The sequence below is a fragment of the Phacochoerus africanus genome, chromosome 3 (genome assembly GCF_016906955.1).
Source record: "Phacochoerus africanus isolate WHEZ1 chromosome 3, ROS_Pafr_v1, whole genome shotgun sequence".
Taxonomy (NCBI): domain Eukaryota; kingdom Metazoa; phylum Chordata; class Mammalia; order Artiodactyla; family Suidae; genus Phacochoerus; species Phacochoerus africanus.
The window spans coordinates 111,115,928-111,243,587 of NC_062546.1; the positions used below are offsets into that span (position 1 = coordinate 111,115,928).

The following is a 127,660-nucleotide window of genomic DNA, read 5'->3' on the forward strand; positions in this document are numbered from 1 at the left end:
ACCCCCTCACTTTTCTTTTGTCTTTAGCTGAAAAGCTTATTTAAGCCAGTGGTTTAGGTCATGTTGAAGAGTTACTCAGTTTTCCTGGGTATCTCCCGTGTACACATGGGAGGTATACATGCGTCTGTCTTTTGAAAATCTGTCTTTTATTACAGGGGCCTCAGTCAAGAACTCAGAAGGGTAAAGGGAAAATTACTTTTCCTCCTCGGCATGGGGCCTCCTGACTGGGATGAGAGGATATAGAGTAAACCTAAGAGCAGAAACCCCGGGGGAACACAGATAACTTGATGGGGCCAGAGTGGGTAGGGGAGGAGGACAGCCCAACAGAATGACGTTCACCTCCACAGGACCCACAGGGCGCCTGTGACAATGGAAAACCAGACTCTTCCAGCCTCCTCCTCCCTCTGTGACATGGTGCTTCACAAACTCCCAGGCAGGGAGCGAGCCCAGATTGTCTGAGTTAACTCTGAATTAACTGGGTTTGCCCTAAACTGATGAGTTTTCCACTACCAAGCAGAATGGAGGAACTTGACTTATTAACAGAGTGATAGTTTATACATTAGAACCTCCTAAATGACTGAGATGATCATGTGGTTTTGTCTTTCCTTTTGTTAATGTGGTGTATTACACTGATTGATTTGCAAATATGGACCCATCCTTGTAACCTTGGAATAAATTCAACTTGATCATGAAGGAAAAAAAAAAAAAAAAAAGAACCCCCTAAACGGAGGTCATCCCAGTGGTGGCCCCACCCACATCACGAATCTAAACACAGAGCAGCCTGTGTTTACCAAAAACACCTGTCAGGGAAACCCAACATCTACCACTCACAATCCTCCAACTCAGCTTTGACTGGTTTACCTTACCCTAGACAATAGGACCTGCTAATTTTATCAGGAAATCCTTAACCTTCTACCCAAAATTCTCATGCCACTCCTACTGGAAGGGTGAAATTATTGCCCTATTTTAGAGAAAGAGAAACTGGAATTCAGACTGGGGAAGAGGCAGCTAGTTAGCAGATTCCAGAGCTGGTACTTCCCAAACTACAGGAAGCCCACAGAGGATGTGTACACGTGGGAGGTGAAGCGGGGAGGGGGAATTCTGAGTCGAAATGAAATATTGTCTTTAGTGAAAAACATTTCTTAGTCATAGTTTACCTGTTAGTTTCAACATGCTGAAAAATGGGTTGCCCAACAAACATCACATTTCAAAGATAGTCAGTTCAGAATTTCCCAGACTTAACTTGATGCAATTTGAATTTATGCTCCTCTCCAACCAAGCAAGTTGGTATCAATGCAGTGGTTTGAAAGGACTTTTACATCAAGGCTGGAGCACAGAGTAGATCCCTGAAGGCTCACAGATAAACTTTCACAATAAGCTTCTTCCATTGGTGACTTGATGACATTTGAGAAAAATTTGTAAAGAGAACCTGGAGCAAATTATTTAATATTTTTTAGTGGTTAACTTTAAAGATGTGATGTATTATAGTGGTTCTGAGTCTGGCCTTTCTTTTTCATGTTCTCATTGGATAAACAAAACCACTATTTTATTTTTTTTAATTTATTTTTTAATTTTTTGGGTCTTTTTGCCATTTCTTGGGTCGCTCCTGAGGCATATGGAGGTTCCCAGGCTAGGGGTTGAATCGGAACTGTAGCCACCAGCCTATGCCAGAGCCACAGCAACATGGAATCCAAGCCTCATCTGCAGCCTACACCACAGCTCATGGCAACGTCAGATCCTTAACCCACTGAGCAAGGCCAGGGATGGAACCCACAACCTCATGGTTCCTAGTTGGATTCATTAACCACTGCGCCACGATGGGAACTCCCAAACCACTATTTTAGTTCAACTATTTCAGCCTTTACATTTCACTCTATGCTTGAGGGCATAGGAGGGTATGGGGAGAGAAGAGGGAAAAAGCAGGTTCTAGGAGTTCCCTTGTGGCTCAGCGGGTTAAGGCTCCAGCATCGTCACTGCTGTGCCTTGGGTTGCTGCTGTGGTGCAGGTTCAATCTCTGGCCCAGGAACTTCTGCATTCCATGGATGTGGCCAAAAAGAAAATAAAAAAGTCAGGTTCTAATTTTGTACAATTTTGTACTTATATGAGAAATTCAAATGAAATATAAAGGATATTTGATTGCTTTGACCATCAGAAAGATATACTTAAAAAGTTCATATTAAATTTCTCACATTAAAGAAAAAGAATATGTATATATGTATATATAAATACTGGGTCACTTTGCTGTACAGCAGAAATTGGCTGAACATTGTAAATCAACTATAATAGAAAAAAATTATTATTATTATTTTTTTTTGTCGTTTTGCTATTTCTTGGGCTGCTCCCATGGCATATGGAGGTTCCCAGGCTAGGGGTCGAATCGGAGCTGTAGTCTCCGGCCTACGCCAGAACCACAGCAATGCGGGATCCGAGCCGGGTCTGCAACCTACACCACAGCTCACGGCAACGCCGGATCGTTAACCCACTGAGCAAGCGCAGGGACCGAACTCGCAACCTCATGGTTCTTAGTCGGATTCGTTAACCACTGCGCCACGACAGGAACTCCAAAAATAAAAATCTTAAAAAAATTTTTTCCACGTTGAAGATTTTTTGAAAAAATTTTAGAAGGTACCAAGTTGATCAATAGGGATAAAGTACCAAAGTAAAACGGAAAGATGGAATCGGTACTTAATGGACAGATTGGTAATATTTGAATCATTTAATTTTGTATCAGGGTGGGTGGGGTCAAGGGAATGAGGATAAATCAGATCAGAGATGATACACACAAGCCAGACAAATCTGCTTTGTCACTCCAGGGTCTCAAGCTCATCTCAGGGGAAAGAGAGCCATAAGGGCTGAGGGGGAGCAGAAGACAGGGAGGGCAGGGTGAGATTGTGTTGGTGCAGAATAAGATTTTGGTACACAGACTGCCTCCATCATTTACCCTAGCAGCAGTTCAACTCATTCTCACAGATTTACAAATAATTGAAACTCTCAACAGGCACCACTTGCAAATTTTATTTCTCAATATCTTCCTTCTGAATTTGCATCAACAGCAGTGGCTCTGGAGGCAGATGTTCAATAGAGACAGCAGCATTGGCTGGAAAGAGGCAAATACTCCTACCTGGTGCGTTTGACTACATTATGTTCCAGTTAAAAACTGGAAACCAAAAATAAATGTTTTAAGGTTCTGAGCAGAGTTGTCAGTTATTTGTCTAAGCTTTAAAAATGAGCATGGACCTTGGAAAACTTGAAGATCTAAAAATAAATATTATAACTTAACAGTAGGATCTGGAAGTATCATTTTGTCTTATTTTATTTAATTTAATTTTTGGCCATCGCCATGGCATGTGGAAGCTCCACTGGCCAGAGATTGAACTGGAGGCATCTATGCCATTTCCAGTCATTGCTGCTTCTCACTGTCCAAGAGTCATCAGGGAAGGAAATTTTTAAGAGTATAAATTTATTTCAAGGGGCAAGTGAAATTTTATTTTAATGGACTAGAGCAGTACTTCCCAAATGCTAGACTGAGGACTCAGATTCTGATACTGATTCTACGATCATTTTTCCCTATAGCAGCTGGGTGTCCTATATCCAAGTCAATCCTGACACATCTACTCAGCGATAGGGTCAGATTCCACAGGTTAAGGGCTCAGTCCCACAAGACTGCTGCCACCCCAGGTCAACTGGCATTCCAGATTGTCATCTGTGCTTCTGACCAACCGGCAATAAATCAGAGGTTCAAACAATCCCCTTCTTGGGTCCAATTAATTTGACAGAGATGCTCAGAGAACTTACAGAAGCATTTTACTTACTAGATTATTATAAAAGGTTTATTATAAAAGGATATGACTCAGCAACAGCCAGATGGAAGAGATGCACAGGGCAAGATACGGGGAGAGGGCAGGGAGCTTCCATGCTATCTGGCTACCAATCCCTCTACATCTCCACATGTTCACCAGTCTAGAAATTCTTCAAACCCAGGTTTTTGTTTGTTTGACAGGGATGATCAATTAAATCACTGGCCAGAGGTGACTGAACTCAATCTCCAACCTCTCGCCCCTCCCCTAGAGGCCAGAGATGGGGATGAAAATTTCAACCCTCAAATCCCCTGGTTGGTTCTCCAGGCAAACAGGTCTCATCCTTGTTACCTATGGGCTTTCCAAAAGTCACCTCCTTGACATACAAAAGGCATCTTTATCTCTTTCGTCATTTAGGAAATTTCGAGAGTTTTAGGAGGTCTGTGCCAGGATCAGGGAAGAAGACCTAATATGTATTTATTATAAATCACAATATCACAAAGGCCATTCCAACCTGCAGCAGGTTTGCTTTTGGCAAACTGAGAAAAGTAAAGATAATAGTGTGGGGGTATGTCTGTAATGAGCACATCACTTTCCCTTAAGAAGTATTATGCTTTAACTTGAGATTTATGTCCCTCCTTATTTGGCGGTTGAGGAGGAAAATAAAGAGGTGGGAATTAAATTATCCTTTCTTTTACGAATAGATGTGATCACAAGTGGTAGTTTTTTTTTTTTACAGTGTTCTTATTTGGCAAAAACAAAAGATGGATTTTTAAAAAAAATTTCCTAAAATCAAAGGGTTATAAACTTAACTAAAGTTTATCATTTTATTACTATACTTCCACATACGGGGTCTCATTTCAGTCAATCAATGACCACATGGAGGAGGACACAGCCAACATGCTCAACCTCAGTTCCAAGAACTAATTCTCAAAACAGTCTTTCATTCTGCTTCATTCTTCTATTGAGTCAATCACATCCTTTTCATGATCAAATTTGCCCCACCTCCGATCCAATCTCTGACTACAATCTGCCATCATTTTAGTCTTACTGTTTCACTACTTGCACAACAAAGGATCTTCAAATTCATCAGGACCATCAGGCTGGGAGGGACCATAAATCACTTTATTCCCTAAAGTTATCTCCCTTCTGTGTCCTTTCCCTCTCTATCCAGTTTAGCTTTTGTGGTTCATCAATTCAGTAACCCATTTTGCAGTCTCCTGAAATCCGTGGCTCCCCTTTTTTCAAATGTGGGCAAAAGCCCAAAGTTGAAGTCAACACATGTCAATACCCAAGCAGCCAAGTGTCCCTAGATAAAAATCACACAACAGGGCAGGCTGGTACCACCGTAATGCATAACCTCTAGCTTCAGCTGGATCTTAAACACTGCCCAGAGATCCACTCAACTTCTCTGGTCATCTTACTCCCCAACTTACAATTGTTGTTCAAATCTTCTTTACTCTTCTAACCCTTTGAGCAGTTAACTTTGAGCAGAGTCCTTGTCTTCTATTTCTTCAAAAAAAGAGGAGGTATCATATAAGAGAACTTCCTGCCACTAAAACTTACAAGCCTAGCTTTATTCACACCCAGCTTCTCATATTTCCTCCTATAAAATAGCTTTTTTTTTTTAATGCCTCTTTTCTCCCCATAATTATGCTCAGGTTTATCCCTCTCTCATTTCTTAGGAAGCCTAGATTGTCGGTTGACTTTTCTCTCAGTATTTTTAATCTTTCTCCTGACGGGACTCTTGCCATCAGCACTTAAACATGCTCATGTCTCTTGCGCACACATATCAGCTCACTTCCCCCTCTAGCTACTTCTTTCCCTCTCCCTTGTCCTTTGAAGCCAATTTCTCATTTTCTATACTTTATTTATTTTTAATTTTTTTTTTGTCTTTTTGTATTTTTCTAGGGCTGCACCCGTGGCATATGGAGGTTCCCAAGCTAGGGGTCTAATCAGAGCTGTAGCCGCCGGCCTATGCCGCAGCCACAGCAATTCGGGATCCGAGCCTCGTCTGTGACCTACACCATAGGTCACGGCAATGCCGGATCCTTAACCCTCTGAGCAAGGCCAGGGATCAATCCCGAAACCTCATGGTTCCTAGTCGGATTCGTTAACCACTGCGCCACGACGGGAACTCCTATACTTTATTTTTCATTAATTTTTAAATTATAATTGATTTACAATGTTCTGCCAATTTCTGCTGTACAGCAAAGTGACCCAGTCATACATATATGTGTACATATATATATATATACACCCACACGTACATATACATACTTCTCTTTCTCACATCATCCTCCATCAAGTTCCATCACAGGTGACTAGATATAGTTCCCTGTGCTATACAGCAGGATCCCATTGCTTCTCCACTCCAAAAGCGAGTTTCAAGTTTTCTATACTTTTAATTTCCATTTCCTCACTTGACACTCATATATCAGTCTTCTCTAAGCAGGCTTCTGCCTCAATATTTGCACAGAATCCCCTTTGTTACGATCACTTATAACCTTCTGTCATAAGCCCACTGCCTACCTCAAATTTTCTTTTTCTCTGAATTTTCAGTAGTTTGTCCTAGCTGGCCAATTCCTGGGGAGGCACTTTCTTCCCTTGGCTTTCTCACCCTACACTCCCCTGCCCTTTTGTCTCCTTTCCTAGGTCCCCAGATGTTAGAGCCTCTTCCCTTTGCACACATTCATCTCCCTGGGTGGGATTTCCAGCTGTAGCACCCTCAAGGCCCTGCACTGCTCCATCTCCCCTCTGCATCTCAACTGCTTTCCTTCTGCTGTCTTTCCTCCACAATGACCTCAATAGTCCTTAAACCTGATGGGCAGAAATGAGTCTTTGAAAATATTTCAGTAACACCAACAAAGTAGCTCTCAGCGCATTGGCCAAATATGCTTCCCTCTTGGGAAAGAGTATAGGAGGCTATTAGGTACCTGAGCTGACATTTAAGTCACCTAAAACCAAAGCATAAGGAGTAGGACAGTGGCCTCTTTTAGTTCAAACATGTTACTTAATAGCTTTTGCACCAACTTTAAATTTGGCAAAAACATTTTCTTGAAAGGGAGATGCTTGCTTTTTCTGAACATCCCTAAACATGTCAGTTCCTCAGTTCTTTTCATTATCACTGTAATAGACGGTAGAGATTCTGTGCACAGAAATCCTTTGGTGGATGTTTGTTAGTCTGCCTCATCAGGCAATAACTTATAATCATATTGCAAAGGATAAGGGTTCAATAATGAAAGAATGAATTAAGATACAAATGTGGATAGTCTAGTTTGTTCCTAGAGCTATAAAAAGCTGATGTTGAGCATTACTTTAGGCCCAAGTTCTAGTATTAAGAATGTTAGGGTTTCTCACCTAATAGCTACAGAGGTTGAGGAAAAGAAAATAAACAAGCTAAATATAATCCTGTAACATGGCTATTGGACAGTTATGGCACCCTCTCCACCCCATACTGATCCACATTCTCATTCCTAAGATAGTTTTGTGTCATCTCCACTCCCCTTGATTTAATTCCATTTTTGAAGCAGGGTAGTACATTGACATGGTTCAGAAAAGTCAAAATGATACACAAACGTAATCTTACTTCCATCCCTGACCCCATCCAACATTTACATTTGTAACATTTCCTTTTTTATCTTTCTGGTGTTACTTGACACATACTCTTTTTTTTTGTCTTGCTTTTTGCCTTTTCTAGGGCCGCTTCCTGCGGCATATGGAGGTTCCCAGGCTAGGGGTCTAATCGGAGCTGTAGCTGCCAGCCTACACCACAACTCGGGATCCGAGCCACGTCTGTGACCTACACCACAGCTCACGGCAATGCCAGATCCTTAACCCACTGAGCAAGGCCAGGGATCGAACCCGCAACCTCGTGGTTCCTAGTCGGATTCGTTAACCACTGAGCCACAATGGGAACTCCAACTTTACACATGTTCTTATCCCCACCCCACACACCCACTCTCTTTTTATGCAAAATACAGCATACTGTCTATAGTGTTCTGTTTCATCCTTTGCCACCTAATCACACATGCTAGAGATCTTTACCAATCAGTTGAAGAGGATCCTTATTATCTTTTACTGTAAGTTGTGTTCCATTTTGTGGATGTATCGTAGTGTATTTAACTTGTGTTCTTCACAGTCAGGTAGCTGCCACTTGATTATTTTTGCGCTTTAGGGCCGCACCTGCGGCATATGGAAGTTCCCAGGCTAGGGGTCGAATTGGAGCTACAGCTGCTGGCCTACACCACAGCCACAGCAACTCGGGATCCAAGCTGAGTCTGCGACCTACACCACAGCTCATGGCAACACTGGGTGAGGCCAGGGATCAAACCCGCATCCCCATGGATACTAGTTGGGCTTGTTACTGCTGAGCCACAATAGGAACTTCTACTGCCATTTTTATCATTAAAACGATGTTGTGATGAATAATCCTGGGTATACTTTTCTACATGTACAGGTATATGGGTAGTTTAGATTCCAAGATCAGAGACTGCTACCTCAGAGTAAATAATCTGATAGATGTTGCCAGATCCTCCTCCATAGGGAATTAGGCCATTTTGCCTTCCCTCCAATGAGAGAATATTATTTCCCCACACTTAGCTTTTTTGTCAATCTGATAGATGACAGGTGATACCTTAATTTAAGCTGCATTTCTCTTATGATATTGATTAAGCATTTTACCTGAGGTGTAAGGGACATTTGGTCTTTTTCTGTGAAATGTCTGTCCCTTGATCCATTTTTCTATTGAGTTCTTGGTCTTGGTCTTTTTCTTTTTAATATCTAAAATGCCTTTATTTAGTAGAGGTTTGAATGGGCTCAATTGTTAAGACATTAATAGTTGAGCCCATTGCTTTAAAAAAGTCTTAAAGTTGTTATTCATGCCACCTTCCACTTCTTGGAAACAGGAATTCCCTAATCCCAATCAGGAGTTTTATTTAGTTTTGTGACTTAAAAGTAACGGATGTTCTCTGTAGACGGACTGGGAGAAATGTAAAACCATTCATGTTTATACCTTCTCATATCTCTTTTCTAAGTACATTTAAAAAAAAAAAAAAAAGGAACATCTTCCCCTGTCACAACCCCACCTCCCAGAGGTGACCATCAGGGAACATCAATGGTTTATTCCACAGCCCCACAGTTCTCCCCCAACCCCCCCAACTCTATTAGCCCCATTAAAAACCTATGGGTGGGGAGTTCCCGTCGTGGCTCAGTGGTTAACGAATCCGACTAGGAACCATGAGGTTGCGGGTTCGGTCCCTGGCCTTGCTCAGTGGGTTAACGATCCGGCGTTGCCATGAGCTGTGGTGTAGGTTGCAGACGCGGCTCGGATCCCGCGTTGCTGTGGCTCTGGCGTAGGCCGGTGGCTACAGCTCCGATTCGACCCCTAGCCTGGGAATCTCCATATGCCGCCGGAGCGGCCCAAGAAATAGCAACAACAACAACAAAAAAAAAGACAAAAAAAACCCAAAAACCTACGGGTGGAAAATGTTTCGTTTTGGCAATATCCTTTACACTCTGCTACTCCCCATTTCTCAAAGCAAGGAAATAAAAATATGGTCATATTTAGGGGTTGTGATCTATGCAAACTTAGCATCCTTCCTGGCATCATGGTAATTTTAGAAACAGGCCCTTCTGGGAGGGCTGGGGAAGCATAGGAGGTCTGCTTATTCTATCCAGTGATTTCCACCATCTTAAAATATTTGATTAGAGGGTCCTGTTGCATCTTCTTTGACCCTTCTAAATCAACCACTTGGTTAAAAATATTTTAACTTCACTTAGTAGCACCTCAGAAACAATAAAAACTCAAACATGTTGGTGATTTTAAGTTAAAATTTATATTTAGAAATTAAAATTCATAGCAAAATTTTACAAAATTCTCACATAGGAACACACCTTAAGATACTATTGCATGCTTCATTTACTCAGAGTATACACACCATCAGAACAAATAGTTGTCATTTATAAATGTGAGTTCCTTTCCTCTAGCAAAAGAAAGCTCATAGGAAATGTCAGACCAAAAACCAGTGAGACACAGCAATACAGGGATGGCTCAACCTCTTGAGCAAGGAGCCTTGGAGCCTGGCCCCTCCAGCTGGGGGCTGGCTGTACCACTTCTCCTCTCTGGCTTTCTGTTTCCCTGGGCACAAAGGAGGGAAGACTGGATGATCTCTATAAAGTCCTGGTTGCCATGATCCTTTCATTTCAGGGAACGTGTATATAATCCTAACAGTATCATTCTCCTTTGATTGTACACAGCAACAGAATTTAACATGCTCAAAAATTTTACTACCAAAAAGAGTTATCATTTTTTATTATGACTCATTATCTTTGGAAAATTGCCATTTCAGAAGTTTGATTTGGTTTACTTTCTTGGAGCTTCCTGCCCTGGGGGCATCCATACTATATCTGTGAAGAAACTAACCAGCATGTAATCTGTGGATCAGCCATCATTACATAGGATGCACTGTGTTCCCATTCAGGCTCAAACAATCTTGTAATTATGGAAATTATCAGCCCTGCTGACTGATTTGCTGTTTCTTTCTTACACCTCATTGTATGTCCTTTAAGTTGTATTGTAGTATGTTCCTATAGAATTTCTTCAATTCATGCTGCTATCAATGTTATCAAAGTTTGAGGGTATGCGAGACTCAGTGGCTGATGCAAGAGCTGCATTTTAGCACCTTATAGTCCTAACTCTGCCTCCTTCTAATAATGTTTTATTTAGCCTTAAAAGAGTCAACTTTGTTTGCTCACACATTCTCATGTAAAACATTTGGTTCCTTTTCAATATTAACCATGATTTTTTTTTTAACAACAAAGACATAATCAAGACAAACATCACAAAACCATGCACTCAGATAAGTAATGTAAAAATACCACTGTCTTATCTCCAAATACTAATTCTAAAATCAAGGTCTACAAGGCTTTGACCATGCCCATGGGTTCTCAAGTTCTACGGTGCATTATTCTACATTTTCATTTCTATAGCCTGACAAAAACCGGAACATGTACTTTGAAATGAACCTATCATTATCACTGAAATTCATCACTGTAATGTTTAACTTTTTCCCTAATTCCTTGAAAATTCATAGCACAGCATCATCACTAAAACTTGCTAATTATGAGAGCTATTAATTATAATCATTTCCTCTCATAATGACTGTACCACTTTCCATTTTTATTTATTCTTAATTAAATTCAATGTCAACTACCTGATTGTGTTTGAGGTAGGTTCATAGTTCTATTGATATAAAATTGGCATGTTGCAAAGTATCACCTGGGGCATTAGATTAGATTTAAATGAGAGAGGAAAATATAGTATCAGTTAAACCATTTCCTCATTTCACATACAAATTAAAAAAAAAAACCCAAAATCATTCATTTCTTTAGTGATTAAAAAAATAGAGTTCTTTTGTGAGCATGGACACAATACATGGAATCTGTTTCTTTGCATGAAAAGTAGAGTCAGTAGAAAAGGACTCGAATTCTACTGCTACCTTTCGGTTAACCCGAGTAAGAATGTGCATAAGCTCAAGCTTGTGAGCGTACTGTTTCAGCGTTGCACAAAGTGACTGGATGAACCAGGATCCATCCTTTGAATTTCGCCAGGAATAGTAACCTATGAGGCAAAATATAAGTAAAATATGATGAATAACTGATGTTAGCTGATTTAATAAACTACAGCATAATCACGATGATAAAAATAAGCATAAACATCCACAGGCAATATTAGCCATAAAAAGAAAAAAAAAATGACACTTGATTCCAGGAGTAATGATGCTGGAGGGCAAACAAAACAAAACCCCAAATCAAACAGGTGCTATATATGTACCTCTGCTTTCAACAAGGAAAAAAGGTGTGGACTACTTTTAGCATCAGATTACTGAGAATTCTACTTTACTGGGCTTCCCTTCCAATAGGGAAGAACAGGTGAACATGCAGAAGATGGAAAAGCAAAGAAATAAAAAGGATCATCATAAGTAGCAATCAGATTATTGGCTTATCCAAGAAATAACTTGCTTACATATGCACACACACTTATTTGCATGCTTTTCTACAGATCATCTGAAGAGTATAATAACACACTACAGTGTATTTAAAAGTCCAAAAAGGGGGGAGTTCCCGTCGTGGCGCAGTGGTTAACGAATCCGACTAGGAACCATGAGGTTGCGGGTTCGGTCCCTGGCCTTGCTCAGTGGGTTAACGATCCGGCGTTGCCGTGAACTGTGGTGTAGGTTGCAGACGCGGCTCGGATCCCGCGTTGCTGTGGCTCTGGCGTAGGCCGGTGGCTACAGCTCCGATTCGACCCCTAGCCTGGGAACCTCCATATGCCGCAGGAGCGTCCCAAGAAATAGCAAAAAGACAAAAAAAAAAAAGTCCAAAAAGGGGAAGTTGTGTATTTATTATACTTTTTCCACATTAACTACTGGATCCACTGCTTTTAATTTCAAAGTACTTATCTGGAAAAATGCCTGGAGGTTAAAAGAATTCAGACTGAGCAATATTTAAATATGCAACATGGTTTAAAATTACATTTGCCCTATATTTCCAAGCTTTGTGACACCCTGAGTTAGCTGTATAAGTAAACAATTGTATGATCAGTACATATTTATTTATATCATGATATGTGCAACAAAACTACATAAAAGTGGAGGTTAATAACCTATTCATAAATCATTTGTAACTTGATATTTTCCCTCAATCCACTTCCACCTGCTCATATGCTATTTATATTTACCGTTTGTATTTCCTACCTTCCAAAGAATTCCTGGAAAACACACCTCTCTTCTATTCCAGGAAGTGGGTGAAGCTCTGACTTGGCCCATGTTATAATACAGTTTCCAAGTGGTAGTAAATTTATGAATGACACTGTGTAAGTATGCTTTCTTATATATGCATATTTCCTAGCCAAACTTGGTCAAAGACAACTTTTTGAGACCTGTTTGTGGTTAAGGTACCCTGAAATTCAGAAGATGGCTGTTTCTTATGGATATCAAAATCTTGACAGCCTTTGTTTAAAATCTGCACATAACATTTGGTATTTGTAAGTTTCTTACCAGGTGCTGTAGAATATGCATACAAGAAGTCTGCCTCAACTGGTATTTTCTGACACGCCATGTCATCCTCAGTCCCACTGTCCGTCTCAATCCCACAGTCCAATTCTGTGCCTCGGCAGGCCTAGAGGTTAGAAGATAACATTTAAAAAAAAAAAAACTTTATGGCATATGGAAGTTCCCAGGTTAGGGACTAAATCTGAGCTGCAGCCGTGGCAAAGCTGGATCCTTTAACACACTGTGCCAGGCTGGGGATTAAATCCACACCACCACAGTGACCTGAGCTGCTGTAGTCAGGTTCTTAACCCACTGCACCACAGCAGGAACTCAATACACATTTATTTTTTAAAAAATGTGTATACATGCACAACTATTATTTCTAAGAAATATAAAGGTTGTGTAAAAACTCGTTAATTATACACAATCCTTTTGCTATAAGTCTAAAATTAAAATCTATTCTGTATCTCCTAAGTGGTGGTTTAAATAAATAAAAAGTAGTAATAGTTCAGTAGCTTCAGGGAAAAAAAAAATCCTTTGGAAAATCCACAGTTGAGTAAATGGATCCTTAATGAATCCTCAGTAACTGCTCAGTTATATATTACCTGAATTATGAAAAGTTTGGGTTTGCCAGTTAGAGTTCTACAACAGTCCCCTCTGAAGAAACTTGTTAATTTTTTCAGATCAACAGGTCCATTTGTTCCAAAAATTTTTCCTTCTTCACCATGGCTTAGAAGCACGCAAATAAAACTGCTCCTTTTGCTATGGTCTTCTTTAGAAACTGGAAAAACATTTACAAATAAGGAAAACCAACAACCAACCAATGCAATTTTATTCAACAATCTCAGATACACAGTAAGGGAGTAAGAGGAAGGATTCTGAGAAGAGAACTAAGAGATCATGTAAACCCAACTTGGGACAAAGCGACGCACCTCCAACCCTTCTGGGGAGTTGGTGTGAAGAACATGTTTTACTTATATAAAATATACACAGCAGGATTATGTACAGTTCAGTTTCATCATTCTTGTGCCTTATTTTTATATATGTATCATTATAGCTAGACCATAACATAAATTGGACAATGAAGATCATTCTGTTCATTATTCCTTACCACTGTGCATTAACTCCAAAATTTCCTCACGTGTAAGATCATTTTTATTCCTGACTTCATATTTCAAGTTTGTGAAGGTTTCCCTGAGATTTGCAGCATCCACATCTGTACCAGATCGACATGCCATTCCTTGAACAGAAAGAGTTATTTTAATTGCATTTAAAAAAAAAATGAACTGTCCTGAAATGAACTATTCAGTGAGTCACATGATCCACAAGAAGCTCTTCCTTTCAAATGTTAAGAAAATTCAATATTCTGATCCTGGTGACACAGTCTCTTTCATTTCTTAGCATATAAGACACTTTGTAATATGTCTTTCACAGCTGCTTAGATAGTGAAAAAGAAACAAATGCCTAACGAGAGGGGTTTGGTTAAATATAATTACCATCCATTTATATAATGGGATATTATGTTGCCATGAAAATTTTGTAGACAAAATTTTCCATGGGAAAAATGGTCACTGTGAAAAAGAAAAAATGACACAGACACACACACATATGTATCAACACACACATCTCACACACTCAGAGGAACTTAAGTTCCTAACAATTCTAAGATACATTAGTACTTTCATAATATCTTTTTAGGAAAAACCCCACAAACCACTGCACCACACATGCTATTCATCAGGCCTTCTGCTCTGTGTGAGCTCCTTTAACCCTTCCCACCACCAGGAGACCATTATCATGACTGGTTCATTTGCACAGATGTAGGACCTGCAGCACAAAGGAGGCCAGGAACTAGGACAAAGTAATGAGGTTGGTGTGAGGCCTGTACCCCAGGGGTCCTGGGCTTTCCTCAGTCCTTACAGTGCCTTCCATGTACATGTACAGGTTGACTGAATGATGCACTCAGATTTAAAAATTCTAAAGCACTGGAGGTTGTGTGTGGGGGAAAGGACACACAGAATTGAGTAAACTTAACACATATGAATAGAAAAAAAGACTTGAGGGAGTTCCCTTGTGGTGCAGTGCTTTTAAGTATCTGGTGTTGTCACTGCAGCAGCTCAGATTGCTGCTGTGGTGCAGGGTGTTTTGTTTTTTCGGTCTTTTTTTAGGGCCACACCTTCCCAGGCGAGGGGTTGAATTGGAGCTGTAGTCCTCAGCCTATGCCACAGCCATGCCGGATCCTTAACCCACTGAGCAAGGCCAGGGATCGAACCTGGGTACTCATGGAAACTAGTCGGGTTTGTCTCCGCTAAACCATGACAGGAACTCCCTTTTTTTTTTGTGGCCCAGGTTTGATCCTTGGCCTGGATCCATATGCCATGGGTGAGGCAAAGAAACAAAACAAAACAAAACAACACACCTAGATGTTTCTGGCTCTAAGTTATTGTTGATTATCTGAGTAGTGTGATTATGATCGATTTTTAATTTTTCTTTTGCTTATCTGTTAATTTCTGAAATTTATATTACAGCCATATATTACTTTTATAAAATTAAAGTAAGCTCATCAAGATTTTGATACTGGAAAGGCTGAGGACGCCATGCAGCTGTGTGACAGGTGACTGATTCTGGTCCTGATTTGTGAGACACCTAGTAGTAGAACAGAAAACACCAGGCTGTCAGAGATGGTTCTGAAAACCTGACCTTCAAATTTCAAAGAACAGGAACTCACTCTAAGGCTAGAGCCAGACTCTGGGGTTAAGCATTTTTGGGGGAAAGAGAACAACATGCCCCCTTCCCTTTAAAGATAAGAAAGCACTCAGGAGGCACTAGGGATGCAAAGAATAATATGATATATATAATTAACACTGTTGTATGTTATATATGAAAGTTGTTGAGAAAGTCCATCCTAAGGAAAAAATATTTTTCTATTTAATTTTTGTATCTATATGAGATGATGGATGGTTCACCAAACTTACTGTGATCATCATTTCATGATGTAAGTCAAATCATTATGATATACATCTTAAACTTGTAAGTGCTGTGTGTAAATTATATCTCAATAAAACTGGAAGGAAAAAAAAATAGTAAGTGGAGTTCCCTGGTGGCCTAATGGTTATGCATTGGCATTGTCACTGATGGGGCTCAGGTCATTGCTATGGTGCAGGTTTGATCCCTGGCCCCAGAACTTGCATGCCACAGGCATGGCTAACAAACAAACAAACAAAAAACCCAATACGTTCACCTATTTAAAATTCCATGGGCACAGGGCACATTCATTAGCAATGTGAGGCAGAATACCTAACAGAAGGTGGTCTCTCAACTTTCAGCTGAAGGCAAAGCAAATGGTGCTATTCGGGTGTAGACACTCATTTTCAACTACTCTTTCCTCACTCCTTATAGTGAATGGAACACCAAAATCCTGCTATCTTTCCAGTGTAATCTGGCTTCTTTCCTTTTTCACCAGCACTCTGGTAAAGAGTCTCCTAAAATGAACCAGCAGTTCATTCTAGTCTCTCTAACTAAAATTAATTCTAATACGATGAATGGGCCAATTCACAGCACCAGTTTAAAAATAAAAAAAGTGAAGAAACAGCGAAAGTATTCGCTTATATGGTAAATTATGCAAATCAAGTGAATACTATACTTTGGGAATGGAATATTATATAATTATTAAATGAACAGATACAAAAATTATATAGCAACACAAAAATGCTTGTATTATATTAAATGGAAAAGCAGGATACAATATTGCTTGTGTATTATGAATAAAATTAAGCTTTGAAATAAACTGGCAAAAAAATATCAAGTAATATAGCAAGATGTTAATTAGCTTTTTTAGGATTATAAGGGATTTTATTCTTTTTATTATTTTTTTTGTCTTTTTTTTTTTTGCTATTTCTTGGGCCGCTCCCGCGGCATATGGAGGTTCCCAGGCTAGGGGTCCAATCGGAGCTGTAGCCACCGGCCTACACCAGAGCCACAGCAACGCGGGATCCGAGCCACGTCTGCAACCCACACCACAGCTCACGGCAACGCCAGATCCTTAACCCACTGAGCAAGGCCAGGGATGGAACCCGCAACCTCATGGTTCCTAGTCGGATTCGTTAACCACTGCACCACGATGGGAACTCCGGGATTTTATTTTTTTACATTCTCTTTCTTTCCCTTTTTTTGGCTGCACCTGTGGCATGTGGAAGTTCTTGGGCCAGGGATGGAATCTGAGCGGCAGCTGCAACCTATGCCACAGCTGTGGTAACGCTGGACAGAACCTAGCCTCAGCAGTGACCCGAGCTGTTGCAAGCTGCTGCAGAGATGATGCTGTATCCTTAACCCACTGCACCAGTATAGAGACTAAGCAGGGGTTCTGGTGATCAGGCTGTTGTGAACTAAGAGCAATTTCTGTAGAGTGGTTGAGGTAGAAACAGAAGACTGGCTTAAAGGAATGGAAAGAAGCGAAGATGGCATTTAAAGTACATGTTTTTAAGATTTAGGGAAGGAGACAAAAATCAGATCCAAGGCAGCAGGGTAAAAGAAAGGTGTCTTCAAGGTGGGGAGTCTGTCATCTTTGCAGGAGAAAAGGAGAAAGTCAACAGAGCAAAAGAAGATATAGGAGGTAAAGCCACATAGAAGGTGGATCCCGAGGTGGGGCTAAGGCTCAGAGCCCCAGCTCTGCTGCTGAATCATCTGTGTGACTCTGTATAAGGATTTTAACTTTTGGCATCTAATAGTGGTTACTTTTCAGGGCTATTGTAAAGAGTTAATTAAGACCATTCCTGTGAGGGCCTTGAACAGTTCCTGGAAAGGAAATATACTACTGCTTACTATTTGTTGAGATCTTTCCATGAGCATGAAAGAGGGAGCAGGAAGATAAAGAAGCAAGGTTACAGAGAAGTCAGGGCAGGAGAGGCCAACACACAGGAAGAGGGAGAGATTCTGATGATGGGCAGAAGATTGAGAGTTCATATTGAATTGTAGGACCCTTAGGGTCCTGCTCTATCTCTACTTCATGGCTATTCTATGTCATTAGCTTACTAACTAATAATATCAATTCTGTTTTGTATAATATACCAAATATAAATGGTAAAAATATTTGTGAAGGATTAAAAACCATCCTATGATACATACCGGTATTTTTATCAAAGTTCTTATTATTAATTATTATACATAAACCCATTTCAGGATAATCCATTTTGTAACTGACATCCAAGGATATTCCAGAGTCCATTGATTTGCTTCCATGTAAGATCTTTCTGTTTGGAAATCAAACAACAGTTTACAAACGGAGAAATGACCACTGCTGCTATTCACATTAACACAACTTCTCTAACACGTAAGAACAGTTAACATTTGTTGAATATAATGTGCCAGGTTGTGTGTGACAGACTTTTCCTCACTAAAATTCATAAACACTCATTTCACAGATGGAGAAGTGACTAGCTTGAGGCTGATGGTTATGCAGATACGGGCTCAGACCTAAGGCTGAAAGCATCTTTTGGATTAAAGAATTCAAAATTTTAATCTCGGAGTTTCCGTCTTGGTGCAGTGGAAACAAATCCAACTAGGAACCATGAGGTTGCAGATTTGATCCCCGGCCTCGCTCGGTGGGTTAAGGATCCAGCGTTGCCGTGAGCTACGGTGTAGGTTGAAAACGTGGATCAAATCTAGCATTGCTGTGGCTGTGGCGTAGGCCGGCGACTACAGCTCTGATTAGACCCCTAGCCTGGGAACCTCCATATGCCATGGGTGCAGCCCTAAAAAGACAAAAACAAGTAAGTAAATAAATTTTAATCTCTATATTTTTATTTTAATAAATTTTAAATCTATATATTTTAAATAAATAAATTTTAATCTCTATATTTTTCTTCCTTTGAATTTAATTAAAATTTCACCAGATATGTTTTACATTTTAAGTTTGTGAAATATTTTATCCTTCAAGGTAAGGGTGAAACCTTAAAAATTACCCTGAAGTAATACGGAAACCAGCAAAAGGCAAATATGACTCAAAATAAAATATTTATCACAATTCCTAAATTGTTCCTTAAATCCTCTGCATTGAACAAATTAATAATTTATTGCCACATAAAGTCAGTGTTGTAAGTAAGTAATTGAAAATATTTATCTGAAGGTCCCTTATCCAGATCAGGATCAATAAACTGTCATCTAGATCAGGATCAATAAACTTTTTCTCAAAGGGCAAACTATTAAGTCATCTAGATCAGGATCAATAAACTTTTTCTCAAAGGGCAAACTATTAAGTATTTTAATATTCAGTATTTAGCTGTACAGTCTCTGTTGCAGCCACTCCATCCTGCTGGTGGAAGTAGCCCAGGACAGTATGTATGTGAATGGGTGTGGCTATGTTCCAATAAAACTTGACCAAAACAGTCTGCAAGCCCGACTTCTGATCTAGACTGAGAAACAGCCAAATATCAATACCTAAAGTCCATGCACTTATACGCGCAACTTGGCAGTATTTCACATTATATGCAATTCCAAAAAAATTTTTGGAAAAAGACTAAAATAGTAGATTATGTTCTGTAAGATAAAAAAAAAGTAGGAAATGTGTATATCACTTAAAAGTTTTTTTAAAAAAGGCAAAAAACCTCTAACTGACATCCAAGGATATTCCAGAGTCCATTGATTTGCTTGTCAAAAGTTTAATTTGTAGGACAATTCCTTTGTTAATAAACAAATATTGCAAAAATCTTCAATGGTAATCTGTGAACAGTACTGCTATGATAGTATTGTTTAGTACTAACATTAGTTTATAATTCTTTGGGTGGTCCAGAATAATAATACCAGGCCTCAGAAGTAAACTTATTTTTAGGGCTCCCCCATGGCATATGGAGGTTCCCAGGCTAGGTGTTGAATTGGAGCTACAACCGCAGGCCTATGCCACAGGTCACAGCAACGCTGGATCCTTAACCCACTGAGCAAGGCCAGGGGATCAAACTAGATTCGTTTCTGCTGAGCCATGATGGGAACTCCAGAAGTAAACTTTTAGAATTAAACACATCCCAAGCAATCCCAAAAGAATAAAACAGACACGAATTAATTTAAGAATGTTTGAGTTCTATCTTTTCCCTTTCACCATCTGCTGGTTATTGGAAGCATCAATAAACACAATATTCCAAAAAGGAAGACTGGAAAAACCAAAGATAATCCGTAACTAGGCAATTTTTACCCAGACTGGTAACTGGTATTTTATTTTAGCCTTAAAACTCATAAAGAAGAGGCCAACCACCCCCCTCAAACACAAAACCCCTCATTCTGCAGAGAGATCTGAAAGGTGCATCTGTCTCTCACAGGTCATCCTTCTGCCACTGGGTGGGATTTCCAGCTACAGGTCGGCTACCCTCCACCCTCTCCACAGTTCCATAAAAGATCATTTTAAAGAGGAGATTCAGAGAAGATAATTTTACGTGTGTACAGCCACACAGCTGTCACATGAGGAAGGAAGTCTTCTGGGCCTCTCTGGCTTGAAAGCCCATATTCCTTCTGTGTTCTCAAAGTTTGCTGTATTACACACACCCCCATCTTTCTCTCATTGTATGAGATTCCATGTAAATACTCACGTCTCCAAAGTTTTAATGGATTTTGAATCCACTGAGTTTTTAGTGTTCGCCATGGGTACGTGTATTAACTAGAATATAAAGAAAATAGATGTTAATCAAAAAGTCATTACAAGTTCACTGTGTTATATTTATTTCAATGATTAGTTCCTTAAATAAATACTTTAGGAGTTCCCATCGTGGCTCAGTGGTTAATGAATCCAACTAGGAACCATGAGGTTGCAAGTTTGATCCCTGGCCTTGCTCAGTGGGTTAAGGATCTGGCGTTGCCGTGAGCTGTTGTGTAGGCTGCAGACGCGGCTTGGATTTGGCATTGCTGTGGCTCTGGCATAGGCCGGCGGCTACAGCTCCGATTAGAGCCCTAGCCTGGGAACCTCCATATGCCCAGGAGCAGCCCTGGAAATGGCAAAAAGACAGAAAAAAAAAAAAAAAAAAGGAAAAAAATTTATATGGACATTCTCACATTAGCAGTTACCATCCCTCCCCTAGCTTCCCCACTTCAGTTCAAAGCTTCTGGGGGTCAAACCTGAGAATAATCCTTTGTAAAGATGTGTTTAATGTGGCCCACTTCTCACTCTCTTTTGTTTTTGAGCTATGAAGTAAGTAGAAGTGTGCAGCCTGATACATGTTTTTACATTAGGATACCCCACCAGATCAAGATACAGATTGCAACTTGTTTCTATAACAACAGATCTGGTCGTTGCTAAGAACTCAGCCTTCCAACTCAACACAGTTCAAGCAGAGCCCCCAAACTTCCTATTATAATGGTATACCTCACATAATAACTGCTCTACAACGCGTAGATTTCTAAGAGATTTAGCACCAGGAAGTCCCAAACCTCCACATAATCTTTATTCTTAAACTAAGCCTAAGAATCCCAACTTCTCATTTAGGGGGGTGGACTGGCCTTAGGAAACTTGGAAGTAAAAACTGAAGTTCCTGCTTTTATTCTCCCATCAGACAATTCTGTTTCTCGCTCACAGTGAATGAGGCTTTATAATCAAAGCACCTGTCACTTCTTGAGCACTTACAGAGCAGGTGCAGAGCTAGGCATTGTTCTTTTATCTTGCAACAATGCTTTAAGTCAGGAAACCCAACTCCTAGTGACTCTGATAACAGTCCAGAGCTAAGTGATAGAGGCCCTCTTCTTTCTCCTGCCCTTCTGCCTCTGAAGAAGCCAATTCTTTACTACTTGTCCCTGGAGTTCTATCATGTCTCTTCTAGCTTTCCATAATCAACAATACTTCCTATAGCAACCTGCCTCCCTAAATAAAGAACAAAGCATGCCGAAGCCTTTCAATGAATGTTTGATTGTTTCAAATCTTGTGAAGAGATCAATTCAGATGAGGACAGAAGACCAGTAGCTTTGGCAAGAAAGTTATGGGTAGAGTGGGTATTGTCAGGAAAAACTGTCCTAGACGTGGAAACGGGCAAAAGAAATGACTGGATATTACGTCAAGGAGGTGCTGGGCATTGGCGAGAGGAAGCTTGGGGATTATCTGATTTTGCAGGGTGTCCTCTTTTGACTTATCTTCTCCTGCCGAGGTTATTTTACAACTTTGTAGGTTGTTAGGCCATAGGAAGTGGAAGCCATGCTAATGATTCTAATCTGCAGCAATGAATGTGAATCTTGTCTTGTAATGATGTGACTGATTTCCAACCTGGAGAAAAGATGACCCTCCCAAATTACACTTTATTGCCCAATGGGATATCAACTAGTTTTGCTTCCATTGGCGAATTCATTTCATTTCACCAAACAATTTATATCTATGTTTGTTGTTCTAGGTCTCTTCTGAATTGGTCTTAACATCCACTGATTCCATTATTAATTAATTGAATAAAATATTTGACACATATTTTATATTTATACAACAGCCAAGTCCCATACTTTTTGAAAGTTATACTTTAAGAGGATCAATGTTGCTGTAGTAAGTTGAGGAGAGAATGGGAAAAGAAAAATGTGTAAAGACAGCAAAACTGAGTAAACATAGTTTTACTCTGAAGGGTAAAGGAGTTGGGATGGTAGCTGAAGAGGGATGAGGGGTGGAAGAGTTCTTGTTTTGTCTGGTTTTATTTTTATTATTTATTTATTTTTGGCTGCATCCATGACACATGCAAGTTCCTGGGCCAGGGGTTGAACATGAGCCACAGCAATGACAATACCAAATCCTTAACCACTGGGCCACCACAGAACTCCTGTCTGGTTTTACCATCAGGGATCTCCCCTGTCTGGTTTTAAAGATGTGCCACCTAAGGCAGGTTTTTATGCTGATGAGAATGGCCCACAAAAAGTGAGACATTAATAAAGCAAGAGGAGAAAAAGTGAAGCTCTTGAAGGGATGAATGGTCTGTGAATCCAGTTCACATGTGGAGAGGCATTAGTCTCAGATAATAAGAATAAGTGAGGCTCAGCCACTGTAATGGCAGGAAGACAAACTCTGGGCACAACATCTGAAGGCTGGTGAATATGATGCAAGGATGGGGTACTTCTCACGTCATTGCACCTATTTTCTCTACATTTAGAAGATAAAACTTTGAGGCAAAAATCCCTAAAGGTCCCGTCCATACCTTCCTGTGTACTTACCCGTGCATTTTACCAAGTAATACAAAAACTAATCCTGCATAAAGCTAGCAAATGAGACAGGCATTCCCAGACACGAGTGAGAGGCATGTAAATCGTTACTGGCTCTTGAGAACATGATGACAACCTGTCCCCCCACCCCTCCATAAAGGCCTTGAATTTTGCGCTAGTAAATTTACTCTTCTAAGAATGCAGCCTAAGAAAATAACTCCAGGGATCAGGGAGAGGGCGGAGGAAGGATCTGCTCTACTCATCTAAATACTGGGCAGAGAAATAGTTAAGTTGTGGTGTCTCTGTACACTGGTTAGCACAGCTCTAAAACTTCTGAAAAGAACTTATCAATAACATGGGAAATGCGTGGAATATAAGGCTAAATAAAAAGAGGCTATAAAACTGTATAAAAACAGTATCATCTCAAAATAAACACAAGAAAAAGACTAAAAGTAGTTATATAGCATCTTTATATACTAACCTGTTTAACCATGGCTACTTCTGGGTGACGGAATCACTGGCGACTTAATTCCCCTTTAATATTTTTCTCTATTTTCTATAACATCTGCATTTGTAAAAGTTAGGAAAGAGGAACAAAGACTATTCTATAAAATAACATCTTTCAACAATGGTTGACTGTACCAATCAGGATTGTACTGGCCATTTCAGCTCTCAGCCTTGTTTCCAAAGCAAAACAAATAGGGGTATTTGACTACTAGGAAAGCAGCAACCCCTCCTTGACTGTTTGCATCATGTCTCAGCCTACCTGCCTTTATTTCTTTCATATGTACAATAAACATGCACTAGGTGCATGGACATCTCAAAATTCCTTGAACCATAAGTACAGAGGCCAATGTGCCCCAATGTATGTCAAAATATCCATGGTTGAAAAACAATGTTGCAGTTCATTTGACTGAGAGAGAAAGATAGGGTGGCTGACAATTCCAGAAACATAGGCAGATATGTAAGAGATGGTTTATTGAGATTATATTATAATCCAAGGGAAAACAGTATGGATGGTGCTTCCAGATTTTATGGTTAGCCTGTGGAAAATCTGGAGTGGAAAAAAAAAAAGACTTAATTGGAGTTCCCATCGTGGTACAGCGGAAACGAGTCTGACTAGGAACATGAGGTTGCAGGTTCGATCCCTGGCCTTGCTCAGTGGGTTAAGGATCCGGAGTTGCCATGAGCTGTAGTGTATGTTGCAGATGAGGCTCGGATCTGGCATTGCTGTGGCTCTGGCGTAGGCTGGCAGCTGTAGCTCCGACTAAATCCCTAGGCTGGGAACTTCCATATGCCTTGGGTGCAGCCCTAAAAGACAAGGAAAAAAAAAAAAAAAACCCCAAACAAACAAACAAACAAAAAAACACCTAATAAAGATAATTTCAGAAGGTGAAGCTAGAGCTCCTGCCAGTGTCTTTCTGGCCCCAGGGCTTGCCTCAAATTGGCCCTTTATTTGAGCTTACCAAATGTAGGGTACACAGTATGTATTCAGGAACCTCTAAATGCTGCTACATTCCCACCAGTGATCAAGGGCCTAAGATCTCTTATCCAACACTCCTGCCAACAGTGCAGTGATCCTTGGACTAAGGACACTAACTTCTAACAATCTTTGATTTTGTGTCAGCAATAAAGCTGTGGGATAAAGCGATTCTATCCTGATGACTGGTAACAGAAGTTTTAGATTGACATAGTAGCCAGCTTTCCGGAGTTTTCAAATACCTTTGAAGAACTCGAGTAGTTTTGTGCAGGTCTTAACACATGAATTTTTTAAAATAGCAAACACTACGGCACTGCACTATCTGAGGTTGGCTGAATGCAGGACACAGAACTGTGGCCACTGAGTGCCAACTAAAAATTATACACTCGGACTTTTGACTATGGGGAGGGTCCTCTAAACTCTTGTTCAAAAGTCATCTGTATTTGCTTCTTGGTTCATATGAAGTTAAGATGTCGTCTAAGTATAAGGTGACCTTTAAGTGGTCATTTCATTTTTATCCATTTAATCAACTTTCTTTAACCACATCATTTTTGATATTAGACATCAGATAGACAACTTTTTTTCAGTAAGGTATTTGATGGCTGAAAGAAAAAAAAAAAACAGACTTCTTTTTTGTTTGTTTGCTTATTTATTTTTGGCCGCACCTGAAGGATGTGAAAGTTCCTGGGCCAGGGTTCGAATCTGAGCCACAGCAGTGTCAATGCCAGATCCTTATCACGAGGCCATCAGAAAACCCCTGAATTATTTTACAATAGGATTTAAAACAGTTTCTATTTGATAAGGATTTCTCAGGAACAAATATGATAATGTATTTCATTCCCTCTATTAGTATCTGAATAATATGTATTGCAACAGTATCAGTTGACCTTTATATGCTACTGAAAATTTATATAATGGTAAACAAAATCCTCACTGCATTGGATATGCACATTGACTCTCTGCTTGTCACCATCTGCTTTTCCCACATGAAAGCATCAAATCCACACTCTTGGGAGCAGAGCTTTGGTCTCTGCAGACCTAACTTAAGGATTACACTCAGCATTACCTCACTGCCATTAGCTAATGCCTGGCTGAGTATAAGTTATTCTGGGCATGGTGATCTCATCTCAAAAGGATGGAAAAATTGTCCCCCAAGGAAAAAAATAACACCCTATATGATGATGGGAGTTTAAGTTCTTAGAACACTTTCATTTGACAAAACATAAAGAAAAATATACAATAAGGGCTTAAAAATATATATTGTAGCGTAGCAATGGACTTAACACGTATTGTTCCTTACTGCAATGATGCGTGGAATTCTTTCCATCAATTTGGGATGCTGATGATAATAAATTTCTGGAAATATACTGGGTTGCAGAAAAGTTGTAGGTAGACCAACTGACCTTAGGTGGCAATCCTGGGTCTTAGAATCAGCTAAGTTCCTAGATAGCTTTAATATTTGTCATTGAACAAGTGTTGTCACTCTAACAGTGAGATTTTAAAAAGTCAAAAAATTTTGTCAGTAGACGTCTACTGTCATTCTAAAACTCTTAAACATTTCAAGCTGTGTTTTCCTAAAGAAGTAAAAAGTTGCGATGACTTCCCTATTTATATTGTGGTTAGCCAATTAAAAGGACTATTGTATATTGCAATAATGAAATAAAACAGAATAAACTATCCATAGAATTCAAAAAGAGGAATATGAATTAATATCTAAATTTGAAATTTCTCTATCGAGTTATAAAGTTATCAACATTTTTGGGGAAAAAAAACACCTTGTTATTAAAAATGGCTTATAAGAATGCCTACAGTAGAGATTTCAAAATGAGATATTAATTTAATAAAATCACTTTGAGAGATTCCTACTCAGTTCCTGTCTCCCATCAGTTCTTGCTACCTGTGCTACAAGGAAGCGGAGGTAAGGTAATAAAAACTGGTCTCTGCCCTACTGAGTGGGTTTTAAATCTGAAAATGAGATGTAAGAACCAACATCACTCACTTTTGAATCATCTCCACAAATACGAGTATCTTAAAAAGAAAATTCCTTGTAAAAATTTATCAAAATGGGTAGCCAAAGAAAAGGTCAAGGAATGACAATGCAATATGTGATCTAGTGTTGGGTAATAACAGTTCCTCTTACTGTTGGTTCATAGGAGCTAAACTGAGCTAAAAGGTAAATTTATCTATACATGTATTTATTAATTATGTGTTTCTAGTTGGTCTCTCTACCAATGCTTTGGGGCATAATGATTTCCATTTTATAGTTCAGTTGACTGAGGCTATAAAGCAGTTAAGTAACTTTTAAATGCCAGAGCCGGGGTTCAAACCAGGATGAGAGGGTGAACTCTCACCATCTACATGGCTTAGAAGTACAGAGAAGGGGTAATGCTATCATTAATTTCAAGAAAGGAAACAAAAATCCATAACCTGGAAACACTAAGATGAGACATAGAGCATAAATAACACGACAGAAACTGACTGCAGGGACAGTGAAATAGTATAAAGGACATTTACTCCAGTTCATGAAGAAAATAGGAATGATGGCTATGGTGTGTGTGATGCCACTGGCTAATCTGATTCTTAAAGTAAAATAACTGGTTTCACATGAAGCATTCAGTATAAGTCATTAAGACATGTGTTTCTAGATCTTTATTTCCCTTTTCACTGTGATTTCTGGGGAGATTATTCAGACCTCTCTCAGTATCCGTGGAGGATTGGTCCTAGGACACTACCTTCCCGCCCCCATCAGGCAGCCATCAAAATCTGCGATGCTTTATGAGCAATGGTGCAGTGCAGTTGTGTGCAATGGTGCAGTATGTGCTTATAGAACCTGTAGACAAGGAGGGTGGCCTGTACTTTGGCCAGAAAACCTGAAAAACCTCAGGACTGTATTTATTACCAATTAGAGAGGGACAAAGTCTCAAAACAATCACATGTCCAGATTTAGTAAGGGAAACAGAAAGAAGATAATTTTCCAAAGTAGTTTGGATAAGAGATTTCCCTGGTAATGTACTAGAGGCTGTGTTGAAATCATTTCCCAGCTGGTCTCTGCATTTCTTTGGGAAGAATCACCGAACTGTATAGTCATTGGGCCTGGTAAAGTCAGACTTTCAACATTTATTTTATAATAACGGAGGAATCTCACATACAGCAAGTTAAATGAAATAAAGGTCAGTTGCACCCACACAAACAAAACCATTCCTTCCTTTTCTCTGGGAAGGATCACACCACCAGGGAGACAGACTGGAGGGCTCCCAACAACCCCAAACCAACAGGCCAGAAGGAACACAGTACTTACTAAAAGCAAGGGGCCTGTGTCTATGGAGGGACTGAAGAAGAAATGGGAAAGTCCTCGCAAGTCCTAAATATCAGGTCATGAAATAAATACAGAGTAAAGGATCTTGGATGTTTTTTATAAAAATTACAGATAACCTTTACTTAAGGCCTCCTCCCTCCTGCTGAGAATCACTCTGTATAGAAGTTTTACAACCACTAACCAGAGAAGGCTGGAAACTGTCAAGCCAGGGTCAGTAGTATTTATTCAGTTGTCATTTGTGCCATAATAACTGACTGGAATGAACACCAACTGTGTGCAGGGTAGCGACGTGAACCCTGAGGACATGAAGGAAGAGAGGAGACCAAGATCCTACCCTGGGAGCGAGGATCATACCAAGAGGTTCATTAGAATTGCCCCTACCACATGTCAGTTTCTTAAAACTGCAGAAAGCATGACTTTTTTTTCAGGATAGCAAAAGCCAATCTGATGTAATCAGATATAATGATTCATTTCTTTCTATGCAACAGGTTTTATTGCTACACTTTTATACACAATTATAGTGCTTCTTTACTGTTTTGCTTTCAAACTCAATTTCAAACACAATTTCCTGCTTCATCTGCCTTCTCAGGCTCACTGCATTCAAAAGTGGCTTGTTAGACGGATGCCAGGGTTTGGTACACAACTGCTAACTTTACCTTATTCTACCCTAATGCAGAAACTCTAAGCAATCTGAAGAACAAAACAGGCAGAGAATTTAACAAGGCCCAGAGATTTACAAAGCCTCGTCACAGACATTATCTCATTTTATCCTCCCAATAGCCCTGTAAGGTAGGTATATTACACATGCCTAATTTATGGATGCATTAGGAAGTGTCACCCTTTGGGACATGGCCTTGGGTTCTCTGAGAGCAGAGTACCCACTCCCCTCCATTACATTTGTATTTGTTAAATGTGTACACAACAATACCTAACAGTTTGATAATTTCACATCACTTTTCATACCCAGACACCAGAACAAAACAGTAAAAAATCATGTGACTGCCCTGTTAGATGTCAGTCTCTCAAAAATCACAAGAGGCAAGACTTCTTTTCAGGATAGCAAAAGCCAGTCTGATGTAACTCCATACATGATTCACTTTGCAACAGGTTTTATTGCTACAGTCCAATACTGCTCATTCATTAAAACACATTCTAACTTTCAAAAACCTTCTTTTGGCAAAGAGCAAAGCTGAACCAAAACTTTACATTTCACTCTTAGAGATCATGTAATCACAGCATATTCAAAGTGACTGAGTGCATTCTGAAAACAGGCTGGTCTAATGTTGCTTAGCACCTCCTCTGGGTACACATGTTACAGCAACTCCCTATGTCACCCCCACCATTCCTTTCTAGTCTGCATTATTTAACCTTAAACCTTAAATGTAAGTAACCTAAAATAGGTTTATTTTTTCTAGATAGGGCATAATCATTAAAAAGCATAATTCTGTAGTATTATGTCAGGCCCCGGATGTGGGGAAAGACAATAAGGAACAAGATAACAAGAAAAACACAGTTTCTTGAGGAATTTGGTTAGAGCTAGTAGTGTAAAGATAAGCAATTGCAAAGGAAATGTCACTTTCCTCTTAGGACCTGGATGATGCAAAAGGAACACTTAACAGATAGACTTAACCTTGAAGTTTAATGAGAACAGAAACATAAATAGGAGTTCCTCAGGCAAATGTGTGATGTAAAGAGAGGGAACACAAGAGTGTTCCAGGCAGAGAACAGCTAGTATTCATATCTGCATGGCTATGCAGAAAGTGAAACAACTATGACAAAAGATAAGAGAAGGGAAGGGACCAAGGTGCCAACCTATGCCTGGTTCTGTTAATCAAGTTGAGGGACTGGCTTTATCCTGTGGGCAAAGAAACCACTTTCTGGATTTTTATTTTGTAAAGATCCTTCAGCCTGTGCTATAAAGAATGGACTGGAGAGGTGCAGAGGATCTGGAAGTATGGAGGCCAATGAGGAAGCTCCTGTAGCTGGGTGAGAGCTTAGGATGACTTAACTCAGAGATGAGAGAAGTGGATAAATCCAGCGGGTATTTAGGTGGTCCAGGAGACTTGGTAGTTAACTGAAGGAGCGGAAAAGGTAGCTTGAGAAGGTTGGTTCCTAGTTTCTTGGCTTGGGGGCCACTTATTGAGAACTGGGAAAGAGGTAGCTGCTTTGGGAAATAAGGCTAGAGAGCAGACTCATTTTAAACAAGAATGACAAAGGCACTCTTTAATTCAACATGGGCTGAGGGGATTTCAAAGCAGTTCCTCAGGGATTTGAGCTATGGATACATAGCCACAGGCACGAGCTGTAAGGATTCATACAGGCTTTCAGGTCTGAACATGATCAGGAGTTTGATACTTGAAATTACCTCTTCAGAGCGCGGAGTCAAAAGTCAACCCGAGAAAATCTAGGCCTGAGACGAAGGCAAGAGAGACCAAACCCTCACCCAGTAATGGGAGGATCAGCCCCAAGGGCCAGAGCTTGACCAGCTCGCCTCCTGCCCTCAGGTCATCTTTTCTCTGAGCCCATCCTCTTCAACTTCTTTCCGATTCAAATTTCAGTCTCAGATCCCCGCTGCCTCCCGCTACCCGGGTCCGAGCTCCTACCACCCGGCCTCAGCGCCCCCGCCTGGCCTCCCGCACTTCTCCCCGGATTCAGCGACCGGGTCAAGCCTCCCGCTATCAAGCTTCGGCGTGCTGACCCAGTTCTACCGACTTCCTCTTTTTCCACCAGGCTTCTGGATCTTCGTTTATCCACCAATCCCCTGAGCTCGTTGACTCCGACTGGGTCTCCGCTCCCCAGCCTCCCGTTGCCCGGTTCCACATCCCGGTGTGGTCTCCCGCCACCCGTGCGGCCCAGCCTATCTTCAGTCCAGCCTCCCATCCCCAAAGCTCGGCATTCGCAGCCGGGTCTCCGCTCCCCGGCCTGGGCTCCCATCTCCGGGCTGCGTCTCTGGATCTGCGGGATTCAGCTCGTCCCCGCCCCCGTCGTCGTGGCAAAACAAAGGACCTACCGCCCGAACCCTGCCCGTCTCCCTGGAGAAGCTGCAGGCTCGCGCAGGTCCCCGGGGCGGGCGTTAGGTTTGGAGGGGTGGAGGGATCCGACCCAGGGCCACCGCACAGAGGACAGAATCTTGGAAGGCATCACTCACCGTCCAGCCCGCACACCGTAGTCACCTTCTCTCTCCCCGCCAACTCTGCTTCCGCCGCCGCAAAACTTGGAGTTGAGCTCCGCAGCAGACCCCGCCTCCAATGGCTCCGCCCCTCCGCTCCGCAAGCTCCACTCAAAGCCGACACGTTAGTCAGGCCCCAGCTCGCCCCGCCTCCCACCCCCTCAACCCCCGAGAACCCGCTCCCCCTGAGAACATCGTCCCTTCGGAGAACAGAGCTCCCGGATTCCCGGCTCTCCGCGCTAGCCTTTCCCCGCCTCCAGGAATGCAGCTCCTTTAAAGTCCTTGCCGAGTCGGAGAATTTCGTCCTCTCACAGGCCCCGCCCCGCACGAGAGCACCGCCCTCTCAAGGCCACGCCCCACACGAGAACACCGCCCCTTCGCAGGCTCTTCCGGCGAGAGAACGTTGCTCGGCGGGGGACACTAACCCTTCACCGCCTAGGCGAACTCCTGCCTTCTCAGCTGTCTGCGCCCGCCTTTCCCGGCCGCCGAGAACGCTGCTGACAAGTCCCCGCCCCGCCCAAGAACACCGTCCGGTCGCGCTCCCTGCTCCCCGCCTCGGTCCCGCCCCCGCGCCAGGTTTGAAGATTCGGTCCCGCCACAGTCCGCTGGTCGCAGGTTCCGCCAGCCGCGGAGGACCCGCGGGTTTCCGCCCCAGCGTAGGTTTCTGGAGGTAACGGAGGGGCCCTGAAGGCCGCACAAGACCCCAGAGGCAAAGAGAAGGGAGTCCCGAGGGGCGCTCCTGGAGGAAGGGAAGCAGGCCGCAGCCCTTAGGTCACCCCCATTTCCCTGTACCTAAATCAAGAGCCCTAATCGCCCTCCGTTCGAACCCCCAGCCTATTTGGGGTCACGAACTCTTTTCAGACCCGGTATCATTTTCGCACAAGGATATACCAATGCAATTGAGCAGGCTGTTCTTTGCCAATTTCAAGGGGTTCATGACATCCTGACGAGTCCGGGGCCCCGGGTGAAGGACTAGTCCACTCCCCACACTTTGTTCATTTGGATATAAATCAGGGGCGATGTTTTGTGCGCAAATACACTTCGTTCTGTGTACGGCTTGTGTTCCTTGTGGTTCGTGGAGTGCTTATCTGTGCTCTTACCTTTTCTTACTCTTTCAACAAGCCCTGGAGGTAGGAATTACAATTCCCACCTGGGCTTTAAAAGGCTAATTAGTTTGCTCTAATTGAGTTACAAGAGTTAAAACTCACCTCCCAAGAATGAAACCTAGGCCTTTATCCCTCCCATATTGAGAGAGGACCGTGTTTGACCTTTTTCTGCTGCAGTAAAATAGGAAGAGTAGGACACATTCCCAATCTCAACAGTGATTAGCATGCAGTTATTCATAAGGAAGGCAGTACTGTACCATTTTTTTTAGCTAGTGCTGTTATGTAATAGTGAAGCCCAGACCCATTTCTTACTAAAATGAAGCTTCTGTTGCAGCAGCAGCAGCAGCAGTTTTCTGTTGTTATGTAAATTACACTTAAGAGAAACTTTAATTATAGCAAAACAGTTGGCTGGAGGCAATGTCTTCTGACTTAGTCTGATGATTTCTTTTAGCAGAGGTGTGTCAGAGGTGGCAGAACTTGAACTGAGCCTCGAAGGGGAAGACTTTGGGAAAGGTGAGTGGGGTGTTGCAGATGAGGGAGGGAAACCATACTTTAGGGCTCTTGGAGTGAGCCAGGTGCAGGCAATGGTTATTATTCATTTGGTGAGAAGGCTGAACAATAAGAAATCAAATAGGTAGCTGGTTTACAGCCAGATCCTGGAGATTTTGGACTTGCTGAGGTAAACTCTACTGTGCATTAATTATGTGATGCTCTGCATCATTAATGCGTGTCCTTGAGGAAACGTTAAGAAAATAGTCTTAAGCGTGTTTAGTCTGGCCGAGTTAGGCTCTTTGGATGGGATATCTTGTGGGGATGGTAAAAAGGTGGAACTGGAAAACACAGTGTATCACTAGATGTTTTCTTCCCTACAGGAGATTTTTGGGAAATATGGGTAGTTTCAAGCATAGGCAGAATGACTGAGGTAGGAAAAAAAGTTAATGAGTATATTTAGTTTCTTAAGGTATTATTCATCTGGGAAGTAAATTGTTATTACTGTAAATGAAATTTAATCACATACTTTATTACAAATACTTTAGCAGTGGAAGAAATAGTATAAATGTATTACAGGCAGCCAGGTGTTATAAAGGGAATTATATTAAGAAAACATTGCCAAATACCAGAACATTACCAAATATTAAAACTGGAACGTGTATGCTAGAAAACAAAAAACTGTTGAATCTATCCTCAGGGCAGAAGGAGAAGTCGGAGTTGGGAAGTAGGAATTGACTTGTGATTATACAAAAAAGAAACCAGATGAACTGGGCTGGAGAGAACCACAGCAGGAATTGACTTGTGATTATACAAAAAAGAAACCAGATGAAATGGGCTGGAGAGAACCACAGCAGGCAGGCTTCAGCTTTCCCTAGAAGCCAATAATGATGAAGCATGTGCTGCCTAGTCCTGGGAACTAGGCCATCAAGTGTCACACCTGAGCAAGTTTAGGTATAAACTTAGGTTAGCTGTCTGAATCATCTCTTTACCTTTATCCTCACTGCCCCTTCTCCCACTAGTTATTCTGAAAAGACTAAGCTAGCCTTTGTTCTAGCCTGACCATGTTTTAGTTGTAAAATTGGCATCAAAAATGATTAGACAAACATTCCAGTGCAGTGCTAAGAAATAATAGAGCTCTCAAGCCTGTTATTTTAAAATACAACAGATGTTTTTCTTTGAAACTTGGAAATTGTTACCAAAAATAGTTATAGCCCCTGTGTAAAAAGAGGTTTTCATGTGTAATTATATATAAAGATGGGGGGGGGGGGGGAAAGACCACTATTTCCCCACCATAAAAGCATTTCTAAAATGGTGCTATATTCCTCCAGAGGGTAAGGATGAGGATTATGATGGTCCAAAACCAGAATGCCAGATGCCTTCCTGTTCTCTATTTCCTTTGCTTTAAAAAAAAAATTCAGCCCTGCTACTTGAATAGTCTAAGCCCTAGTAGTCTTTGAAACTGTGCAAAGAAAACGAGAGCATAACCTATTTTGAACTCCTCTCTTTCTGTTGCCATGCATAGTTTCCTCAAGTCTAGAAAGTGTTAAACTGGTTTTCCACTGTGACTCTGACTTTCACATATGATATACTTGTATGGTTATACCAATATTTTTACAAAGCCAGAATAAATTTTCCCAATGTTAGTGTAACTGTATGGAAACATCCGCATAGTTATTTCCAGTCAAGTATTTGTTAGACGCTAGGGTCATAATTCACATCCGATTGCATCCTGTGTATATTTTCTTCATTAAGTAGTCTGTGGGCTTTATTAAAAGTTAATCAACTTCATGGAAGAAAGTCAGTTTCTCAATTAAATTGTCTAAATGGAGAGGATTTTTATCTGTATGTGAAGCAGATTAAACTGAATACTCTGTCTAGCAATAAGTCACCATATCACTTTGATCGAAAAATTAACACAGTTGTATTAAAAATTGCTCCATCTCTTCAATCCAATGAAATTGTATTCCTTTCCTAGGCATGTTTGTTATGAATATGTTGAAACCTTTAGAATTTTATTTCTGTTTCTTAGTTTATAATTTTCATGTGGATTAAGTGTAACTCTGAGAGCATAATCTTTAAGTTAGTTATGGTTGAAGTCAGATTTAAAATCTGTGGATAAATATGCCTTTTTTTCTAACACTGTCATGGCATTCCTACTCTGTCTTAATCTTTTAGGGTGATTCTATTTTTCCTTCCAAGAAAGTGTCAGTTGCCAGTGAGTGTGTTGCAAATTTTTCTGCTAAAATTCCAGAGCATAAGTATCAACTTGATAAACACAAGTACTAGAAAGGCATTGGCAAAAGTAAATAGGGATTTTACCTTCAAATGCTTTAGTGTGTTATTTCACTTAAAAAAAAACAAACAACAAAACCTAATATATCTGTTTCTACATATATAAATTACCACATAGATGATATTAGTGAAGAAGGAAACAATTGTTTCTGTGTAAAAAACCAGGTCAAAACTTTCTGGCTTTAAAAACAACAACAAATTAATTTTAGAGTTCTGTGAGTTGGCTGGGCAGTTTTTCACTGGATCTCTCACTTGAATTCATTCAGGCATACTCAAGCATTGAATTCAGATGATGGCTGGATGATCCAAAATGGTTTAGCTCACATTATATAGTTCATTGGTGTTGGCTATTAGCCTGGGAAACTTGGTTTTTCTCCAGATGGCCTTTTATCCTCTATGAGGCTGAAGTTACAGCATGACAGTCTCAGGGCAGGACCCCAGGATAGCCAAATCCAATGCAAAAGCACTTACTAAACCTCTACTTGTTTCACATTTGATGTGACAATGCCCAAACCAGTCACATGGCCAAGGCCAGAGTCTGTATGGGGAGTGGGCTTAGATGGCATCTCTTGTTGGGAGGAATGCAAGAGAAGTTGTGCTCATTTTTTCCTCTACAGTGGAAGCTTTCCCTCCTTTTTAAAAAAACCTATCCATTTTCCTTTGTAAAGAAACCATAATCACAAATTGGAAAAGTATTGCCTGGCCCCATTACTTTGGCAACAAGTGTTAAAATGCAATGATTTCACATTGACTAATCACAAAAATAGTCATTAAGTTAACATAGGTTAAGATTTATTTATTTTTTAGTCATGCTTGTGATTACCGTACATCCCAAACCAAAACTAACTAATATTGTAATTCCTATTCATATCCTGGTTATCCTCTCAACTAATAGTTGTTTTGGGGAGAAAAGAAGACCAGTTGGACAGAAAAAGAGGGAAAAGGAGCTAAGAACTGTACAATGGTGCCTAGAAATGAATTCTACACTAAGAAATAATAGCACAAAGAATTCCAGCTTTGGCGCAAAGAGATCAGCAGCATCTTGGGAGCACTGGGACACAGGTTCAGTCCCTGACCTGACATAGTGGGTTAAGGATCTGGCATTGCACAGCTGCAGCTTAGGTTATAACTGTGGTTTGGATCTGATACCTGGCCCAGGAACTCCATATGATGTAGGACAGCCAAAAAGAGAGAGAGAGAGAAATGATAGCACAAGAATGATGCCTATCAGTTGGGTGAGGTCAGTAGCACTTGATGCAACAAAATGGTTATAATAAAAACCACAGTGGTACCAAAACACTTATATTTACACGAGGCATTGTAATTTGCAAAATATTTTCTTGTTTTATCACATCTACCCTCAAGATAACTACATAAGAGCATGTTGATTCCCATTTTGCAGCTGATTACAATTCAGGGAACTTCATTAACTTGTTCAAAACTGTAGCACATCTAATAAGATGGAGGAGATCTAAAGATTTCTTATAACCAGCCCTGTCCTTGTTTAACAAAATTTCATGCAAAGCATAAACCATAAAGCAAAGAAATAAGCAGAAGTGAGAAGTTTTACCAAACAAAATATATTCTAAACAAGTTGACATCATTGTTTGTTTTAGTGGTAACTGATGCAGATTGTACATGGGATAGGATTTAGTCTCCCCTTAACCTCTGAATCAATGAAGAGAAAATGGGAAGCAAAATTGAAGCAAATTGAAGAACGAGCATCCTTGTATGAGAGGAAACCATTGTCCTCAGTGTACAGACCAAGACTGTCCAAGCCAGAAGAACCACCCTCCATTTGGAAACTATTTCATCGGCAATCTCAAGCTTTTAATTTTGTTAAAAGCTGTAAAGAGGTAATTTTTCTCATCTTTTTTTAGGGTGACTGTAGCTTAAGATTTCCAAAAAGAATCTATTGTTTGTCTTCACTTCAGGTCACATATTTTATCAGAAGAATTTAATTGCAATCTTATACTATTTAGGGAAAATATCTCTATGAATCATTAACCATTTACTTTATATTAATAAAAAAGAATGACATCTCTAGTGCCAGTTTAAAAAATTGATAAGGACAGAAATGATACTGCTTAGAGTAAAAGTGACTGTATTCTTGGACTGGAAAATAATTGAATGAGTTTAAGAGTAAGACTAAAATAATACCCACAAAAATATCAGGAAGTGAGTGAGGGGAGTGTGAGATTTTAAGGATGAAATTAGGAAATGGAGATTTGAATTTAAACAATAGCAAATGAAAATGTCTCAAATATCATAGCTTAGATGTGTTGTAAGCCCCTAGAATTTAAATCATAGTACCAAGGCACACATGGTTTTTCTTCTCCTACTGTCCCATTTTGTGCTTTGGAGTAGGAGAGTGGATTTACATAATTTCCAACACATTAGGAGAGTGGGAGGAAGAAGTGCTTGCTTGCTACATGTTAGCCCCACAAAAGGCATGGTGCTCAAAAATAAACAAGCAGGGGTGTGTTGCACATCTTTTGTTTGTTGGACACTGTGGGGACTATAAAGAAATATAATGAAAAGGTATGTATGTGAAATCCATCATAAATATATTGTGATTCTGATCATTGATGATCTGTAAAAACTCAAAAGTGTTCAAAGTTTTTAAGGAGGAAGCATCTTCTTTCCCTAGTAGAGAAGCTCACATCTCATGAGAATAGGAAATATAAAAAAATCTTTTGTGCTCATTCTGTGTCAGCCTAATTCAGGTATCAGAAATTAAAATACTGACATTCATTTGATCTTGAATTATTTTTGTGTGTGTGTTTGTCTTTTGTCTTTTTCAGGGCCGCACCCATGGCATATGGATGTTCCCAGGCTAGGGATCCAATCAGACCTACAGCAACTTGGGATCCGAGCCACGACTTTGACCTACATCACAGCTCACTGCAAGCCGGATCCTTAACCCACCAAGTGAGGCCAGGGATCAAACCTGCAATCTCATGGTTCCTAGTCGGATTCGTTTCTGCTGCGCCACAACAGGAACTCCGTGATCTTGAATTCTTAAGGTCAGTCAAACCCAGCTGTATGATTGCTGGGTTTACCAGTCATCAAGTTTATAAAATTTATCTTGGCAAGATTTTTTTAATAGGGCCAAGTAACAGTCATCTTATGATTACTCTCTCATGAAAATGGAAGTTTAGTTCCTTTATAGGTTCAACAGCTACCTTTAGCTAAGCAGATACTTTTGTATTCCTTTTTTATGAGAAAAGTAATTTGTGGTACTTGTTAAAGTTAAGCATTTTAAAACTTTCCTTAAGCTTTTAAGATTAATATACAAATATTGTATTTATAAAAGTGGTTCCTATGTGTTTTTATATATTGTAGAGAATTTATTAATTTTAGTGCAAATCATAATAATGTTTAGGAAGTTTTAAAAAATAAGTTTCATCAACTAGCAAATAAAACTATGATAGGAAGTCAAAACTATAGTAGTTGAAAAATTATTTTTCCTCTCTTTTTTTAGTCTGGATGTTCTAATTGTTTCTGCTTTGAACATGTATTACCTGAGTGACTAAATATAAATAAATGCAAATGACTAGGGAGTTTCCTTTGAGGCTCAGTGGTTAACGAACCTAACTAGGAACCATGAGGATGTGGATACTATCCCTGGCCTCGCTCAGTGGGTTAAGGATCCAGTGTTGTTGAGCTGTGGTGTAGGTCGAAGAAGTGGCTGGGATCTGGCATTGCGGTGGCTGTGGCGTAAGCTGGCAGTTCTAGCTCCAGTTCGATCCCTAGCATGGGAAGTTCTACATGCCATGAGGGCCTTAAAAAGCAAAAAAAAGTAAATAACTAGATTTTGATTGGCATAGATCTAGTGATTAGTTTTCTTGTTTTTAAATAATGCAAATGTTTAAATTCCAGTTTTGGAAAATTCAAATGATAATCTTTATGAACATTTAATAGCTACAGTTGATTTTAAATTTAATTTTTTTTAATATTTCTGCTTTTATGAAGGATGTTCATGTATTTGCTTTGGAGTACAAAGTGGGTGATGGACAACGTATTTACCTTGTAACAACCTATACTGAACTTTGGTATTACTATAAATCCCGGTAAGTAGTTTATGAAGGACAATGCTTTAAAGTTACATTTCCTTCATCTGGAAATGCTTGTGAAATTAAGTCAGGCTGTCTGGACTTTCATAGTTCTCAATCACACAGTTATTCTGTTATTGTTAGAGTTGAATTCTGGAGTTTCCTTATCATAGCAACACTGAATTATCTTACCAGGTGCTAGGAGGGAAAAATTATATGTGTTTTGAGTTCCTGTACTATGCGATGACACAATTCCTCCATCACTTTTCTTTGTTCATATTCCTAAAACCTTTGTATACAGTGTCATCCAGATTTCACTAAGCAGTTCATCATTTACTGATCAGGTCAGCATCTGTTCTTAGTAACTCATGTTAAAGTCACACCTCTTGGTGCCAGTGAGAATGTAACTGCAAATGTGAGCCTTGAAAGCTCATTGAAGTCAGGTGATTCAGAATGTTTTCACTAGTTTTTAAAATATTCCTAATGAAAGTATGAAACTTAAAAATCCATGGAATCCCCATGGGATCTCAGTTTGAGAAAGCTCTTAATTTGCCTCATAGTGATACCAAAAATAAGTGGAAAAGTGTTATCTGCTATCAGAATCATCTGTGAATAAATAACAGTATGAAGTTGACTATATTTTCTAGTTAAATAATGTTAATACAATATGATTATTACATGTTGTTTGATGGACACTCTTGATACTGTGATCCATAAACCTATGGTGAGTAGTCAATTCACTTTATCATGTCTTCATTATGTCAGTTACATGTCATTAAATCACAGTTAATATCTTGAGATGCAAGAGCAACTTCTGTGATTTAGAAGGTATGAGATATAAACCTAACAACCTTGAACTGTTCAATGTAGAAGAAACCTCTTACACTGCTATGAAGTCATTCCTGAAAATGCTGTGTGCAAGCTTTACTTTGATTTGGAATTTAACAAACTTGCCAATCCAGAAGCTGATGGAAAAAAGATGGTTGCATTACTCATTGAGGTAAATTAGACTCATGTTTTCCTCCTTCTATCTACCTACATATTTTTCATTTACTCATTCAGTCATTAAATGAATCCAGCCTATTAATATAGAGGTTCTTTGTTTCTCCTCCTTTTTGTTACCTTTCCTTTTCACTTTCGTTTCTTAATATTGCTTCTCTGAGGAAGCTTCTAGGAAGGAGAAAGGTTAGTTTATGTCCATATATTTCATAATATTACTGTGTCTAGTAAAAAAAAAAAAAAAACTGAGAAAGATGGCAGTTTGGGAATTTTCATTTCTTAGTTATATATTCTTCTACATTACAAATAGTTGACCCTGGTGAAAGTTAGGCAAAGTCATTTTTACTCTAAAAATTGATGTTTGAGTTAAACATCAAGAAAATTTTGATAAAATAGTATAGAATTCTTGAGCTGGTAGAAATATTCTGTCTTACATCATCATAAATGAGGAAGCCAAAGCCTAGAAAGACTTAATTCCAATGCCAGATCCTACAGCTCATTATTGGCAAAATCTGATCTAGAAATACAACTTTCAGAGTTCCCTGGTGGCTCAGTGTGTTAAGGGTCTGGTGTTGTCACTGCAGTGGCCTAGGTTGCTCTGGCACAGGTTTGATCCCTGTCCTGGCAACTTGCGCATGTCACAGACATAACCAAAAGATAAGAAAAGAAATACAACTGTCAGTTCCCTTTGCTTTTAAGAAAGAGAAGAGAGTGTAGTTCTAGTATATATTTTTGATTTAGCAGTGTCAAACCAGAAATTAGTAATAAAAAAGGAATATTAGCTTGTGCAACTAACGTCTATCAGATTTGTTTTTAAAATCTTTTAAGATTGTGTTACATTAGGATGTGTTAAAATTATGTTGAGGAGTTCCTGTCGTGGCGCAGTGGTTAACAAATCCGACTAGGAACCATGAGGTTGCGGGTTCGGTCCCTGGCCTTGCCCAGTGGGTTGGGGATCCAGCATTGCCGTGAGCTGTGGTATAGGCTGGCGGCTGCAGCTCTGATTGGACCCCTAGCCTGGGAACCTCCATGTGCCATGGGAGTGGCCCTAGAAAAGGCAAAAAAAATAAATTATGTTGATTATTATTTGGCCTCAGAGTAGGTTTTAACTGCTTTTTAGATGTTAACTGTAGATGACTCGATGTTAAAAATATATCTGAATTAAAATGTTTTTGATTAAGAATATCTGCTGATTATGTTGGATCTCTACATGTTTTAATTTATTTGAAAAATGTATGCAAGTTCTTTTTTTTTTTTTTTTTTTTTTTAAGTCATAATGTTAGCTTTCTCCCGGATTTGAAGCATAAGAAATTTGGGGAGGTGGAGGGAGTGGGATGGACTGGCAGTTTGGGGTTAATAGATGCAAACTATTGCATTTGGAGTGGATAAGCAATGAGATCCTGCTGATAGCACAGGGGACTATATCTAGTCACTTGTGATGGAACATGATGGAGGAAATAGGAAAAGAATGTATATATATATGTATGACTGGGTCACTTTGCTGTACAGTAGAAATTGACAGAACAGGGTAAATCAACTATAACAGAAAAAATAAAAATCATAAAAAATATATATGTAAGTTCCCCCACCCCTCAAAAAAGAAAGAAAAAAATGACAAAAGTTATATTTTTCTTAAGATAGCCATTTGGAGTTCCCGTCGTGGCGCAGTGGTTAATGAATCCAACTAGGAACCATGAGGTTGCGGGTTCGATCCCTGCCCTTGCTCAGTGGGTTAACGATCCGGCGTTGCCATGAGCTGTGGTGTAGGTTGCAGACGCGGCTCGGATCCCGCGTTGCTGTGGCTCTGGCGTAGGCCAGTGGCTATGGCTCTGATTCGACCCCTAGCCTGGGAACCTCCATATGCTTTGGGAGCCGCCCAAAGAAATAGCAAAGACAAAAAAAAAAAAAAAAAGATAGCCATTGGACCCTTAAAAATAATTTTTTTAATGTTTTATTTCACTATAGTTCGTAAATTGTGTTTAATTTTTAACCTTAATTATGTTTTTAATAATCCATAGATAATGACACTTTTCTGGTGTATGATACACTTCTGTAATCTAAGGTAGGATTTGTTACATGAGCTCTACATGGCCAAGAAGAAATTAAGATTCAGAGATTTTCACTGGTCCTTTAATATCGGGACACCATTAACGAGGAAGTACTTTATTGTATTAGAAACTAGAAATATCCCTAATGGAATTAATACTTAGTGCAAATATCATTTATAACACAGATTAGTAAACAGTGGTATGGCAAAGGTCATGTAAATGTTTAAAAATTTTTCCCCTAATTCTTTATACAGTCTTGCCCAAATTAGTCTTGAACAACTAATCTTTTACATCAACAAAAGTTGGAAAAAGTTGTAGAAATCTGAATTAAAAATTATACAGCATTTTTATTTAACATGTTCATCATGTTGGTAGAAAAGTTATTAGGATTATTTTACTTAATATAACCTTTACAAATGATTGTGTTGAAATTAATTTCATTTATTGATTGCTTTCTATGTAACCAGTGTATAATCCAGTAAGTACTTTTCCTTTGGAGTGTGTGTAAGGAGGCATAAATTAGGTTAGCTGTTATTATAACAGATGGTTAATAAATAACTGGCTAATAATAACTAGTGATAATATATAATGCCCTTTGATTCAGTAACCTGACAATTTAAGCCACTTATGCCAAATGGGATGAATTCAGGTGCTAATGCATTTTATAAAACTGTTGACAGGTAACATTGCTCAAATAATCATTTATTTTTAAACTTTTGAGTTTTACAACTTAAATGTTTAAATAACTTTAAATATAATTTAAACTTTAAATGTAATTTAAATAAAATTGAAGTATAGTTGATTAACAATATTGTATTCATTTCAGGTGTATAATAGTGATTCAAAATTTTTATATAGATTGTACTCCATTTATAGTTATTGTAAAATATTGGCTGTATTCCCTGTAACTTAAAATTTTATTTAAAATTTAACTTGGGAAAGAGAACTTAAGGAGATATGATAACTTTTATTACCTACAGAGTTGTTACATTTATTCTGTATAGCTCCAAAGTACAAAATTAGACTTTATTCATTTATCAAAATTTTTTCAGCCTCTGCTGTGCCTGGACACTAAGCATGCAGTGGTTAGCCCAAAGAAACCTGATTTCTGCCTTCACAGAATTTATCATGTAAGGGAGGATAATAAGTTAGGATAAATTTAGCTGCCATAATAAAGACTTAAAGTGGCTTAAATAAGACTAAATGTTATTTTTCTCTTATGCAATACCTGCATGTGGCTTCATTGTATTAGGGACTAGTGTTGTTGCTTTGCTATTTCTAAGATGTTGCCCTTATTTACATTGTCCAAGAAGCTCACCACCACTGTGTCTGCATTCTGGTCAGTAGAAAATGGAGAAGGGGTGGACATGATCCTTGCCTTTAAAATTATAACTTAGAAGTGGAATATTTTCCTTCTACTCACATCTCATTGGCCAGAACTTAGTCACATGGTCACACCTTACTGCAAGGGAGTCTAGGAAATGTGGTCTTTATTCTGGATGGCCTCATATCTAGCTAATAATCAGGATTCTACTTCTGTAGATGTCAGAGAGACCAGATAATGAGGGATATTCTCTGTAATAAAAGGAAACATCAAAATAATCACACAGATTAACATAAAATTGCAGCCGTGTAAGTACTACAGATAGAGGTAGAGCATATGGGGGAATTTGATGTAGATAAGGAAATTGAAGATTTCTCTGAGAAAGGATTTACTAAAGAAAAGTAGTATCAGAGAGTATGGTAAGAGGTGGTGTGCTGTTGTAATACCAAAATAGCTTTAATACAGTTTATTGTGTAACTGCTAGGTATCCAAGTGTTTGGCAGTGTACAAACATATTTGCTAATCCCAAGGTAATCCTATACAGTAGTTCTTAGTACCTCAGTTTTGCAAAAGAGAAGACTGAGGGTTCAGAAGTGACTTAACCCTATGGCTGCACGCTGATACATTTAAGCAGTTCCATGTGCCAGTCATTGGGCCACCTCTTTACTCTAATTTTCTCTTTGCTCCTTACAACAACCCCAAAAGTTAGGTTCCATTATTATTCCATTTCGAAGTTGCGGAATGTTAGGTTTGGACTTAACTAAAGTGACAAAGCCAAAACTCAAACCTAGATCTTTCTGACTCCAAATCTTGTGCTCCTAATCCTGTATTAGCTACCTTCCTATAATGCATAACTGTTTTCATTATCAGCATAATCTTACCCCAGAGGCTATATTCTTGGAGGTATATTTGGGCTCAGTGTGTGTGAGGAACTTTCTGAAAAACTAAAACTTTGAAATTAGTGACTTTTTAACTCACAGATGATATTTAAAGAAATGGTTAAAAAATATTTTTATTGTGATTTTAGAGATTAATGTATAAGGTAAATTGTTCAAATTCTAAGAGCCCTTTAATCCTGAGAGCCTGTGAGTTTGTGAACATAAACATGTATAATAATTTAAATACATATATTTAACTGTATAAATTGGTATAATTGTTATGAAATAAATAATCTGATACTACATCAAAATAAGAAACAGGTTAGACTTGTACCAAGATATTTGAGTTTTTGCTCTTGGAAAATTTTTAAAACAAATTAAAAAAATACTAATTCTTTACATTTTGCTTGTGTTTTCAGCATGTTTGTAAAGCACTTCAAGAGTTTTATGGGGTTAATTGTTCAGCTGAAGATGTTCTCAACTTGGATTCTAGCACCAATGAAAAATTTAGCCGCCATTTGATATTTCAGCTCCATGATGTGGCATTTAAAGATAACGTTCATGTTGGTAAGTATGCTATTTTTAAAAAAGTCACAAAAAGTTTTTTATGTTAAAACTTATATTTTCCTTTCCTCTCGAAGTTTTGTATTTGTCAGCTTTTATGGTTATTAACCTGTCCTGAAAAAATGAGTCCTGATTTTTCATATTTTCAGGATTTGCCTTTTGTTCTAGACCTATCTTCCTGTTCTAGACACATTTGAGACACATTAATGTACTCAGGCTATCCTTGGCATTAGTGTCTTTTGCTGTAGATATTGGAATGGCTATACATGCCCTGGTCCTGGTTTCTGTTCCAACAGGAGTCATTCCAGAAGTAATGACTAAGCAGGATAGGCCTAATTCAAGTCTTAATCTATGATGCCTCAGATCTAGATTTCTGACCTTTGCTTCAGCCTTGCCTTAGCTTTTTTTTTTTTTTTTTGAGGGCTGCACCCACGGCATATGGAAGTTTCCAGGCTAGGTAGGCGTCCAATTGGAGCTACAGCTGCCGGCCTACTCCACAGTCACAGCAACGGGGGATCCAAGCCATATCTGCAACCTACACCAGAGCTCACGGCAATGCCGATCCCCGACCCACTGAGCAAGGCCAGGGCTTGAACCCACATCCTCATGGATGCTAGTTGGATTTGTTTCTGCTGCTTCACAATGGGAACTCCCAGCCTTGCCTTAGCTTTTAATACATGAGGACTGGGGCTTGGGTTCCAGACCACACCCAGGAAGACTTGTTTATTGTTCCAGGCCAAACTTTAGGGTCAAGGAAAAATCTAGATGTGTAAGCCCGAAAGTGTAACTAGAGGATTAATTCCAGGACTGCACATTTAAAGATATAGGCCCAGGTATAAAATGAAGTCAGTCCAAAGGGGAACAAATAGGCAGAAAGGGAACACTGAAAACCAAGGTCTGGATGAAAGCCAAAATCCTGAGTGTATATCAAAGTAGGAGTGGGACAGGTATTCCTGGGTCCAGATAGCAGACAATTGACTGAAGCTCAGGTAACAGGTAATCCATTTTAGAACAAGTGTCTGACAATTTCAAGGGTACCTAGGGTAAAAGGACTGGCATAAAAGTCAGGAAAATAATTACTAGGTTGGGGTAATAGTAGGTCACAGTGACCTCGTGTGCTGTGTACCCAGGACTCTTTATTATCTCCCTATTTCCTATTAGCTTAGTTGGACATTTCTTCTTTGTCTCTTTCCTTCATTCCTTGGATGTTAGTAATTGTTGAATCTATTCTTGTCCATCTGTTCACTCTGTAACCTTCGTGATCATCCACAGTTGTGGCTTCAGTTCCCATCTGTGCATTGGTAATTCTCAAGTCCTCATCTGCAGCCAGGATTGTTCTTCCTATTAAACATCCCCACACAGACATTTGACACTTCCTCAGCACGTCCTAGACCGAGGTCCTCATCTTTTCCCCCAGACTTGCTCTTCCTCCTGTGATGTAGATAATCAGGGTGGTATCGCTGTTCACCCACTTACCCAAGTAGTTACCCTGACTCAGTTTACTTGTTTAGTCAGCTGGCTAGAGTGATCTCGTTATAACACTGTGTGCCTCAGACCCTTCCAGGATTATTCCTTGTCTTCAGGTAAAAGTCCAGGCGGCTTAGTTTGCATGATGAGGCTCACTGTGTACTGGCCTTCTCTCTCACCACTTGGCGCATCTAACTTCATCCTTCACTTAGCTCCCACCAGGGCCACATTTTCTCTAGTCTCCGGGTCTTTGCACCTTTGACACCGCCATCTGACCAGTTCACCTAGTCTGTTAAGACTCAGAGTAGGTATTGTCAGAAGCTATTTCTGTCACATCCCAAACTCTTAAGACTGAGTAAGGTTCGTGTTTCCTCTGGGTTGCATAGAATGGCCAGTGCCTATCATGACAGAGGATTCACTACTTCTGGAGGTAATTTATTTCCGGTGTTTTGTCTTCTCTATTCTACTTAATATTTCTTTAGGGCATAGATCGTTTCTTATTCACTGTTATATTTCCAGAGCTTATCAGATAATGTCTGTATCAATAATATTAATATAATTATCAGCAACAATCATAAATATAAATTGACATTTAATAAATATTTGCTGAATGGATGACTGAATGTTAAGTGGGCTCTACTGTCTGGTTGTGGAGATAGAGTCCTAAGCAAGATATTTCTTTGATTCCTATTTATTCCTAATAGTCTGCTCTGTGACTCCTAGTCACAGGCTGAAAATGGAGATTTGTTGCTAGGGAAGAAGAGGAGAATAGAAATTTTACAGGTAATTAGCAGTTTCTGCTACAGATAATCTTCCCAAGGCAGCTGACATTCAAGCTGGACTTAAATTCCATCATATGGAAAGACACGCTTTACTCTCAGAACAGTAAAAGTGTAGAGATAAAGAGTTTGTGACTAATTAAGGAGCGGTGGGGGTGTAGTGTGACTACAGTGAGAGACACAGTCAGGCCTGATTCATGGGTTCCATCTGAGGCTTTGCTCCTGTAAAACTATGAACTGTCAGAACCATAGATGCAGAGATTATGAAATAGTCCAATTCCCTCCTTTAGTTCCCCTCCCTCAGTGGATCTCTTGGTAAAGACAGCACCACCACTAATATTTAGAGCTCTTAGAATAAATACTAAAATACAATAAATATATTTACTTGTCTTAGTTCTGGACATTAGTTATTGGGCTACAACGCAGCTCATGACCAATTATAGGGAAAGGCAGGAGGAGCAAGAACCTGAAACTGATGGCTGTGAACGTCAGGCTTCTTGGGGCATGTCGTGGCAGATAAAGAGAGGGGATAGGTCCTGAGAAATTGGCCAACGTCCTGACTTAAGCGAATGTGACAGATTCTGTGTTTCTGTGCATGATCTTGGCAGCACTGTTTACTCATACAAACCTTGCATTCTTTAATCATGGATTGTGAATGTAAATTATACTCAATTTGTATTAATAATAGTGATGCTTTTTTGGTGACAGGGTGTTAGGCCCAGGCCCAAACTAGCAACAGTGACAAATCTTCTCACATTACCTTCTCGCCTAAGATGATTTGTTTATAAGTTACAGCAAGCTTCTCTGGCAAACGGAATTTAAAAAGTAAAAGATGTTACATGGAGTTCCCGTTGTGGCTCAGTGGTAATGAAATCGATTGGTGTCCATGAGGACGTGAGTTCAATCCTGGGGCCTTGCTCAATGGGTTGGGGATCTGGCGTTGCTGTGAGCTGTGGTATAGGTTGCAGATGCGGCTTGGATCTGATGTTGCTGTGACTGTGGTGTAGGCCAGCAGCTGCAGCTCCATTTGACCCCTGGCCTTGGAACTATGCCGTGGGTGTGGCCCTGGAAAGCAAAAATAAATAGGAAAAGATATTATAAGAAGTACAGGAGAGTTGTGTTACAGTTTGTAATAACAATTCAATTTTAAAACTGGAATTTAAACATAGAAGCCTTACTGTGTAAAATTGTCATGTGTAGATTTGTAACTAGATCTCAAGTTATAGTTTGCAGAAAAGAAGAATTAGACTAACATTTTTATTTTTCCTTTAGGTAATTTTGTGAAAAAAATTTTACAGCCTGCTTTTCACTTGCTTGCTGGTGAAGATGATGATATGATTCCAGAGACAATGGACCATGGATTTTCCCATTTTCCTGGAACACGAGTTAAACAAGGAATTTCCTTGAGTGAAACGTCCACAGATAAGGATATAGGAGAGAGCTGGTCATTGAATTCAGAGAAACTGGAGAGGCTGGGTGCAGCTAAGCAAAGCAGTCCTGATCTTTCATTTTTAGTTGTGAAGAACAACACAGGAGAAAAGCATCTTTTTGTAGATCTAGGTAAGTAGAATTGACAGCTCTCCCTCACTCTGGCCTTGTGTACTTCTGAGTGACACCAGTCAGTGCCTACAAAGTCACTTTGCTTAGGATTCTTACTAGCACCACTGCTCCACAGTGACCATGGTGTCATTAGCAGAATATGATCAGTGGGCTCAGGTGCAGGAAATCTAGTAGATGTCTGTTCAGAGATCTTAGAGCAGCCCTGTGGGAACAGCAGCCTGGCCTGAGCTCCAGGAAAGAAGGACTGTAACTGGCTCCTACTCTGAAATGTCCACAGGGTGTATGATGGGACAGGTGGATCAGCACTCTTTTTTTTTAAATTTTTTTTTTTTTTTGCTATCTCTTGGGCCGCTCCCGCGGCATATGGAGTTTCCCAGGCTAGGGGTCTATTTGGAGCTGTAGCTGCCAGCCTATGCCAGAGCCCCAGCAACTCGGGATCCGAGCCGCGTCTGCAACCTACACCACAGCTCACGGCAACGCCGGATCATTAACCCACTTAGCAAGGGCAGGGATTGAACCCGCAACCTCATGGTTCCTAGTCGGATTCGTTAACCACTGCGCCACGACAGGAACTCCGAGGATCAGCACTTTTTAACACTGCTGAGGGGTTTGATTAGATGAAATAAATTGTAAAAAACAGATATGATGTAAAAAGGGTGCTCTTAGGTGGTAAAGTCAAGCTGGTGTTTTCTGCAGTGAAGAGCTTTGCAGTAGTAGCAGGGGCTACTACATGTCATCAGCTTCCTGCTATGATCAAACTGGTGGCTTCTTCAGTCGCTCTTTATTCTGCCTTGCTTGCCTCTGGTCTCTAAACCTGAAGATATATGGAACACTGGGCACAAGGTATCACACAGGCTAGTCAGGATCCCTAATTCTGCTGAGCTCCAGTTTGGTGAACTAAACTTCATTTTTATATTGAGTTTTAGCTTGTTATTTGAAAAGCCATAAGAGCATTTTTGCCATTGATCCTTAGAGCAACTCGGAGAGCTTCATTGTCTACAGGTTGAAGGAAAGCAGGTTTAAACTATAAGCAAGACTACCAGACCAAACAGGCCGAGAGTAGGGAAGTGTTTCTGCTGTATTGCCTGTCCTTCTAGTACTCCTGACAACCATGTTATCAGAAATTTGGAACTATAACAGGCATACTTTGTTTTATTGTACTTTGTGGATACTTAACGTTTTTTATAAATTAAAGGTTTGTGACAGCCCAGCGTTGAATACTGTTAGTGCAGTTTTTCCAATAGCATTTGCTCATTTTGTGTCTCTGTGTTGCATTTGGTAATTCTTGGCAATATTTCAAATTTTTGCATTATTATTTTTGTTTTGATCTATGATTAGTGATCTTTGATGTTACTACTATGACTTGCTGAAGGCTAGAGTAATGGTTAGCATTTTTTAGCAATAAATTATTTCTCAGTTAAGTTGTATACGTTTTAAAAGATACTACTATTGTACCTTTAATAGATTACAGTATAATGTAAACAATCAACCCTCACCACAGCAGTGACTTGAGTGCTGCAATGACACCACCAGATCCTTAACCTGCTGAGCCGCAAGAGAACTCCTATGATCCTTTTAATGTTAAGTGTTCAAATTGGTTTGCTAATATTTTGCTGAGGATTTTTAGGTTTATGTCGATCAGTGATACTGGTCTGTAATTTTCTTATGGTATCCTTGTCTAGTTTTGGTATCAGGGTAATGTTGGTCTTGTAAAGTGAGTTTGGAAATGATCCTTCCTCTTCTCTTCTTTGAAAGAGTTGAAAAGGATATTGATTCCTTGAATGTTTGGTCAGATTCACATTTATAGTCATCTGGTCCTGGATTTTTATTTGTTGGGAGGTTTTTGTTTACTGATTCAATGTCCTTACTGGTACTTAGTCCATTCAGATTTTCGGTTTCTTCACGATTCAGTCTGGGCAGGTTGTATGTTTCTAGGAATTTATCCATTTATTCAAGTTTGTCCTGATTGTTGGCCCATAATTGTTCATAACAGTCTCTTACAGTCCTTTGTATCAGTTGTAACATCTTCTCTTTCAATTTTTTTTTTTTTTATTTATCTGAATCCTCTCTTGGTGAGACTACTTAAGGTTTGTCCATGTTGTTTATCTTTTCAAAGAACCAGCTTTTGGTTTTGTTGCTCTTTTATCATGTTAGTCTATTCCATTTATTTCTGCTCTTCTCTTTGTTATTTAATTCCTTCTACTAAATTTGAGCTTTGTTTGTTCTTATTTTTCCAGTTCCTTGATTTATGAAGTTAGATTGAGATTTTTTTTTTTGTTCCTTGCAGTAGGCCTGTATCACTATGAACTTCTCTTTTAGAACTATTGTTACATTGTATACATTTTGGTATATTGTATTTCTCTTTTGTCTCAAGATGTTTTTGATTTCTCCTTTGATTTCTTGGCTTATTGTTTATTCATTAGCATCTTAATCTCCACATACATGTGAATTTTCAAGTTTTCTTTTTTTTTAATTTTATAATTTTTATTTTTTCCATTATAGCTGGTTTACAGTGTTCTATCAATTTTCTGCTGTTCAGTAAGGTGACCCAGTCACACATACATGTATACATTCTTTTTTCTCACATTATCATGCTCCATAAGTGATTAGATATAGCTCCAGTGCTATACATTGCTTCTCCATTCCAGAGTCAATAATTTGCATCTATTAACCCCAAATTCTCAATTCATCCCACTCCCTCCTGCTCCCCCTTGGCATCCACAAGTGTTCTCTAAGTCCATGATTTTCTTTTCTGTGGAAAGATTCATTTGTACCATATATTAGATTTCAGATATGTGATATCATGTGGTATTTGTCTTTGCCTTTCTGACTTACTTGACTTAGTATGAGAGTCTCTAGTTCTATGCGTGTTACTGCAAATGGCATTATTTTGTTCTTTTTTATGGCTGTATAGTGTTCCACTGTGTATATATACCACATCTTCTTAATCCATTCATCTGTCAATGGACATTTAAGTTGTTTCCATGTCTTGGCTATTGCGAATAGTGCTGCACTGAACATAAGGGTGCATGCGTCTTCTTAAAGGAAAGTTTTGTCCAGATATATGCCCAAGAGTGGGACTTCTGGGTCATATGGTAGATCTATATGGAGTTTTCTAAGGTACCTCCATACTGTTTTCCGTAGTAGTTGTACCGCTTTACATTTCCACCAACAGTGAAGGAGGGTTCCCTTTTCTCCACATCCTTTCTGGCATTTGTTATTTGTGGACTTATTAATGATGGCCACTCTAACTGGTGTGAGGTAGTACCTCATGGTATTTTCGATTTGCATTTCTCTAATAATCAGTGATGTTGAGCATTTTTTTCATGTGCTTGTTGGCTATCTGTATATCTTCTTTGGAGAAATGTCTATTTAGGTCTTTTACCCATTTTTCAATTGGGTTGTTGGCTTTTTTGCTGTTGAGTTGTATAAGTTGTTTGTATATTTTAGAGATGAAGCCCTTGTCAGTTGCATCATTTGAAGCTATTTTCTCCCATTCTGTTAAGTTGGCTTTTTGGTTTCTTTTTGGTTTCTGTTGCTGTGCAAAAGCTTGTCAGTTTGATTAGGTCCCATTGGTTTATTTTTGCTTTTATTTCTGTTGTTTTGGGAGACTGACCTGAGAATACATTTGTAATGTTGATATCAGAGAATGTTTTGCCTATGTTCTCTTCTAGGAGTTTGATGGTGTCTTGTCTTACATTTAAGTCTTTAAGCCATTTTGAGGTTATTTTTGTGCACAGTGTGAGGGTGTGTTTCAATTTCATTGATTTACATGCAGCTCTCCAGGTTTCCCAGCAATACTTGCTGAAATGACTGTCTTTTTCCCATTTTATGTTCTTGCCTGCTTTGTCAAAGATTAATTGACTGCAGGTGACTGGGTTTATTTCTGGGTTCTCTATTCTGTTCCATTGTTCTGTATGGCTGTTTTGGTACCATTACCACACTGTCTTGATGACTGTGGCTTTGTAACACTGCCTGAAGTCTGGGAGAGTAATGCCTCCTGCTTGGTTTTTGTTCCTCGGAATTGCTTTGGCAATTCTGGGTCTTTTGTAGTTCCATATAAATTTTTGGATTTTCTAGTTCTGTGAAAAATGTCATGGGTAATTTGATAGGAGTTGCATTGACTCTGTAGATTGCTTTGTGTAGTATGGCCATTTTTACAATATTAATTTTTCTAACCCAGGAGCATGGAATATCTTTCCATTTCTTTGAATCCTCTTTAATTTCCTTGATTAATGTTTTATAGTTCTAAGCATATGAATCTTTTCACCTCCTTGGTCAGATTATTCCCAGGGATTTGTTTTTTTGGGGGGTGCAGTTTTAAAAGGTATTGTATTTTTGTATTCCTTTTCTAATATTTCATTGTTAGTATACAGAAATGTGACTGATTTCTGAATGTTAATCAGAAATTAACATTCTGCTAATCCTGCTACTTTGCTGAACTTGTCGATCAGAGTAGTTTTTGAGTTGAGTCCTTAAGGTTTTCTGTATATAGTATCATGTTATCTGCATACAGTGACAATTTTACCTCTCCCAATTTGGATACCTTTTATTTCTTTTGTTTGTCTAATTGCTGTGGCTAGCACTTCCAATACTTGTTGAATAAAAGTGGTGAGACTGGGCATCCTTGTCTTGTTCCAGATTTTAATGGGAAGGCTTTCAGCTTTTCTCCATTGATCATTATATTTGCTGTGGGTTTGTCATAAATGGCTTTTATTATGTTAAGGTATGTTCCCTCTATACCCACTTTGGTAAAAGTTTTTATCATGAATGGATGTTGGACTTTGTCAAATGCTTCCTCTGCATCTATCGAGATGATCATGTGGTTTTTGACTTTTGTTAATGTGGTATATGACGTTGATTGATTTGCATATGTTGAACCATCCTTGTGCACCTGGATGAATCCGTCTTAATTGTGATGTATGATTTTTTTGTCTTTTTAGGGCTGCACCTGTGGCACATGGAGGTTCCCAAGCTAGGGGTCCAATTGGAGCTACAGCCATCAGCCTATGCGAGAGCCACGGCAACGCCAGATCCGAGCCATGTCTGCGACCTACACCACAGCTCATGGCCATGCCAGATCCTTAACCCACTAAGCGAGGCCAGGGGTCAAACCCTCAATCTCATGGTTCCTAGGTGGATTCGTTTCTGCTGCATCACAGTGGGAACTCCTGATCTTTTTTATATGTTTTGGGATTCAGTTGGCTAAAATTTTGTTGAGAATTTTTGCCTCTATATTCATCAAAGATTTGGCCTATAGTTTTCTTTTTGGTGGTATCTTTGTCTGGTTTTGGCATTAGGGTGATGGTGGCATCATAGAGTGGCTTAGGGAGTGTTCCTTCTCTTCAACCTTTTGGAAAATTAAAGGAGGATGGGTATAAATTCCTCTTTGTATGTTTGATAGAATTCACTTATGAAGCCATCAGCTCCTGGACTTTTATTTGTAGGGAGTGTTTTTATTACATATTCAATTTCATTTCTAGTGATTGGTCTGTTCAGTTGCTCTATTCCTTCTTCTCTCTCTCTCTCTTTTTTTTTTTTTTGTCTTTTTGTCTTTTCTAGGGCTTCACCCATGGCATATGGAGATTCCCAGGCTAGGGGTCTAATCAGAGTTGTAGCCACCAGCCTATGCCAGAACCAGAGCAACGCGGGATCAGAGTCAGGTCTGCGACCTACACCACAGTTCATGGCAACACCGGATCCTTAACCCTCTGAGCACGGCCAGGGATTGAACCTGCAACTTCATGGTTCCCAGTTGGATTCATTAACCACTGAGCCATGACGGGAACTCCTGATATATTTCTTCTTGATTCAGTTTTGGCGGGCTCTAAGTCTCTAAAAACTTGTCCATTTCTTCTAGGTTGTCAAATTTGTTGGTGTACAATTGTTCATAGTATTTTCTTACAGTTTTTTTTGTATTTCTGCAGTATCCAATGTGATTTCTCCTTTTTCATTTCTTATTTTGTTTATTTTGGTTTTTTTTCTCTTCTTGGTCAGTCTGGCCAGAAGTTTGTCAATTTTGTTTCCCTTTTCCAAGAACAGCTCTTGGTTTTATTGATTTTTTTCTGTTTTTTTAATCTCTATTTTATTGATTTCCTCTCTGATCTTTATGATTTCCTTCCTTCTGCTGACTTTAGGTTTGTTTGTTCTTTTTCTAATTCATTTAGGTGTTGGGTTAAGTTGTCAATTTGAGATTTTTCTTTTTTTGAGGAAGGCCCGTATTGCTATGAATTTCCCTCTAAGCATTGCTTTTGCAGCATCCCATAGATTTGGAGTGGTTGTGTCTTCATTATCATTTGTCTTGAGGTATTTTTAGATTTCCTTCTTGATTTCCTCAAGACCCATTGGTTTTTTAGTAGCATGTTGTTTAGTCTCCATGTAGTCATTCTTTTCCTGTGGTTGATTTCTACTTTTATGCCATTATAGTCAGAGAAGATACTTGAAATAATTTCTATACTCTTAAATTTGTTGAGCTTAGCTTTGTGCCCCAGTATGTGATCGGTCCTTGAGAATGTTCCATGCTCTTGAGAAGAATGTATATTTTGATTGTTTTGAATGTAATGTCCTGAAAATGTCGATTAAGTCTAACTTTTTTATTGTGTCATTTAGGATCTCTGTTGCCTTATTGATTTTCTGTCTAGAAGATCTGTCCATTGATGTGAATGGAGTGTTAAAAGTCTCCCTCATTATTGTATTCCTATCAATTTCTGCCTTTGTGTCTGTTAGTATTTGTAGGTATCTGGGTGCTCCTATATTGGGGCATATATATTGACGATTGTACTGTCCTCTTCTTGAATGGTCCTTTTACCATTAAATAGTGTCCTCCTTTGTCTTTCTTTATGGCCTTCATTTTAAAGTCTGTTTTGTCCGATATGAGTATTGCAATTCTTGCTTTCCAGTCTTGTCCATTGACATGAACTATCTTTCCTCATCCTCTCACTTTCAATCAATATGTGCCCTTTGCCCTAAGGTGAGTCTCTCCTAGACAGCAGGTTGTAGGTTTTTGCTTTTTTATCCAATCTGCCACTGTGTGTCTTTTGACTGGAGCATTCAGTCCATTGACATTTAAGGTAATTATTGACATATATGTATTTATTGTCATTTTAAACCTTGTTTTCCACTTGATTCTATGTTTCTCCTTTCTTCCTTTATTTTTTTGGTTGGATGATTTCCATTTATTTTATCCTTGAGTACTTTTTGTTTTAGTTTTTGTGACTGTAATGTTTTATTTTGATTTGTGGTTGCCCTGTTTTTTAAGTACGTTAACCTCTTCCTGTATCTTCTTCTTTAGCCTGATAGTCAAATAATAGGCTCATACACATTATTTTTTAAAAAAAGAGTTTATATTTTCTTACTTTCCTTCTCCACATTCTATGATTTTGAAGTCCCTTTTTAACATCTTCATATGTGTCCTTTTGCTGTTTCTTGTGTTTATCATCACTTTTACAGTAGTTTTTTTTTTTTTTCTTTCCTTTTTTAGATCTGTATGCTGGCTTATTTAAGTGATTGCTTTCCAATTGTGGTTTCCTTCATCCTATTTCTTCTTACTTCCTTCTTTATTTAGAGAAGCCCTTTCAGTATTTTAGAATGGGTTTAATATTGCTGTACTCTTTTAACTTTTGTCTGTTGGAGAAATTCTTTATTTCCCCTTCTATTTTAAATGATATTCTTGCTGGATAGAGTATTCTAGGCTGCAAATTTTTTCCTTTCAGAACTTTAAATATATCTTGCTACTCCCTTCTGGCCGGTAGTGTTTCTGTAGAGAAATCAGCTGATAGCCTTATGGGGGTTCCCTTATTATTAACACTTTGTGTTTCTCTTGCTGCCTTGAGAGTCCTCTCTCTCTCTCTCTCTTTTTTTTTTTTTTTTTTTTGTCTTTTTGCCATTTCTTGGGCCCCTCCTGTGGCATATGGAGGTTCCCCGGCTAGGGGTTGAATCAGAGCTGTAGCCACCGGCCTATGCCAGAGCCACAGCAACTCAGGATCCGAGCCGCATCTGCCACCTACACCACAGCTCACAGCAACACCGGATCCTTAACTCACTGAGAAAGACCAGGGATCGAACCTGAAACCTCATGGTTCCTAGTTGGATTCGTTAACCACTGAGCCACGACGGGAACTCCCTCTCTTTATCTTTTAGCTTTTGCCATTTTTATTATAGTATGTCTTGGTGTGGGCCTGTTTGGGTTCAACTTGTTTGGGGCCCTCTCTGCTTCCTGTATCTTGATATCTGTTTTCTTTAGATTTGGAAAGTTTTCAGACATAATTTCTTGAAATATATTTTCAATCCGCTTTTCTTTTTCTTCTCTTTCTGGAATTCCTATTATGCACAGATTGGCCTAGTTTGTATTATGCCATAGATCTCTTATATTGCTTTCATGTTTTTTCAGTTGGTTTTCTCTCTGCTGTTCTGATTGGGTGATTTCCATTATTCAATCTTCCAAGTCACTAATTTATTCCTCTGCATTATTCATTCTGCTCTTTCGTGCCTTTAGCTCAGTTTGCATCTCTGCAAATGAATTTTCTAATTTTTCTGTGTTCCTCCTTATATTTTCTAGTTCCTTTCTAAAGAAATTTGCATTACTGTTCATATCCGCTCTTAATTCCTTGATATTCAGCCTTAATTCCTTCAGTATTTTCACTATCTCTCTTTTGAACTCAATGTCAGACTGCAGAGGTCTGTTTCACTTTTTACTGCTTCAGGTGAATTTTTCTGTTCCTTTAACTGAGAATGGTTTCTGAGCTTCTTTGTCTTGCTTATGTTTTTCTTTTTTCCGTGAGTTTAGGGAAGCCAAACTGTAGTCTTGGAGGGCTATTTCTATGCAAGAGCACCTCTTTGTATTTTGTGGGGGGTTACTATTTATTTTTTGCGTGGAAGTTTGAATATTTGCTCTCTTTCTTTGGTGTGAGCAGGCTGTTATCCCCAGGGTGCTGAGAGTGTTTCCAGAGAGAAGGAGGCAATGGGTAGGGCTAGGTTTCAATGCCTGGTTGCTGGGCTCTTAACAGCAGCAAGGACCTGCAGGAAGGTGACCTACTCCTAGTTGCAGGGCTCTGGGAAGTGGTAATGAGCCTTAGGCAGATTTACAAGGTGCACAGAGCATTTGGTTGTGGCAGCAGCAGGTGTGTGAGTTCCCAGGGGAGTGAGAGTAACAACAGGTAGTGTTAGAATGCAATGCCCTCATCTGAGGTGATTAGAGCCACAAGTGGTGTCTGTTCAGGGACCCCTAGTGGTAGCGGGCCACACCCTCCTCTGGAGTCAGTGATAACTGCAGTGGTTTGCTCCTGCCACCTGCAAACCATGCAAGAATCACCCCATCTCACTTAGCCCCCACAGGAAGGTACTGAACCAGCTGCTCCTACTTGTAGGTTCCCGGGAAGGGACAGAGATCAAGTGTCTGGGCACTGCCCAGAGCATTTGGCAGTGGCAGCAGCAGGGTGGTTGTGCTCCCAGGGGAGTAAGAGCAACAATAGGTGGTGTTCCTTCACAGTGGCCTCCTCTATAGTGCCCTCTGAGGTGGTTGGGGCTGCAAGTGGTTCCTGCTCAGGGATCTCCAGTGGTAGCAGGCCACACCCACCTCTGGAGTCAGAGATAACTGCAGTGCTTTGCCCACCACCTGCAGGGCACACAAGCAGCACTCTGTCCCGCTTGGCCCACACAGGAGGTGCTGTACCATCTGCTCCTAGTTGTAGGGTCTTGGGAAGGGACAGTGGATCAAGCATCTGGGTGCTGTCCAGAGTGTTTGGCAGTGGCAGCTGAAGGGTGAGTGTGTTCCCAGGGGGTGAAAGTAATAACATGTGGTGCATGGTTCCAGTGCCCTCTTTTTTTTTTTTTTTTTTGCTGACCCCTGAGGTGACTGCGGCTGCAGGTGGAGCCCACTCACAGGCTCCTAGTGCTGGCAGGTCACGCCTCCCTCTAGCCTCTGAGATGACCACCACGGTCCATCCCTGCTGCCTGTAAATCCCACAAGAGGCAACATGTTGCACTTAGCCCCCTGATGCCCTTAGTGCACACAAGAGGTGCCCAGCCACCTGTAGCCTGCACAAGAAGTGCCCAGTTCCTGTAGCCTGAGCAAGTGGCTTCTTGCCACCCGTAACCTGTACTGGAGGTGCCCTGCCATCTGAGAGCCTGCACGTGCGTGCCTGCGCAGGGAGATTCCTATGGCAGTCTGCCCTCCTCCTCTTGCCCTCCCCAACAATGGCACCTTGCTTCTCCTGCAGGCCCAGACCTTCTCCTGGGTTCCCTCTGCCTTGGCGTTCCACTCCCCAGCCCATAGCACACCACTCCCCTGCCAGTGGCACAGTGCTCCTTAGGCTGTTCCCACACAGACAGCCCTAGTCCTCTCCCAGGGACTGACCTCCAAGAGCCTAAGTCTCAGCGCCCAGCCCCTGTCCGAGCATCTCAGGCTGTGGTGTCTAGGGCGGTGGTGCAGATGATCTGTGCTGCTCTCACTCTACTTTGCCCTCCTCAGTCCAGCTGCTGTGATTTTCTTGGCAACTTTGAGGTCCCTCCGTCTTGGCTAATTTCCCAGTCAGTTAGGTGGCTTCCCAGGGTGTGGGTTCCTTTTCTCCTTCACAGCTCCCTCAGGAATGCTGGTCCTGTCCTGATTCCTTTTCTCTCTCTCTCTCTTTTTCTTTTGTTCTACCCCATTATGTCAAGAATTTCTTGCCCTTTTTGGCGGTTTAAGTTCTTCTGCCAACATTCAGTAGATGTTCTGTGCGAGTTGTTTTACATGTTGATGTGTTTATGAAGATGAGCATGACGTCTTACTCCTCTGCCATCTTGATCCACCTCCAAGTTTTCTTTTAATTAGCTGTTAGTTTCACACCATTTGTGGTCAGAAAAGATGCTTGATATGATTTCAGTCTTTTTAAATTTAAGACTTGCTTTGTGGCATAACATATGATCTATTCTGGAGAAGGTTCCATGTGATTTGAGAAGAATGTATATTCTGTTCCTTTTGTATGGAATGTTATGTTAAGTCCATTTGATCTAATATGTCCTTTAAGGCTAATGCTTATTGATTTTCTTTTTGGATACTCTTTCCATTGATGTAAATGGGGTATTAAATTTTTCTACTTTAATTATATTGCTATCTTTTCTCCCTTTGCATTTGTTAATATTTGCTTTATATATTTAGGTGCTCCTCTGTTGAGTGAAAACAAACATTTACAAATGTTATCCTCTTCTTGTATTGACCCCTTTTCCTTTATCATTATGTAGTACCCTTGTCTCTTTTTTTTTTCAGGTGGAAGAGTGTATTTTTTTAAAATTTTTATTAAGGTATAGTTGATTTGCAATGTTCCTTCAATTTCTGCTCTATAGCAAGGTGACCAAGTGACCCAGCCACCTAGACACACTCTTTTCTTTTTGGGGGGGTGTCTTTTTAGGGCTGTATTCGAGGCATTTGGAGGTTCCCAGGCTGGAGGTCGAATCAGAGCTGCAGCTGCCAGCCTGTGCTATAACCACAGCAAGGCCAGATCCAAGCCTTGTCTGCAACCCATGCCATAACTCATGCAGTGACGCATCCTTAACCCACTGAGTGAGGCCAGGGAACCCATGTCCTCACGGATACTAGTCAGATTCATTTCTGCTGAGCTGTGCCAGGAACTCCTCCATCAGGTTCTTACTCAAGAGACTGGATAGAGTTCCCTGTGCTATATAGCAGGACCCCATCACCCATCTGTTCTAAACGTAACAGTCTGCATCTACCAACTCCAAACTCCCTTGTCAGTCCCCCTCTTTTCCCACTTCCCCCCTGGCAAACACAAGTCTGCCCTCCTTGTCCATGATCTGTTTCTGTTTTGTAGATAGGTCATTTGTGCCATGCTTTAGAGTCCACATATAAGTGATATATGGTATTTCGTCGTCCTCTTTCTGACTTATTTCACTTAGTATGAGTCTGTAGTTGCATTCATGTTGCTGCAAATGGCGTTATCTTGTCCTTTTTATGGCTGAATAGTATTCCATTGTATATGTGTACCACATCTTTTAATACATTCATCTATTGATGGATGTTTAGGTTGTTTCCATATCTTGGCTGTTGTGAATAGTGCTGCACTGAACACACAGGTACATGTTTCTTTTTCAGAGAAAGTTTTGTCTGTATATATATGCCGAGGCATGGGATTGCTGGACCATATGGTAGTTCTATATTTAGTTTTCTGAGGTATTTACATACTGTTTTCCATAGTGTTTATACCAATTTACATTCCTACCACAGTATAGGAGGGTTCCTTTTTCTCCACATCCTCTCCAGCATCCGTTTTTTTTGTTGATGGCCCCTGTAACTGGTGTGAGGTGATACCTCATGGTGGTTTCGACTTGCATTTCTCTAATAATCAGTGATGTTGAGGATGTTTTTCATGTGCCTGCTGGCCATCTATATACTTTGGAGAAAAATCTATTTAGGTCTTCTAGACATTTTTTGATTGGGTTAATTTTTTGTTGTTGTTGTTTAGTTGTATGCTTGTTTGTATATTTTGGAGATTAAACTTTTGTCTGTTGAATTACCTGCAAAGATTTTCTCCCATTCTGTGGGTTGTATTTTTATTTTTTTAGTGGTTTCTTTGCTGTGCAGAAGCTTTTGAGTTTAATTAGGTCCCATTCATTTATTTTTGTCTTTATTGTCATTATTCTAGGAAGTGGATCAAACAAGATGTTCCTGTGATTTATGTCAAAGAGTGTTATGCCCTATGTTTTCCTTTAGGAGTTTTATAGTACCTGACCTTACATTTAGGTCTTTAATCCATTTTGAGTTTATTTCTGTGTATGGTGTTAGAAACTTTTCTAAATTCATTCTCTTACATGCTGCCGTCCAGTTTTCCTAGCGCCATTTATTGAAGAGATTGTCTTTCCTGCATTGTATGTGTTTTCTTCCTTTGACCATAAGTGCTTGGATTTGTTTTGGGCTTTTATCCTGTTCCACTGATCTGTATTTCTGTATTTCTGGTCCCCCCCCCCAGCATCACACTGTTTTGATGGTTGTAGCTTTGTAGTATAGTCTGAAGCCAGGGAGCCTGATTCCTCCAGTTCCATTTTTTTCTTTTCAATATTCCTTGGCTATTCAAGGTCTTTTGTGTTTTCATACAAATTTTAAAATATTTTGTTCTAGTTCTGTAAAGAATGTCATTGGTGGAGTTCCCGTCGTGGCGCAGTGGTTAACGAATCCGACTAGGAACCATGAGGTTGCAGGTTCGGTCCCTGGCCTTGCTCAGTGGGTTAACGATCCGGCGTTGCCGTGAGCTGTGGTGTAGGTTGCAGACGCGGCTTGGATCCTGCATTGCTGTGGCTCTGGCATAGGCCGGTGGCTACAGCTCCGATTAGACCCCTAGCCTGGGAACCTCCATATGCCGCGGGAGCAGCCCAAGAAATAGCAACAAAAACAACAACGACAAAAAAAGGACAAAAAAAAAAGAATGTCATTGGTAATTTTATGGGAATTGCATTGATTCTGTAGATTGCCTTAGGTAGTATGTCATTTTGACTATATTGATTCTTCCAGTCCAAGAGCATGGTATGTCTTTCCATCTATTTGTGTCATCTTTGATTTTGTTCATCTGTGTCCTATAGTTTGCAGAGTAGAGGTCTTTTATCTCTTTAGGTAGGTTTATTCCTAGGTATTTTACCCTTTTTGATAGTGATGGTAAATAGTATGCTTTCCCTAATTTCTCTTTCTGGTTTTTCATTGTTAATATATTGAAATGTTGTTGATTTCTGTGTATTGATTTTGTATCCTGCAACTTTACCAAATTCATTGATGAGCTCTAACATTTTTCTGGTAGTCTTTAGGATTTTCTAGGTATCGTATCATGTCATCTGCAAACAGTGATAGTTTTACTTCTTCTTTCTCAACTTGGATTCCTTTTATTTCTTTTTCTTCTCTGATTGCCATGGCTAGGAGTTCTAAAACTATGTTGAATAACATTGGTAAAAGTGAACATTCTTGTCTTGTTCCTGATCTTAGTGGAAATGCTCTCAGTTGTTTGTCATTGAGAATGATGTTAGCTCTCAGTTTGTCATAAATGGCTCTTATTATATTGAGGTAGTTCCCCTCTATGCCTGCTGTCTGGAGAGTTTTTATCAGGAATGGGTGTTGATTTTTGTCAAAAGCTTTTTCTGCATATATTGAGATGATCATGTGGTTTTCATTCTTCAGTTTTTTGATGTGGTGTATCACATTGATAGATTTGTGGATATTGGGCAGAGCTGCAGTATTTTTTCCCTGGTTGGACAGTTTGCAGCTCTTGCAGAGAATGGGTGCTGCTGCTGGCTCTAGTGTGGGGGCCACCTGCCAGAGCTGGAAGCTTGTATTATTCCTTCAGGCAGTTACTCCTCCACCTGCTCCAACAACTCTGTAGCCCTGAGGGCAGGGCTTATTTCCCAGCTGTTGCTAGGCAGCCACTGAAGCAGAAAGTGTACTGCAGCTTAAGAAAGTGCCTGACGGGAACCAGGCTCTAGTGGTAGATCCTGTGCCTTCCTTCCAGCACCCCCAAACAATGGCATCTAGCTTCTAAGTCTGACTGGGTTGCCTCTACTTAAACGCTCTCAATTGTGTTCACCCTATACTCCAGTCTCTCCAGGCTGTTTTTGCACAGCCAAACACTCTCTTTGAGTGTCATCTCTAAGGCCAGAGTTTTAGTTCCTGACACCTGGCACCCACATATGGTTACCCATAGCACCGACCGTTCATGGAAGATTGTTTCCATTATAACTGCTTCACACCGATTTTCTAGAGTTCCCCCATCTTGGCTGATCTCTTCGCTGGTCGGGGAACCTCCTAGGGTATAGGAGCTTTTCCTTTTTCCAGCTCCCCTCCTAGGAGTGCAGATACTTGCACCCCTAGGAGGGGAGCTGGAAAAGGGGAGCTGTACCCATCTTGCTTCCTTTCACTTCTTTCTTCTTTCTTTTGTCCTGTCTGGTTTCATGAAGTTTTTCCTGCTTTATCATAATCCCCAGGTCTTTTGTCAGTTTTTAGTAAATTTTCTGTATGAATAGTTCCACATGTAGATGTATTTTCAGTGTACTTGTAGAAGTAGGTGAGTCTCAGGTCCTGCTACTCTGCCATCCTCTTCCTCCTCCTATTATAGTCTTTCTTTTTAAGTCTATTTTGTCTGATATAAGTATAGCCCTTAGAGCTTTGTTTTTGTTTCCATTTGCTTGGAATATCCTTTTCCACCCCTTCACTTTCAGCCTGTGTATGTGCTTACATTTGAAGTGCATCTTTTGTAGGTAGCATATAGATAGGTCTTTTTTTTTTTTTTAATCCATTTAACCACCTTGTATCTTTTGGAAAATTTAGTCTATTTACATTTAAAGTAATTATCAATAGGTATGCAGTTATTGCCATATTGTTAATAGTTTTCTGCTGACTTTTGTTGCCTGTGTTCCTTTCTAGTGTTCTTGCTTTCTACCTTGGTGGTTTGATAACTTTCCCTAGTTCTATGCTTAGTTTCCTTTTGTCATTTTGTGTGTCTACTATAGTTTTTTTTGCCATGAGGCTTACATATAATAGCCTGTATTTATAACAGTCTGTTTAAGTTAATAATAACTTAAGTTTGAGCACTTTCTACATCTCTAAATTTTTATTACACCCCCCCATTTTTTTTTTTTTGTCTTTTTAGAGCCACACCTGCAGCCTATGGAAGTTCCCAGGATAGGGGTTGAATGGAGCTACAGCTGCCAGCCTACACCACAGCCATAGCAACACTTGATCGGAGCTGCATCTGCAACCTGCACCACAGCTCAGGGCAATGCCAGATCCCAAACCCACTGAGTGAGGCCAGGGATTGAACTCACATCCTCATGGATACCAGTTGGGTTTGTTAAATGTTGAGCCACGATGGAAACTCCACCCCCCCCATTTTTGATGTCGCATTTTACATCTTATTTATTCCTTAACTAATTACTGTAGTTATTTTTACTACTTTTGTATTCACTGAGCCTTCACTAATTTTATAAATCTTAATCCACTACCTTTACTGTATATTTACCTTTACCAGTGAGATTTAGACTTTCATATGTCTTCTTTTATTAGTTCAAGGAAGTCCCTTTAATATTTTCTACAAGGCTGGTTGGGGTGACGAATTCCTTTAGCTTTTACTTGTCTGGAAAACCATTTATCCTTCAGTTATAAATGGTAACTTTGCTGGGTATAATATTCTTGGTTGGAGGTTTTTTTTTCTGTTAACCAGATTGAATGTATCATACCACTCCCTTCTGGCCTGCATCATTTCTGCTGAAAAATCTGCAGATAGTTTTATGAGGGTTCCCTTGTATGTAACACATTTTTTTTCTTGATGCTTGTAAGATTTCTCCTTGGGAGTTCCCACTGTGGCGCAGTGGTTAACAAACCTGACTAGGAACCATGAGGTTGTGTGTTTGATCCCTGGCCTCACTCAGTGGGTTAAGGATCCGGTGTTGCTGTGAGCTTGGTGTAGGCCACAGACACGGCTTGGATTCTCTGTTGTTGTGGCTCTGGTGTAGGCCAGTGGCTACAGCTCTGATTAGACCCCTAGCCTGGGAACCTCCATATGCTGTGGGCATGGCCCTGGAAAAGACCAAAAAAAAAAAAAAAAGATTTCTCCTTGTCTTTAATTTTTGACATTTTAATTATAATGTTCTTGGTCTGGGTCTGTTTGGGTTGATCTTGTTTGAAACTCTCTGGGATTTCTATATCTGTATGTTTGTTTCCTTCCCCACGTTAGGGATGTTTTCAGCCATTATTTCCTCAAAAATGTTTCTGTTCCATTCTCTCTTTTTCACTTGTAGGACTCCTTTAATGTGAATGTTGGTCTACTTGATGTTGTCCCATAAATCCCTTAAGCATCTTCACTTTTTTTCATTCTTTTCTTTTTTGCTGCTCTGATTGAGTTCCTCTGCCCTCTGTTTGAGTTCACTGATCCTCTCTTCTCTTTCGTCTTGTCTGCAGTTGAACCCGTCTAATGTATTTTTTACTTCAGTTGTGGTATTCTTCAACCATGACTTATTTTAGGTACTTATTATATTTTCTCTCTTTGTTGAAATTCTCACTGTGTTTCTCCACTCTATCTCAAGTTCAGTGAGAATATTTATGAACATTATTTTGACTTCATTATCAGGTATATTACTTTTCTCTATTTCATTGGGATTTTTCCCCTGAGGTTTTGTCTTGTTCTTTCATTTGGAACATATTCCTCTGTTTTTTCATTTTGCTTGACTCTGTGTTGGTTTCTATCCATTAGGAGAAACAGCCACCTTTCTCAGTTGGCCTTGTGTGGGTGAACTTGATTACTCAATCCTGTCCTAGCTCATGTTGTCTTGCACCTTAGAGTGGTTGTCCAAGCATCCTGTTTTATTTTAATAGCTTCTAAGAGTTGAGTGTGTATCAAGACCAGTCAGTGTCCCAAAGGGGAAGATCTCAGTCAGCACCTAAGATTCAAGCTGATTGGAAGCCAGACCATCAAGCAGAAGGTTTTGTTTTGTTTTGTTTCTGCCACAGCATTACAGCAGTTTGATGTGAGATCTCAGTTCTCAGACCAGGCATTGAACCTGAGCTGTAGCAGTGACAACACCAAATCCTAAGTCCTAGACCACCAGGGAACTCCCCAAGCAGCAACTTTTAAAGAATGCAAATATATGCACTTCTTTGGGACCACAAACTTAAGCCCTACTAGTCAGGAGAGTGAGGCAGTCTAGCTGGGTCAGAGTTGCAAAAATTGGGGCTCCAGATGAGTGTTTAAGCTACTTTCTGAGAGATACTGGTGAGCTGTTGTGAGGTAGAGGGAGAGTGCAAATATGGTGTCCACTGGCTTCCATTTTCCTGAGAGTCTCTCCATGGGCCCCTGAGCTCCTAGACAAGCAAATACGCCTCTTTATCAGAAAGACTGGGGTGTGTTTAAGTCTGCTCTCTGAGCAGTACTCAGGAAGTGATAATTTAGCAAAAGCTATCTTTCTGATTGTTACAGCTTTGTGTGACCCAGGATCACAAGTTTCTCCAGCCTCCAGAGCCAGATTAAGGGATAGCCCCTGGGTTGTAGTCACAGAAACTGTCACCAGATGTGACAACCAAGGCACAGATATGTACAGAAGCTCCCATCAGAGATGCTGGAACTCTGGAGCATGGTGGGGGGGCACAGAGATGGTATGCACTGGCCAGAGTAAGCTGGGGGGAGGATGTGAAGGTGGTACCCACTGATTTAAAAAAAAAAAAAAAAAAGATGCTCCTTTTGGCTTTAGCAAGGCAGAAGGAGAGGAAGAAGTTGGAACTCACAAGCCTCCATCCTCAGAGAACATCTTAGCAGGACTTTGCCCCTGGGACCAGTGCTTTAACATTAGCAAATGAGTCTTTCACATAACGAATGGGCACTTTTCAAGGGCTGCTTCTGCATCCTATCCTGGGGCAGGTAACTCTACATGTGAGCTCTTTATGGGCCCATCCTCAGTTTTCATAACCCTGTGGATGTCATGGGCTTGAGTGCAGTTGATCTTCAAATCCAGGTGTTTGGGAGCCACATCTCTGAAGTGCTGGTCATAATAGTTGAGGTGCATGATGTGGGGTATGAACCCTTTGCTCCTTAAAAAGTTCCAGGTTTGATTTCTTTTCCCACTGTGTGCTGCCTGGGGTGTGGTTTCTGGCTAGAGTGTCTCAGCTTTTCTTATCTGCTGTGATGTGATTTCCCCCTCATCTGCCTGATGTGAACCGGTTGCCTCACCAGTTTTTAGGTTTTTTCCACAGGAAATTTTTCCATATAGCTGTAGTTTCATTGTGTCCATGGAAGAAGGTAGAGTTAGGATCTTCATATGTCACCATCTTGAATGAAAACCAGTTTTTTCTAATAATGCTGTACAAAGTTAATTTAATATTTGCTGACTATAAAAACAAATAACTGAGAAGTTCTGCCATTGGCACAGTGGTTTAAAGATCTGGCGTTCCCACAGCTGTGGCATAGATCACAGATGCAGCTCAGACTCCATCCCTAGCCTGGGAACTTCCATATGCAATGGGTATGGCCAAAAATTGGGAAGGGGGGGAAGCTCTTTGAAACAATAAATCACTGAAAACATGTATTCATACTGTTTTATTAATTTTTGATGTAGGAGTTTATACAAGGAACAGAAACTTTCGGCTGTATAAATCATCAAAAATAGGAAAGTATGTGGCTTTGGAGGTTGCTGAAGATAACAGATTTTGTCCTATACAATCGAAGAATGTTTCCAAGGAAAATCAGTATTTCCTTTCTTCTTTGGTCAGCAATGTCAGGTACACAGGACTAGAATTGAACCATTGTGTGTTTGTGAATATTTATTAAGCAACAGCATTGTATATTACTAAAATGCAAATTATATAAATTTTCTTGAGTAAAAGAAGGTCATTTCTTTAAATTCTGAGTTAACTGTTTTTTGTCCATTAACTAAAAAATAATAGTGAAAGTTATTTTTTAACCACTCATTTTTTTACATCCTTTTATGATTATATTTGATATCCTTTCCAGTTTTACTAAAATGATTATCATTCTATAAAAAAGGAAATAAAAATTATTTGTATTGCATTTGGGAATGTAATTACTGTTAACATTTAATTTTCTTTTTATACATGCACATACAGAAATATAATTTACATTGCTTCTCTATTCAAAACATATTTCTTGAGATCATTATTTATATGGTTATGTCACCTGTTTTATCCACTCAACATTATATCATGAATATTTGTCAAGTTAATAATTTGCCAACAATAAATTACAAATAACTTTTTATGTCTATGTGATTTTCCATTTATTGATAATACTCAGATTTATTGTCAGTTCTATTATTGAACACATAAATTCCCATGTTTTAGTCTTTTTTTAAGGTATGAAAGACATCTTTCAACAGAAATATTTGCCTTCATTCTGGGCTGGCAGTTTTTTAGTGCAAGAAATGTGGTTAAAGATCAGACTAAATTAACTTGGTCTGATTGTTTTCCTTTGCCTTCCCTAGACATAATTTTTTTTCTTTTTTCTTTTTTTTACAGCCACACCTGTGGGATATGGAAGTTCCCAGGCGAGGGGTTGAATGGGAGCTGCAGCTGAGGCCTCTGCCACAGCCACAGCAACACCCGATCTGAGCTGCATCTGTGACTCATGCTGCAGCTTGCAGCAACTCCAGATCCTTAACCCACTGAATGAGGCTGGGGTCAAACCTGCATCCTCACAGAGACTATGTTGGGTCTTAACCCACTGAGTCACAATGGGAACTCCCTAGATATAATTTTATAGAGAAATTCCATAGAATAAATTTTAATAAAAATATTGAAAATAAACTGCAACAGGGAAAGGTGTATCCACATGTCCACTTGATGGTGGTTATTCAGGAGGGTGGAGATGGTTTGCTTTTCTTTATATATTATCTGGACTGTTTGAGTTTCCATAGCAGATCTGAGAAGTAACATCATAGTTTCCTTACCTTTAAAATGGAAATAATATTAACATCTGTTTTATAGAATTATGAGGATTAAATAAGTGAGAACTATCTATGTGTGTGTTTACAACAGAGTCTGGCACATGACATCTGCTCAGTAAATGTTAGTTGTTAGTTGTATCTGAGATTCTGGAAGTAATATGGTCCTAAAAATTAGATGATTTTTGCTGCCCACTTTTGGCACCAGAATAAGGTCAGATTATATGAGAAAAGCAATGCAGTTGGCTTCTAATACAGCCTGAAGTAGAGGTAATCTCCTAGTTACCAAATCCCTTTTCTTTTATAGTTTAAACATTAATTTTACAGAAGTGGAAAGTTCTGCTGAGTGGGACTACCTTAATTGCCTTTTTTTTTAAGCTTTGTTGTTGTTGTTGTTTTAGGGCTGCACATGTAGCATGTGTAAGTTCCCAGGCTAGAGGTCAAATTGGAGCTGCAGCTGCCAGCCTGTACCACAGCCACACAGGATCTGAACTGCCTCTGCATCCTACACGATAGCTCACGGCAGTGATCCTTAACCCACTGAGCAAGGCCAGGGATAGAACCTGCATCCTTATAGATACTAGTTGGGTTTATGAACCACAGTGGAAATTCCTTAATTATCTTTTGTGTATCCAACTAAATATCAGGTATTTTACCTCTTGAAATAAAGGCTAAATTATTTATGGTTATGAAAGTCTTTTTCTTTCAGTTAATCTGTTTTCCTTTTGCTTGTTTTCATTCCTCTTTCCTTCTTTTTTCTTCCTGTTATTCAGACTTTTAAAATCCTTGTTAACAAAAATTTCAAAGGCTCTATATGTTTGAGGAATGAATTAGATACTTCATTCTGTAGCTTCAGTAGTCCTGGAGTCTTCTGAATCACTCTGTAGTTGAGGGAAGTATTTTGAATGATCACCAAACTGCTCTTTTTTTCTATGGATAGGATTGGTGTTTTTGTAGGCAAATATGACATAGATGGTTAGCTGTCGAAGAGTGGATTTTATTATGGAACTATTTGAAATGGTACCCTTTCTGTAATCACATCTCTTTAATTCTAACATGATGTTATTTTGTTGTTCATATTTTCTTCTTCAGATTCTCAGATACTTTACGAATTCTGACATGCGACACACCTCAACAAAAACGACTTGAGTATTTTAATAGTACCAATACTTCAGGTAATTTTAAGAAAGCAATTTCCTATGAAAATTTAAGGATTACAGACTTTAAGAAAATTAAATCTCAAGTATTCATATGTATTGGTCCTTCAGAACAACTGAGTTTCTATCCAAAATGGGGACAGTATAAAAATGTGTTTTAAAGCTTATTCACTAATTTTTATTTTATGTTGTTTTGGGGGAAAATATTAAGATAATGTGGATTTTTTTAAATAAAATAAACATAAAGAAAAAAACCTGAAAGTTCTCTTCATCCCTCTGTCCACAGTCAGAGATGGGTAACCACTGTTAATATTAATAGTTTACTATTGCAAGTAGAGCTTTTCCTATATTTTGGTAAGTGTAGAGTTTCCTCATTCTTTTAATGACCATATAGTTTTGTTAAAAATATACATGTTCTTCATTCCTGTACTGAAGAAAATATAGGTCTTTTTCTAAGCTATCATAAATAAACTCTTCAGTAAGTATTTTTATACACGTATTTTGGGCTATCATTTATAATAGTGAAAATCTGAAAACTTAAATGTACCACAAAATGGGGTTGGTAATGTACTATAAAATACTCTTTGGCCATTTAATTTATATTTATAAATTCTATGTAATATGGGAAATGCTCATTTATAATAAGATTAAAATTGTATGTGAAGTATCAGAAATTCATTTTAAAAAATGGATAACATTTTCTTACCTGTTTATTTTCCTCTGGTTATTTAATAGTTATTTTTACATATTTGTTTGGAGTTTATTTCTCCAATTTCTGCTTTAAATATATATTTTCTAAAATGTCTTTAATTAGGTATACTATTTTTACAAGTGAAGTTAGGCTTTACTTTAAATAGATTATCTGTCTTTAAATTTTGATGAGATTTTAAATAAATTATTCTAAATGATTCCACTGGAGTCTTAGGAAATATACCTGAATTGGAGTTCCCGTTGTGGCGCAGTGGTTAATGAGTCCAACTAGGAACCACGAGGTTGCGGGTTTGGTCCCTGCCCTTGCTCAGTGGGTTAATGATCCGGCGTTACCATGAGCTGTGGTGTAGGTTGCAGACCCGGCTCGGATCCTGCGTTGCTGTGGCTCTGGCATAGGCCAGCGGCTATAGCTCCGATTAGACCCCTAGTCTGGGAACCTCCACATGCCACGGAAGCGGCCCAAGAAATAGCTAAAAAAAAAAAAAAGACAAGAAAATATACCTGAATTGTCAGTGCCCTTAGTAAGCTGTGTTTATTACAGATGCCACAGTGGAGAGTGCACACCATGGAGACCGTGCAGCATTGCTGTAAAAGGGTGTTAGAAAGGGCTTGTAGGATTCATGCTTTTGATGAATATCCAAGGAAGGGTGGGTTTGTTTTGAACTGAGTGCTGTCACTGATAATTCTATAATTGAATATCTTGATAAAACTTATTTAGAAGAACGGCTGACTAAAGCTATGGTTGGTAAAGAACAAGCAGCTCTTTGTTAGGTAAGATAGATGGGCTTTGGTCATTTATGTGGTTTGGAAAATGTTCTCTTGTCTTGTGTTCAGGCATGATTACAGAGTGGTCTCATTTTTGTCTTAAATCATCATAGCCACAGAGTGGCCTTATCTGATGTTGAAGTTCTGTAAAATAGTTTATGATTAATAGGAGAACACCAGGGCTGGGCTGGGAGTCCCCAGCCAGCTTGTAGTGACAGCAAGGCCTCAGTGAAAATACTAGGCCAGCTTCTGGATGGAAAGGACTGCTTTTCTATTTATCAGAATAAAGAAAGCAGTTGAAGTGATAATAAAAGCTTTTTATGAAAATTAGTTAACATTTGACTTGAGAGGTTTGAATTTTACCTGCTTTCTTGTAAGAATCCATGACTGACTAAAAGACAAATTGCAGGAGTTTTCATTGTGGCTTTGCAGATTATTAACCCAACTAGTATCCATGAGCATGTGGGTTCAATCCCTGGTGTTGCCCAGTGGGTTAAGAATCTGGCATTGCTGTGAGCTGTGGTATAGATCACAGACATGGCTCAAATCCCCTGTGGCTGTGGCATAGGCTGGCAGCTGCAGCTCCAATTTGACCCCTAGCCTGGGAACTTGCATATACTACAGGTGTGGCCCTAAAAAGAAAAAAAAAAAAAGCGAATTGTAGAGAAGGAAAAAAAAAACTGGTGGAAAAAAAATTATGCAGAACCCATAATTGTCCTAAATAACAACTTATGTCAAAATTTAACTCTCAACTTTTAGCAATTGTAATTTATAATTAACTTTTCTTTCTGTTGCAGTAGAAACCATTGAAGGTTTTCAGTGTTCACCTTACTTTGAAATTGATCAGTTTGTTCTCTCTTTGGTGAATAAAAATGACATTAAAGGAGGTAAAGATAATTTTATTCTATATTAACTGTTACATGACAGAGTAATAATACCTTAAGAAACACTGTTTACATTTTAGGAATTCGGCGTTGGAACTACTTTTTCCCAGAAGAATTACTGGTTTATGATATTTGTAAATATCGCTGGTGTGAAAACATTGGAAGAGCCCACAAGAGTAATAATATCATGTAAGTAATACTGTTTCTTAGTGAGTTGTGTGTATTTAACCAGTGTTATATTTTCAATGTTTATCATTTTAAAGTTGAGAATATTAAAATGATTTTTTTATAGTAGATTTAGTTGTTAATTTATATTTGAATTGTTTTTTAATATTTGAGTATCATAATTATTACCTTGTCTCTAGCATCTATCATCTTTATTTGTACTTTATTTGGTAATGTAATTCCCTAAATAGTTTAATCTTTTTTTTTTTTTGTCTTTTTGCTATTTCTTTGGGCCGCTCCCATGGCATATGGAAGTTCCCAGGCTAGGGGTCGAATCAGAGCTATAGCCACCGGCCTACACCAGAGCCACAGCAACGTGGGATCCGAGCCGGGTCTGCAACCTACACCACAGCTCACGGCAACGCCGGATCGTTAACCCACTGAGCAAGGGCAGGGACCAAACCTGCAACCTCGTGGTTCCTAGTTGGACTCGTTAACCACTGTGCCACGACGGGAACTCCCTAAATAGTTTAATCTTGAGGAAACTAAAGTAGAATGGGGTAGAAAAAAATGAGAGGCATTAGCCATTTGGTGTTTGACACCTACATAGTCTGAATTGAAGCAAATTTGGCAAGAAGGAAACTATTCAGTTCGTGTTTAAGAATTGGAGTTAAGATTATCTTAACATGGGAAGTTCCCATTGTAGCTCAGCAGTCACGTGCCCATCTAGCATCCATGAGGATGTGGGTTTGATCCATGGCCTTACTCAGTGGATTAAGGATCTGGTGTTGCCTTGAGCTGTGGCACAGGTTGCAGATGAAGCTTGGATCCTGTGTTGCTGTGGCTGTGGTGTAGGTCAGCAGCTGTAGCTCCAATCTGACCCCTAGCCTGGGAACTTCAATATGCCACAGGGTGAGGCCCTAAAAAGCAAAAAGCAAAAAAAAAAAAAAAAAAAAGATTATCTTAACATGTTCAAGACGAAGAATGTATGGAAGGGAAAAATGATTGATTGATTATCTTTTTAGGGCCACACCCATGGCACATGGAGGTTCCCAGGCTAGTGGTCGAATTGGAACTGTAGTCACTGGCCTACACCACAGCCACAGCATCATGGAATCTGAGCCACATCTGCGACTACACCACAGCTCGTGGCATTGCCAGATCCTTAACCCACTGAGCAAGGCCAGGGATCGAACTTGCATCTTCATGGATGCTTGTCAGATTGTTTCCACTGAGCCACGATGGGGACTCTGGGAAAAATATTTATTGAATACTTTCTATATGTGCCGGGAGTTCTGAAGTGTTTTCTTTAGAAGGTCCCTGGCAAAAGGAGAGGACGGATAGGATGAAGTAAAACCAGAAATAGAAGTGTAAATAATATAAGGAAATGTTTAGAGTAAGGATAAAATAGAAACCCAGTAGTTATCATTTATGATATGAGAAATGTTGCTATGTTTTGATAATGTCAAAGCTGAGAATTTGAAATATAAAATGTAGGCTGGAATCAAGATGGTGGAGGAGTAGGACATGGAGCTTATTTTCTTCCAGAAACATCAAAAAAAAAAAAAAATCTACATGTAGAATGATTTGCACAGAACATCTACTAAACACTGGTAGAAAACCTCAGACTTCCAAGAAGGGCAAGAAAACCTCCACATGCCTGGGTAGAACAAAAGGAGCGAAAAAAGAGAAGAGAGAAAAACCGAATCAGGACGGGACCAGCACTCCTGAGAGGGAGGGAGCTGTAAAAGAGGAAAGGATTTGCACACTGAGAGGCCACTAACTGATGGGGAGATCAGCAGGGACAGAGGGGAAGTCTCAGAGCATCATAAAAAAAGTGCAGCAGCTGGTATAAGGAGGACAAAGCAGAGAGATGGAGTTGCATAGATGATTGTTACCAATGCCCAGAGCATCACAGCCTGAGACACTTGGACTAGGGCTGGCAGCTGAGACCTAGGCTTTGGAGGTCATTTCTGGGAAAAGGACTAGGCTGCATAGAAAACAGCCTGAGAAGGTTAGAGAGTGTATGCCTCAGCTGCAGGAGGCCTGGGCCTGCCAGAGAAGCAAGGCACCATTGTTGGAGAGTGTGAGAGGAGTGGAGGTGGGACTGCCATAGAAACTTGTTTTTCTGTGGACATGCAACCTCTCAAGTGTCAGGGCACCTCTTGCATGGGCTACAGGAGTGAGTGTAAACCACTGCAGCCATCTCAGACTTCAGAGGTAGTTGTGACCCACTACCATTAAGGGTCCTGTGAACAAGCCCTAACTGCTGCCCCAGTTACTTCAGGGATCGCCATTGTGGAAAGCCCTGCATCCGAACACCACCCATTGCCCTCACCTCCCTAGGAATGCTTATTTCCTGCCGTTTCTACTGCCAAGGGCCCTAGGTGCTTCCCACATCCTCCCTGTGGTTTGCTGCCACTGCCAAAGGCCTAGCTACCAGGCACTGCCTGCAGGCAGGGCCCATTGTCCCTCCCTGGAAGCAAGGGAAGGCCATGCACCTGCACACCCTCTGTTAAGGGGATAACAGCCTGCACACACTGAAGATGGAGACAGCAAGCATCCAAACCAAAAACAGCCCTCACACTAAAATAACAGTCAACCCACACAAGCTATACATATAAATAGCCCTTTAAGACTACAGTAATTATTTTCCTTAAACTCTTAAGAATAAGAAAAAAGCAAAATGAAGAAGCATAGGAACCATTTCAGTTAAAAGAACAGGAGAATTCCCCTGAAGGAACAACAATGAGACATACTCTTCAGTCTAACAGACACCAAGTTCAAAAAGGAGGTAATGACAAAACTGAAGGAATTAAGAACAGCTGACAGTAATGCAGATTACTTGAAAATGGAACTAGAAACTATAAGAAGGAGCCCAGAAAAATTAAAAATTCATTTGCTGCAATGCAAGCCTGAGCTAAAGGCATTGAACAGCAGAATGAACAATGCAGAGGCATGAATAATTGACTTGGAAGATAGAATAATGGAAATCACCCAATCAGGACAGCTGACAAAAAACCAAATTAAAAAAATGCAAGCAGTATAAGAGATCTGTGGGGTAATATCAAGCATTTCAATCTATGCATAATGGGAATCCCAGAAGGAGGAAAAAGAGAAAAGGGGGTTGAAAATGTATTTGAAGAAGAAATTATTGCTGAAAATTTCCCAAGGAAACATATCTAGATAACTTCAGAGGGTTCCCAAGAAGATGAACCCAGACAGACCTACAGCAAGACATGTTATAATAAAAATGGCAAAAATTAAGGAGAAGATTCTAAAGGCAGCAAGAGCAAAACAAAGAGTTAATTACAAGGGAAACTCCATAAGGCTATCGGCTGATTTCTCTCCAGAAATGCTACAGACCAGAAGAGAGTGGCAAGATATATTCAAAGTTCCATTACGGAAAAGTTTGTAACCTAGAATACTATACCCAGCAAGATTATCATTTAAAATAGAAGGAGGGAGTTCCTGCTGTGGTGCAGTGAGTTAAGAATGGTGAAGTTTGCAGCTGCAGTTGGAATTCAGTTCCTAACCTGGAAACTTCCATATGCCAGGGGTGTGGCCATAAAAAAAAAAAAAAAAGATGTACAGCATAATGATTTGACTTACGTACATCATGGAATGATTACTGCAAGAAATTTAATATAGATTCATCATCTCATAGATATAAGATAAAAGAAAAAGAAAAATATCTTAGAGAAATAAAGAATTTATCAGACAAAAACTACAAGAATACAGCAATAGGGAGTTCTCATCGTGGCGCAGTGGTTAACGAATCCAACTAGGAACCATGACGTTGCGGGTTCGGTCCCTGCCCTTGCTCAGTGGGTTAATGATCCGGCGTTGCCGTGAGCTGTGGTGTAGGTTGCAGACGCGGCTCGGATCCCGCGTTGCTGTGGCTCTGGCGTAGGCCAGTGGCTACAGCTCCGATTTGACCCCTAGCCTGGGAACCTCCATGTGCCGTGGGAGCGGCCCAAAGAAATAGAAAAAAAAAAAAATTATTTCAAGCTTCTTTTCTGACCACAAGGGCATGAAACTAGAAACCAACCATGGGAAAAGAGAAAAAACTGATTACATGGACACTAAGTAACATGCTACTAAAAAACGAAGGGGTCAATGAAGAAATCAAAAAGGAAATTAAAAAATACCTTGAGACAAATGACAATGAAAGCACAACCATATAAAACCTATGGGATGCTGCAAAAATAGGTTCTTAAAAGAATTTCATAGTGACACAGGCCATTCTCAAAAAACGAGAAAAGTCTCAATTTATCACATCTAAAAGAATTAGAAAAAGAAGAGCATACAAAACCTAAAGTCAGCAGAAGGAAGGAAATCATAAAGATCAGAGAGGAAATCAGTAAAATAGAAATTTTAAAAAACAATACAGGAGTTCCTATCATGGCTTAGTGGTTAACAAACCCGACTAGCATCCATGAGGATGTGGGTTTGATCCCTGGCCTTACTCAATGGGTTAAGGATCCTGCATTGCTGTGGCTGTGGCATAGGCCAGCAGCTACAGCCCCGATTCAGCCCTTAGCCTGGGAGCTTCCATATGCCACGGGTGCAGCCCTAAAGAGACTAAAAATAAAAAACAATAGAAAAAAAATCAATAAAACCATGATTTGCAAGGGTAAAAAAAAAAAAAATCGACAAACCTCTGGCCAGATTGACCTAGAACAAAAGAGAGAGAACCCAAATAAAATGAGAGGTGAAAAAGGAGAGATCTCAACTGATAACTGCAGAAAACAAAATATCATAGAATATGAACAATTATATGCCAACAAGTCTGACAACCTAGAAGAAATGGACAACTTTTTAGGAGCATACAGCCCATCAAAACTAAATGAAGAAGGAATAGATCATTTGAACAGACCGATTACTAGAAATGAAGTTGAATATTAAAAAAAAAAACAAAAACAAAAACCCACACCTCCCTACAAACAAAAGTCTAGGACTAGATGGCTTCACAGGCAAATTCTACCAAACATACAAATAATTTATACTGATCTTTCCTAAAATCTTCCCCAAAATTGAAGAAGGAACACTTCCAAGTGTTCCCAATTCTATGAAGCTTCCATCAACCTAATACCAAAACTAAAGATACTATAAAAAAATTTATAAGCCAATGTCTTTGATGAATACAGAAGCAAAAATTCTCAACAAAATTTTAGCAAATTTAATCCAGCAACACATGAAAAAAACCGTACACCATGACCAAGTGGCTTTCATCCCAGGTTCACAAGGATAGTTAATATATGCAAATCAATCAGTGTAATATACCACATTAGTTAATAAGAAAAGTCAAAAATCACATCATCTCAGTAGATGCAGAAAAAGCTTTTGACAAAATCCAACATCCATTCATGATTAAACTCTTAACCAAAGTGAGTATAGAGGGAACGTATCTCAACATAATAAAAGCTATTTATGACAAACCAACAGCCAATATAATACTCAATGGAGAAAAGCTGAAAGCCTTTCTGCTAAAATCTAGCACAAGACAAGGATGCCTACTCTCAACATAGTATTGGAGTCTTAGCCACAGCAACCAGACAAAAAGGGGAAACCGTATCCAGATTGGGAAGAGAAGAGGTAAAATTGTCACTATGTGCAGATGACATGATACTATATATAGAAAACCCTAAGGATGCCACACAAAAACTACTTGATCTCATAAACGAATTCAGCAGAGTAGCAGGATACAAGATTAACATGCAGAAATCAGTTGCATTTCTGTATACTAACAGTGAAAATATTACAAAAGGACTATTAAAATAACAGCTTTGAAAATCATACCCAGAAAAATTAGATACCTAGGAACAAACCTGACCAAGGAGGTGAAAGTCCATAAAACATTAATAAAGGAAACTAGAGAGGATTCAAAGAAATGGAAAGACATCTCATGTTCCTCATGCTGGCCATCCATATGCTGTCTTTGGAGAAATGGCTGTTTAGGTCTCCTGCCTGTTTTTCAATTGGGTTGTTTTTTTGTTGTTGAATTATATGAGCTGTTTGTATATTTTGGAGATAAGCCCCTGTCAGCTGCATCGTTTGCAACTATTTTCTCCTATTCTGAAAGTTGTCTTTAAAAAAAAAAAGGTTTTCTTTGCTGTGCAAAAGCTTTTAAGTTTGAGTAGGTCCCATTTGTTCATTTTTGGTTTTATATTGTTGCCTTGGGAGACTGACCTAAGAAAACATTTGTACAGTTGATGTCAGAGAATATTTTGCCTATGTTCCCTTCTAGGAGTTTTATTTTGTCATGTTTAAGTCCTTTAGCCTTTTTTTTTTTTTTCATCTTTTTGCCTTTTCTAGGGCTGCTCCCATGGCATATGGAGGTTCCCAGGCTAGGGGTCCAATTGGAGCTGTAGTTGCTGGCCTATGCCAGAGCCACAGCAACACGGGATCTGAGCCACGTTTGCAACTTACACCATAGCTCACGGCAACGCCAGATCCTTAACCCACTGAGCAAGGCCAGGGATTGAAGCCACAACCTCATGGTTCCTAGTTGAATTTGTTAACCACTGCACCATGATGGGAACTCCAGTCCTTTAGCCGTTTTGAGTTTATTTTTGTGCATGGTATGAGGGTGTGTTCTAGTTTCATTGATTTACATGAAGCTGTACAGTTTTCCTAGCATCACTTGCTGGAAAGACTGTCTTTTTCTCATTTTATATTCTTGCCTCCTTTGTTGAAGATTAATTGACCATAGATGCCTGGGTTTATTTCTGGGCTCTCTGTTCTGCTCCATTGGCCCGTACGTCTGTTTTTATAGCAGTACTTCACTGTGTTGATTACTGTAGCTTTGTAATATTGTCTGAAGTCCGGGGGAGTTATGCTTCCTGCTTGTTTTTTTTTCCCTCAGGGTTCCTTTGGCAATTCTGGGTCTTTTATGGTTCTACATAAATTTTTGGATTATTTGTTCTAGTTCTGTGAAAAATGGCATGGGTACTTTGATAAGGATTGTATTAAGTCTGTAGATTGCTTTGGGTAGTATGGCCATTTTAACAATATTAATTCTTCCAATCCAGGAGCATGGAATATCTTTCCATTTCTTTGAATGCTCTTTAATTTCCTCGATTAATATTTTATAGTTCACAACATATGTCTTTTACCTCCTCGATCAGGTTATTCCTAAGCATGTAGTTTTTTAGGTTGTGATTTTAAAAGGTATTGTATTTTTATAGTCCTTTTTGAATATTTCATTGTTAGTGTACAGAAATGCAACTGATTTCTGAAAGTTACTCTTGTATCCTGCTACTTTGCTGAATTCGTTGATCAATTCAAGTAGTTTTTGTGTGGAGTTCTTAGGGTTTTCTATATATAGTATCATGTCATCTGCATATAATGATAATTTTACCTCTTCCAGTTTGGATACCTTTTATTTCTTTTGTCTGCTGTGGCTAGGACTTCCAATACTCTGCTGAATAAAAGTGGTGAAAGTGGGCATCCTTGACAGTGCTATGTTTATATAAGTTAATTCAGTTTAAAAAAAAAGTTTCAAAAACTACAGTCAACGTCCAAAGCTGTAATAGAAAAACACAAAGGAAAACACTACCCATAGTCCCAGAAGCAGTGCTAATTATGGTTATGATTTTGGTGTATCTTTCTAGTGTTTTTTTTTTTTTAATGCTTAAAAGTTAACTGTGAAATACATCAGACATAAAATTGTGTATATAAAAGTGTGTATATAATGTATATGTACATTTTGAGCACTAATACTAAAAAGTCATATCTACCACCTGCCGTAAGAAACAGAATTTATCCAAACCTCAGAAGCACCTTGGGACCCCAGTTTCTTCAAAGAGTGTAACTATTATCCTGATTTTTTTTTTTTTTTTTGCTTTGCTTTTTGGGCTGCACCTATGACATATGGAAGTTCCTGGACTTGAGGTCAGATTGGAACTACAGCTGCCAGTGTACACCACAGCCGCAGCAATGCCAGATCTGAGCTGTGTCTGTGACCTACACCACAGCTCACAGCAACGCCGGATCCTTAACCCACTGATTGAGGCTAGGGATCGAACCCATATCCTCCTAGTCAGATTTGTTTCTGCGTGCTACAGTGGGAACTCAGTGTTTTCAGATTTTGTACTGCTCTGTAATCTCACCAATGCTTTTTTTTTTTTTTTTTTTTTTTGTCTGTGCCTTTGGGGTGGGAATTGAACCTGTGCCAGAGCAGTGACAACACTGGATTCTTAACACTCCAAGCCACCAGGGAACTCCTCACCAACACTTTTTATTTTATTTTGCTTTTTATGGCTGCACCCACGGCATATGGAGGTTCCCAGGCTAGGGGTTGTATCAGAGCTGTACTCGTTGGCCTATGCCACGGCAACTTGGGATCCAAGCTGTGTCTTCGACCTACACTGCAGCTCATAGCAACGCTGGATCCTTAACCCACTGAGGCCAGGGATCGAACCTGTAACCTCAGGGTTCCTAGTCAGATTCATTTCTGCTGTGCCATGATGGAAACTCCTCACCAACACTTTTTATCATTAAGTTTTAAAAGTGTGCTTTGCTAGTCTGGTGAATGTAAAATGATATTGCTGTCTTCATCTGAAAGTCCCTGATTACTAATGAATTTGAAGATTGGATTGTTAAACCTCACTTGGAGACTTTACCCAATGTTAAGCTTTGGTAATGTTAAGCTTTAGTTAAGCTTTACCCAATTAAGCTTTAGTAATATGTTTATTTTCCGCTTTCCTTTTTTTTTTTTTTTTTGGCCATGCCCACAGCATGCCGAAGGTCCTGGGCCAGGAATCAAATCTGCACTACAGCAGTGATATAATGCCAGATCCTTAACTTGCTGAGCCACCAGGGAACTCCCTAGTAGTTTTAAAGATACAAGGCATCAAGGCACAGTAAAGCAGAGTGAGGCCCGGACATCTGGCAAGGCTCCCCACATCCTTCCTGCATCTGGATGCTTTCTCTAACCCGGGTTGAGGCAGAAGTGAGCAGTCACTGCACACAGCAGGGAGTATTAAGGTTGTAAAATGTCTGTGTTTTATATTCACAGTTACAGAGAATGTATCACATGTCCAGAGAATTGTACCTCATAAATCCATAGACTCTAGGCTTGTTTATCATCTGCAGCAACAGAAACACCCTGTAAAAAGCATTCTATAGATAAAGATTCTCCCCCTGGCAAACTGCCGTTGATTGAGAGGTCCTGGTGCCCTTAGAATCTTAGTAATTTTTTCTCATTGCTCCAAGTACAAAAGAAATACCTAAAAGTTCTGTTTATTAATCAGTTTTCAAGTAACTTAAGTATTTGTCCTAATAATTTAGTAGATCTTTGAAAAAACAATATTCATCAATTGAAAGAAAATATATTTCATTTTTTAAAAAATTGAGGTATAATTGACATATACCGGTTTCACATGTACAGCATGATCTGATATCTGTATACATTGCAAAATGATCTCTACAATAAATCATTAGGGAGTTCCGCTAGTGGCTCAGCGGAAACGAATCCAGCTGGCATCCATGAGGATGTTGGTTCAATCCCTGGCCTCGCTCAGTGGGTTAAAGGATCAGCATTGCCGTGAGCTGTGGTGTAGGTTACAGACATGGCTGATAACTGGTGTTGCTGTGGCTGTGGTGTAGACCGGCAGCTGTAGGTCTCCAGTTTGACCCCTAGCCTGGGAACTGCCATATGCTACAGGCGCAGCCCTAAAAAGCAAAAAATAAAGAAAAAGAAATAAATATATCTAGTTAACATCCATCACCATGCACACATGCATAGTTATTTTTTTTCTTTGGATGAGAACTTTTAAGATTTATTCTTTTACCAGTTTTCAGATAAGAAATACGGTATCAACTACAGTCACCATGTGTACATTACATGTGACTTTCCTTATACCTGAAAATTCAGAACTTTTGACCCTTCTTAAGTATTATTAATGGGCTGTGTGTTGTTTTCCTCACTGCATACACAAACTCTTATACCTTGGAATGAGGCTGGTCATTGCCACCCCCACAGTGGTCATGTCTCATTCCACATTGATGTTTATGGTACTGTTTACCACAGCCACCACCAAAAAACATAGCTCCACCAAAACGGGGCATCACTGAAAGGAATGAAGGGTGACATCACACTGAAGCTGTGCTTTACAAGCACATAGTTTGCAGGATACTTGGCAGATGTCAGGTGTCACTGTGTTTCCCTAGGAAGATATAAATATAAATATCCTACATGCCCTGGGGCACTTCGGTGTGCAGTTTAGGAATGGCAGCATCAGTCTGTGTGTTAGGAAGTCTATTATTGCAATGTTTATCCAGCAGTTAGACTGCGTTGCTAGCATTTCTCATTCCTTGGTACCTGTCCCAATACCATATTCATAGAATATTAGCCACTTTGTTTCTTTTTCTGTGAAACGTGGGAAGATTTTAAACTACTTAATCAAATTTAAAATTAAATTTAGCAGTTACAGGATTGTTGAGGTTTTCTGTAACTATAAGTTTGCTTGGTTTGGTATATTTTTACCTAGTAGTTTGCTCTGCCAAAATTTCAACATTATTGTGAAAAGTTCATACTATTTTTATATTTTTAGTATATTCTGCATTTGTAATTATATCATTTAATTTCTAATGACATATCTTTATATCGTTTTTTTTTTTTTTTTTTGCCATTTCTTGGGCCGCTTCCGCGGCATATGGAGATTCCCAGGCCAGGGGCCTAATTGGAGCTGTAGCCACCGGCCTATGCTAGAGCCACAGCAACGCAGGATCCGAGCCGTCTCTGTGACCTACACCACAGCTCACAGTAACGCTGGATCCTTAACCCACTGAGCAAGGCCAGGGATCGAACCCGCAACGTCATGGTTCCTAGTTGGATTCGTTAACCACTGCGCCACGACGGGAACTCCTATATCTTCATCTTTTTAAAAAATTAATCTGGCAAGAATTTTATTAGTCTTTACATTTTGGCCTTGGTTCTTCTAAATTTTTGCTCTTTATTACTTCCTGCCTTTTAATTTACTAAAGCTTATCTGTTCATTTTCTAAATTACTTGTGTTCAGCCATTCTTTTTTGCAGATAACTTTTTAGGATTCTAAATTTGTCTTAGTTCTGTATCAGATATTTCAATATATAATTTCAATTCCATTCATTTCTTAACATTCTAATTTTCATCATTTTTCATTGTCACTTGATTATTAAAAATATTTTTAATTTCTAAGTTATGAGTTTTAGCTATCTTTTTGCTATTTATTTCTAAATAATTTGCTTTGTGGTCAGAGAAAGTGTGTGAAAGAATACTTTTAAATTTGATTCAGGGGAGCTCCTGTCATGGCTCAGTGGGAACAAATCTAACTAGCATCCATGAGGACACAGGTTTGATCCCAAGCCTTGCTCAGTGGGTTAAGGATCCAGCATTGCTGTGAGCTGTGGTGTAGGCTGGCAGCTACAACTCCAATTCGACCGACCCCTAGCCTGGGAACTTACATATGCTGTGGGTGTGGCCCTAAAATTTAAAAAAAAAATTTTTTTGATTCACATTGTACCTAGTATAGTCAGTTTTTATAATTGTTTTATATTCTCATTCAGATTTTCTATATTCTGAGTTTTGGGGGGGTGATCAGTTATCAAGAGTGTTTTTTAAAATCTTGATTTATGATTGAAGATGTTTCTTTATCCTTGAAGTTTTGTCAGTTTTTCTGACATTCCGAAGTTCTCTTATTTGAAGAGTACAGTTTGGGAATTATATCTTCCTGGGAATAATTCTTATCAATATGTACTTCTTGCCATAAAACCTGTTTCGGGTGATATTTTTGGCAACCATGATTTTCTTTGGTTGATGTATGATCTAGTCTCATCCTTTTTAAACTTTTCTCCATCTTTAAGTCTTTTGGCTCTCTTGTAAATGGCATGTAGCTGAATTTTGCTTTCTGTCTAGTCAGTCTGTATAGTAATTTTTTTTATTCACATATAGTAATTACTTTTTTTAACACAAAGGATTTTGGTTGACCTAAAAAATGAAGTTTGGTATCAAAAATGCCATGACCCTGTATGCAAAGCAGAAAACTTCAAATCTAACTGTAAGTTACTAATTTTTACATTTACCACAAAGTAAAAATTAGATATTAAAATGAAGTAATTTAGATAAAATTATTCTACTGTCTTCTGATGCAGGTTTCCCATTACCGCCTGAAGTATGTCTCCTGTCTCTTCTCAAAGAAGTAAGCAGTTTTTAGTTTCCTTCTCCTTACTAATTAGTTCTTGGTACAGCAGTATAAATGAGCTAATGGTATCCAGGTAGTGTTCAAACACTGTTTGGTACCTTGTTTTCACTTAGTAAGATTCTGTAATGATTGTTCCATCTCAGCACATATCTGATAATATGAACCTCATTTTTTTCCCACTGCTGCGTAAGAAATTGTATAGCTAGCTATTTCACCAGTTTCAGACACTTAAGTTTTTCATTTTTTGCTTTACAAAGTATATCAAAATACTCATCTTTGTTTCTTTTAAACAGCTATATCTAGGTAGGAAGAATTCTAGAAGTAGAATTGTGTCAAAGGGTGTATGCATTTTCAATTCTGGTAGATATTACCATTTTTCCTTAAAAAAAAAACCAAAACTTTTATTTACCTAAGTAGTTCATATTCATTATAGAAAAAAAAAATTAGAAAATACATAAAGTGCACAGGGGAAAAATGATAGGAAATTAGACTTTACAGTTTATGGGACTACCTAAATTACCCTACACTTGCCAGCCTTGCTTATTTTTTACCTTTTAATCTCTACCAACCTGGTAGGTATCATAAAGAGGCATTTCAGCTGTTGTAATTTACACTTCTTAACAATGCTCTTTAACTTTTCAAAAGATTTACTGTGTATTTCTCTTATGGACTGCTTGTAACTGTCTTCTACTTTTCTATGGGATCTTATTAATATTTTACAAGAACTTTTTATTAAGTACTCTTTTGTCATGTTTTCTAGGCATTAATTTAGTGGGTTTTATTCCCCCACATCTTTCAGCCTTTTCCTTTATCCTGTTATGGTTAGAATAAAAGTTACTTGCTTCGGGCTGAATTAGTGCTTGAGTTTACAATCTGGACAACTGGTGCCCATTCAATTTGATTTTTTAAAAAATCTGAAAAAACTCACACATCCAAGATTGAAGTGGTAGAAATCTCACACTTTGTCTGTGGGAGCTAGACATAAAAGAGCTGATAGCCAGATTCTCTGGTAAATACAAGGGTTAAAAAGTGTTTGGGGGAAGTTTCCTCGTGGCTCAGCAGGTTAAGGATTTGGCGTTGTCACTGCTGTGGCTGAGCTGAGGGAACTCCATTACACGTTACTTTCAATGAATCCTGTTTTAGGCATTTCAGGCTTATCTAACAACAAACTTCTCAGTTCTGGAGACTGGAAAGTCCAAGATCAGGATGCTGGCAGACTCAGGTCAGCTTCCTGGGTCATTGAGAGCTATCTTCCATGTCCTTCCACAGTAGGAGGGATCAGAGAGCTCTCTGTGGTCTTTTATAAGGACATTAATCTCATTCATGGGTTCTGGCCTCATGTTCTAATCACCTGCCAGAGACTTCACCTCCTAATACCATCACACTGGGGGTTAGGGTTTTTCAACTTGAACGGTGGTGGCTGGGGGTGGGATTGGGGCGGGGGGAAGCATTCAGTCCATTAGAAGCCTCCTGAGAGTAAGTTAAAGACATCAAAACCCTTCCTTATCTCAATATTTAAGCATGTAGCTGGAGAATAAGGACAGTCTTATATACCTATAGTGAAATTCAGAAAATTTGATAAAATACTATAATATACAAATCCATAGTCATACTTTGACAATTGTTTCAAAACTGTTCTTTATAACTTTCTCAATCCTTGTTAATTTTTAAAATACTTGATAGAGAAATGAGTCTGTTAAGATTTCAGATACATTTTCCCACTTGCCTTCAGCTGGCTTATCCACTTAAAAAAAAAAGTCTACCCTTGCTCTAGCCCCATCTTTGTACACTGAAGACTGTACCACAGGAACTACAGGCACTTCCAGATTTGGAGTTTTAAGAGTTTGAGCCACAAAGGCAGCAACACTGAGCCCATCCCCATGGTGCCTCTATCATCCAGTGCATTCATTTCAGGAGCTATTGAACTGAATGCCCTAATTCAACATAGATCGACCATATGGTGAAATTATCACACCTTCTGATTGAATAACTGGTATTTTCTTCCTCCTCCATTCTCCCTCACCATCCCCTTTGGAACTTAAAGGAAGAGGAGTTTACAACAGATGAAACAGCGAACAAGGAAACCAGGAATCCTTATGAAGCACCATCCAGAGCATTGTCAAAAGGTACATTTTCTGATGCTGACTGGGATAATAGCATTGATGACACTTATTTTTTGGAGGCTACAGAAGATGCTGAATTGGTAGAAGCTGCAGAGAACAGTCTTCTCAGTTATGATGGAGTAGATGAAATTCCTGATGAACTAATTATAGAAGTATTACAAGAGTAGCTAATTATGGACATTTATATAACCAGGCTATGATTTGCTTCAAGAGCGATTTAATAACATAGTAACTTATTGTTAAAATGTGTTATATATCAACTATGTTTTATCACTTTGCTTCCAATTTTTTTTTACTGAAACCAGTTTTATCAAAAATTAATTCAGTGTGCTTAAATTCAGTACAGATCTTATTTGATCAACAAAGTTGGTCTATGTTCACATCAGCTTGATTCTGCATGTTTATATGTAGGGTAAAACATGTGTATGTCTTGGGCTGATTAGGTATCAACATTTTAACTCATTACTTGACATTAACCAGAAAATTAGGACCTCTAAAACTAACTGTCCTAATTTTTAGTGACCTTTTTTTCATTGAAGTATAAATGATTTATAATGTTTCTGGTATACTGCAAAGTGACTCAGTGATATATTTTTTCATATTCTTTTCCATTACGGCTTGTTACAGATCAGCAAGACCTTACTGCTTATCCCTTCTGTATATAATTGTTTATATTTGCTATTCCCAGTTCATCCATCCCCTACTCCCCCTTGGCAATCACTGATCTGTTCCTCTGTGAGAGTGACAAAGTAAAATTAAATTTTGGTGGCGAAACCATACAGCCAGCTTGACCAATGAGACAAGTTTATTTTTTAATGTATCTGAGAATATTGCTATAACAATAAAAAAAATTTCAACTGAAAATTTAGGTTTTTTTCCTCCCAATTTTCTTTGTGGAAAAATACGTTGGAAAAATCCATTATCTCCCTTTTTGGTTATTAATTAAAAAGTACAGTTTCAGAAGGTAACAGGCAGTAGCTTGAGACTAATCTTTATATGTGTACACTTTAGTAAACTGGTTCATTTCTGGTCAAGGAGCTTTTCCAATTGATAGTTGCTATTTCGAAGATGGTTTTCAGTTCCCAAAAGAGGTCTTGCTTTGAATAGCAGAGCTGGAAGGCTAGATGAATCATACTGTTGAAGGAAAACAACTTTAGATTAACAAATATAAAAAACTTTTATAACCCTATCCATTGTTATGTAGCTCTGTGTTACAACCAAATGCCAGTGTAATAGAGCTTTCTGTAAATCACTCTTCCTCTTTTTTTTTTTTTTTTTTTGAGAAAACTGGTTTTAATCTGTTTCTTTAAAAGAGTTGGTAAGCAAGGTTGCAAAGGAACTGCTTTGCAAAACTTGAGCCAGTCATCCCAGAATATCAGTTGATTCAAAGAACTGTGGCATCTGAATTATTTAAAACAAAATCATTTCTGGGACAGGTCAAGACTTGGTTTGGGCAAGTCAGCTAGAGTTCTGTGGGATCTGCTTGATCTCATGCCTATTTTAAACACAGAAAAACAGATGACAGATTTATTTATTGCAAAAACTGATGGAACAAGAACATGAGGCCCATGAAAATCCATTATCTCGTGGGAGAGGGAGGGATCGGCATATATACACTATTACACATGGAATGGATGGTCAACGGGGACCTGCTGTATAGCACAGGGGACTAACTCTACTCACTAGTCTATGAGGGAAAAGAATCTGAAAAAGAATGGATATGTATATTTGTGTAACTGAATCACTTTGATGTAAAGCAGAAACACTGTAAAACTATATATGTCAATAAAATTTTTAAAAAATTTAAGAAATCATCTGGAAAAATTGTTTGATCTGAGACTAAATTAACATAGACTAAACATAAACCCCAACATAAAGTAGAAAAAACTCAAGATTTTGAAATAATTAACAAAGCCAAACTTCATGGTATAAATTGTATCCTAAGGGTAAGCAAATCCTGACAGTTGTATGATAGTTTCTGTTGTCTAGTATGTTTTCAAGGTGGTTTTCTTAGAAATGAAATTGAGCAGAAGGGCTGTGACTGCTACCCACATAATAATGGAATACTGCCTACTCTATTTACTACCCACTATATTACTTGGCAATTCAGTTTAACAAATATTTGCGAGCCTAACCTGTCCAAGCCACCATAGGGCAGCTGCTCCCAGGGAGGAGGGCAGGGGAAGAAGGAACATTTGATTTTTAGTTTAGGGAAAGTGATAAGACATATAATATACTCCAATAAAGGTACATGTATATACATTGTATGATTTATGTAAAAGTATGTTATGGCATGTAAATTTCTCTATAACTTAACAGCTCAGATTAATCAAAGTGCTTATCCAAACAGTAGCAAAGTCTGCAGCAAAAATCAGAAAAGCAACTACAAAGTTTACTAAACAATAACATGCCTCACTTTTCCATACTACATGTTTTTTATTTTTTTTAGGGCCACACCTGCAGCATATGGAAGTTCCCAGGCTAGGGGGTCAAACCAGAGTGGCAGCTTCCCACCTACACCATAGCAACGCAAGATCCTTAACCTATTGAACGAAGCCAGGGATTGAAGCCACATCCTCACAAATAGTAGTCAGGTTCTTAACCTGCTGGGCCACAATAGGAACTCCTACATATCGGGAGACATGTTTCTACAATCTTTTCTTAGCCTCTCTGCTTCTCTTTTCTATGCTGAAAACTCCATCTTGTCGTGCTTTACCTTTACCCTATATTCCTGCTTGAAAAACAGTCGCAGTGCTGGTAAATAACTAAAGCTTAAGAACAAAGATAAAGAGGCATAAGTTATTCATGTGGTCAGCTGAATACGGACATAATGTGTTGGTCTAGGCATGCTGGACCTGTCCAGATTGGCACGCCTGATACATCCTGTTAAAATAAGAGGAAGAGGAGCCTCAAGGCCCCAGGGGGTTTATGAGGGGTCGTTAGAGGGATATGCATCAGCAAGGAGAACGAGGTGCAAACCTCGGCACACCATCTGTGGAAGCACAATGGTGATTCTTTGGATGCTATGCAGACAGCTGACGCCAGGCTTCCTCAATGCTAATGATTGTTAAATGCCTAAAGGCCAGAGTAAAAGCTTAACCAGCTACCAGCGATGTGACTTTTAAAACAATAAACTGCATCCTGCACCTACAGCCCCCACCTCACTTGATGTAATCCTAAAGAGCACAATAAAAGCAGTGTGGTTTCTTGACGTGGGGTTCTTGGTCCCTGAGACCTTGAGTCCCCTGCTTTCCACCTTTGATTAAGAAAAATGTCTCTGTGTCTTGGAGTTCCTGTTGTGGTGCAGTGGTTAACGAATCCGACTAGGGAACCATGAGATTGCGGGTTCGATCCCTGGCCTTGCTCAGTGGGTTAAGGATCCGGCATTGCCGTGCTCTGTGGTGTAGGTCGCAGACGCGGCTCAGATCCAGTATTGCTGTGGCTCTGATGTAGACCGGAGGCTATGGCTCTGATTAGACCCCTAGCCTGGGAACTCCATGTGCCGAGGGTGCAGCCCTAGAAAAAGACAAAAAGAAAAAAAATGTCTCTGTGTCTTGTTTTATGTTAATCTTTTGTTAAGTTTCACAGCGCCCAATCTTCAGCCCTCACCTTCTGAGCTGGTCTCAGCACCTACATGCTCTTTTAAAATATTTTTCAGCTTCTAAAATTACACCTACCACTTATATAAGATAATGACTAGTTTTTCAGAAACGAGATACTAAAAAAATAGACTGAACAAATAAGAGGTTGGTTTTTAAAACATGTCTGAATGGTTTTAGATTGATGACAGTTATAGAAAAGCCTAGTTGGTCACCTGAGACTTTTTACTCCTCTAGCCTCAATTAGCTAAAGGAATGATGATGTAAGTAAGTTTCACCAATTTATAGTGATCTTGTTTTGGATAGACACTAACGTTGCACCTCCATTTCTTTCCTCAAAGCTCTGGTACTTTAGCCTGCAAATACCCTGTAACTTCTCAAGCACAGTGAAAAGTAAAGATTGAAGTTACCATTTCCTTTGCATTTGGTTCTTTCTCTTGAATATCTGAATAATCTTGATGAAGCTGTTTTAAATTGGATAAGAAATATGCTGCATTCTTAAGGGAAGATTTTCTCTCCTTAAGTTCATCATACTTTATTTGTAGTTGTTGCAGCTCTGGTTCTAACCTAAAACAAAAAAAAAATATTATTTTTTCCCCAGAATAAATGACAAAGTATAACAGTAGCCTATAGTGTATGAGACAGTATATGTATGTATACTAAGGGGAAGTAAGAAAAAAAGTGAACTAATGATTTAGGATATCTTCAGCTGTGAAATGATCAATGTGAAAGATTCTAGATTTCAATTTAAAATACAGAAAGGATTAAATATAACACACAGTGAGTTCTTAACAATGACACAGAAGAATAACTTCCATATCCTAAAATTCTTGAAGTCATTTTTAGAGTCTTGCAAATTACTGAATTAAAATGTACTTGGGTAAACATTTTCACGCCTCAGGCAGAAGTAGACAGGCACTGTAGTTAAAAAGCGTGGATAAAATCCTTTCCCTTTGCCCTCCTTCCTCTTATTGAAATTTTGTCTATTTGCCAAAGTCTAATAAAACCAGTGGAAAAACTATCAGAGTGCCTGGATGAAAATGTGTAACCTTGGACAGCCTGCTTTCTCTCTCACTGGCTTAGTTTCTTAACCTATAAAATAAAAAGGGGCAACTTGGCTTTTATGGACCAATACATAAAAAAGAATGGGGAGAGGCTGTCAACTTTTTATTCTCACAAATAGAGATATAAAAAGCAACTGTCCTCGAACATCATTTTATAAAAGAAAAGCGCTCTTAACAGTTCCTTACACTGAACAAGTGCTGTGCTGTCAGGGTTGTGGGCAAGGGTGCGAGGTTTGGAGCCAGTCTGTAGATACCAGCTCCCCACTTCCTAGGCGAGTGGCTAAAGGTAAGCTACCTCCCTGGGCCTTAGGTTTTTCTCATGGAAGGTTAAAATAACAATACCCTGCATTTGTTTTTTTCTATGCATTTTCAAAACATACTTATCAACTTCAAAACTCTATCTAGAAAAGGAACAAGAGGCTGATCACTAAGGCAGATCTGAGTCTTATACAGGCAAAGAAATTACCTCACAGAGTTAGGATGATGACTAATGAGTTAATAAAGCATTTTAGTGCCCAGCACACACAACAGCCAACACTTTAAAAAGCCTCACGTCATTATTATCTCATTTTGGCCTGGGCAGTGAAAGCTTTCAGCAAAGGGCAGGACAACAAACTTCTCCCTCTCCTAAACTTCTATGGCAGTCTCTTCTTTAAAACTTATTCATAGGTTGTACTTTCTCTTAATACCACTTTCTTGGGCTGTTTTCAAACTCCTTAAGAGCAAAGAGTAGACCTGCTGCTGCTGCTTTACTACCAACCCTCCAGCTCACACAACAGTCCTGTCTGTAGGGAAGACCGCAAAAATACTAGCTGGTTGACCAGCTGATTGGGTTCTAGTCTTCCTAACCAGACCACAGAGACAGCCTGGTGGAAGTTCTCCTGGCCCAGTAGTGGGAAATGGATTCATGTGGCGCCATGCCACGGTATACGTATCAGCAACATTAATGAACACTTAATTCTCACGATGTCCTGTGAGGTGTAGTCATTATACTCATTTAAAAATAGGGTAACAGCTTAAGTAACTTGCCTAAGGTTGCACAGCCAGTAAGTGGTATGGCCTAGATTCAAACCCAGGCAGTCTAGTTCTAGAGTTCATGCATGAATTCTCTCATCAGGCGGCCCCATCAGGCCAGGATTGAGAGATCAGATGTGGGACAGATTAGTCCTGAATTCTCCTTTGCCAAAAGCTTTTCTACTCCGCAGCATAATCTGCCTTCACTGATCTTCCAACATCAAAGAAAACCTGGGACTTAAATGCAACACAGCACTAGCTCTCTTATGCTATATCCTAATCAAATCCTTCTAGTTAAGTTCTCAAAGTAGATTTGATATTTATCTTACCGAAGCAGTTCATCCTGGACTTCAATCAAACGCTGCCGTTTCTTTTCGATATCTGAAATCATCTAAGAAAAACACTTATAATTTTGTAAAGATTAATCTTGTAAATATTTGAGCACTGCTTATACACTGCGCCAGGTATTGGAAATAAAGTGGGGAAAAAAGACAAACCCCATTCTTATCATCATTAGAACTTTGGTCTAATATGGAAGATAGACATTACGTACAAACAGGATATATTACAACTTGTGATATTTGCCATAAAGGAAAAGAACAGGGGTATCCACTTCAGGACGGCTGTGAAGAGAAGTGGGGCCAGATCTTTATTACCCTATGAACGATAAGGGAATCTCAATTTTATCTAGGTACACTAGGAAAATATTGAAGCAGGGGAGTGTCATGATACAGTTTGTTTTAAAGAACATTTCAACCCAAATAAATTGTATTATATCAGTGGTCACTTTTAGTGACTATGTAATATTCCACTGTCAGATATTCACTTCCTGCCTGTTTATAAGAACTGCAAAATTGACCAACAAGACATTGAAACTGAAAAATAACAAAGACTTCTATCACCAGAGAGAAAAATATAAACATTTCAAACCCATTTCTATTATAAATGAAGAGAGGGTGCTGTGCTTCTACATGTGGGTTCATGCAAGTTTAGAGCTGGCACATTGGACGTCACGTGGTCCAGCTACAAACAGAGGGGCAAGGAGGGCCCCCTGGTTCCTGGCTTGTTTATCCTTCCCTCCCTGTACAGTACTTTGAAAGTAGCAGAACAAGAAAGGAGGGCTCCCGACCCTTAACCCAGGATTCTTCCCAAGCTGTCCCTTTACCTGGGACATGAGAGGACGTGAGACAGTTCTTTACTCTGAAAGGTTTTGTTTTTGACACAATAGTGACAAATATACATTACTTAGAATACTTACCAGTGGTCATTTGGGGCTTGAGAGCCATTTTTAGGCTGACTAGGATCCCCATTCCTTAGTTGGTAGAAACAGTGCTCACCTCATCAGTCACCATAGCAACCAAATTAAAACCCTGACTAAAAAGATAAACGATTAACCCTACATACATGTGTGTTCTTTAGGACTATGTTTCATGTTGCACAAATGATTTACCTTAGCCTTCTTCCTTTTGAGAGTTTGTAGCATCTGGAGTTCTTTAAGCTACACAAAGCAAAAAATAAATATTTGCATGTATTTTCCAGAGTTAAATGTTTATCCGTTTACAGTATATCATGTCTAGTTTAAAAACACGTGAAATGGATCGTTCTAATGAGTTCTTTACACATTGCCAGCAAGTGAGTGCAAGCTTTTCCCGGATACAGTATGCTGCTCAAGATTAGTACAAAATACAAGGACCAACAAATTAATGTCCATAAACTTACCATTTTGATGAGTTCTTCTTTCAAATTAGAATGAAATTTGTTGATAGCTTCCTTACAAATTCTAGAATCTATTTTTTGTCTATGGCAGAATAAAAAAAAAAAAGTCAAGTTAGGTATTAAAGGATTTTGAAAGCTGTATTTCACTTGTGTAGCACATCCATAGACACACATAAGTAAGCAGAAGCCAGCCATCCAGTTCTTCAAAATCCATAAAGCTGGAGTTCCCATCATGGCTCAGCAGTAGTGACCTTGACTAGTATCCTGATGACAAGGGTTTGATCCCTGGCCTCACTCAGTGGGTTAAGTATCCAGTGATGCCATGAGCTGTGGTATAGGTCACAGATGCCACTCGGATCCAGTGTTGCTGTGGCTGTGGTGTAGGCCAGCAGCCGTAGCTCCGATTTGACCCCTAGCCTGGGAACTTCCGTATGCTGCAGTGTGGCCCTAAGAAGATTTAAAAAAAACAAAAACAAAACAAAACAAAAAACCTATAAAGCTGACCCAAAGAAAGTGGTTCCTGTCATCGGGGAGAAAAGAAGCCAGCCCCCCAGTATGGCTTACTCAGCTGGACACAGACCCTCAGTGACTATTCAAGTGGCAGCACTCTGTCAGAGCAGCAACTAGACCCCTACGCTGCCTCAACCCAGTGGGATACTACTATTGAAAATGTGCTTCTATTTTTTAAATTTTTTTATTTTTTGTCCTTTGTCCTTTTTAGGGCCGTACCCACTGCATATGGAGGTTCCTAGGCTAGGGGTCTAATCGGAGCTGTAGCCACCGGCCTATGCCATAGCCACAGCCACATGAGATCTAAGCCGCGTCTGCAACCTACACCCCAGCTCACGGCAACACTGGATCCTTAACCCACTGAGCAAGGCCAGGGATTGAACCCGAAACCTCATGGTTCCTAGTCGGATTCGTTTCCACTGCGCCACAACGGGAACTCTGCTTTTAATTGAAGATAGATCTCTTGTATAAGTGACAGTTTGTCATATAGTTATTTTTTTCTTGGGGAAAATCTATGGGGAAAAGTCACCCCAGAGAAGGGGACTAAGCTTAATTCTTCAGAAGCCAAGCATAAGAGAAGGCCTATACTTTTGAATACATATTTTTGTAGAAGTTCTCATTAAAACAAAAAAAAGTTCAAAAAGTATTTCTCGTGGCATCAGAAGATGGTTGAATGGGAAGGCCCTGATCTCATTCCCCCACAGGGAAACCAGCTTAACTACACAGCCCAAAAACCTTTATGAGAAATCCAGAAACCAGTTAAGAAGTTGCAGTGCCCTGGCAGGTTCAAATCAAGAACCCAAGTTAAAACAGCTCAGTGAAGCCATTTCACATCAACTCTGACAGCCCTTCCACAGAATTAAAAACTTTCTAGGAATTATAAACATGATGGGGTTTGGGGTGGGGGAAGGGAGGGAAAAAACAAGATATGAGAGCTGACCAAAGTTGTAATCTTATTGGTGGGGAGTTATAAATTCTATTTTTTTTTAGAAGTTATATAGGATGTGGAGTTCCTGTTGTGGCTCAGTGGAAACAAATCTGACTAGTATCCGTTAAGATCACAGGTTCAATCCCTGGCCTTACTCAGTGGGTTAAGGATTTGGTGTTGCTGTCAGCTGTGGTGTAGGGTCACAGACGCGGCTTGGATGTCGTTGTGGTTTGGGCCAGCAGCTATAGCTCCAATTCGACCCCTACCCTGGGAACCTCCATATGCTATGGGTACTGCCCTAAAAAAGACCCAAAAAGTTATATGGGATTAGAAATATTAAAAAGTTGAAATTTAAGTTAAGCAAAACAATGGATTGATATATTCTCCCAAATATATTGATAGTTAAATGTAAATGGACTAAGGTCAACTGAAATTCAAAGATGGACACACTGACTGGATTTAAAGATTTTATACAGGAATTCCTGTTGTGGCGCAGCAGAAATGAATCTGACTAGGAACCATGAGGTTGCAAGTTCGATCCCTGGCCTCACTCAGTGGGTTAAGGATCCAGCATTGCCGTGAGCTGTGGTGTAGTTTGCAGACTTGGCTCAGATCTGGTGTTGCTGTGGCTCTGCAGCAACTACAGCTACAGGTCTGATTAGACCCCCTAGCCTGGGAACCTCCTGGCCCTAAAAAGACAAAAGACAAAATAAATAAATAAAGATTTTATACAAAATAAAGTTATTCTCCCAAGGCAACAGAAATAAAAGCAAAAATAAACCAATGGGACCTAATCAAACTGACAAGCTTTCGCACAGTGAAGGAAACCATAAAAAAAACCCCAAAAAGACAGCTTACAGAGTGGGAGAAAATAGTTTCAAATGATACAACCTACAAGGGCTTCATCTCTAAAATATACAAGCAGCTTATACAACTCAACAGCAAAAAAGCCAACAACCCAATTGAAAAATAGGCCAAAGACCTGAATAGATTATCTCTCCAAAGAAGATATACAGGTGGCCAACAAGCCCATGAAAAAATGCTCAACATCACTGATCATTAGCAAAATGCAAATCAAAACCACACCTCTCACCAGTTAGAGTGGCCATCATTAACAAGTCCACAAATAACAAATGCTGGAGAGGGTGTGGAGAAAAGGGAACCCTCCTGTGCTGTTGGTGGAAATGTAAATTGGTACAATGACTATACTATGGAGAACAGTATGAAGGTACCTTAGAAATCTATCCATAGAACTACATTTGGCCCAGCAATCCCACTCTTGGTATATATCCAGACAAAACTTTCCTTGAAAAAGACACATGTACCCGTATGCTCATTGCAGCACTATTCACAATAGCCAAGACATGGAAACAACCCAGATGTCCACTGAAAGATGACTGGACTAAGAAGATGTGATATATATACAAAATGGAGTACTACACAGCCATAAAAAGGAACAAAATAATGCCATTTGCAGCAACTTGGTTGGAACTAGAGACTCTCATACTAAGTGAAATAAGTCAGAAAGAGACAGACAAATACTATATATCACTTATATCTGGAATCTAATATACGGCACAAGTGAACCTTTCCACAGAAAAGAAAATCATGGACTTGGAGAACACTTGTGGTTGCCAAGGGGGAGAGGGAGGGAAGGGGAGGGAGTTTGAGGGATTGGGAATTTGGGGTTAGTAGAGGCAAACTATTGCCTTTGGCATAGATAAGCAGTGAGATCCTGCTGTATAGCACTGGGAACTGTATCTAGTCATTTAAGATGGAGCATGATAATGTGAGAAAAAAGAATGTATGTGTGACTGGGTCACCTTGCTGTACAGTAGAAAACTGACAGAATACTGTAAACCAGCTATAATGGAAAAAAAAAAAATCATTAAAACAAAGTCATAAGGTGAGGCAAAGCTTAGAAGTAAAAGAAGGTTAAAGGAATATAAAATCTGGCAATTATTAGCAAAAGAAATCTAGTGACATATTAATATCAGATAAAATAGATTTTAAGACATGGAATTCCAGCTGTGGCTCAGCGGTAATGAACCCGACTAGTATCCATGAGGACGTGGGTTCGATCCCTGGCCTTGCTCAGTGGGTTAAGGATCCGGTGTTGCCATGAGCTGTGGTGTAGCTCACAGATGCAGCTCAGATCCTCCATGGCTGTGGCTGTGGCGTAGGCCGGCAGCTGCAACTCAGATCTGACCCTTAGCCTGGGAACTTAGATATGCTGCAGGTGCAGCCCTAGAAAGCAAAACAAACGAACAAAAAATTTAAGACAAAAAAAGGATTTTTTGGAATGGAAAGAGTCACTGCATAGGATAAAATGTTCCAGCTAAAAAAGCAATCTTAAACATGATGTCTTAAGAAAATAATCTCTCTATATAAAATAGCATGAATTGACAGAGGTACCAGGAAAAAAAATGAATACTGATTCTGCATAGATCCAATAACTAGAATCTATGTAGACCTACTAATTAGAGATTCCCCACAGATTATGTGCTAGGCCATAAAGGAGGCCTCTATATTTCAAAAATAGGTATCACCAGTCCATGGAATTTGACCATAGCTATTTAAGAATGTTAATACAAGAGTTCCATTGTGGCTTGGTGGAAACGAATCCAACTAGGAACCATGAGGTTGCGGGTTCGATCCCTGGCCTTGCTCAGTGGGTTAAGGATCCGGTGTTGCCATGAGCTGTGGTGTAGGTTGCAGATATGGCTCAGATCTGACATTGCTGTGGCTCTAGTGTAGGCCGGTGGCTACAGCTCTGATTGGATCCCTAGCCCGGGAACCTCCATGTGCTGTGTGTGCGGCCATAGAAAAGACAAAAAAAGACTGTTAATACAAAAATATAAATCAGAAAAATCACATATTTTGACATACAAAAACATACAGGATTGAAGAAAACAATTACAATGGAAATGTAAAACTGAATGATAATGAAAACACTACATAGCAAAAGCTGTGGGGTGAGCGAGCACAAGTGCTGCTTCAAGGGACATTTATTAGGTATGTAGATCACATCAAAAGACTTACTTATACTCTAGGATGATGTTCTCAAATGCAGACAAAACAACATCTAAGTCCACGATGTCACTGGTTTTCTTTTCTTTTAAACACCAAATAGGTACACAGTCAGAAGTATCTAGAACATTTGGATAAGTCTATTTAATACAATGCTTATCAAACACTTAGCTCCAGGTCCAGGGTTCTGAGAGCCTATAAAAATAGTTCTACCATATTGCTAAAAAGAGCAAGCTTTTGAAGAAGCCCAAGGGGGACATGCTCACTTCCTCTCCCAGTCAGTCCTCACCCCCTAACTGCCTTGTCCTTGGTGCTACCACTTCTGCTGAAGCGGCCTAAAGTACTGCTGCCTTTTAATTACCTTGCTGTGCCTTTAATCATCTGCTCTTAGCAAACATGCCTCGTGACTGAGAGCTTTGTTACCTGTCTTTTCTTAGTTTTAATCTATGTAATAGGCCACTTCTAGAACACATGAAGGTTACTGAGTGTACTGATTCAGATAGCTGCAGTATAATATATGAGAGATTAATTATGATACACTTGTGAGCATGCTATTATACATCCATTAAAAGTACTCCAGGAGGAGTTCCCGTCGTGGCGCAGTGGTTAATGAATCCGACTAGGAACCATGAGGTTGCGGGTTTGATCCCTGGCCTTGCTCAGCAGGTTAAGGATCCAGCATTGCCATAAGCTGTGGCATAGGCTGCAGACACAGCTCTGATCCCGAGTTGCTGTGGCTCTGGCGTAGGCCGGCAGCTGTAGCTCCAATTCGACCCCTAGCCTGGGAACCTCCATATGCCGCAGGAGCACCCCCAAGAAATGGCAAAAAGACAAAAAAAAAAAAAGTACTTAATAACAAGGATATGTGTCCAATGAGGGTGAGAAAAGCTCAGCAAAACTCTTGAAGAGTAGGAGTTCCCATCATGGCGCAGTGGTTAATGAGTCAAACTAGGAACCATGAGGTTGTGGGTTCGATCCCCGGCCTTGCTCAGTGGCTTAAGGATCCGGCATTGCTGTGAGCTGTGGTGTGAGTCGCAGATGCAGCTCGGATCCCTCGTTGCTGTGGTTCTGGCGAAGGCCAGCAGCTACAGCTCCGATTAGACCCCTAGCCTGGGAATCTCCGTATGTCACGGGAGTGGCCCTAGAAAAGGCAAAAAGACCAAAAAAAAAAAAGGCTTGAAGAGTATAGACCAAAAAGCATTGCAGTTATTTTGGGGCAAGGGAATTGTTTAAGTGGTTTTATCTTCCCTTCCATGCCCTTGAACTTTTCTAAAATAAACATTTCTATATAAGAAAAATAGAAAACTTGTCTTTTAAAAGAATTGGAGAAAATGCTTTATGTTCCTCCCATTTTTCAATAAACTCTGTGTGTCAATAAAAATAATGTAAAATGACATGGATGAACCTCAGAAAGTTATGCTAAGTGAAAAAAGCCTTCTATAAAAGAGTATATACTATGATGTATGAAAAGAGGATACACCATGGGACAAAAATTAAGAGATTAATTGACAGATGCTAAGTACAATAAATTTTTTAACAGTAAAATCTTGGTAGTAAATGAATATGTACTGTAAAATTATTTTTCCTTTGTTGTATGTTGAAAATGCTCATTATGTTGGAAAAATCAGCTCCTCCAAAGTCATATTTTTAAAGTGACAATTTTATATACTTAAATTTACTACTGTATCAAATTAAGAAATATATTTAAAAAAAATTCTTGGACTTCCTGTTGTGGCTCAGTGGTAACGAATCTGACTGGTATCCATGAAGATGTGGGTTTGATCCCTGGCCTCGATCCAGCATTGCTGTGACCAGTGGCATAGATCACAGACACGACTTGGATTTGGCAATGCTGTGGCTGTGGTGTAGGCCAGCAGTTGCAGCTCTAATTCGACCCCTAGCCTGGGAATTTCCATATGCCACAAGTGTGGCCTTAAAAAGTAAAACAAAAACAAAAACAAAAAAAAACCCCAAAAAACTTGAATGACTAAGTATAAAGCAATATTCTGTACCCAAGTCGTTGGCTTCATTTCTTGATTTCTTCCTTTTGCCATGAGACATCTTCTCCTTTCTCTGAGTTTTCTAAGAGAAAACAAAAAAAAAACAGCAAAGATTTTCATTTGAGAAAAGCTTCTCTTAAAACATATGAATTAAAAAGACAGTATTATCAGACACTGTATTTTAGCTACAATTCCCATTTCATTCTAAGTTAATATATCAGTTAATTATATAAATTATCTAAATTAAGGAAACATTGAAAAAAATTATTGCCTCAAAATAAATTTTTTTTTGGTCTTTTTGTCCTCTTAGGGCTGCACCCGAGGCATATGGAGGTTTCCAGGCTAGGGGTCAAATCGGAGCTGTAGCTCCTGGCCTACACCACAGCCACATTGACGGCAGATACGAGCCACATCTGTGACCTACACCAGAGCTCAAGGCAACACCGGATCCTTAACCCACTAAAAGTGAGGCCAGGGATCAAACCTGCAATCTCATGGTTCCTAGTGGGATTCGTTTCCGCTGCGCCACGACAGGAACTCCTCAAAATAAAAATTAAAACTTCTGGTTGGCTTGTAAAAATGGATGCCTTGAAGTAAATTAAATTTTGATTATTTAAGATAGTAATGCATGGAATCAGCTCAATTTCCACCCCAAGCCATGACAAAGTAACTGCTTCTGAACTAGCTCACTTGCCATAAACAACCATAAAGAGGGAGTGGGGCCTCCCTCAGCTGTCCTTGGATAACAGGCACGACAAGACTGGGAAGCCCAGAAGGTGAGCCCCATGAATGCCTCCCCCACCCCCACGGCAGAGGACAACTTTGGACAGCAGCACAGCCAGCCAGGTCCTATGGAGTGGCAATCCTCTCCACCAAAGGGACAGAACCAGAATGCGGCGGCCGAAGCTCTTGCAACAAGCTGCTCAGAGGACAACACTGGAAGTCTGGGTCGGGGCGGGGGGTCCCCAGAGTCCTTGACCACCTACTCCATGGTGAGGCTGCAAAGAATATGCTGGGCTGTGGCTACCATGGGATTAAGAACATAACAGGTAACAAGGGACCAGAAATTCTGGGGGAAATTAGATGTAGCAAATGCAGAGACCTGTTAATAGCTAGTTAACAGCTATCTATCCAAGTGAGCTAGACCCTAACTTAGGGGTAAGAACTGCTCTAGACCATGCAATCCCTAACAGGGTGAGAATGTCCCCAAGGGGGCCTGCCAAAGACTCTTAGATGTTACAAGGGTTTGTGAGCTGCCAAGCACATAAATAGATACATAGTATATTCATGGTATTAAGATTAGGAGGAAAAAATGTCTAAAAAGGCTTTCTAGGGAGGACAACAATGAAAGGAGTTGAGACACCCTGCCCTAGAGTAAGGGCTACTCTGCCCAACCCTAACAAAGCCTGACACCATCTCTGGTCAGATTCACCAGCGAGACAGGTCTGGTAAGCAAGTGTAATTCCTCCCCTGAGTGAGGGTAGATCCTGTGATTATGATGAGACAGTCACTCCCTGGCTTAGGTTACGTAAGATGCTCCCACAGCAGACTGCAGACTGCAGATAGCGCCTCTGGCTGGCTTTGAAGACGTCAGCTGCCACAGCGTGACAGGGCCAGGCGACGAGGACCTAAGGGGAGCCTCTAGTTGCTGAGCGTGACCCCCAGCTTCAACCAGAGAGGAAACAAGAACCTCAGGCCTGCAACAGCAAGGATTAGCATTCTACTACCAGCCGGCACAATCAACTGAGATTTCAGTCTTGGCCAGCACTTTGACTCCAGTACATGAGACCCAGAGCAGGGAAACTGGCTGAGGTGAGCCTGGACTTCTGACCTATAACAACTGTGATGTATAAATGTACTGTCTGAAGCCACAAAATGTTTTCATTTGTGCAACTGGTTATGCACAAATGAAAACTAATACAGAGGTCGAGTCCCACTGAATTAGAGGGGCTTGGAAGATATCTTGGGCTTTCCATAAACCAACCCTAACAAAGGATAAAACCACACCTACAGAAGTTCAAGACAAGCAGTCAGTAATCAAATTACCGATTAGAATGGAAGTCAATGTTCAGAAGAAAACAGAATTCAAAATCTCAATAACCTATCAACAACAGTAAGCAATACACAATTCCAAAGTACTGGATTGAAAATGTTACACAAAAAACGTGATCTAGGAGTTCCCATTGTGGCTCAGCAGTTAACAAACCCGACTAGCATCCATGAGGACGCAGGTTTGATCCCTGGCCTCACTCAGTGGGTTAAGGATACAGCGTTGCCCTGAGCTGTGGTGTAGGTCACAGATGCGACTCGGATCCTGAATTGCTGTGGCTGTGGTGTAGGCCAGTAGCTACAGTTCTGATTCGACCCCTAGCCTGGGAACCTCCATATGCCGCAGGTGCGGCCCTAAAAGACAAAAAAAAAAAAAAACAAAAAAAATGTAATCTATAGTTAAGACACAAAAAGTTCTCGAAAGAAACTGACATTGAGGTAGCCCAGATCCAGTCATTCCTCGATATCCAAGGAATATGGCTCCAGGATCCTCCACAGATACCAAATCCGATCATGTTGAAATCTCATATAAAATATATAACCTATAAACCTCCTCCCATAAACTTTAAATCATCTCTAGATTACTTATAATACCTGATATGATATAAATGCTATGTAAGTAGCTATAAATACTATGTAAACAGTCGATGGTGCTTGGCAAATGCAACTTTTCTTTTTTGGAACTTTCTAGAATTTTTTTTTTTTTTAATTTTCCAAATATTTCCTATCTGCGGTTGGTTGAATCTGTGGATGTGGAAGCTGCAGATATGGAAGGCTGACTACCTGCTTTGGAAAACAAAGACTTTAAAGCAGCTATCATAAATATGTTCAAAGAAGGAAATGACGGTCTTAATGATTAAGAAGATAGGGAATCTCAGCCAAGAAATAGAAATTACTAAAAAAAAAAAAAAAAAAAAAGAAACCAGAAATTCTAGAACCCAAAAGCAGACTACTAAAAAGGAAAAGCCACTGGATGGTGGTTTAGTTTCCTTGGGTTTTTGCTATAATAACTTACCACAACTTGGTGGCTTAAAACAACAGAAATTTCTTCTTCAACAGTTTTGAAGTTCAGAAGCCTAAATCTATTTCATTGGCCCCAAATCAAGGTGCTGGCATATTTAAGGCTTGATTAAAAAATACTGTATGTGCTTGGGTTATGGGATGGAAATCCTGTGAAATTGGATTGTTATGATCATTATACAACTACAGATGTGATAAATTCATTTGAGTAAAAAAATAAATAAAAAATAAAAAATACTATATGTCAAGAATCCTAAAACAACACATATGACCCAGAAATCTTATCGTAGCAATTTTTTTTAAGGAAATGATCAAGAACATGCACAAAGACTTAGGTTAAAAAAAAAATTCATCAAAACACTTAAATTTTTTAAATTGTAATTCTTCATTAGTAAGAAATTAACTAAACTATGGCACCTTCATGAATGAAATGTCACGCATTAAAATGGCATGGTTGGAGTTCCCATTGTGGCTCAGTGGGTTAAGAATCCAACTAGTATCCATGGGGATGTGGGTTTGACCCCTGGCCTCGCTCAATGGGTTAAGGATCCAGCGTTACCGTGAACTGTGGTGTAGGCCAGCAGCTGTAGCTCTGATTAGTTTCCTAGCCTCGGAACCTCCACATGCCGCAGGTGCGGCCCTAAAAAGAGAACAACAGCAGCAAAAAATGGTATGTAGAATACTTAATGACCAGGATACGGTTCCACATAGGATGAGAAAAGCTCAGTAAAGAACTGTAAGATGCGCTGGTTATTTTGCAGTGATGGGATTATAGGTGATTTTATCTTCCTTTCCATACCTTCCAAATTTTCTACAATAAACATTTTTATAATTAAAAAAATACGGAGTTCCTGTCGTGGCGCAGGGGAAATCAATCTGACTCCATGAGGTTGTGGGTTCAATCCCTGGCCTCACTCAGTGGGTTAAGAATCCGGTGCTGCCGTGAACTCTTGCATAGGTCGCAGACACGGCTCAGATCCCGAGTTACTGTGGCTCTGGTGTAGGCCGGCGGCTATAGCTCCGATTGGACCCCTAGCCTGGGAACCTCCATATGTGGCCCTAAAAAAAAAAAATTATATATATATAAAACTTATCTTCTAAAAGTGAAGGAAAAAGAAAATGTTTTCCTCCTAAACATTTTCAGTCAACTTTTTTTTTCCTTCTCCAGGGAGTTGGTAGATGGTCTCTTACCAGTTGACTTTCTTTTACCAGAATCTCTTTTTCAACAGAGGACTCAGCATTCAGGGGTGCTGTCTTTTTAGGAGGAACTGATTCAGCTGGTTTCGCGGAAAGTTCTGAAGATGCCGTTGCTGCAACAGCTTCATGCTGTTGTGTGCTTATGTTCTCTGCTGGTTTAACTTTTCTTACATCACTTTCTTCAGTGCTTTCAGATTCATCACTAATGGGCTTAAGTTTTCTTCCCGGCTATGTCAAGAAAACAGCATTACTGTTTAGAAAATACAAATGCTTATCATTCTTATTTTGTTAAAAGGTAACCATAAAGTCCACATTTACTTTTTTTTTTCTTTTTTTTTTTAGGGCTGCACCCCCGGCATATGGAGGTTCCCAGACTAGAGGTCAAATTGGAGCTATAGCCTCTGGCCTATGCCACAGCCACAGCCATGTCAGATCCAAGCCGCGTCTGCAGCCTACACCACAGCTCACAGGAATGCTGATCCTTAACCCCCTGAGCGAGGCCAGGGATTGAACCTGCGTCCTCATGGATGCTAGTCAGATTCGTTTCCGCTGAGCCACGAAGGGAACTCCCCACATTTGTTATCTATAAACTTCAAGACTGAACATAATAGGAAGATGGTGACGTGATTGATAGGATGAGAAACCAGTACAAAGAGTTCCAAAAAAATCACCCTGCCTTTGTAAATCACCATCTAAACATATTATGTGAACACTATGAAAATTAACAAGGTACACAGAAATCTGAGATCTTTGTAAAGAAAAACACTTCAAGGAGGTCTCCTGTGGCATAGTAAGTTAAGGATCTGGCATTGTTACTGCAGTGGCTCAGGTCGCTGGTGTACACGGGTTTGATCCCTGGACCAGGAATTTCTACATGCCACATGCTGCCAAAAAAAACCCACTTCAGATATAAAAACATTTCATGTTTTATTTAAAATTATCTTCGAAAACAATACTTTAGGAAAATTGTCACTACAGAACATTTTCTCTCTTTGCATCCAAACAAGCTATGAAATATTTACACATTTCTCCTACTTGCATCCAATTTAAATAGGATATGCAATATCTTACAAATTAAGATAGCAAAGAGAACACGCCTACATACCTTCTTTGCACTAATTTTCACAGACTCGTTTTCACTTTCTTCAATTTCAGACGTGTCTGAACTGTACCAAAAAACAATCAGTATCTTGCACACATTTCATCTTTATTCACATATGTTTGAAAAGGTGCTCATCCAACAAGAAACCAAACGCAAGTTAATGAAATTTCCCACTTGGCACAGGTGGGCCAGCCACCTCCTCAGACTTACTGGTCGCCTCCCACACATCCCCCATCCCAGGCCAGTCCTCCATCCCAGGCCACGTAGGTTTAATGCTGGCAGGCAAGTGAGGGATGGGTGATGATGGAGAGGAGCCAAAGACCTGATTATTAACCGTTTTATATTTTTAAACCATGTGAATGCATCACCTAATCAAAAAATCCTCTTTGAAAAAGTACACACCACTATTTAAAATGAAGTGTGTGGTTTTCCAAATATTTGGCTTTTGTTACTGATTATCAACATCTAGAAAAACTGGAGTTTTCCAAAAACTGGTGGCAGAGAACCCCAGAGAGATGTCCTAATGCAGATTTCTGCCTGAGTGGAATGGAATTTTGTTTTGTTTTGTTTTTTGCTTTTTAAGGCTGCACCTTAAAAAGGTGCATATGGAGGTTCCCAGGCTAGGGGTTCAATCAGAGCTGTAGTCACTGGCCTATACCACAGCCACAGCAACACCAGATCTGAGTCACATTTGCAACTTACACCACAGCTCATGGCAAGGCTGGATACTTAACCCACTGAGCAAGGCCAGGGATCGAACCCACAACCTCATGGTTACTAGTAGGATTCATCTCCACTGTGCCACTAATGGGAACTCTGGGATGTTTGTTTTGAAACGCAGTTTTGTTACTCTCAAAACAAAGTAACTAGAACTGACCTAATAGAGGGCCTTAAGTCAAGGGTTTGCTCTAGCTCATAATTTATCATTAGTACTACAGCTATGGAAGAGTTCTTCATACATAATGTGTTCGCAAGTTGTCTCTAGGGTTATTTTTACAAGATTTCTCTGATCCAGGCCTTCACATCAATCTGTAAAACTGAAACCCAGGCTCCTTAGAGACAATAGCTGAGATTAACAATAGCATTTGTGTTTCCTCTGGGATTACCAGCCCGTCTCCCCCATTCCCAACTTGCACTCAAGACCATTTCTCTCATGATAATTAAGATAACCTGTAAATTAAAGGGACATCTCAAAATCACCTAAAATTCTATGCTCATAAAACCTTTCCCTCTCCTTACTTGTCTTATCTCAAAGCTAAGCCACCACACTGGCATGTTTTCTCAAAGGATAATCAGATGTTAGTTATAGCTACTATAAAGTGATGTCGGAGTTCCCGTCGTGGCGCAGTGGTTAACGAATCCGACTAGGAACCATGAAGTTGCAGGTTCAGTCCCTGGCCTTGCTCAGTGGGTTAAAGACCTGGCGTTGCCGTGAGCTGTGGTGTAGGTCGCAGACGTGGCTCGGATCCCCTGTTGCTGTGGCTCTGGCGTAGGCCGGCGGCTACAGCTCCGATTAGACTCCTAGCCTGGGAACCTCCATATGCCGTGGGAGCAGCCCTAGAAAAGGCAAAAAAGACAAAAAAAACCAAAAACAAAGTGATGTCAACTACTCAAAAATTAAGTTTTTATGACCCAGTGCTCTTGAGGAAAAACAAAAGTTGGCTCAAAAGATCTTTCGAAAGCTTTAGTTCTATAAGCTTTTTCTTAAAGAGCATCCCAGAAGTCCCAGCAACCATGAACAAGTAACTGCTTGAGATCTACCCATACCTTCTCACTTCTTTTCCTTGAGGTGTTGAGGGGAGAGATGGCCCGACGTGTCTGGAGAATTCTTCTTCGTCAGCATAGATTGCAGTGCTGTGTAAAGGAGGGTCTACAAAAGATGGTTTTGAAAAGGGCATTTAGAAATCTGGCTGTCAGGGCAGCACTCAAGTTTGTTCTCCTTTATACTGAAGTACAAAACAACGTTTGTGTCAATGGCTAACAAAATCAATCACACAGGCCACTTCCGATCTACTACCTCGACAAGAAAAAAAAGTAAACCATTCCACCAATACACACGTGGATAGGTGTCAATTATAACCTTACTGTTCTCATAGTATATGGAAACTTTTTTTTTTTCTTTTGGCTGTGCCTACAGCATTTGTTAAGTGCTCAGACTAGGAATCTCATCTGAGGCACAGCTGCGACGACCCGTGCCGCAGCTGCAGCAATGCCGGACCCTGAACCCACTGCACCACAGGGGTAACTCCTGTTATATGGAAACTTTTAAATGAGCTAGCAGGTAAATATAAAGAGGGTGTGTGTGACATTCTTCCCGCACCTGATGGAGCGTCACACATCTACCTGGGAGACCACTGCACTACCTGTAAACCCTGAGGCTTGACGCTAGTACGTTTGTGGATGACCAGCCCTTTGGGGAGGGCACCCTTCCTCCCTCTCTCTGCAGTGCTCAAGCCCTCAGCTAAGCAGAAGTTAACCTGAATGAGGCAAAAGACAGAGAGGAGACCAAATGACCTTGGGGGGAAGACACACGGAAGAGGTGGCTCTGACTGGTCTGGGCTTGTGACCGGGGACGGGATGGGCCAGGAGTGTGGGGGGACTTGCTGAAGGACGCCCAGTAAGAGCCAAGCACCCATTTCCTCGGTCTTTAGCGTGAGTGCACAAACTTAAACATGGTTTCAGATAAACAGCTGTGTGTATGATGAACAGAGCAACTGCACAATTTAAAAGTCAGTAACATACTTTGTATTGGCCACCACCAGGCAAAGGGGTTTATTTACTTCACTGCTGTGAATACTAAGGAAAAAAAGAAAACTAGAGCAATTCCGCATGTAACAAGTCATACAAACTGGACCCTTGCTGTTCAACAAAAAGATAAATAGCCAGTTTCGAAGTGAGGAAAGGATATGAATAAATGCTTCTTTGAAGAAGATACAGTTGTACCACTTTGTTTTATTGCGCTTTGCAGATACTGCCATGTTTTATGCATTGAAGATCTGTGGCAACATTGCATTGTCAGATGATGGCTAGCATTTTTTAGCAGTTTGTGTGTGTGTATGTGTATGTGTTTTGTTTTTGCCCTGCTCATGGCATGCAAAAGTTCAGAAGCCCTGGGATCAGACCCACACTACAGCAGTGACAATGCTGAATCCTTAACCACTAGGCCACCAGGGAACTCCACAACAAAACATTTTTTTAATTAAGGTGTATATATTGTTTTATTAGACATAATACTATTGCAGTGTAACCATAACTTTTTGTGTGACTGACTTTATTGTATTATGGCAGTGGTTTGGAACAGAACCTGCAATGTCTCCACGGTTTGCCTGTGTGCAGATGGCCAAAAAGCACACTGGAAAGTGCTCGACATCATTAGGGGGAATACAGCTCAAAAGCACACTGAGACACCACTTCACGTCCATTTGGATGGCTATTATCAAAAAAGCCAGAGAACAAGCACTGGTGAAGATGTGGAGAAATTAGAATCCTTGTGCACTGCTCATTGGAATAAAAATGGTGCAATTCCTCAAAAAAAAAAAAAAAAAAGTCACAGAATTACCACAGGATCCAGCAATTCCACTTCTAGTCATATCCCAAAAGATGGGAAAGCAGGACTGGAACAGATATTTGCACACCATGTTCAGAGCAGCATTACTCGTAACAGTCAAAAGGCAGAAGCAACCCAAGTGTCCACTGACAGCTGAATGGATCAGAAAATTCAGTATATACATCAAATGCATATACCACACATTTTAAAAGGAAATTCTGACACATGCTACAACATGGGTGAACTTTAAAGACATAATGCTAAGTGAAAACAAAAGGCCAAATATTGTATGACTCTGTCACATGAGGCATCTAGGGTGGTCAGATGCATGGAGAGCTGGAGGAGGGAGTGGGGAATGAGGAGCCTTTGTCTTGTACTCCACGGGTACAGAGTTTCATTTAGGGGAAATAACAAAGTCTCGAGATGGCTGGTGCCGACACTCGCCCAGCAATGTGCTAGTACATACTTAATGCCACAGAACTGACACTTTGAAATGATTAAAATGGTAAATTTTATGTTCTATATTTAACCACACAAACACAGTGAGATGCCACTTCACACCCACGGGGATGGCTAGAACCAGATGATAACAAGATTGACAGGGATGTGGAGAAACTGGAACCTTCTATACAGCTGGTGGGAATGCAAATGGTGCAGCTGCTGTGTGAACAGTTCCTCAAAAAGCCGAAGCAGAATCACTGTATGACTTAGGTGAACAGTCACCCCCTGTATCCACGCTGCAGACTCAACCAACCATGGACTGAAATAATTGAAAAAGAAAAAATTCCACAAAGTTTCAAAAAGCAAAACTCAAATTCACTGCACACGGGCAACTATTTATGTAGCATTTATATTGTATTCGGTATTATAATTAACCTAGAGAAGATTTATAGGGTGCACAGGTCAGATGCAAACACCATGCCATCTTATAGAAGGACTTCAGCATCCTGGGACTCTGGTATCCAAGGCAGTTCCTGGAACCAGTGCCCTGTGGATACTGAAGGATGACTGAACACCCAAGAGCCATGAAAACACATGTCCATATAAAAAGCTTACCCATGAATGTTCACAGCAGGATAACTCCTAAGCCCAGAACGTGGAAACAATGCAAATGTACATCAACTGATGAACGGATATGAAAATGAGGTACATCCAAACAATGGATTATTCAGCTATAAAGATTTTTTAGGAATGAAATACTGATACTTAACTAACACAGAGATGAACCTTGAAAATACTACACTAAGTGAAAGAAATCAGTCACAAATGACCATACAGGATATGACTCTATTTAAATGAAATGTCCAAAATAGGCAGATCCATAGAGACAGGAAGTAGATTTGGTGGTTGCCAGGGGCTGGGAGGAAGAATAGGGAGTGACTACTACTGGATATGGAATAGGGGGTTCCCGTGTGGCTAAGAGGGCTAAGGATCCAGTGTTGTCACTGTAGGGGCTAGGTTTCTGCTATGGCATGGGTTCAATCCCTAGCCCAGGAACTTAATCACAAGGATTATCAGCCCACTGAGGGTGAGAAAAGCTCACTAAAAGGATTGAAGCATACAGACCAAAATGCATGGTAGTTATTTTGGGGTAGGGGAATTTTAGGTGGTTTTATCTTCTTTTCTATGCCTTTGCAGTTTTCTAAAACAAACATTTCTGTAATAAGAAAAACATGAAAAGAACTGAAGAGAGAAAAGGCTTTATTTTCCTTCCAAACATTTTTCAATAAACTCTGTGTGTCAATAAAAATAATGTAAAATGACATGGATGAACCTCAGAAAGTTATGCTGAGTGAAAAAAGCCTTCTATAAAAGAGTGTGTACCATGGGACAAAAATTAAAATAGATTAATGGACAAGTGCCAAAGTATAATAAATTTTAACAGTAAAATCTAGGTCCAAAGTAAATGAATATGCATTGTAAAATTATTTTTCCTTTGTTGTATGTTGAAAATTTTCATGATAGATGTTGGAAAAATCAGTTCCTCCAAAGTCACATTAACTTAAGTGATAATTTTATATACTTAAATTGATTACTTTATATATTTTTTAAAAAGAAATTCTTGAATGACTAAGTATAAAACACTATTGCTGTGGGTATGGCCAAAAAAATGTTCTGGAATAGAAAATGGTGATGGTTGTACAATTTTTTTGACTACACTAAAACTGAATTGAACTGTATACCTTAAAAGGGCAAATTTTATGGTAAGTGAATTACATCTCAATTTTAAAAGTTAATTTCTGGAGTTCCCATTGTAGCTCAGTGGAAACGAATATGACTAGCATCCATGAGGATGCAGGTTCGATCCCTGGCCTCACTCAGTGGGTTAGGGATCTGGCATTGTTGTGGCGTAGGCCAGCGGCTACGGCTCCAATTTGACCCCTAGCCTGGAAACTTCATTAATTTCTTTTAGATTCGGATCTTTTACATTTAGATTTCTTTAGATAAATAATTAAAACATTTTTATCACAGCATAATAAAAAGTGTATTCTGGTAATGCTTACCACTTTTCACCTTATAAATGCACTATTTTCTTTTATTAACAAAAATTAGATGAAAAATATTGATACCAAATTAAAAATTCGTTAGAAGGTGTATGTTTTCAAAATTCCTCTAAGACTTATTCCAGCAGAAACATTTGATCCTGCTGTTCTAGATGTGGGGCCAGGCACATGGCACTTTCTGTATCATTTGTGGCCTCTGGAGTGGCCAGTGATATACAAGGACACACCAGTGACACACCAGCAGAGTAGTCCCATGTGGACAAGTCACACGCCCCTGGTCAGCCAGGTACCAGCCCTGTCTTCTGGACACTCTGAGAAACAAGGTGACACTCTCCTGAAGCATCCTCAGTGTGTTTATGAAAAGGGAAAATTATCCTTTGCTCCTCCCTAAATTAAAGCCCCTTATTGAATAATGCTCCTGGAGGTATGAAGTGAGAAATATATTATATATTCTTCTGTTACAAGCCCACTAGAGCTGGCTTATTGACAAATATGACTAGGAGAGCTCCACTTTGACAATGTTTAATAGAGCGCTAGTTCCAACATACCTGGAAGTGAGAAAAGTTCAGATTATCCTATACCTCCCAGAACATTATATTCGTGTGCAGACCTCATTTTTGTATTTGAAAGCATTTCTATGTTGTTATTAGTAACTAGCCTAAATACTGCAGCTTGAGTTCAAAGGATAAAGTTTAAGGCTCTTAGGATAAAGATTTAATTAAAGTACCAACCAAAAACTACAATGAGGTACTACCTCACACTGGTCAGAATGGCCATTAATCTGTTTACAAATAACAAATGCTGGAGAGGGCGTGGAGAAAAGGGAACCCTCCCACACTGTTGGGGGGAATGTAAAATGGTACAACCACTATGGACACAGAGTAGAGGTTACTCATAAAACTAAATATAGAGCTACCATATGATCCAGCCATCCCATTCCTGGGCACATATATGGACAAAACTTTCATTCAAAAAGAGACATGGGAGTTCCCGTCATGGCGCAGTGGTTAACAAATCTGACTAGGAACCATGAGGTTGTGCGTTCGGTCCCTGCCCTTGCTCAGTGGGTTAGTGATCCGGCGTTGCCATGAGCTGTGGTGTAGGTTGCAGACACGGCTCGGATCCGGCGTTGCTGTGGCTCTGGCGTAGGCCGGTGGCTACAGCTCCAATTGGACCCCTAGCCTGGGAACCTCCATATGCCAAGGGAGCGGCCTAAGAAATAGCAAAAAGACCAAAAAAAAAAAAAATACATGCACCCCTATGTCCACTGCAGCACTATTCACAATAGTCAAGACATGGAAACAACCTAAATGTCCAACAGCAGATGAATGGATTAAGAAGATGTGGTATATATACTCAATGGAATACTACTCAGCCATCAAAAAGAATGCAGTAATGCCATTTGCAGCAACATGGATGCTGTTAGGTGGTGTCTGTATACTGGAGGGAGAATACCAAATGGAGGATGTAAAACAACCATACCATGGAGATCTCACCCAGGCTCCAGACACAGTTTCAGCTGATGGAACAAATAGGAAACAGACTCCAGCATGGATGAAGGCTCAAGGACCAAGATTTAAGGAGCTATTAAACCTCAGAATAAACAGAGCCAAAAGGACAGTTAAAATTCACACTAAGGAGTTCCTGTCATAGCTCAGTGGAAATGAATCTGACTAGTATCCATAAGGACACAGGTCTGATCCCTGGCCTCACTCAGTGGGTTAAGGATCCGTTGTTGCCATGAGTTGTGGTGTAGGTCACAGACACGGCTCAGATCCTGCCTTGCCGGGGCTGTGGTGTAGGCCGGCAGCTGCAGCTCCAATTTGACCCCTAGCCTGGGAACCTCCATGTGCCACAGGTGCAGCCCTAAAAGACAAAACCAAAAAAAAACAAAAAAAAAACAAAAAACAAAACACACTTAATCACACTTAATGGTCTAAGTCCTCCTTCCCTGTTTCTTAAGTCCCCTTACCCTTTCTCTTCGAAACAATGTGACTTATCACCTGAAACCCTAACTATAAAAAAGCCCTTGCCCCAATAGCGGGGAGCCTGAGTTCTCTCTGCTGAGTGCTCCCGGCCACTTTGCTGGTCGATAAACCTGCTTGCGATCTCACTGCTCAAGCCTCTGTTTCTCTCAACTCCACTGTCCTAACAGATGCAACTAGAGATTCTCATAACTAAGTCAGTCAGAAAGAGAAAGACAAATACCATATAATAGCACTTATAATGTGGAGTCTAATATATGATACAAATTCACCTAATTACAAAACAGAAACAGACTCACAGACACAGAGAACAGACTGTTGCCAAGGTGGAGGCAAGAGGGAGTGGGATGGACTAGGAGTCTGGGGTTAACACAGGAAAACCATTACATTTAGAATGATAGACAATAAGGCCTACTGTTCAGTACAGGGAACTACATCTAATCTGGGATAGACCATGATGGAAAATAATATTAAAAAAAGTATATATATATATATATATATATATATATATATGCATGACTGAGTCACTCTTCTGTACAGCAGAAATTAACACAACGCTGTAAATCAACCATACTTTAATAAAACATTAAAAAAAATAAAATACTAACCAAAGGTTTCATAGGGTTCTTCATCTTTCTCATTTTCGCCCAGTCTGCTGATGCTTGAGATATCAGAATTATCAGGAAAATCAAACACATCAATAGGCTTGTGCTTTCGGCCAGGTTTCTAAAAGTGAATAAAGTTCAAAATCATTGACTTGGCCCTAGCAGACAAGAATATTATAGAGCTGGCTTACTAGGCAAGGACACTCCTGCTCCCTAAAGAAGAGAGCTTAGCACTAGGGGGCAGACGCATTTCTGATAATCTAAGGCAGGGCTGGGAAACTTTTGTTGTGTTTGTTTTTAGCGCTGCACCCATGGCATATGGAGGTTCCCAGGCCAGGGGTCGAAATCAGAGCTACAGCTGCTGGCCTACGCCACAGCCTCAGCAATGCGGGATCCAAGCCACATCTGTGACCTACACCATAGCTCACGGCAACGCCAGATCCTTAATCCACTGATCGAGGCCAGGGATCGAACCTGCGTCCTCATGGGTACTGGTCAGATTCATTTCCACTGAGCTACAATGGGAATTTGGGGGCTGGGAAACTTTACGAAGAACCAGAGAGTAAGTACAGTTGACCACTGAACAGCACAGGGACATTTAGGTTGGGACACCCACCCTCCTTGAAGTTGAAAATCCATATAACTGTACAGTTGGCCCTCCTTATCCGAGGTTCCACATCCATGGTTTCAACCAACTACAAATAGTAAGTTAATACTGAAAATAATCTGGGTACAAGTGAACCCACGCAGCTCAAACCTGTGCTGCCCAAGGGTCACCTGTATATTAGATTTTGCAGGTCAGGGGGTCTCAGTTGCAACTATGCAACTCAGCCGTTACAGCCTGAAAGCAGACAGTGGCAACGCAAAGCAAAGGCATGGCTGTACTGCAATATAACTTTATTGTGGATACTGAGATTTGAATTTCATATTTTCACATATGATAGTCTTCTTTTGATTTTACTTCAATCATGCAAAAATATAAAAACCATTCTTAGCTCGCAGGGCTGTATAAAAACAGGGGGGCAGGAGTTCCTACTGTGGCACGACGAGATTGGCCGTGTCTCTGCAGAGCCAGGATGCAGGTTCAATTCCTGGCCTGGCACTGTGGGTTAAAGGATCCAGTGTTGCCACAGCTGTGCCTCAGTCACAACTGCGGCTCAGATCCCATCCCTGGCCAGGGAACTCCATATGCCTCGGGGCGGCCAAAAAAGAAGGAAAAAAAAAAAGAAAGAAACGGGGGTAGGCTAGGTCCGGCCCATAGGCCACGGTCTGCCAACTACTGAGCTAGTGCAGCCCCATCCCCAGAAATCTGCCCGCCTACCTCCAAGTCCACCACCAGTTCTGAAGACGAGTTGGGTAAAAACTCCTGAGTTCAGGAGAGAGACGGGTTTACAGTGCAATCTACTAATAAGCCGCCTAAGACTGCTCACCAAATCCTGATGAAGGCCCACAATATAAAGAAAACCATCCACAGTAGCTCTGGAAAATATGGACAAGTGCCTTTAATGGACAAGAAAATATGGGGAAATTCTGGAAGGTATACAGGAGATGGAAGAAAACTGAGAAACCAAACAAAACTACCACTCGCAGGAATTCCCCTTGTGGCTCAGTGGGTTGCGAACCCCACTAATATCCATGAGGATGCAGGTTTGATCCCTGGCCTTACTCAGTGGGTTAAGGATCCAGCATTGCCATGAGCTATGGTATAGGTCACCGGGCTCAGATCCCAAGTTGCTGTGGCTGTAGTTCTCATTCAACCCCAGCCTGCAAACTTCCATATGCTATGGTGCAGTCCTAAAAAGCAAAACAAAAAAGAAAAAAAAAAAAGAAAATTACAACAATATGGAGAAATGGCTATAAGTGAAAAAAAAGCAAATACAGAATGTTGCATGATCTTTAAATGTTGTACAATCTTTAATCTCTGTATTGCCAATTATGAGAAAGTTATATTAAAATATAAAAGGATAACTTACATCTTTCATGGACTGTGTTCTTCCTACAGTGTTCTCTGAATATCTCACACTATAAAAGAGCAAACACACACACACGAGTTAGGAAAGCTTTAAAAGTAAAGGGGAAACACCAGAACTTACAACCTCTTCCAAGCATTTTCTCTCCAAGTCACATTCCTCATTAGTTGTACTAACAACACACACATGGTGAAATGCACAGGGCAAAACCCTTTTAGAAAGCCAAGCCCATCTCTCATGCGCTGAACATTTTTTTCTAGGTCTAATCATATCACCTTTGTATAAACAGCATAGCTCTGCTCTCAGGGATACAGAAACCCCCTAACCCTGCTGTCATCCTTGTTCCTGAGGTCACATCAACAAGGGCTGACTTTCTGCAGAGATGAGCGAGAGGTCCCGAAACTTTGTCAAGCACCCGAGCCCGTTCCATACGGTGCCTGCTCTTTCACACACATTCTCTCATGTGGCTCCACAGTGAGCCTTAAGAAGAAGTGAACCCCATGGTCCAGATGTCTTTTTGCCCAAAGCAACATGCAGCCAAGAGGAAGGGAATCCCAAATTAAAATCTGCATCAGTTTGAACCCAGAGCCCTCCTCACTTTCTACCCCTTCAGGCCCCTTCCTGTGGGCATTAGGACAAGGGGATAAAGCCAAGCATCTCCAACAAGCTTAAAATAAGGAAGATGTAACAAACCAGAAAGGAAACAGAAAATAAGCAGGAAATCCTACTGTCGGTGCACCAGGAGAGGTGGGAGGGCAACGGGGATGTCCCCACACACAGACCTGACTTCAGACACGCCCTGCATACCCCCAAGAGTGCGTAGCAAAGTCAGTTTAGTGTCTGAACCAGTGTTTCTTTGAGTAACTTTTATCTGATATCATTTCAAACCTACAGGAAAGTTGTGACAATAGTCTAAGCCTTCTGTATACCTTTTGCCCCACTTCACTACTGTTTACATGTTGCCTCATCTGCTTTCTGTATGTATTCGGTAAATGGGGAATACTGCAGTGTGTCCTTCCTAAGGAGGTGAAATCTTGCGTAGTCACAGCACAATTTTCAGGTCACTGACATAATTATCTAATCATATCCAAGTTTCATCAACTGCCCCATCACATCCTTTAACCTTTCCCCCACACTCAGCATTTTCTAAAAGGACAAATAAAACCCCCAAAAAACAAGAAGAAAATTTTCTTTCTTTTTTGTCTTTTCTAGGGCTGCACTCGTGGCATATGGAGGTTCCCAGGCTAGGGGTCGAATTGGAGCTGCAGCCGCCGGCCTACACCAGAGCCACAGCAACACCAAATCCGAGCCACGTTTGCGACCTACACCAAAGCTCATGGCAACGCCAGATCCGTAACCCACTGAGCAAGGCCAGGGATCAAACCCAAAACCTCATGGTTCCTAGTCAGATTCATTAACCACTGCGCCACGAAGGGAACTCCGAAATTTTAAGAAGAGAATATAAAATATAATAGTACCATGCACTGAACATAGTATTTCATATACCCTTTGTTTTATGTGTGTGTACATACTGTGTGTGTGTGTACACACTGTGATGTAAACATCATTGCTGTGAATTACAGTAAGAAAAGAAAAAGTTTGGTTCTCAAGCTTTCAGGCATCAGACTCACCTGGAGGGCTTGTTAGAACAGACCACTTAGCCCATCTCCAGAGCAGCAGCTGATTCAGTAAACCTAGGATGGCCTCTACGCTTTTGCATTTCTAGCAAGCTCCTAGTGCAGCTGATGCTGGTCAGGGAACCACACTTTGAAAACCACTGCTTTATTTGAATCTCAGACCCCAAAGAAGGGAGAATAGGTATTGGTGTAAGGCATCTATGATTCTGGGGTCCTGGAAAGGTAAGTAACGTCAGTGGTCACAGCCAAGTAACAGAAATGGGAGTAGAAACCCGATCACATACTTTCTTAACCTACTCTTTCTAAGGACCCCTGCCTTATCTGTGCTCAAAACACAGGTCAAGTTTCCTTCTCACCTTAGGCAAGGAGCAAGAAGAGACTCCTAAAAGATGGAAATCTCCATGACAACATATGTCAAACTTTCAATGTACACACACTAGTGCATTTGGGGGGGGAAGGATGAACAGATTTCATGAATCTCAAAAGGCAAAAATGTTACATGTATGTGTATAGTTTGTGTACAGAGAGAGAGAACCACCCCCCACTGGCCTAGCAGATAAAGTTTAACTCTTGTCACCTGATGTTTCAAGGTTCCAATATTTTTTCCCAGTCCTCCTCCCCACTGTGGGGTCTTAGGTTCTTCCCCACTGGCCACTGGAATCTAGTCTCAGTTTACTCCACCTCCCTGCTTTGTCTTACCCCAGCCTTTCCCCTATGCTGTCGGCTCGCCTCTACCATCACCCCACATCTACAAATGCACCTTCTCCAGGAAGCCTTCCCACGGTCCAGGTGGAACTCCTTTGCAGACTAATCAAAGCAAGCCAAGGCCCCTCCGGCCAGGACCAGACACCACCAGCAAGATACTTGCCAACAAATCCAGAGGGAATAACATTTTAGAGAGCAGTTTTGCAATCTATTTTAAAATGCATGCCCTTTTTGATTAAAAACAAAAACAAAAACAAAAACCTTGCCCCATCCTGGCTGGAGTGCTCCTTTAAGAACCACAAGCAGCCGGCCGGAGATGTAGTTCAACTTTATGGTCTGTGGTTTGTGTTACAAAAATAAGCAAGGTCTTGAAAATAATAATACTGACTACCAGCCAGAGTGTAAAAGCCACTAGAATGTGATGTCTGGTAAGCGGTAGAGTGGTACGCCCTCATAAGTTATTTGTTGGACAGTTCGTTTTAAAATGTTTTGTCTACTTTAGACTACACTCACCCAAAATGATGCTAACAATAGCCAGCGTTCTCGCCTGCCCGCCAGGCACCGTTATAAACTGTAACTCCTCTAAGCTTCCCCGTAATTGCTAGAAAATTGTGACTATTATTACTCCCCTTTTACAGACCTGGAAACTTATCGCTAGGACAAACAGCGCAGTACCAGAACCAGGCAGCACCAACAGCTCCGAGAGGCCCAAGATCCGCGGAAGAGAAAGAAGATAAAGTGGGCCCCCAACCTGTGTCGCGAGGGTCCTCAATACCTACCCTGAGCGCGGTACTCGTCCCGGCTGGGCCATCACAGCCCACAGCTCCCTGCGCCCGCGCAGCTCCTGAAGCTCCCGCCAAACCCCGCGCTGCTCCCAGCGGCCAATCGGGGCCGAGCACGCGGGCACGCCTCCCGCCCCACGCCGGGTCTTACACAAGGCGGGCTAGGGCTCTTCCCTGTCCTAGAGCGCTAGAGAAAACCCGGTCTGGTACTGCGCTAGAGCGGATTTGGAGTCCAGGCTTTAAAACCAGTTGCTGACAGTGCATGACACGCCAAAGATTTGTCGGGTTTTTCCTCTCACCCACGTGCCTCGCCCTTTTTCCTAGGTTCCAAAGAGTCAGAGCCGCCAGGGCCCGCCCTTGGGGGCGGGGAGGGGGAGGAGCCAGTGCCGGAACTGGAGAGGGCGCCCGCCTGTGAGGGGCGGATCCAAACCCACGGTGGGACCGCTGGGTGCTTAAGCGCCTGCGCAGCTGTCTAGAGTAAAGATTTGGAAATAAGATTTGATTTTTAGTCTGCCAACGCCTGTAATCAGTTGTGTCATCTTGGCTTATTATTTTATTTCTACCCCAGTTTTTTCACTCGTAAATGGAGAGGGCCTTTTCTGGAGCTAATATACTCTGATTCTTTACTTTCTCTCTAAAAAATGCATTATCCTGCAAAAGATGATTTTGGACCCCTATCACCCCCCCCAAAAAAAAGAACTCACTCAAAATGGATCAAAGACCTAACTATAAGGGCTAAAACTATAAAACTCTTAGAAGAAAACATAGGGCAAAAGCTTCATGACATTGGATCTAGCAATGATATCTTGAATCAAGACAGAAAAAGCAGTTTAGGATGATGAAAGAGTTCTAGAAGTGGCTAATGGTGGATGGTTGCATAGCCATGTGAATATACTTAAGTAGTGCCACTAAATGGTACAGTTAAAAGTGGCTAAAATTCTAAACTGTATGTTACGTATATATTAGTACAATAAAAATTATTAGATTTCATGCACATAATATAGCATATACAAAAATAAAATGGAGCACACAGATGGTCACCACTCGATAGGAAATTAATATTTATCATTCCTGGAGTTCCTGTCGTGGCTCAGTGGAAACGAATCTGACTAGTATCCATGAGGACGCAGGTTTGCTCCCTGGCCTCATTCAGTGGGTTAGGAATATGGCATTGCCAGTGAGCTTTGGTGTAGGTGGCGACATGGCTTGGATCTGGCATTGCTGTGACTGTGGCACAGGCTAGTGGCTATAACTCTGATTGGACCCCCTAGCCTGGGAACCGCCATATGCCATGTATGCAGCCCTAAATAGACTACACACACACACACACACACACACACACACACACACACACAATACATATATTTACTTAATTACATAATTACAAAGTAATACATACACATATATATATTTATTTATCATTTCTTCCAAGGATAACCACACTTCCAATGTTGCGTTTCTCATTCCCATGTTTTTCTACCTTGCTATATTCCTAAATAATGTTATTTATTGTATATTTTTAAACTTTATACAAATAATATTTGGATGTATTGTGCAAGTGCTCTTACTCAAAGATATAAATTTTAGGTTTATTCACAGTGATGCATGTAGCTCTCATGCATTCATTTTTGTAATGCATTAAGTAAATATATCACATTTTCTTTATTCATTCTCCCATGTATGGATAGATCAGTTGTTTTCAGTCTTTCTGCTGCTACCAATGATGCCGAGCTAAACGTCCCTGTAAGTGTCCTGCAGGGTACACAGCTACGAGACAGGGATAGACGCAGCAGAGCTATTATTGCCTCATGGGATAGAGACATTTTAAGCTACGTGAGAATGCCAATATTTACACATTGTTTTATAAGCAATTAATAAAATCTTCCTGGTTACATATACCTTTCAATACTTAGAATTTTCAATACTTTAAATGTTTTACCTAACTAGCAAGTTAAATGGTATCTTATTGTGTTTTTGATTGCATTTCTCTTAAGTTGATCATATTCTCCTTGGTTATAGGTCCATCCTGATTCCTTTTCAGAAAAATACCTGCTCACCCCACCTATGAATCACTAGGGCAATTGCCAGAGAAGAGTAAATTCCCTTTGAGGTATTGAAGGTATTTCCCCACCGAATGTAGAAATAGTGTTCCTGGGATCTCAGAAAATTGTCACCCTTAAGAGTGTCAGGGGAGTTGTCTGGTGGCGTAATGGTTAACATTCTATCCCAGGCCAAGGAACTTCTGCATGCTGTGGGTACTGCCAAGAAAGAGAGAGAGAAAGAGAGGAAGGAAGGAAGGAAGGAAGGAAGGAAGGAAGGAAGGAAGGAAGGAAGGAAGGAAGGAAGGAAGGAAAGAGGGAGGGAGGAATAAGAAAGGGAATGTGGAAAGGAAGTTTCATTTCCCAGGAAAGCGACTGTTGTCAAACCTTTTGTGCTATGGGTCCAAAAAAAGAAACTATCCAGTTGTTAAAACAAGAAGAGGTTCAGTGCTCTGGATGGAAGTAAAAACTCAAACCAAATAGGTTTAAATAATAAAGCAATTTATGAGCTCATGTCACTGAAAAGTCCAGTGCTAGGATGGCTGTCAAGCTTAGTTTGAGCTAGAGGTTGGAGAAGCCATCAAGGCTCTGAATCCATTTTCTTGCCCTTCTTGTACAGTCAGCCTTTTCCTCAGCCTGGATCCTGCCATTATCATCATCATCGCCTGGATTTATTGAGCTTTTACTATGATCTAGTCATTGTTCTAAGTGTTTAGTATTTATGAAACCATTTAATCCTCTCAGTAACCCTATGTGGTAGGCTCCAGAATCCCACTGTACATATGAGGAAACTAAGCAGCAACCCCGCAGGTAGTAAGTGGCTCTGGCTGCACTAGATCTGAGGACTTTGGCCCAGAGCTTGCATCTGGCAGCCCTTCCAAGTCTCACCTCAGAATTCCATCCTTCAGAGACAGAGAGCAGCTATGTCCCAGCATTCCCAGAAGAAGGCCTAAGATTTACTCTGATTAGATGAGCTGTCATGATGTACCTACCATTATTAGCCAGAGTTCCAGAGAGACAGAACTAATAGGATATGTGTGTGTGTGTGTGTGTGTGTGTGTGTGTGTGTAGGTAGACAGACAGACAGACAGACAGCTATGTGTGTGTAGATACATGATAGATAAATAGATAGATGATAGATAGATAGATAGATAGATAGATAGATAGATAGATAGATAGATGATAGATAGTTTTATGGAATTATCTCACACAATTAATTATGGACACTGGCAAGTCAGAAATGACCAGCAACCTAGAAATCCAGGTAAAGGTTGATGTTGCAGCCTTGAGTCTGAGTTCTTCAGAGCAGCAGCCTAGAAATGCAGACAGAATTTCCAAGTTGCAGTCTGTTCCCAGTCCCCATCCCCTCACAACCACCTACTTTGTTCTCTGTATCTCAAAATCTGTTTGGTTATGTTTGTTCACTTGTTCTTTTTTTTGACTCCATGTATAATTGAAATCATAGAGTACTTGTCTTGGCCTCACTTATTTCAATGAGCGTGATAGTCTCTAGATCCACCGATGTTGTCACAAATGGAAAGATTTCATTTTTATGGCTAAGATTCCATTGTGTGTATGTGTGTGTGTATATATATATACCACATCTTCTTTACCAGCCATCAACTGTTGATGGGCACTTGGGTTGTTTCCATATCTTGGCTATTGTAAATAATGAGCATGGGGGCGTGGTTCATGTATCTATTCTAATTAATGTTTGCATTTTCTTCAGATAAATACCCAGGAGTGGAACTGCTGGATCATGGCAATTCTATTTTTAATTTTTTGAGGACTCTCCATACTGTTTTCCATAGTGGGTGCACCAATTTTCCCCCCACCAACAGTGCCTGAGGGTTCCCCTTTCTCCACATACTCCCCAACACTTGTTATTTGTTGTCATTTTTTTTTGGGGGGGGGGCCATTCCCACAGCATGTGGAAGTTCTCTGGCCAGGGATTGAACCTGCACCACAGCAGCGACCAGAGCCACTGCAGTGACAGCACCAGATCCTTAACCCACTGCATCACAAGAGAGCTCCAAAAAGCTCTTTGGTCTGATGTAGTCCCATTTGTTTATTTTTGCTTTTGTTTCCCTTACCTGATGAGAAAAAAATATTACTAAGCATAGTGCTATGTTTTCTTCCACAGATTTTTATGGTTTTAAATCTTACATTTAAGTCTTTAGGCCATTTTGAGTTAATTTTTGTACATAGTGTGAGAGAGTAGTCCAGTTTGATTCTTTAGCATGTAACTGTCTAATTTTCCCAATACCATGTATTGAAGAGTCTATCTTTTCCCCACTGTATATGCCTGCCTTCTTTGTTGTAGATTAATTGCCCATGTAAGCATGGATTTATTTCTGGGCTATCTATTCTGTTTCATTGATTTATGTGTCTGTTTTTGTGCCAGTACCATACTATTTTGATGGCTGTAGCTTCATAGTATCTATGGTGCAGTCCTGAGGCAGGATTCTTTCTTTGGGAAATCTCAGTTGTTGTTCTCAAGGTCTTCAACTTATTAGATGAGGCCCACCCATCTGCTTTACTCAGAGTTTACCGATGTAAATATTAATCACACCTTAAAAAAATATCTTTGAAGTCCCCATTGTGGTGCGGCAGAAACATATCTGACTAGTATCCATGAAGATGCAGGTTTGATTCCTGGCCTCGCTCAGTGGGTCGAGGATCTGACATTGCCCTAAGCTGTGGTGTAGGTCACAAATCCAGGGGTAGGATCCCACGTTGCTGTGGCTGTGGTGTAGGCCAGCAGCTGTAGCTCGGATTCGACCTGTAGCCTGGAAACTCCCGTATGCCGCAGGTGCAGCCCTGAAAAGCAAAAAAAATAAAAATAAAAAATACATTCACAGCGACATTTAGATGGATATTTGACTAAGCCAGTGGGCACTATGGCCTCAACAAGTTTACACATTATCCATCACACTACCCTTGAACTAGCCCTTGCCAATGGAATGCATTCATTAGCTTCCTGGTACCACATGGATCCTCCTGGAACTGGGGTGGTAGATGGTGGGGGGAGGGAGTTGGAAACTGGGAAAGTGGGAAATGGATCTTCTGGAAACAGACAACCCAAATCCACTAAAGGAACTTCCCCATAGTTGTAGAGCTGGTCATAGGGAAGCCAGGATTCCAACCTCCAAACTCACACTGTTCTCCTCCATCATGATGTTTGCCCAGTTAGACCATTGGCTTAGAGCAGTGACTCTCTATTTGGGTAAGGGAAGGGGAGAGGGAAAGGGGCACATTCCAGGGTCTCTGGGGCATGCGTCATGTGACAAAGCAAGTCAACACTATAATGTGGAGACCATGCTCAGCTTGCTGTGGTCAGAGGCTGGGTAAGAGCCTGGTCTAAGACTTTGATGCTGATCAGCAACCTCAAAGCTTCTGCTGGTTGTTTGTTCTGCTGGGAATGGACATGAGAGCCCCCTCGAGAGCATCTGAACAGATAATGGCAGGAGTAGAGCCCAGTTTCGGGGAGGAGGAGGACAGGAAGGTCCATCATAAGACACTAATAGAAACGTGGGGCTGGAGGCTGGCTGGAGGGGGGAGGAGGGACAGTGGAGGAGAGAGGAGGGACTCAGCGAATCAGAGAAGCTACAGCCAAGGAAAGAGCTGGTCTACGGGACACTCCTCATAGTAATGTGGGGGGAAGAAGCCATAGATAAGATTTTCTATTTCAAGATGCTGCCTGTTGAGCTGTACTCTTCCCACCACTGTTAAACTTTTGTAAATGTTTGCTAAACTCAAAAACCTTGTCGGGGTGTGTTGAGGGGGTGGGGGCTGGAGTGGTGAAGTAGGGGTAGTGTTCAGGATGGGGTGTTGGAAGGGAGCTGAAAACTAGGAGGGAGTCAGTGGCTCCAGAGCCTCAGGGTAACTTGGAGCAATGGGGGGGCAGGGGGGTGGAGAAGGTTGGAGGTGCTGAAAGGCGTCTATGAGGCGGGTCGTGAGGTCATGTAATTAACTCTCATGTTTGGAAAATAATAATTTTAAAAACCTATTGCTTTTATTTATACAAATTCAGAAAAGAAAGGTACAAATCATCTTGGATGCTTGGAATAAATTGAGTGGTTAGGTAAGAACACTTCCCTGCAGAGTAGGTTGATTTATTTATTGGTTCCACATTTTGGAATTATTATTTTGATGTTCAATGAAAATACAAGTGCAAATATTAATTGATCTTACAGGATTACCATGAGGATAAGAAATAAAGGCATATAGAAGGGCTTATCTTTGGGGTGAGGGGACTGCATCATGCAGCAGCTTGATTTAGGATCTCACTTCCCAGACCTGGGTTCAGTTCCCGACCAGAGACTGAACCCAGGCTGCAGCAGTGAAAGTGCCAAATCCTAAACACTAGACCAGTAGGGGACTCCCGGGCTTAGAATTTTTATTATGCCTCTTTGCTTTCTTTCCAGCGATCTTGGTCTGTTGAATTGCCTATTCAGGGCTGTGCCCACTAGAGGGCAGAGAAAGAACGGGGCTGGAGATCGGAAAATGTAACCGGAGACCAGAGTTGCTTGCTAAGGTTCAGACATTGCAAATATTGGCTCAAAGTCGGTTCAAGATTAATAAGACTAAACATCTTATTAACTGCCTTTGCTCAACTCATTTTCCCCTTCATGTGCATGATCCTCTTCCATAATTTATCAAATCCACTCCTGTGAGTTTCCTTTAGGGCAAAGAGTATAATTTTCTCTTGTGGAAAATAAGATCATTTATTTATCAGATTTTCCAAATTTCTTTTTTAACTTCTTACAGCACCTATGAATTATTGGGTACACAGGAATAACCCCCATACCTGGCAGTTCTCATCAGGAAGGAACTAAAGTTGTTATCTGTTTCAAACAGACCAACTGCCTGACATCTGTAACTAAGATACAGCAAAACAAACCCAAAATGTCCCAGGAGGGAGGAGGGTGCGGGCCAGGAGGGAGGAGACCTTCCCTTGGATTCTCGCTTGAAAGAAAAGGGGCAATAAAAATTCAGAAAGGAAATACTATTTGGTGTTATTAAAGTTGGAGGGCAGTAAATCAACTGTATTTTAAGAAAATAAAGAACAATGGTAAAGGCAACTATAGATATCATTAGCTATATAGAGGTAATAAAGATACGTATAAAAGCCATTATTATTGCATTTATACTTTCTAAACTTTCTAGTTTTACTATGTGATTTAAAAACTAAATGCATAAAACAATAATATAGATCTATATTCATAGAAATGTAAGTACATATTATAAAGATGTACTGCATGCCAATAAACAAAGATTTTTCCAGGGAGGGATGGACTGGGGGTTTGGGATTGGCATACGCACACTGAGGTATATAGAATGATTGGCCAATGGGGACCTGCTGAATAGCACAGGGAACTCTACTCAATATCCTGTGATAATCTATGTGGGAAAAGAATCTGAAAAAGAATGGATGTGTGTGTATATATAAGTGATTTATTTTGTCATACAGCAGAAATCATCACAAGATTATAAATCAACTATACTTCAATCCTTTTTTAAAGATGCAGATAAACAAAAAGAAAGAAAGTAAGAAGGAAGGAAGGAAAAAGATTTTTCCATTGGAGCAAACTGAACATTAGCCCTCCCCATGTCACATGCTTTCTGACACTGCCCTGGCTCTGATACCTGGCTACTAAACTTGTTTGCTCTGTAACTAATATTCTACTTTTTCCAGACCTAACTGGCACTTCTCCTACCCAATCT

At 40.1% G+C, this 127,660-nt stretch overlaps 3 protein-coding genes across 8 annotated transcripts; 1 reads left to right on the top strand and 2 right to left on the bottom strand.

The window, feature by feature from the left end:
• Positions 1–9,618: 9,618 nt before the first annotated feature.
• Positions 9,619–31,089, bottom strand: CASP3 (caspase 3). The gene is made up of 7 exons (XM_047772343.1): positions 30,938–31,089; positions 20,425–20,492; positions 17,975–18,099; positions 13,962–14,090; positions 13,456–13,631; positions 12,857–12,977; positions 9,619–11,418 (listed from the first exon to the last, which is right to left on the bottom strand). The coding sequence occupies exons 2-7, from the start codon at positions 20,475–20,477 to the stop codon at positions 11,186–11,188; spliced, it is 837 nt and encodes a 278-aa protein (XP_047628299.1). The 5' UTR covers positions 20,478–20,492; positions 30,938–31,089; the 3' UTR covers positions 9,619–11,185.
• A 76-nt stretch (positions 31,090–31,165) lies between these two features.
• On the top strand, positions 31,166–88,737 carry PRIMPOL (primase and DNA directed polymerase). Of its 5 annotated transcripts, none has more exons than XM_047772336.1 (14): positions 31,166–31,628; positions 32,516–32,577; positions 36,465–36,704; positions 38,824–38,921; positions 39,774–39,903; positions 44,572–44,719; positions 48,235–48,522; positions 67,597–67,759; positions 70,030–70,112; positions 72,368–72,457; positions 72,535–72,643; positions 84,581–84,663; positions 84,758–84,804; positions 86,852–88,737. In XM_047772336.1, the coding sequence occupies exons 3-14, from the start codon at positions 36,474–36,476 to the stop codon at positions 87,095–87,097; spliced, it is 1,716 nt and encodes a 571-aa protein (XP_047628292.1). In that variant the 5' UTR covers positions 31,166–31,628; positions 32,516–32,577; positions 36,465–36,473; the 3' UTR covers positions 87,098–88,737. The 5 variants fall into 5 exon arrangements, with proteins under 5 accessions (XP_047628292.1, XP_047628296.1, XP_047628293.1 ...); XM_047772340.1 differs by having other exon boundaries at positions 72,371–72,457; XM_047772337.1 differs by having other exon boundaries at positions 32,519–32,577.
• CENPU (centromere protein U) lies at positions 87,930–120,286 on the bottom strand. Of its 2 annotated transcripts, none has more exons than XM_047772342.1 (13): positions 119,892–120,286; positions 116,774–116,822; positions 114,804–114,921; positions 107,927–108,029; positions 106,163–106,223; positions 105,052–105,285; positions 100,804–100,873; positions 98,804–98,876; positions 94,327–94,405; positions 94,058–94,105; positions 92,937–92,998; positions 90,940–91,096; positions 87,930–88,064 (listed from the first exon to the last, which is right to left on the bottom strand). In XM_047772342.1, exons 1-13 carry the CDS (start codon positions 119,921–119,923, stop codon positions 87,951–87,953), a joined length of 1,200 nt encoding a protein of 399 aa, XP_047628298.1. In that variant the 5' UTR covers positions 119,924–120,286; the 3' UTR covers positions 87,930–87,950. The 2 variants fall into 2 exon arrangements, with proteins under 2 accessions (XP_047628298.1, XP_047628297.1); XM_047772341.1 differs by having other exon boundaries at positions 98,804–98,912; positions 119,892–120,285.
• Positions 120,287–127,660: the final 7,374 nt, after the last annotated feature.

Excerpts from the sequence above, each read along its gene's own strand:
- CASP3 (XM_047772343.1), bottom strand. The coding sequence starts at position 20,477 with ATGGCGAACACTAAAAACTCAGTGGATTCAAAATCCATTAAAACTTTG. Across the intron at positions 13,632-13,961 it reads TTTGGAGTTAATGCACAGTG|TTTCTAAAGAAGACCATAGC; the intron begins GTAAGGAATAAT and ends ATGTTTTTCCAG. Across the intron at positions 11,419-12,856 it reads TGCATATTCTACAGCACCTG|GTTACTATTCCTGGCGAAAT; the intron begins GTAAGAAACTTA and ends TTTGCCTCATAG.
- PRIMPOL (XM_047772336.1), top strand. The coding sequence starts at position 36,474 with ATGCAGATTGTACATGGGATAGGATTTAGTCTCCCCTTAACCTCTGAA. Across the intron at positions 38,922-39,773 it reads TGGTATTACTATAAATCCCG|AAGAAACCTCTTACACTGCT; the intron begins GTAAGTAGTTTA and ends TGTTCAATGTAG. Across the intron at positions 70,113-72,367 it reads TAATAGTACCAATACTTCAG|TAGAAACCATTGAAGGTTTT; the intron begins GTAATTTTAAGA and ends TTTCTGTTGCAG.
- CENPU (XM_047772341.1), bottom strand. The coding sequence starts at position 119,923 with ATGGCCCAGCCGGGACGAGTACCGCGCTCAGG. Across the intron at positions 100,874-105,051 it reads TGGTAAAAGAAAGTCAACTG|AAAACTCAGAGAAAGGAGAA; the intron begins GTAAGAGACCAT and ends GTTTTCTCTTAG. Across the intron at positions 92,999-94,057 it reads TCAAAAGGAAGAAGGCTAAG|ATGATTTCAGATATCGAAAA; the intron begins GTAAATCATTTG and ends TGTTTTTCTTAG.